Source organism: Lycium ferocissimum, chromosome 9 (genome assembly GCF_029784015.1).
Source record: "Lycium ferocissimum isolate CSIRO_LF1 chromosome 9, AGI_CSIRO_Lferr_CH_V1, whole genome shotgun sequence".
In the NCBI taxonomy this organism is placed as follows: domain Eukaryota; kingdom Viridiplantae; phylum Streptophyta; class Magnoliopsida; order Solanales; family Solanaceae; genus Lycium; species Lycium ferocissimum.
This window is the reverse complement of record NC_081350.1, coordinates 29,761,419-29,903,019: the sequence shown is the minus strand read 5'-3', so window position 1 is coordinate 29,903,019 and position 141,601 is coordinate 29,761,419. Positions and strand designations below refer to the sequence as shown.

Below are 141,601 nucleotides of genomic sequence, written 5' to 3'. Positions count from 1 at the left end.
GTGAACTTCTCTAAATAAATGTTGGGTCATTCGCACAAATGGCCTTGTTCGGGGGTTGTCTTAAATTTTTGTCCCTCAAATTGTTGGTCTTTAATTTTCGGTCTTTGGCACTTTAAGTAGCTGAAAATACCCTTGAGATTCTGGGTTTGAACCCTAGTAGAGTATAAAAAAAAAAAAAAAATCGCAAGGCAGAATTTTGTAGCAAATTAGGCCTATTCGGGCAAAAGTTAGGCCTCCCCAGCAGAGTTAAAAAAAAAAATACTTGTAAGACAATTTATGCCTTAAGCCATAGTTTATCTATAAAAGTAATGCCTCAAGGCATAAGGGTCAAAAACACACTTTAAGTATCACATTTTTTTGTGTTTCCTAGCTGAACTATTAGGTGTGAGAGTTTCCTATCTAAACTATCACCAACTAGTTTATGAAACAAACCTCAACTATTAGTTGGTCACTTTTCCTACCTGATAGTAGAGGTAGAAAAAGTGAACATTTGATAGTTGAAATGTGTTTGCAAACTAGTTGGTGATAGTTTAGGTAGGAAACTATCACACCTGATAGTTCAGGTAGGAAACACAAAAATAAGTGATACTTGAGGGTTGTTTTTTTATCCTTATCTCTAGTTTCTATATGAAAGTTCTCCTTGTCCGGCATAACTTAGAACTATAGAGCCTATGCCTTATAAGGCCTAACTTGAAGCTGCAGCATAACTAAGTTAGGCCTTATAAGTCCTAACTTTCGCAAAACCTTGCTTTGCGATTTTTTTTTTTTTTACTGAGTCGGGGTTTGAACCCAGAACCTCGGGGTATTTTCGGCCACTTTTTTAGGCGAAGGACAAAAATTAAAGACCAGCGCATTTGAAGGGAAATCCGCGCAAAAAAAAAAAACGTAAATGTTTGTTAATGTAGAAAGCCCAAAAATGTTTATGCAGTACAAATATCTATTTATCTTATACATCATTGAGGGGTCATCTGGTATGATGGATAAGGAAAAATAGTCCTGGGATAAGAATTTAGTATCACCATATCCCTTGTTTGGTTGCTAATCCTGGGTTAAATTATTCCAGGATTAAAAACAGTACTGGGATAAGTTATCCCTAGGAGAGGGTGGAATAACAATCCTAGGACTAATTATCCCAGAATAAAATAATGAAAATGAAAAAATAGCTCTGAGGCCCCTCAAATCCTTTTTCTACTAAATAAGGTGAAGGATATTTTTGTAAAAAAAAAAAAAAAAAAAAACTTTTTCTTAAAAATTATGCAATGCATATTACTTTTAATACAAAAAACCAAACAAGCAATAAGAAATTATATTAGGATAATAAATCCCAACATAAATAATCCAAATATAACTAATCTCAGCATAACTAATCCCGTCATAACTTGTCTTCAAACCAAACGACCCTTGACAGTGTTGGAAGGTTGCAAATACTAACAAGTTTTCAGGGATGCAGAAACAAGAATCGATGTAAAATCACTCGCTTTCAATGAAGTAATACATGGATATAAGTTTAAAAAGTAGTCATTTTCTAATGTATGATTCATGAAATTAACCCAATTGACTCGCCTATTGTCCACAGCAAGTGGCACACTGCAAATAGAGCTTAGTTATGATTTTGGATTGATCTCTTAATCCATAATCTTTTATTGTTAATTAATAAAAGATATTTCATCCAGTTCTAAAATATTAGTCATTTTGGCAAACTAGTTTATTTAAAATATTTGACATGTTAAGGAAGGAAAAAAAAAAAAAGTCAGTTATTACTTTTTGTTGTGCAAATCTATTTTTACTGCTCTACTTTGTGGAGTCTACCTCAGTTCACTTTTACTTTTGTATTCATCCATTCTTAACTAAATGTCCGGAGTTCAAGCTTTTAGAATGAAGTCACTTTTGATAAAAAAAAATGTTTTACCTCTCTCAACGTGGGGGAGTTACCGATGGAAATTCAAATTAGTCAGCCTCAAAACAAGTACCCGACAACAGAGTGGGAATAAAAAGAATTCATGGACGTCTAGCCTACTGAAATAATTAGAGACATGATAACTTTGCATGTGGCATATGCAGCCACAACCTACCCTACCAATAATGTTTCATCATATAGTAATCTAAGTCCTCAGATACATTATACTTTTTCACGCAATGAATAGTGTGGTTGAGCCACAAGATAAATAAATGCAAGAGGGTAGCTCACACATTGTAATGTCAGTACTGAGTATCCGATATAAAAGTACAGTACGATAAGGGTACATGGCTACCTAGTTCTTATTATCTACCTGCTTATTGTAACATCGTTATAAGTCTTATGCCTATTCAATGAATTATAATTAAGACTTATCTATATCCTAAGTAGTGGTTGCTGTTTGTGAACAATCAGATACCCCCTAAGAACCCACCCCCCTCGCCCTCCCCCCCACAAATTTTTGTTGAAGATGTATCGAGGAACGATATAAAGAGTGATTAATTTGGAGTACAAGGGTCAATATCTAAATCCTTATATGTATTCAAGATTGACTCTCAGTCTTTTAGAGTTAATTCCTGGGATGGTCATCTAAGTTTAGAGAATTTCCTACAAAACCCATTTTTGTATCATTTAGGACAATAAAGTTACTCAAGTATTACTATTTTTCCTAAAAAGTACTTAACACCTCAAAAGCCCTCTTCTCTCCTAGTTGGAACGACACGTCACTAAAGCCCCATCTTTTTTAATAATAGACCTATTTAACTCATCAAACTCATTTAACCAAATTCATATTTTATACCTAAACAAATATGACCTAGTTAAAAAGCGGGAAAGGAATCAAATCATACATTCTATTAAGCCACTGTTCAATTCTAAGATTTTTTTTAAAATCTCGATTCAAATATATTATCTTTTAATTTAAATTAAAATTCAAGTAATTTAGTCTTTCTATTAAAATATATGTTTTTTTTTTAGCATTTTTTTCCATGTTAAGCTATATATTCGTTCCACATTAAAATAGAATTGTGCAGATAACACAAAGATTACATCCGTATAAGTTTAACTTTTAAAAGATCTAATTGAATCATATATTTTATAAAATAAAGTTAATGTAAATTTTTCCTCCGTACTTTTAGTTATTTATCTTTATATATGTAGTGTGTAATTTTTGGCATTTTCATTTCCATACCATCGAGGTCTTTTTATTTCTCATACAAAAGGTATATAATTTTCATTACTATAATACTTATTTTAAAATATTATATTGTATTCTTATTCTTTATTTGAAATATTATATATATTATTAGTCTTATATGAAATATAATATATTCTTAATTTATTCCAGGTTATGATATAGTTATTCCAACTAATCATGTTAATATCTAGCAATATATTAAACTAAAGCCCTAAAGTAACTCACATTCAATTTTTTTTATATTCTAATTTTAATTTTTAAAACTTATCCACAGATTTAAAAATTTCATCTTTTAATTCTAATTCATTTAGATTGCGTGCTTGGTTTGTTCCTTTGCCGAATTTTAACCGGGCCATGTTTGATTGGGATATAAAATATGAATTTGATTAAATGAGTTTGATGAGTTAAATATGTCGATTATTAAAAAACATGGGGCTCTAATGACATGGCATGCCAACTAGGAAAGAAGAAGATTTTTGAGGTGTTTAGGTACTTTTTGAGGAAAATAGTGATACTTGAGTGACTTTATTGTCCTAAATGAAACAAAAGTGATTTTTATAGAAAATTCTCTAAACTTGGGTGACCACCCAAGGAATTAACTCCAATCTTTTACAGTAAATTTTACGTATTTAGAGACAATAACACGTATTAAATCATAAAAACTTATATTTAATTAACGGGGCAATTTGTGATTTTTAGTCTCTTAAATATCGGCAAATCTTGAATTTAGTCCTTAAAATATCTCACTAAGCATGTTTAATTATTTGAAATGTGCATTTTTTATCCTTTTTCCTATGAATTTTTACAAATTTTATGAACTTTTGACCATCTCATCATTTAGTTACCCAGATTTTATATTAAGTTTGTAATGACATTCATGTTTGAGGGAGATACAATTTAACAAAAAGTCTAATTAAGTATTACATATTTTTCTATATAAAGGGATAAAAAACATATGTTAGAATTAATTGAGGATTAAATGTGCCTAATCATATAACATAACTAGAATCAGAATTTATCTATAATTGAGGTATGGAAATCGTTATTATTCCTTAAGAATATCTTTAACGTGTTTTGTCACAACTAGAGATATTTGACTTCCAAAATAGTAGTAGTAATAATAATGTTGTATAAAATGAGACTATGGAAATTGGGAAGTATTTATTTGTGATTAAGATTTTTAGACTTACAAATTAAGAGTCCAATTTTCCCGCAGAAAGATAAGAAATCTCATCTTATTGATAATGATAATGATATTTAATTTAATGCTACCTTGTTGATATACGGCCCTACACTTGGACACAATTATATATCTTTTCCAATTAATTGTTGTGAAGGTAATGACAATTGACATGCCTGAATATTAATCAAATCTTGTTTTGGGGATTTGCTAAAAGCTCTTTGCTTGTCTTCAAATGGGTTGATTTTTTGTCAGTGTTTGGTTCAAAGAGCTCACGCAAGAGCCTAATTGTAGATAAAAAAAGTTTGTAGTTTTTCGATTTTTGATTTCCTTCTATTTTTCCATTTAATTAATTTCTATCACTAAAATAATGTGTCTCTTTCTATGACAATAAACTGAAGGTGACAAGTCGTAAGTAGAGTAACCCCTGATAAGTATGTCTGCTTTGTAGAGATTGCAGAAATATATTATGAGTGCCTCAACCATAGACATGCCTTTCAGAATTTTGGCCAATACTATACAAGTGAAGTGTTGTCTAGAAAAGATTGTGAACGTGTATAGAGATGTTGTGTTGTTTTTTCAATATAAATAAATATATAAAATAACGTTTTTATAAGTTTTCAATAAACACCAACAGTTTTCCTCAAAAAGTTTCCCGAACATACTAGAGTTGGAACATCTACATATTACAGAGGAAGTAACTTCTAGAATCTAGATGATTGTTAAATATTTAGAGATATTCTATAATTATAATAATTATAAAATATGTACTTTTCTTTTAATTTCGGATCTACATTAGTTGAAAATGATATTTTTTTATATTACGATCTAAATTAATAATAAAATATTACTTTTCTTTTAATTTAGGATCAATAAGGAAAATGTCGTATCGTCCTTATTTTATTCCCATTAATTATCTATAAATAGTGATACTCTTCTATTTATTTTTTTTTCAATGCAATGAGTATTATCATTCGTTCTCTATTTGATTTTCTCTCTGGTTTCTCTATTTCTAACAATGATCATTGAAGAAGCATGTACTGGAGTTGATACGTTTTTCTATTAGTATGGCAACATGAAAGATTTTCTTTAGTACCACAAGCATTCGAGTTCAATATCTAGAAGTTTTACCAAAAAGTGGATTCATTATTTTAACTCAGTAACTATGTACAGAGTTATTTTTAATTTTATTTTTTTAAATACGTAGGGGTAGGAGAAGGGGAAATGGGAAAAGGGGATTACAACGTGGGAATTCGAATCCTCACTAATAAGGTAAAAGTTCAGGCAGCCAACCAATTGAGCTACTAGATCCGTACGTAACTATATATAGAGTACTACTGCACTCGTACTCTTTTGTAATGGTGATATGCACTTATTACTCCTTTATTAGTAATAAATATATAATGATTGGAGATTTGTACATGTAAATATCTTGGTTAAAGATTGCTACGTACGTAGACATATTTTAACCCTAGGGCTAGGGGTATATAAAGAAAACCGACAAACCGCACCAAACCGATAATCCGCACCAAACCGATAATCCGAATCAAATTGAGAAAAAAAATCGACTAGTGGTTTGGTTTTAAATAAAAAAAAAATCAAACCGAATCAAACCAACCCGACAATACATGTATAAAATTTCAAAAATATTTTATACATAAAAATATTTATTTATAATGTAATTTATAAATATTTCTTAAGCCTTTTCATATTTTTTTGTCTTTTAACATATTATTTCAGGCTTGGAATTAGAATTTGAATGGTCTGATAGGTTTTATAGCCCATAGATATTAGTAACTCAAATAAAACCCAACAAAAATCAAATCAATAGTAATGCTAACAAAAGAAATTCAATTCTAACACTAGAAATGACGATAATGTTGGATATCTATTATATTCTTTAGTTTTATATTGTTTATACGATGAAAATAGATAACTTAAATTTATTTTTTTTCTTTAATATTTAGCCATGTAATTGATATTTATTACCCGTACTTGTTTTAGCATGACTTAGTACTTTTAGATTATGAACATTTTATTTTATTTTATGCGATTTCATTACATTTTTTGTTCAATATTTTAGTACAACGTCATCTCTCATCTCACATTTTATGTTATTTTCTTAAAAATATCTTAATTAGATAGTCGTATTTTAATAGGACTAAAGAAATATTGAAGTACAAGTAATATATTCTGTATGAAGACTTTACAAAAAAAAAACCCGAAAAACCCGAGCAACCTGAAAAAATCGAGGAAACCCGAGGTTGAAAAACCTGACTTTTGTTGGCTCGGTTTGGTTTATAGATTTAAAAACCCGATACAATTAGTTTGGTTTGGTATTTGAAAAATCCGAATCAACCCGATCCATGTACACCCCTACCTAGAGGGGTTAGTTTTAAGAGGGTTTTGGTTGTTACTACATATAAGAACCTGAAAACAGCAAAACTTCCAACATTGTCTAATCTCGCCTTTATAGAAATTTACCCATTTCACTCGTTCAAATAACCCAAAGAAAAATCTCTTGGACTAGCCTTGACTCGGTTAAAGCCGAACAAAGAGAAAACGCTGATTGACTTTTCTAGAAGTGGGATAAGAATATCCAAATGGAAATTAGGATCTAAAAATAAATATTCCCTCTGTTTACCCTTTCTTCTGCCCTCGCCACTTCTTTCGCTGACCCTATCCACCTCCTTTGCGGAATACCAGAAAAAGAGATGAATTTCAATTTGTTTGAATCTATTTTCTTTTTAATTCGTGTCAAAATAAATGACCTCTTTTCTAATTTGGAAATAAATTCACTTTATGAATGATTTACAGCCACACAAATTTTCAAGGCTTATTTTGAACTACAAGTTTTAAAAATCTTCTCTTTTTTTAAATGTTGTGCTCAATCAAATGGATTCATATAAATTGAAATGGGGGATACAAACAAAGAAGGTCCAAAAAAGTACACAGAAAAAGTAAGGGGTGGTCCCTTTGATTTTCAATATGTGCTTATCTATCAATCCAAAGTAATGGGTTTCTCTTGGCGTCTGAGAAAAGTTAGATTGCCCATGCCTATAGGCTATAATCCTTTTTTTAGTTACTATTTGGCATTGAAAACTCACTGGTCGATTAGTTTGGACCGATGTTAAATAATTAAAGGAGATAAATCACTTCTTATCAAAAAGTTCTTTATTTTCAAAACTCGAAACTGAAATATTGAGGAATTTCAATCATATATGTAAATAAGTTTTATATTGCCTATACCCCATAGTCTTTAGTCTTTACACTTCATGGACTTCTCATTGCTACAGAGTAAGTGTTGTCATTTTCCTTGTCTTCCTTCTTTCCATTTTCCCTACCTTTACTTCTCCTATTTCTCCACAAACTTCAATATGTCGGTATGTTTCTATATGCATGTCGATAACAAAGCAAGTCTAGTGTTAGAATCTTCTATTTTGCTCCACAACAGTACTTCTAATGTCCATTTTTGTCTCTTTATTTTTTGTCATTCCATGTCCGATATTTTTTGGGTCAGACTAATTTGAATTTGCCTTTAAAGGTCTTATTTGGTTTTGGGGGTAAAGCGCTTCCTGAAAAGACGATTTTTATTCTCAAAACTCGAACCCGAAACCTCTAATTAATGATGAAGTTTACGTGCCACCCCCACCACATCCTTAATGGTCCATTTTTATCTTCAACAACACATCCCCAATCTCCCCACTTTCCCCACAAAACACCACCACCCCCCCCCCCCCACCCAACCCGGGATTTGAGTAAGACACCATTATGGTGAGAGCCTGAGGGGTTTGACTTGTACCTCAACCTGTGTATTAATAACCAAAAAATAAATACATGTTGAATTGAAACAACAAATCTATCCAATTTCTGATATCTAGTCTGAATGGCACAAAACAGGATGAGTTCGATCGCCAATTGGGTTGAGTACGACGCTAACCAATGCCTAAATTACTTAATAAGTTTGATCATGAATTCTATGACGTTTTTAAGATTTCATTACTCAACCTTACACTTTTTAATTCATTTACGTCTAATTTGGCATATTGCATGTACTTTATCTAGGCTTTGCCGAATTTGTAGGAACTTAGACATCATTTACGTAAGCAGACAAACTTTAATCTAAACACTGCACCTTAAAATGCTAACTTATCTCTTAATGAAAAATTACAATGGTCATATTTAGAAGTTGGCCCACAAAAAATTCACCATTTTTTCATAGATGGAGGATGTTGAAGAATATTTTAATGGAACTTCTGGACTGCTGATGTTCGTAAATGGATGCACTATAATGTTTCTATTACGAAGCTTTTCATATTTCTTTATTATATTGTATAACATATGCTTCCCCAATTTTTTACTATATTTAATTCTATCCACGAAATACTTGTTCTCCTAGACAATTATTTTAAAGAAAAAATTTCTGAAAAAGCAACCTTCTGATTTTTTAGATCGGCTAGATTCGGTAATGTGGACCACATTCTCTTGTTGTTATCAGTGAAGAAAATGACTAATAAACTCCCATTCCTTTCTTTTGCGTGTGGGGGGGGGGGGGGGGGGGGGGGGAGCATACACGTCTTTTTTTATTTTTTATTTTTATAGAAATAACCAAACTCAACTTTTGTGATGTAATTATACGTCGGTATTTTGAGAAGAATTTTTTTTTTTTTTCTATAGACAGCATTCTATAATTAGAAGAAAAGAATATGAAGATACATGATGTTTTAACTGAAATTTCGAATTTTCTGAGTCCTATTCCCTTTCATGCGTATCCAAACATCAAATACGTCAAAATTCATTAAATGCTACTAACACATTATGGCTGCAAATTTCTTTAGTTATATTCGAGTGTATCCAATTTAACTCCAATTTAACTGTTTGTGTGGCCTAGACTTAAAGGGCTCTTCTTTTTAGTTGTAATTCTAATAAAGAATATGGGGAAGTAAAAGGAAATAAAGAGAGAGAAAGAAAAGACTTGGGATTAGCTATGTCAACTACCTAGAGTTTTGTCTTCTTTATGGCTAGGCATTAGCAAAAATCCTCTTACACTTCTATATCACTCATGAAATTGTGACTTTCACATGTAGATGAAATGTTTCTATATCATGCAGTTACCCTACACTTCTCTCAAAATATCTTTCTCTATGCTAATCTTATACTTTATCCATTAGCATTAAATTTAGTATAACCACTGTTTGATAGGCAGATCGAGTGAGTGGAAGGGTAAGCCTGGTTTTTATGTTTCTAGTTGTCCATTCAACAGATATGATTCGATAAGCTGAATCTTGGCTAAGATGTTTGATATACGGTCTTCTCCTGTACATACAAGTAGTGACTAACCTACAAATCGTTACTATTTCTATAATAGCATAGTTATATTACTACTAATTTTTACACACAGGTAGTGTCTCATCAAAGTTCGCGAACCTCAAATATTCCACCAGGTATCTGCTATCGCCTTTTGCTCTCTGCTGAATTTGAACATTGATCCTGGTTTTCATCACACTTCATTAACCGTTAGACTAAAAGTGCACCATAGAGGGAAACAACTCCTTTATATACTACTCCCTTCGGATAAAAAAAAAAAGTCCACTTAGCCATTTGCACACCCCTTAAGAAACTACTCACTCCAAGAAAAAAAATATGTAAATTGACTAAACTACTCCTAATTAAATAGGCATTGAGATTTGATCACATAACACTTAATAGGGGCAAATTTGGAAAGATGAGGTTAACTGTTTCTTAATTTAAAAAGTGGACACTTTTTTTTTACCCAAAAAAAAAAGATTAAGTGAACATTTTTTTTTTATCCGGAGGGAGTAAAAAACACCAAGCTCTGCCAACTTGTACACAATAAAGAGATTCATGTACAATGTCGTCGTATTTAAGACACTAAAAAACAATATGGGACCTCAGTACTTCTATGGGTACAGTGTCTTTAAAATGAGGTATCATACTGTATTTTGAACTTGTGATTGATGTGAAGCTGTTATACATGATCATGACATTCTAAAAAAAGGCCACCAACCTCCAAATTAGTGAGCCCACAAATTGAAATCCACCATGTAAAGTGAATCACTACACATAGTGCATTCCCAGCTCAGAAACGAATCAAATCTGGTAAAACTGTTTCATTATGGTACATCTATCTACCCATCAAAACAAGAAGATAAATTTTTGATAAAAGTCATTCAATTGTTACCTACTGGTACACCCTGAATCTCAACCCCCATGAAAACTGGATTGTTTGCAAATCCTGTGTGCTGCCAATACTACTCTGGAGGGGGCCCATAGATAATGTGCAGTCACTTATCAATTGTTGTACAACAAACGGCCCTACTCGAAGACCATAAAATTCAATGAGAATTTGATAACGAAACTTGAAAACGTTATTACTTGGGTCCTGTCACAGTTGATATAGGCAAGTGTCCATCACAGAAGAATAGGCTGCGTGACTTGTAAGCACCTCAAAGCAGTAATCATTCATTTTAGTTTACTATAACTACCAAAGTGAAAAGGGGGGATTGAGAAGAAACGGGAAAATGGAAAGTTGAGAAAGACAAGCACAAATTGGACCACCACCGACGAAAAGTTTCACAATTTCGTCAATCCTTTCTTTTTTACAATGGAGTGTACGGACCAACTTATACGCACCTAGTCTATTTCATCGGGTACGTGCTACCTTTCACCAACACAGACGCTAGGTAACACTATCCATCAAGACTTACGCAAATAAGAGGAATTTACCTAGTGGTCTTTGTTTCTGCTGGGACACCAAAACAAAACCCTGCTTGTTCAGCTTGATTAACGTGGCCCAATCTTAGTTGTCCAATGCCCCAGAAGAAAGGAGTGCCTGGCTAAAACTCATCACTCACGTGCATGCAGTGAGTTGCACTAAATGTATGAGAGAGAAAAAGAAACTAGGATAGAGAAGAGGGAGGAGGGGCCCCATAGTTTCCTGACAAAGCTGATCTTGATATACCAGCAAGAGAAATAGAAATCACCATAATGGCATAATCTAGCCAACCAAAGTAGAAATGAAAGCTACACAGCACCTTACTAGAAAAAGAAGTATGCAAGGGAACGTGGTAAAAAGTATCACTTTTAACACAAGGGAACGTGGTAAAAAGTATCACTTTTAACACCACCATTTTCTTCTTACTCTCTGAATCATCTATCCCCCGCAATCCTCTTTTCAGTCCCCCACACACACTCTCTCTCCCTCTCTTTACATCTGCATATGTAAAGGTCTGTGTCTGCCTCACTCCTCTTATGTTTCAAATGCTCAGTGGATGAACAAGTAACAAACCATGTATGAAATTTAAGTTGCATATTGACTGCTAATAGATGAATATGCAAAGTTATTCAAATAGCTTCACCATCCATTCCCCTTTTCCCTAATCATATTTCATAACTTGTATTCAAATCCATTTTTCATCAGAAAAAAATTTCAGGTCCTTTAGTTGCTAGCTCAATCATGTATAGTTTTCCGTATTTTTTCAGGAGACGGTAAAGATGAAAGCAGCTGCTCTGTTCCAAGTTTTTGAAGGAGTAAGCTTTTGAGATCTTGGTAAAGGAATACCTCCATTAGCTTCAAAATGCCAGTTCCACTTGCTCCATATCCTACACCACCAACGCCATTTACACCACCTGCTAACGGTATAACATTTTTCCTTCACCATTCTTTTAATACCCGTGGTGTCCGTGTCAGCTTGCACGCACCTCGACTAATTCCACGGGATACCTGCCACCTCCCACCAACAGCAGGCACCAGGTAAATCTGTCCACCAAGGCTAGGACAGATAGAAAGAAATCACCTTGTGTTTTTTGTCTATGTTGGGATTTGAACCTGAGACCTCATGGTTATCAACCCACTTTATTGACCACTATGCCATACCCTTGAGTGCTTCCTTCCCCATTTTCTGCCTGCTAATAATACGTAGAAACAGAAAGGATGGCCAAGCATAACAATGAGCTAAATATTGACGGTTACAGTAGGGAGATCAAGAGTTCATATCTTTAGTTTCCAACCTTAAAGATGTTCAATTTAGCATTTGTAGATGAAGTGTGAAAAATAATCAAACAGTATTTCTTAATAGACCTAATCAATTAAGACAAGGTCAGGGGCACAAATACTTTATTTATAACCATGACAAGTAAGTAACTTGTTAATTGCTTAATAATTCTGAATTCCACTTCAGCCTTCTGGTGGAACAGTCTCACAATCCAGGAGCATCAAGCCACTTTACAAAATAGTGTAAATTAATGCCAAACCAAAATTACCTTGTTTGAACATATATCTTAAGAAGAAATATGGTGACTAACAGGAACACAGAGCCAGCTTGTGTGTTCTGGATGCAGAAATCTATTACTCTATCCAGTTGGAGCAACATCTGTTTGCTGTGCAGTTTGCAATGCGGTCACAGCAGTACCACCTCCGGGTAAGCACGCTATTTGACAGCCTCAACATTTTGGAACATTTTAACTCTTTATTTAAGCTCCTAAAGTTGTATTAGGCTTAAGCAACAATCCTTTACATGTTGCGGACCTTAAACAGGCACTGAGATGGCTCAGTTGGTTTGCGGAGGCTGCCACACATTACTAATGTACATCCGTGGAGCAACAAGCGTGCAATGTTCTTGCTGTCACACAGTCAATTTAGCTATGGAAGGTAAAGTGACTCTACAGCTTTTTGAAATGTATGGATATATTTCACATAATCCGTTAGTTACGTATCCTTGCTAACAAAAGTAAGAATAAACTGGTATTGTCACAGCAAATCAGGTAGCACATGTAAATTGTGGCAACTGCCGCATGCTGCTGATGTACCAATATGGGGCACGATCAGTGAAATGTGCAGTGTGCAATTTTGTGACATCAGTAGGGGTAAGTATAAAATCCTCTTTAGTATTAAGCCATCAAGCTTTCATGTTTCAGTCAATGATGAACTAGTATTCCGACACTATCAAAATTCTGCAGTTTAAATCCTAAATTAGCAGGATCTAATCCCTACTTCAACAGGAACAACTCATTTTTCATCTTGGAAACATAGCACAGAAGATATTGAATTGTAACATTGAAGGAGGAAAATAGTAGTGTGAATTTCTAATCAAGTCTTATATAACTTCCCTTTTCAAAATAGAACACCAACTAGGACAAGCATATGGCATGTAAGCCTACAAAAACAATCAAAGGAATGAAAATGTAACCTGTTAAGCTTATTTCACAAGAGTAGGACTTGACAACCAAACAAATTATTCTAAAACAGCATGCCCTGTATTTTATTTATGGAAGAAGCATGTAGCAAAGGTTAGCACAAAGACTAGTATTCTTACTAAGCCTGAGCACCTTTAGGCCTTCCAAGCAAATTACTTAGAAGAGGCACCACATGTTCGTTCTCTTTGCTCCCTTCTCTTGAATATTCAGAATAAGGTATAACTACTCTTCAAAGGAGCAACTACACACATGTTAACCACATTTCCAATTGGCAAATCTGAAGCAGCTTTCGCTACAAGTATCTCTAATTTCGCACTTGTTATGAAGGTCTAGAAAATGTAAAGAAATCGAAAAGTTCCTGCAAGTTAAATCAAGGCAATACTTATTTGCTCAAGAAGTCTTTGTTTTCTGTTGATTTCCATTAAATACCACGTATGCGTCCAGTATTTCATTTTCTCTTCTTCTCCCTTAAAACAGTTACAGAAATAGTACTAGTAATAGTCTCGGCAGTGATAGTGATGATAGTAGCAATATGCATATGTAATGTTCCTTCCCCTTACACAACTCATGTCTGTTCCGCTACAAAAGATTAAAGGCTGCATAGTATTAGGTCCTACACTCAACTATGTCTCAATCCCAAATTAGTTAGGACCGGCTATATGGATCCTCTTGTTCATGAGGCTCTATGTAAACACTCTATTCAACATGTCACTGCGATGGAATTTAATAAAACCTATCAGTACAACAAGTATGCAATGAAAACAGTAAGGATTTAATTCCACAAATTTCTTCTATCGAAAAATAGTGTTCTTATAGATCCAAAGTTAGTAATTATTATTGTTACAACCACTGTATGGAACATACAAAAAGTTCTGAGGCCTTTAAAGCATTCCTACTTCATTTTGTATTCATACTTGACAAAATGTTCTCTGGACAATACAGGTTGCAACGAGCACAACTGAGCAAAAGTTTAACAGCTAATTTTAAAGCAGCTGAGCCAGTACTACAAACTTTTATGACTGAAGTTGTTGGGTTATGTGTCAGCGGCATTGCAGCTACCATCAACCAGAGGAAATTTCTACTTGCTACAAGTATAGAGCTTTTTTTCCCTCGCGTATCTGTAATAGAATAAGCAGTTTTGCAGGTTGGGCCTACAAAAGGTATTGTATATAATGGTATTGCGTCTGTAAGTCTGGTTGAAAAGTCCTGGATAGTAAAGACTCCTTTTCACCTACCATCATATTGTTTTTATCTTGGCAGGCCATAAACAAAATTTAACACCTTAAAATGTCTTAACTGAAGCAATTTCAAGTTGAAAGGATAAGAGCCGGAAAAACACATCCAGAGGAAAGTGAACTAATGACTGTCAAATGAACTTTCTGGACTAGATTCATATCTACCATAAAACAAAACAAAGGGGAGAATTCAACATCTCATGCAGTCAGTCTTGGTCAAGATTTAAAAATTGACTCTTTCAGATAAGACTGCAGAATTATGAGACCTGAATGTCAATGTCAGTTATTTTTGTTTAACAGAAGAAGATCAATGCCTCCACTGAACCACAAAAGAATTGCTGAGGGCTAAAGAAGATTCAGTTCTTTCTATTAGATGGGTAATCCAGTCTGGTTTCTCTATGCCACTAGTTCCTTTGCTACCCCAGAGAGAGAGGAGGGCATATCTTTCTTTTTTTTTTTTTTGATAACTGAGAAATCCCCAAAGGTCAACTAGCACATGGTTTGAAACTCGATAGATAATGGGCTCGTCCCCTCCACCCTTCTCCAGTTAAATACCCGACTTTTCTCTGTGGCAAGCTCAAATTAATGATCTGCTCCTAATCCATGCATCGTGTGTTGCGCTCTTACCACTAGACCAAAGCCCGGGGGCTATAGAGAGGAGGGTATATGCCACGTTTCATCGTCCCGTGAACTGAAGTAAGCATGTCAGTTCAATATGCACGTGTTAAATAATTAGACACTTCAACCACGTCGTTTAGTTTCTTGTATGAGTTCTTTTCCTGTCATTAACAACAAGCTTTGGAAACTATATTCTTTTCTTAATAACTATAACCACAGACAATATACAGGACATGAGCAGAACTGCTGAACAATTCATCCCGGTAACGAAGATTTAAACTAGACACCAAAGTATGTATCCTATGGATGTACATTAACATTCTGTCCCTGTCCAAATGAAGATGTACCAAAGTATGTATCTTACGATAAGATTCTGTTCCTGTCCAAATAAACTAGCTACCAAAGTATGTATCCTATGGATGTACATTACATTAAATCTACTAATACGTGGTTTCCACATCAATGGGAACTTCCATTAAAATTCAGGACCAGTTAGATGAAAAAGATGCGCTTGATTTCCAACACACGATAAGATAACAGGAAAAACCTTAATTTGTCCATATTATACCACCTTTCACATAGGTGATCTGGATATTTTGAGCTCTGAGAGCTACACCGTTGATTTAAAAGAGAATCAAACTAAGCAGAACATACCTTTTCATCAAAAATGAAAATGATATGTTGACATATGATGGAATTGAAATGGTCTTTAAAAGGTTCTTCAGTTTTCCCTTAAGTAGGCTATGTACTCAGACCTTTTCTGAATGAGCAAAGATTGTGGTCAGCATTTCATCATAAAAGAAGTCATGGTTGTTTAGCTTTTGTTGATTCTTATCACTTCATGAAGTTGTCACCATCTTCCTATCTAATGACGAGTTATGGCTACAAATTGTAGATGCAATATAGGGCATATGCAAGTTGGGTCACATAACAATATCCTCTCTTTCTTGTTTACCTTTTTATCCCTTTTGGACGGAAGAATAAGTAACAATAACATACCCAGTGTAATCCCACAAGTGGGGTTTGGGGACGGCAGGATGTACGCAAACCTTACCCCTATCTTTTGAGGTAGAGAGGCTGTTTCCAATAGTCCCTCGGCACAACAACTCATTGGACGGAAGAATAAGTATTTAGTAGATAAGAACTTCCTAAATTTACAACCACTCCCCCCCCCCCCCCCCACACACACACACAATTTTTTTTTAAAAAAAAAAGTATGTTAAGATAGCTTGCTATTCAATCCTCGAAATCTGAGAGAAGGAAAAAGAGATTCTACACAGTGGAACGAGATTCTATAATATTTTCCTCATCATCATATATCAGGATGGTGTAAGCTTGGGTTACAATTTTACATCTTCCACCAGTAAGGATGCTAGCTGAACAACCTAAAGTTAGCTATGAATTTATGTAGCAGCATGATGACCATTTTCATTAATTCCTGAGGAGAATGACTGAGTCACTAGATGTTCACTAAAATTCATAAAAGAGCTGTTCTGGACTCACCAAACGTGTTATCCAAGACGCTAATTATGTTTAACTTTCTGCGGAAAGTATAGTTTAGTTTCATTTAATGTTTGAGATCAAATGTTATTAGGCAACATGGTCTTCAAAAGAAAAGGTCAGTCTTTTGGCATGCATCAGAGATTACTTTGTTTTAGCATAATCTATGTTGTGTTCACACAAGCGGTAAGAAGCTCTATTCAAAAAGTTGGTTCATCAGTCAAAGGGAAGAACAAAATAGAACTTATGTTGTGAGACAATCTCCATGTCTAAGAGCTTTCCTCCATTAATTGATCTTTAGAAGTTTTGCGAGCGTTCAATAATGGTTCAATAACTAGAACGTACTCTCATTAATTGAGAAGAAAGTGCACCTCACATTAACGTGATCTTCAAAACTTTAAAATACATTAAGAGCATAACAAGATGTCAATAAGCAGGCACCTATCTGACATGGAGAACATAAATTTTTATTCAATAAATTAGTAGTACACGAGTAAAGCCAATCCATTAAGGAGAAGGCATGGAGAGCATATTACACCTAGATATAGCAAGAGAGGCAAGAAAATTATACATAGTGATTTTGACTCCATATTGACTCCTCTAATCAACTCCTGACAGGTTACTCATCTCCCAAAGCCAATTCCAATGCATAGTCATCTCTCTCCTGCAACAGGGAAAAAAAAAAAAAAGTTAACCTTTAGGAACTTGAATTGCATCAGTATCCCCTCTCAACTGCTTTTCTAGATTAATAGGAAATTACAGGAACATAGGACTTACAATAGGTCCTCGAGCAAAATATCTCCCAAATTGAAGCCAATATACCTGAATATATCGTGATGTCAGGTTTCCGTGGCGGCATAATAGATCAAAATTACAAGATTGTTCATTTGGATAAAAGTTCAGAGGAAAGTTCTGAAAATTGCTTTCAGTAACTTCTGTAAACCGCATCTTTTCAACTACGAAACTATAAGCATATCATGTTCTACTGGTATATTTCTCTGTTGAGGTGAAGTTTCCATGAAAAAACTACAGGTAATTCAAGCTAAAATCTCTTTAAAGTTCAAAGAGGAAATATATTTTCCATATGGGTACTTGTAATGCAATACTAATAACTTCAGTGTTTCACAGAAAAAGAAGTTGCAAAGATTATTATATTCATCGAAATATGAAAATTTTGCTGCAAGTTGATCTGAACATCACATCTCTCAAAGAAATAATGTCGGAGCAATACACTATAAAAGAAATTGAAAGGCCAAAACATGTCTCTGCTGCTTTGCTTAGCCCTATTGGAACTCAATATTTTACTGCTTTCATGTCCTGTTGGACCAGGGTCACAAACATGTTTCTGCTTCTTGTCTAGTCCTCTAAGAGTTCAATTTTGTCTTTCTAGCCATTCATTCAGAAGAAAAAAATTGTCCTGTGCCATGCCATAGCTATCTTTCTGCCATTTGCTCATCATGGCATCAGCTTATTTTAAGCAATTAAATGATTTATTAGTATAAACATATAAATGTATTATAAAAAATATAAAAATTGAACATCACTTCCTCCACAACTCCAATGTATTGCCATTTCCCTGGTCGAATTTCGCGTTTCGCAACGAGTTTTGAATCTACAGTAATTTTTGTGCATAAATTAAAGCTATAGATTTTAGGCCAGGCACGAGTCACAAATACACAGGCTGAGCAGGAATGGCATGAGATAAAACCAACAAACTCATAAGGGAAAAGAACCCGCTGTTTATAGGCTAAAAGTAGGTTGGGCTAAAAGGGTCCAGGTATTTCATTAACTCCATTTTAACCAGTCTCTTTCCAATACAGTAGCAATTTCTCTATATATGTCTGCATGACTTGACTTGAAAAATCTTTCACTTCGTTTTCTTTTTCGAGAAATCTTCTTAATCAAAGGAACCAGGTATGGTTCCACGAAAGCAAGGGTAATTGTTTCTTATAGAAAATGAGAAAGGAAGAAATTTAGAAAAGCAAAGAATGTGCATTATACATAACGTCTTTGTGGTAGTGTGTGAGCTGCATGGATATGGAAATATTATAGCTGATAATACAAAAGAAAACCTTTTGCACTCGGCATGTGCCGGAGCTGAAAAACCTTGGTGATGCCCTTTGGTTTGCATAACTGAAGGGCATGAAGTTGAAAAGACAAAAATATATTAAGAAAATGGGACATCATCAGTAAGTATCCAAAGAGTGTCAATTATTGATGCCTAAACACAAGTATGATACTGTGTGGCCAGAAATTTCGTACCCATGCTCCATATTCCAAACTGAATCCATGAAAAGTGGGTGTCGAGTAGACCAAATAGTTTGCAAACCGCTAGCATTTTGATTCACTACCAAGTTAAGGGTGGTTAAGAAGCTGTGGTCTTTATTGCCACCTAGAGTCACACTTTTGCAATTCAAAGTTGTTGCTTACCTCATCTTCATCCTGTGTTTCAACTTCAAGGTCAGATGTCGGAAATCCCACGCAAAGAAGTGCATAACCCTATAAATTAAAGCATATTCGGTTAATCAAGGTGAAAACTAATATAAGAAAAGAATGGCTGACTAAGACAGGAAAATAGAGACCATCAGTTTACTTATATCTAGTTCAAGGTACAAGAACAAAAACCAGTTCTTTTGGTATCAGTAAGGAGGACCTCTGTGAACTGATGTGAACTGGAAATTTAAGACAGTTTTGGAAAGAAATGAATGATCCTAAAGATGGGAATTGATCCCTTCTTGAACATATGCATTCGAATTCAATTGAGCAATGGAATTAGAAAAGAGATAGAGAAAGGAATTCTTATTTCATAGATGTGAAAACATGAATCGTACAATGAATGGGAACTGACCAATATAGATGGAGCAAGGCGGGAAAATCAGTTACAGTTGAGTAACTGAAATTGGGACTGTGCGTGTGACTCATGCGCCTGCTAACTAACTCCAACTAATTTCCTGACAGGTAAGTGATGTGCCGCGGATTTGTGGCACATTCGACGCCTTTTTACTATGGATTTTGGGTGTTCTCAAGTAAGTCTGGTTCATTTTAATGTGTTTTTGTTGTGTTTTAGGAAGGCGATGGCCCAAAAGCAAAAACAAAGAAAAAAGGAAAAATTGCCCAGAAATGAAGATTCGACGGTCCGTCGATCATTTGGAGCGTCGATAAGTTAAATTTTCCAGTGATGGCCTAAGTTGAAGAGGACAAAGGACGGAGCCATCGACGAAGCGTCGACTGGATCGACGTTTCGTCGTTTGTCTCGTCAAACAGACTTGTCCACCAGAAGAGAGAAAGACGGAAGAATCGACGGAGCGTCGAACTGGTCGACGGCACCGTCGAATGGACCATCAAACTGAAGAACTAAAAGACGAAGGAATCGACGGCCCGTCGAACTGATCGACGGTCCGTCGATTCTGCCACCAGGGGCAGTTTTGCCAATTGCTGATGTGCGTTTTTGGAGCCTATTTAAAGAACATTTTAGGTTTTTGTACACATCAGATTTTTCTCCAACATTTAACACTTTTTCCATTGGTGGATGAGCATTGAATACACCACTTTTGGAGCTTAGTGAAGACAAAAAGATTCCATTCCCACCATCTTTATTACACTTTGTAAGCTTTATGTCTCCATTATTGCTTACTTCTTTTGTGACCAACATGTGTGAGTAGTTTCTTTAATCAAAGTTGTGGACCCAAATGATGGGTGTTATGCAGTGGGTGTTAACATTGTATATATATATAATGGGTTGTGATGTGTTTTATTATTTCTCATATTCATTGTTAGTGGTTGCAAACACTTACTTATGCACAAACCCTAGTTTTGTTTGGAAAGATGAACTAGGGTTTGAGTTGAAATAATATAACAAGGACTCGGGGCGCTAGCCCTCGTTTAATGAACTCACTTAAGGATAAGATGAGTTCTACTTGGCATATTTAATCGGTTGTACTTGCAACTTTTCTATAGTTGGGAAAATCATGAAAAGAAATACTTTCTAACTATTGAAAAATATTAGGAAGTGCATTAGAGATTAAGTGCATACAAAACCACCACCCATTAGAAATATATCATATTGATACCCATAGCATAACATCTAATCACAGCGGGGACACAACTTTGGTTCTTTTAATCCAAACAATTTCCAAATACTTCAAAATAGCGAATACAAACCAAAACCCTTTTTCTACACTAGTCGGAATAGACCTAAAGTCTTTAGAGATTAGTAACATATATAATTAGTATTTATTTCACATCTTATTCCCTGTGGGATTCGACCCCAACCTAGTTCGGTTACTATATTTGACACCAACCGCCTTACGCCGTAATTTAGGTGTAATTTGAGCGTATCAGTAAGCAATTAACTAATTTGACCAGCTAATTACTCAACTAATTATTCTGCTAATTCAACAACAAAAATAGGAAAGAATTACATTGAGATCATATCAACACCCTCCCTCCTCCCTTCAAGCATCCTTGTCCTCAAGGATTAAAATGAGGAAATTTCCTGGAAAAATCCTGCAGTTCTTCCCATGTGCTATCTTCAGGAGCAGAATTCAACCATTTAACCAAGACTTGTGTGATTGCTTTGCCTCTTCTCTGAGCTTGTCTCCTGTCAAGAATAGCTTCAGAAGCTACTAAGATATGACCGGAATCTGAATGAACTTCCGGTAGAGTGGTGGAAGCAATATGAGATCCCAATCTCTGTTTCAACTGTGAGACATGGAAAGTTGGGTGAATTTTTGAACCACTAGACAATGCTAAGGTGTAAGCTACAGAACCCACCTTAGCAGTAACTTGGAAAGGACCATAGAATTTAGAAGACAGCTTCTGAAATGAGTGATCTTTGAAAGAGAGTTGTCTATAAGGATGCAACTTAACAAAGACCCAATCACCAACAGCAAAAGACCTCTCAGTTCTGTGTTTGGCAGCTTGCACCATCATCCTGTTTTGAGCCTGAGCTAAGTGAAACTTCAGCTTCCTGAAAGTAGTTTCTCTTGCTTGTAAACTACTATCAACCACTTCCAACTGAGATCAAAAGGTAGATATGGCAGCAAGGGAGGTGGTTTTTGACCATAAACAGCCTCATAGGGAGTCATGTTAATAGAGGAATGATGAGAAGTGTTGTACCACCATTCAGCAAGGCCCAACCAATTAGGCCATTCCTTTGGTTTCTCAAAAGTCATGCACCTTAAATAGCACTCTAAGCATCTATTCACAACCTCAATTTGCCCATCAGTTTGGGGATGATAAGCACTAGATGTAAGTAAGGAAACTTTCTGTAATCCTAATAACTCCTTCCAGACAAAAATAGGATCCCTGTCTGAAACAATGGTCTTAGGCATACCATGTAATTTGAACACACCATCCATGAATAGTTGTGCGACATCAGTGCAGTATATGGCTGTTTAAGGGCCAAGAAATGAGCTGCCTTACTTAGCCTGTCCACTACCACATAAACGGCTTCCTTACCAGCAACTTTTGGAAGTCCTTCTATGAAATCCATTGAGATATCTTGCCAAACTCTCTCAGGGTTGGGTAGAGGTCGTAGCAAACCAGGATATGGGACATTCTCCCCTTTGCATCTTTGACAAGTGTCACATTCTCTCATAAATGTGTACATATCCTGCTTCATCTTCTTCCAATAAAACTCATGTTTGAGTCTACGCAACGTTGCAGAAATACCAGAATGACCCCAGTAGAGCTAGCATGGAAATGCATTAACAGCTTCTTCCTCAAGTTGACATCAGACCCAACCATCATCTTTCCTTTCCTACTTAGCACACCAGCAGTGAACTGGTAGTAAGGTTTGTGAGGTGCATTTGACTGAATATCTTGGACTAACTTCTGGAGTTTAGGATCATGAGACCAGGATTGTTTGACTTCATCAATTAGAGGAAATTGCACACCTGAGCTACTGTACAGTTGAACCACTTCAGCCTGTCTTGACAGGGCGTCTGCAGCAACATTCTCATTGCCCTTCTTATACATGATAGAATAGTCGTAACTAAGAACCTTAATCAACCATTTCTGTTGACTTGGTGTGGATATTCTCTGCTCAAGTAAGTATTTGAGGCTATGGTGGTCAGTCTTGATAACCAAATGCTTACCAAGCAAGTATGGTCTCTATCTTTGAACAGCAGTGACCAATGCCAACAACTCCCTTTCATAAACAGAAATTGCCATATTCTTGACAGACAGACCCTTGCTAAAGAAGGCAATAGCAAGTAAGTATTTGAGGCTATGGTGGTCAGTCTTGATAACCAAATGCTTACCAAGCAAGTATGGTCTCTATCTTTGAACAGCAGTGACCAATGCCAACAACTCCCTTTCATAAACAGAAATTGCCATATTCTTGACAGACAGACCCTTGCTAAAGAAGGCAATAGCAAGTAAGTATTTGAGGCTATGGTGGTCAGTCTTGATAACCAAATGCTTACCAAGCAAGTATGGTCTCTATCTTTGAACAGCAGTGACCAATGCCAACAACTCCCTTTCATAAACAGAAATTGCCATATTCTTGACAGACAGACCCTTGCTAAAGAAGGCAATAGGTTTATGATTTTGGGCTAGTACAGCGCCAATACCATGACCTCATGCATCAGTCTCAACTGTAAAATCCTTAGAGAAGTCAGGAAGTGCAAGTACAGGTGCAGATGTGAGTGCCAGTTTAAGCTTCAAAGCTATTGTGAGTACCTCCTATTTGCACGATTCCCAACTTCATTATGCACTCCATTCTCCTCTAGGTCAACTTGAATTGGGGCATTTACAGGGTTCAAATTCCCTATTAACAGCCTCTTGATTTCCTCGATTGCTTGTGCTACTTTAGCATCAACAGCTTGCTGCATTTCTGCAACAGAAGTGACAACTCCTTCCATCGGTCCCTTGAGAGTGCCAAATTCTCTTTGTAATTTCTTGCATACGAGTGTTGTGGTCTCCCATTTCACAGGTCAGACGATCACTGCTCCGATACCAATGATGTGAACTGGAAATTTAAGACAGTTTTGGAAAGAAATGAATGATCCTAAAGATGGGAATTGATCCCTTCTTGAACAGATGCACTCGAATTCAATTGAGTAATGGAATTAGAAAAGAGATAGAGAAAGGAATTCTTATTTCATAGATGTGAAAACATGAATCATACAATGAATGGGAACTGATCTATATAGATGGAGCAAGGGGGGGAAATCAGTTACAGTTGAGTAACTGAAATTGGGACTGTGTGTGTGACTCACGGGCCTGCTAACTAACCCCACGCGCCTGCTAACTAATTCCAACGAATTTCCTGACAGCTAAGCAATTAACTAATTTGACCAGCTAATTACTCAACTAATTATTTTGCTAATTCAACAACAAAATAGGAAAGAATTACATTGAGATCATATCATGAACCCCTTGTGTCATCCTCTAACCTAAACTAATTGGTATCAACCATCGTGATCTGAGCCTGTATTCTCCTCATAAATTTGACAGAGTGATGCCTACCATCAGATCTCTTACATGTCTGAAGAAAGAAGGATTAAAGATAAGATCAGTTGTTTAGTCGAGGAGATAGGGAGATGAGCATGGAAGCTACAGTAACGCTCCAAGTTGTGGCCAAATACTTGCAAAGAGAGATAACTAACAAAGTGGTCAAACAGTTTTTGAGCCGTCTTGTCGTTATCACTTATACAAAGTGGAATACAAAGCCCGCCCGGGTTGGATGATTAAAATTATCAAGTTGAAAAGCACTTTTAAGGTTTTTTTTTGTTTCTTTTATTTTTTATTTATTTTGAGAAGCTAACAACCAAAAAAGCACTTTTTAAGTGTGTTTGGATAAAAGTATCGAGTATGTTAATAAACAGTTGGTGTTAGGTAAAAAAGTGCTGATTACCAATTTTTCCATTAAAATGCCCTCAATATTTAAAAATATTTATACATAAAAAGAAAGGATGAATGGAAAAACTATAATTGAGATGGATGTGAGGATTTTGTTTCGAGAAGTGTATTTTAGGAATCACGAAAAATTATTTAAGGATAAAATAGTAAAGACTTGGGCAAATCAAAAGTGCGTATAAGCTGAAAAACCTAACTGATGGCTTTTGGATGATTTTGGAGTAAAAGAAGTTCTGGTGTTTGACGTGTCGATAAGCCAAAAAGTGCTTATAAGCTTTATCCAAACACCCTCATAATCGCTAGCTTGAGCTGAGAGTTTATAAATTCCATCTTCCAAAACCTTTTGGAACCAACATATAATGATTGTTTTGTGGACAAATAACATACAGACGATGTTTGCATGCTTCATCAGTATCAAGACCAAAATTCCTACTCACGTCACATATATGACGTGACTAGGAATTTTAAACATTCCGAAACCTTTTGGAACAACATCTCGACATTGTTTTGTGGACCAATATATTACGAAGTTTGCATGCTTCATCAGTTTGAGACCAAGAAATCCCTGGTCATATCATACATATGATTATCTTTTTTTGATAAGTTATCCTGCAACCCGCCTTCCCGCCTTCCCCCCCCCCCCCCCCCCAATTTTAAGTGTCTTACTTTCCTTTTTGGTCTGTTCCAAAAAGAATGCATCTTTCTATATTTAGTAAGTTTTCCAGTACATGGCAAATTTAAGACCACAAGATTTAAAAGGACTACAAACATCTTTAATTTAAGATCACAAGATTCAAAAGTCTCTCTTTGTTTCTTAAACTCCGTGCCCAGTCAAACTAAGACACTTAAATCGGGACGGAGGGAGTATCATATATATGAGCATAAAAAAGAGGAAAATGCATTTAGAGGTCTAACAAAGAAGAAACAATTAAAGCTACCAAGAGTCAATAGTCAAACAATAAAAGCCAAAAAATGCATCTACAGAAGCATAACATGATTTAAAATACCTTGGACTTCAACTCTGCAGATATCCCTAATGCCTCGGGTTGTCTAAGTTGCCCAGATTTTACACGAACAGCACAGCTTGTGCAACATCCTTCAACATATTGGATTATTAAATTAGAGAAGTGTGATATATAACAGAACCTTCAGATGGAGAAAATCTGATGAAGAGGCTACTGGTTAAAAGTTAAAGAAAAACAGCCAAAGGACAAAGCCAGACATGTTTGAAGTAGATCAAAGAGAAGGTGCATTTTGTGAAAAACAAAGAAACAGAACCTTAAGGTTAAAACAAACAACAAAGAAAGAGCATTGTGCTCCTTAGTGAAAATTAAGGCCTCTCTTTAACTCAAAGTTCTGAGAGAGATAACAGCTTCATTAATGTGTTAAAGTGTGCAAAAACCCTGATATATACAAGTGAAGAGGTGGTGGAAATCTATAATCCAATAATATCTTTCCTACCAAAAATTAGGCTGCTGATAAGCCAGAACGTTGTGTCATCTACCTGACAAATGCCTATCGAGGGGGGCTGCGCAGCTTAACTTCTCTAGTCTAGCAGCCTCTATGACAGCAGGCATGATCACAAACTTTACAAATATATGACTTGACATATTTTATTTTAATTTCCTTCTGGGTCAGTATGGCTTCACACACTTAACATTATGCTAAACTGTTTACGAAGCCCAAGAGCCAAACATACTTTCAGTGCAAGTATATCGATCCTCTTTAGCAAAACAAGAAGAATATATTATCATTCACATCTTTAGGTTAGGAAATGATATGATCTCAATGTAATTCTTCCTATTCTGTAAAATGAATTAGCAGGATAATTAGTTGAGTAATTAGCTGGTCGAAATTAGTTAATTGCTTAGCTTGTAGTTAGCTGTCAGGAAGTTAGTTGATACTTAGACGGCGCGTGAATCACACACGCAGTCCCAAAATCAGTTACACAGCTGTAACTGTCCGTCCCGCCTGCTCCACCTATATAGATCAGTCCCAATTCATTGTTAGTTATCTCTTTTTGCAAGTATTTGGCCACAACTTGGAGCGTTACTGTAGCTTCCATGCTCATCTCCCTATCTCCTCGACTAAACAACTGATCTTATCTTTAATCCTTCTTTCTTCAGACATGTAAGAGATCTGATGGTAGGCATCACTCCGTCAAATTTATGAGGAGAATACAGGCTCAGATCACGATGGTTGATACCAATTAGTTTAGGTTAGAGGATGACACAAGGGGTTCATGATATGATCTCAATGTAATTCTTTCCTAGATATGGCCAACTAGATCACAAAAGAGCAGCTTAAAATGTAAAAGAACAAATAGACTAACATATAAATAAGAGAAAAAAAATGTTTTGCAACTTATTGTATGTGAATCAATTACCATGCCTGCAAGCGAATGGTAGCGTAATGTTCTGATCCTCTGCTGTATGCAGTATATATTGGTCCTGCATTCCAAATAAATTCTTCATAAACTTTTCCATATACACAAAATAATTAACCGATATGGCTGCTTCCACCAAAGCAATAAGTGCATGACACGTGTCCTTAACATCAGGTTTATCAGTTACCCATGGTCAATTTAAATGTTTTTTTTTTTTTTTTTGTGACAAGGGAACCACAGCTGCTACTGTTCGGGTGCGTACAGGATAAACCCCGCTCCTGTGCAATAGCCCGCAAACCACACAAGAGAGATAACCCACACTAGGCAAGCCCCGTGCGACGAGCTCGACCCAAAAGGCAAATCCCCTACTGTCATAGGCAGGGGGTTTCGAACCTGAGACCTCCATTATGGAAGCCCCATGCTCAACCAACTGAGCCACCTTGTGGGTAACCTCAATTTTACTTCATCATAGTAAATTTAACATGGTTATGCGTATACAACACAAATTTTAAACAGAAAATGGGAAAACAATAATGGAATTACTAATACCTCGGGAACGAGGAATTCATGAACGACGTCACGTTGACGGTCGATAACAGTGACTTTGTGTGTGGGAACTGAGGGAGAATAACTGCTGCTACCGTTTTGTCCCGTGACGGCAACGGCAGTTTTACGGCGGCATTTGAGGGAATTCAAAGGGAAGTTAACGGAATTGAGTTGAGGGAAAAGAGAAGGTTTACGGTGAAGGGAAATGCAGCAAGGAGATTGAAGATCCATTCAGAGCTTGTGTTGTTTGTGTTTCAGGGTATAACCGGATAACGGTATCAGTCGTTAATTTACTTCTGAGTATTTATTTAAGGGCGCGTTCGGATGGACACCTTTTATTTGGATTTGATGTAGTAATTATTATGGTTAATTATACACTATTTAATAATTAGCATAATAATGTAATTATAATATAATTTCATGTGTCATGCTTTGATTACACAGTGTACACTGTGAACAATACGCTCTTGTGGTGTATCTTTCCCCGAACCCCGACATACGAATGCCGCTTGGTGCACAAACCAGTCTTTCCTTTACGCTTTTGATTGCACAAATATAATTATATTATATAGTAGAAATTTTAATTTTAAAATAAATAATTTTTAATAATTAATACAGTGTATCTTAATATGTGATAAATATAGGTCCATATAAGAAATATTAAATTTTAATTTATTACTATTAGGCTATTTAAGAATATATTTAATGATTATAAATTGACAATTAATATTATAAAAAGTAATCAATATCTTCCCTCTCATGCGAATATAAATTCATGGTTTGTTCTTTTTTTTAAAGGGATAATTTCAAAAGGCTCATTTAAATGTCGCTTCATAATACTAACTTTTTTGTGGTTTACAATATTACGCTTACCCCCTTATTTTTAATAATTCTTCTAACGTATTTATTATAATGAATAAAATATGGTTTGTAAAATCTGCACTGTTCTAATATTAAATTAAACTTTTCAATTATATAAGACTTCCAAATTATCTTACTATTTAACGAATTCTAATAATAAATTCTTTAAAATCTGTCTTTACCTCTAGTCTATCTATTTATGTGCCTCTGCACTTTCCCTTCCCTTCCTCGAAAGACAGAAAAAGAGATAATAGAAACCAACTGAGAAATAATCCATTCAGCGGCAAAATGCAGTAATGCATTTATTGCTATTAAGTTTTAAGTCAAATTCATCGATAGACATCTGTGGTCGTTCGGTTCTTTCACTTGAACACCTTAACTAAATCTTATTTCATTTAAACACCTGAGGTAGTGTCCAACTGTGCCATTCAGACATTTTTCGCTGACTTGGCAATTGCGTGATTTCCACACCAAACTGGCGCGTGTAGAGCCCAAAAAACAGATTATTATTTTTTAAAATTCTTTTTATTTCCTTTTCTTCTTCTATTTTTTTTTTCTCTTTCTTCTCCATTTAACAAACCTTTCACCATTGCTATCTTGTTCACCGGAAAAAAAATAAGACCGCCACCACCCTCTCTCTCCCTAAGCGTTTACAGGACAAGAAAGATGATTTTTCTTTGGATAAATCAATTTAATAAACAAAAGAAAAATAAAATTCGTAAAAAGATTAAAAAAAAAAAATTGTCATTAATGGAGTCTTTAGAAAGCTTGAAGGTTTAAAATGAGTTAATTGATTTGATGAAAATTTTGAGATATTAATGGTGGATTGTCTTTGGATCTTCATGGAGAATCTTTAATTGAAGTTATAACAAATTTGGAGGAGTTTCTCTTGAAAATTTGGATTAAAATTGTGGTTGTAACAAGAACAACATGAAGATGGTGAAGAACACCATGAAGAATTATTCATTTCAGAATTTTTAATGTGTCCTTTTTTTCTTTTTCTTTTTGTTAATAATGTGTCTCTTTCTGATTGGGTGTACATCAAGTTTTTTTCTTTTCTTTTTTAGAGTATTACTTTTAATTTGTTATTAAATATTTTAAAATAGTTTTTTTTAATTAAAAAAAAGACACATGTCCTCATTTTATTCGTCACTTGCCACGTCAGTGTATTGCACACACTTTGTAAATTTGGCTGATTCAGCGAAAAGTGTCTAAATGGCACAGTCGGACCCTACCTCAGGTATATTTAGTTGAGGTGTTCAAGTGAAAGAACCGGACGACCCAGGTGTCTATCGATGGGTTTGGCCTAAATTTTACCCATTTTCCCACTCTGGCGAAATTCAGAGGAATTTAGTGTTTCTGTTTCTTTTGAATTCTCATAGCTTTACGTTCGACTTCCATATGGTTTATCAACAACTAGTTATTATCTGTTACTTTTTTACTTTATTTGTTGAAGGAAATAGGAATCAAGTAGAAATATGATTTTGAGATAATAACTATAATGAGTGACTATCTGAGAAATCAACTCATCCATAATTTAGACGCAGAGTTTCAATTTTACTAAGATCCTTTCCTTATTCTTCTTTTTCTTTCCTCATTATTCACGAGTCAGCCTCATCCCAAAACAATAAGAAGAGAAGAAAACATTACAAAGAAACACTAGTAAAGTTAAACTAACAAACCATCAATGGATCAAACATGTCGATCCTTACAATCTCAATTTCTCTCTAAACAAGTTTGCTTCATCAAAGCGAAATGGTAAAATATGTCACGGATTCGAATCTAGCAAAATACTGGTATTTAAGTAAAGAAGGGTGGCTGGACTTGCTCAATATCTACCGAGTTACGAATATGTACAACTAGCACTCAGGAATTTCTCAGTTATAAAACAGAAAAAGATGAATTCTGAGCTAGAATAGTCTTTAAAACACTAGAGTTTGAGATATTCATATGCGTCAAGCAAAGCCACCAGTGAACAGACGCAACCCTCTGCTTCTATTAGTGTAAAATCTGTAAAGCATGTTGCAAAGGACGCATCTTATGATTCTCTATTAAGAGCTTATGTTTAGGGGTGGAAAATTGGATTAGATATTCTAGCATCTTAATGGTCCATAAAGTTAGGAGTGCTAACTCAAATTAAGGCCCCTAAAAAGATCAGCACTAGATAAGAACATCAATTCTAGCACGATAGAAATACAATTCAAAAAGTGATCCTGACCAATTACCAACACTATAATAGTATCTGATCATGGCAACACATCAAAAACCAAAACTTAAGTTCAAGGTCGACATAAGTAAATAGAAAAAGGAATATCAATTTATGTTGTTTTATAAGTATGTGCTGTACTGTTATTTACTTAGTGTAGAATTAAGTCTTAATAGGTGCAAGTATTGGCTTCTTGAAGAGGTAGAATTAAGTCTTAATAGGTGCAAGTATTGGCTTCTTGAAGAGGCTATTATCTTCCCTATCAGAGTTAGAACTACCGCATCATCCATTCTTTTATGGCTCAATTCATATGCATAGAGGATGAATATGTTGACCTCCATAGGTTTCAGGCCTGATGGACCGTCGGTAGAGCACAATGCTACATGACATCAATAGCCTGAGTTTCCCAAATGTCCCCACAGGGTAGGAAACAATTACCAAGAACTAACTAGCGATGCCGACGACAATAACTCATGTGCCGTTGTAGTTTGGTTGAATGAGCAGAGGCATAAATCGGTACTCTATGTCCCTTTCGGGAGCACAGTTAGATAGGGCCAACTCACTGAAATCACGAAAGCTCTAGCGGGTTTGAGTGTTCCTTTCATTTGGGTAGTGAGGAAGGACCAATCAGCACAAACCACGTGGTTGCAGGATGGTTTTGATGGAAGGAAAAAGGGTTTGATTATTAGAGGGTGGGCGCCACAGCTGATCATCTTGGAACGTTTAACCATTAAGGGATTCATGACTCACTGTGGTTGGAATTCAGTACTCGAAGCCATTGTGGCAGGCGTGTCATTGCGGACGTGGCCAGTGTTCGCAGAGCAATTCTACAACGAGAAGCTTGTGGAGGTTGTGGGATTGGGAGTCAAAGTGGGGCAGGAAGTATGTAACTCGGGAGGTGTTGAGGTCTTGAGCCCTGTATTAGGGAGTGAAAAGATCAAAGAAGCAATAGAGCGATTAATGAATGATGCGGAAGGAAGTCGGAAAATTAGGGAGAAAGCAATGGATATGAGTAAGATGGCTTAAAATGCAATCAATGAAGGTGGATCTTCATGGAACAATCTTACAGCGCTCATTGACGTTATCAAGAATTTTACTTACTCCATCATCAACGTCGAGTATGGCTTTAACAACTTAAATATTGTAGTAGAAGAAGGTGCTAGTTGATTCCTCTTAATTTTAATCTCTTTCATAATTTTCCAAGGTTGTTGATCACTCTTATTGCTAGACTAAAATTTGAAGAAGTTTTTTGAAGCACAACGTCACAACAAAGAATTTTAAGTTACCATTGTGTTTGTCAATGCATTTTGCCAAGTGAGGCCTAGTTCAATTTGTAGTGGCTTATCAACGTTAAGAGGTATTTCTATGGTACTAAGCGAGTAACATAGCACTATTCATGCATAAATAAGCCATGGAAATTGCGCAAGTAGAGCCCATATTAGAGCTAGAGGGGTACTCTTCGTTGGGCTTGAAGTCTGACGTTCATCTAACCAGGTGGGGGTAGATGCCTTCTTGGCTTTAAAATTTGGGGCATGGCGGTTAAATAGTTAAGGATATGGTGTATGGATCACTCATATGAAGGAGAGATATCCACACCATGAATATTTTTTTTATTTTTCAACATTAATTTTTATATTTTCACCAACATATGGGTCACTCATGAAGGTCAGGTAATAATCTGTATTAAGAAGAAAATGAATTTGGATCGTACTCTTCTAGTATAATTATTCACTAGTGAAAGCAAATATATGTACTCGAGCCGTGTCGAGCGTATGTTTTGGGTAGCTTATTCGCTAGAAATGATTTTCAGACGTGAGATGTAGCATTAATGGTCTCTGTAGCACGGCATTAATGAGGTCCCAAGCAATTAACTACTTATTAGATTGAATTTGTTTAATGTTTATTTAACCTTCATCTTCCAACAAATGCCATATAAAACTAAATGAAATATGTCACATTAATTAACGTCAGAGCAAATCTTTTGGAATATATTTGGGATCGTGTGAAGTTAACTATCATGCTTGTATGGAGGAGTAGTTTATGGATTTAATTTGTTGGTCAAAATCATATCAGCCTTCTTGTCACGGGAGATTTAAAATGGTTTTCCTCTGTAGCAATAAGCAAACACATGATAAGTCATAACTTGCACTAATTGTAACTCATCAGTCTTTATATTAAATGATCATTTGCACGTTAAAATGGAATCCCCTCTTTGTGAGGGTATTGTGTAACTCTATTTGTGGTTCTCCTTTCTATATTGAAGAAAAATGCATTGACAAGCACAATAATAACTTTCATTCATTCTGAGGTAATGCTTAAACAACTTCTTCAGGTTTTAATGTAACAACAAAGTGATCGACAATCTTAGCCTGAAAAATCCATGAAAAAGACTAAAATTAAGAGGAACCAGCAATTACCTTCTTCTACTGCAATACTATTAAATCTGTTAAGTCGATGAGGAAGAAGCAAAATTCTTGATATCGTCAATGAGCACCGTGAGATTGTTCCATGAAGAACCACCTTCTTCAGTTGCATTTTTAGCCATCTTACTCATATCCATTGCTTTCTCCCTGATTTTCTGACTTTCCTCTGAATCGCTCATTAATTGCTCTATTGCTTTTTTAATCTTCTCACTCCCGATTACAGGACTCAAGATTGCAGTACCTTGCAGGTTACATACTTCCGCCCCAACTTTGACTCCCAACCCCACAACCTCCACGAGCTTCTCGTTGTAGAATTGGTCTGCAAACACTGGCCATGTCAGCAATGGCACGCCTGCCACAATGGCTTCGAGTACTGAATTCCAACCACAGTGAGTCATGAATCCCCTAATGGCTGAATGTTCCAAGATGGTCAGCTGCGGCACCCACCCTCTAATAATCAAACCCTTTTTCCTTCCATCAAAACCATCCGGCAACCACGTGGTTTGTGCTGATTGGTCCTTCCTCACTACCCAAATGAAAGGAACACTCGAACCCTCTAGAGCTTTCGCGATTTCAGTGAGTTGAACGTCTGGAAATCTAACCGTGCTCCCGAAAGAGACATAGAGTACCGATTTATGCCTCTGCTCATTCAACCAATCTACAACAGCACATGAGTTATTTTCATCAGCGTCATTAATTAGTTCTTTTCTTCGGATTAATTTGGAAGCAAAATGAGAGATGGGACCAATATGCCAACATTTGGCCATTTTCTTTGTCTTTTGATAGTAGTCAGCGTAGGCAGGTTCTAGCTCGTAAAAAGTGTCGTGAACCATGCCATAGCTTCGTTCTTCAGAATCTCGGACTTGATCGACCAATTCATCATAAAGATTCCTCTCATCCTCAGGCTTTCTTAGATCCTCTGTAAGTTGAGATAGCTTGAACTCCATCTTATCTGGTAAACCAGGAACTAAGAAATTAGTACTACTACTACTAATTTGCTTGTGAGGTTTGTAAAGCTTAAGATTGTGTAGAATGGAGTTGTACATATAGCTGGACTGGTTGAACAAGAGCCTTGGGATCTTGAGTTCTTGAGCAATATCGACAGTCCAAGGGAAGTACATATCAGAAAAGATACAATCAGGACGGATTTCACGAATTTTGTCTTCCATTGGTTTTTGAAGAAGAAAAATGGCATAAAATACTTTGGCAGACATTTCAGGTGAAGAGACAGTACTGTAGTTCTCGATTCCTTCAGGCAAGCCAACTTCAGTGGAAGGGAACCTAAGAGTCTCGATACAGATATTGTCAATGGAAGATTGGAATAGGATGGCGTTGTGGTGGGTAGTGAGGATGGTGACATGGACACCGTGATAGGCGAATAGCCTGGCAGTGTTAACTAATGGGATGATATGACCAGTGGCAAAGTAAGGAAGGAAGAGGACGTGTAGTTGATTGTTATCCATAGCTGCAAACGGCTACTAGAATGATGTTGTTTTTGTGTCTGAACGGTGGAACGGAACTGCAGCTTTGGGAAGAGCAGGCGTCGTGGTTGACTTATACAATATGGTTGCTTAACGTTACCCACCGTGTGGGGGATATTTTGGGTAACTCAGCCTATTTATCCACAAGAATTTATTACTGTAGCTTCGTATTTACCGAAATATTTGTATCGAAAGCTGGATTGTGTGGAATTTGACGATAGATACCATTTTTTTGTGCGGAATGTTCTTTTAACGCACTAATCTTTAATTTTTGCCCTTCGCCTAAAATTTATAGAATTTGGATTCGAACTACCTTTCAGTCAAATAGTATTAAAAAAAAATTCACAAGGCAAAAGTTTGTAACAAAGTTAGGCAAGTGTGAGGTTTATTCGGAAAAAAGTTGATTTATAGAAGTTGGCCTTAAGCTTATTGAAGAAGTTCCTCTATTCCATGCAGGTAACTTCTACCCGAATGTTTCTAACTTCGTCTTCGAATAAAGCCTAACTTTGGCCGAAAAGTTAAGCTTTGAGGCAGAGGTTTTCCTTACGGCCTAATTTTGCCCGAATAGGCTTAATTTTGCTACAAACCGCTGCCTTATAATTTTTTTTTTTTTTCGAGCCGAGATTCAACCCGTAACCTCCAAGATAAGTACAAGAAAAATTAAAGACCAACAATTTGAGGGGCAAAAATTAAAGACCAGTGCCTTTGAAGGGCAATCGTGCAAATGACCCATAGATACTCCCTCCGAATCAAAACGACTGTCCATTTAGCCTTTTTTTTTTTTTTTTTTTTTGGTCAAAAAGAGAGTTTACTTATCAAATTAAGAAATAATTAATCTTATTTTTTCGGATTTACCCCTAGTAAGTATTATGTGATCAAATCTCAATACCTATTTAATTAGGGCAGTTTAGTCACATTACCTATTTTTTTGTAAGAGTTAATATTTTCTTAAAGGGTGTACAAAAGGCTAAGTGGACATTTTTTTTTTATCCAGATGGAGTATGATGGAGAAGTAAACAATTAATTGTTATTTTCTTCTATTATAGTGCTCCATTCGTCTCAAAATAAATGTCATTTTGGGGGGAAAAATTGTCCCAAAATAGATAGCACTCCCTCCATCACAATTTAAGTGTTTTAGTTTAACTAGGCATACAGTTTAAGAAATAACAAGAAACTTTTAAATTTTTAGTCTTAAACTAAAGATGTGTATAATATATTAAACTGTCTTTTGAATCTTGTGGTTATAAACTTGTTATGCAGGATGCTCGAATTATTTATTAAATATAAAAAAAGACATTCTTTTTGGGACAGACTAAAAAGGAAAGTAAAACACTTAAATTGAAACAGAGGTAGTGCCACTTTAGAAATTTAAGCCAAAAGATAATACTCTATTTATATCCAACTATATTCTTATATTAAAAAACTATTTCTTATTAATAGTGCTTAATTCATAAGAAACAATAAAAGTAACCTAATAAACTATACTATCTTACTTTTTATTTTTTTATAACCGTGAAATAAGCTAAAACAATAGTAATTCCGGGACCAAGAAAGTATTTCTATTTCAGTTAGTCGTTTAGTGCCAATTATGAGATATTAAGATTTAATTCTCCTATCCATAAAGTATAGGAATTTATATGCAGAAAAGAGAGAGGGAAATAGTGATCAGACCGCTAAGGAACCGTGATCTGTTAGGTAGGCGTGGCATCAAACTGGAAGTTGGTGGTTGCATGGTGGCCACGTGGCAGTTCTCATGGATATACATAGCTGCCTTTAATTTATCTTCTGTTTATAGACCCCTACACCTTAATTAAACTTATTGCAAAAGATAAGAGCTTCAAGCTCAAAAACACACTTTAGTAGTCTTTATCTCAGACATAAGAAGAGATGCATTCGGTAAAGGAGAAAGTAAGCAATGCAGCTTCAGCAGCAAAGGAACATGTTGACATCTTCAAAGCAAAAACTGAAGAAAAGGTCTCAATTCTAGTACTATATATATTTTCAATGTTTGTATACTAGTACTATTACTCTTTTCGTTTATTTGTAGCTTCATACCATTAAAAAGAATAAGAATTAGGAATAAGAATTAGCTATAAAATTCATCGCTTAATAGAATTAACGAATAAAATTAGCAAAAGACCTTGTCTTTAAATAACAACAACGTACAGAAGTTGCCTGTTGCTAATTTCTATCTTTTTTGTAGTGGTATTTAGTTTGCTGTTCTCTCCGTTTCAATTAATTGTTTGTCTTAGTTTGTGGTATGGAGTTTAGAAAAATAAAGAAGATTTTCAAATCTTGGTTTAAATTACAGATGTGGGTAATGGACGTCATTTGAATATTGTCATCTTATGCCAGGTAAGATGATGGGGGTATAGAATTACTAAATATACAAAGTGACATACAAACAAATTGTAAGATGATGGGGGTCAAGAGTTACTAAGTATTGAAAGTGACGTTCTTTTTTAAAGAGATAAACAAGTTTGAGGGATTAATATATGGTGTATAAGTGTTGCAGGCCGAGAAGGCGGGAGCAAGGACAAAGGAAGAGAAGGACATGGCAGAAGAAAGAAGGAAAGCAAAAGAAGCAGAGGCTAAAATGGAGCTTCATGAATCGAAGGCTGGAAATGCTGGGGAGAAGTTGGAAGGGAAGCATGCTCATCATCATATGGGGCGTGCAATTGGAGGCCACCATGGATCTGCTCCTTACACTGCCATTCCAGATGCTGCTACCAACCCTCTTGGAGGTCACCATCATGGCCACCCCAAGACTTTTTAATTAATATATAGTGGTAATTAATTGGTGTGATTTACTAGTTATGTTTTGAATAAGATTTCTTAGTTTGTGTTTTTAGCAACATGTAAGGGAACTTTGTCCATAGTCGTGTGGGGAAAGAAATGTAGATGTTTGGTCACTCAAAAGTTGTGAAATAAAAGGATATATTAATTGAGAGAGCGATAGTTAGCAGTTATATGCATGATCGATGATGAGCGATCATGAACACTACAGAAGACGTCAAATTTTATCTTAGAATGATTTCTTTTCAAGATTGGATAAAGTAACCATTTGATGCATAACTAAAGCTCTTTATACCAACTTCCACGGAGACCTGTGGTGCTTTCTTCTTGTACTTTGTCTCGTCATTCCAGCCTGGTGCGCTTGGACCGGATCAGCTAAACCCAGTAATTTGACCTAGTACTAATTTTAACTCTTAGTACTAATTTTAACTCAAACAGTATCAGAATCAGCCGAATCCGAATCCGTATTAATAAGTTAACTAGATATGTACAAATACTAAGTTTAAAATTCAGTTATTAACACTTGGAAGTTGCTCTAAAAGAGAATTCATATACTTGAAATCTGGACAACAATGATCAGGGAGCACAGACCTTTTAGCCCTTTGCCTATGCACATATTTCCTTCTTCTAGTATCCTTTTGCTATTTCTGAACGCAATGAAAGGTTCAGGAATTGAAGCAAGTTGTGGTTAATAGATGCCGTGCTTAACTCTTCTTTCAGCATAACTGCCTAACAACACTCTTTCCAGTTAAGCACAATAAAGAGGACATTTCCTGGTAAAAGTTCTCCATCTTCAAACTCACAACCTCTTAATCAATCATCTCAAAGAGAACAGGACCCCAAAAGTCCTTTTTTCGGGTGATTAACTTTTTTTTAGATCTTCTAGTCCTACATCAAAAAACTTTAAAACATCCATAAAGGAATCTAGATCTTCCATGTATTCCTGTTTACACCAAAAATAGAACACCAACAAACAATTCATTTTCAGCTTCTGAATAGAGATGTAGTTGTCTTCAAAACATCTCTGGTTCCTTTCTTTCCACACTGCCCACCAGATACAAGCAGGGATAGTTTTCCATCTCTCCCTCTGACTAGAGAGGCTGCTGTAGCTATCCCATATCTCCAAAGCATGAACAATTCTCCCTGGCATCACCCAACACATTCCTTTCAAGTTTATAAATAGTCTCCATAACTGAACAGTAATCTTGCAATGCAGGAAAAGATGATTGTCTCCCCCTCTTCCCCGCACAAGTAACATCTTGAACAAAGATGAAAACCGCTTTTGCAAAGGTTTTCATGTGTTGACACTGCTTGTTGTGCCAAAAGCCAGACAATACATACTACCTTCAAAGGGATGCTTTCCAGATTAACTTCCAAGGCCATCTATCAGAATGGTTGATAGGACTACTGAATTCCTTCTAGGCCCCCTTTTACTGTGAACTTTCCATGTGCCTTGCCAAACTAAAAAATGTGAACTTTCCATGTGCCTTGCCAAACTAAACAATCTACAGCTTCTGAGGGACCTTTAAATTGTTCTAGGATGTCGTAAAATTCTATGACCCTCACAATTTCCCAGTCATTGAATAATCAGTCATTGAATAATCTTCTGAAACTTAGATCCCACCCTTGATTTGTCCAGACCTCACCCAGTGTAGCCTCCTTTTGTTGGTTTAACAGATAAAGATCAGGGAATAACTGTTTTAGAGAACCTTGCTCCACCCAAATGTCCTCCCGGAAAGAAGTTTTCAGCCCATTTGGATGAACAGATGAAATGAGTTTCATTCTTTCCCTCCAAAACAGTCTGCTTTACAACTCCAAGCTAAATGTAACTGTGGCTGCTCTCTCTTCTGCATGACACAGTCCTCTAAAAACGAGTCTGCTCTATCCTCACGAGCCTATATTTACTTCTCTGCTCATTATATGCTTATAGATTTTACAAGAAAATGAAGTCGTGTGACAAAATGTTAAGATTATTTTTAAAACCAGTCAAAATGTTACTTGAAAACATTATTTCGCTACAGTCTATGGTTACAGTTTGCTTTCTTTATGCAAAACTAAAACAGGCAGATAAAAGTTTGCAGGAGTGCTCATCCAAATGCGGTGAAGTCATCGTCCTGACTATATTTTTCAATAGATTCGACAACTAATAACTATGGAAACCTAACATTTTGACAGTTCAATATCATGTATACAATGGTAGTTTTTCTTACAATTATGCTGCTTTATGAATGAAACCTCGCATCCTGGCATCAGGTCATTTCTAACAGAACAGACACAAGATAACATCGAATGCCCAAATAATATCACTGCGTTCACACAATAAACCTTAGTCCTTGGGAATGGAGCAAAATAATGTACCTGCCCAGTAGTAATTTAGTCAAATCTCAACCCCAAATATGATCAACAAGCCACTGTAGGTCTTCAAATCCACTCCAATCTGCCTTGACGTTCCACTCGATGTTGAATTTTACCAGCAGCTGAGAGTGCCTGGCTGGTTACCTTTGCAGGTTTTGTACTATACTTCAGTTCGAACTTGGGATATTGCCTGTGGTGATCTTCTGTGCTTGAAGGTGTATCACGAAGGATCTCATCGAGAAACTCATCAGCAACATCTCCATCTTCATCTATCCTAAGACGCTTGGCGTACCATCTCAATCCCTGTGGCCCAGAGATAAACATGATGATTAGAGATGTGCCTTGAAAATAACAAATATCCTCATTTCAGAACAACAAGGGCACAAAGAGGGAAGATTCCACCCAATAACAGGAAATCAATGTTAATATTATATAAACAAACAAATTTTTCTAGGTCAAGGAAACTGTAAATCGAAAAAAGCCACCACTGAAGAGCCATACATCCTTACTGCAGATGATTGCAAATTAACAGAGAAGTTTGATGAGTTTTTCACGACAAATAAACAAGTTATTACCACACCACCAAGGGGTGCAATCTGTATGCAGTACCAAAAAACCAATAAGAAGCAGAGCTTAACCGCCTAAAAGTCCACGACCAACAGAAATGAGCATAGGATGAGGTCTTCTACCAGCAACGAGGAACTAACAATAAAGAAGAAATCTCTTCTAGACAGGGGCGTATCCAACAGTTTAGCTTTTATCCTAAATCTGGATTTTCAGTATAAAATTCACTAAAATTATTGAAAAAATTAAGCTATGAACCCATAATTCAGACAGGGGCACAGGGCGGTTGAAACAGAAATCTTGAACCCATAAAATTAAAATTTTGGATCCGCTGCTTCTAGATAACCTCAACATCATGCCTGACCTAAAAAATCGATTGCTGGACCACTGCTTTTCTCTTTCTTATATTTTAGACACCGACAAGTTGTATACATAGGAATTGAGATTCAATAAGAAGTCCTCAGAGATGCATGAATACAATGAATCAATAAAGAAGGCATTCTGGTTTAAAGCCAAACCTTCAACTACATTGTCAGTTGGTCTCATCGCAAAGATGTGATCTTGGAAAAAGTAAATCGAAACGGTGATCCTACATAACCATCAAACATCTGTTCAGTTAAAGCCAGCGCCTGGCTCTAAACTCTAAGAGTAGAAATACTCCCCTAATTGATGCCTTTGTAGTGTTCTTCACACTTTAAATTGCCTAAAAGCTACATATTGCAAAGGTTTAAGCAAACAGAGGACCTTTTACGTGGTCTGTGGTCATGTGCGTGAGCGAATTAAGTGTGTTAATAACAAAGAAATATGTATTTCACAAATCCAAAGAAGGAAAGGGGGGAGCTGCTCTCCTCCAAATTTCAGGAGCTTCTGCATGAGTGCCCCTTCTAAAGATTTTATTCTGTCGCTTACCATAGATTTAAGCAAAACGAGTTTCATTGACAGGAAGTTGAGAAGTCAAAAAAATAGTGGTAAGAGTAACAAAGAAGTCTTACGAACAAGTTAAGGTGGCATTGACAGAATCTTGCCTTCTCACTAGTCAGATGCTCCTCTTTTTCGTTATTCTCAAGAATCCTCAACAAAAACAAGTAGACTCATTACAGGCTGTAGAGACAAAACTCTTCAATTCCTAGCCCTATATCAAGACCAGTTGCTTTCTTGCAGACAGAAGAACTGATCTCTATACAGAAGAACTGATCTCTATATGCCAGACAGAAGTGAAGCTCCAGCAAACTTTCTCCAATGAAACTTTCAGCAACTAAATTACCCCAGCTCAAAAGCCCTCAAGTCTAGGCTAGCAAACCATATCCTAATTCGCTAGTAATCCCTTGTATCTAGGTCTCACATGGGAATACATGGCATGTCCTCAAATACTAAACCAACCACCAAGTAAAACTTGCATTAGCAAATAGCCAAATAGTTAACGCAAATTCTTCATAAACCCAGAGATAATTCAAACACCAAGTTGAAGCAGCCTCTTTCCAGATAATCAACAAGCAAACGTCAAAAACTAAATTGAAAAAGCTTAGGCGTTTAGGTAATAGGCTAAATACTTGTTTACTCATAGTCAACTTAATGTATAGTTGAACGTCTCCATGAAATAATTCCATTAACTGGCCTAAGAAGGACCTCAAAGGAATTTCATTAACTGGCCTGAAGAGGGAATTGCGAATAACAAGTTTATTTAGTTAATCGTCTGTGCATTGTGCGCAACTGAGGATACATTAAGTATGTTCAAGTACCCACTCTCAATTAATTTTCTTCAACTCATGCTTTGAGCCCTTTCATTAGTATGAGCCAAGCTTTCTTTATACAAACATGAGACTTTCAAGATTTTTCCCTTTTTCCGGGAAAAATTAGAACACTTGGGATAGGAAATGTAAGGTGTGTTCTCATGCTGCATTGGTCTATACAATGATGCAAGGTAACAACATTGACTGCCTTCCTTTCCCCTTTCATGGAGCTACTTTTAGATGCAACTTTTTATAAGTATTGTGTAGAGGCAAAAGAAGGTTGTTTCCCTGGCAAAATACTCTAAATGTTGAACTAGCCTACCTCAAAGCACTGCATTACACACACAACTTTCTGCCAAGTGAAGCCACTTCCATCTTATTTCAACAATTTGGATGGGAAGCAAATAGGGGAGCTTTCAGTGACATTGAGAGAGCTAGGCTGGAGAAACTTTTGCGAGGGATGGATACCGAACTGGAGCAAACATCAATGATAGCTAGTTAATATAGTATTTGAGATCCTGCCAATCGTCAAATTTACAGAAGCCACTTCCCCTCTGACATGCTACTCTATCTCTTTCCTAGCAGTCTGGCACCAATATTTGCACCTCCCTTTTACACAAATTTCGACCACCTTGCACCTTCCACCAAATGGAATTTATTACATTAGTGAGTTTGGTCTGATTGGAGTTTAACAAGAATCCGGACAACCCTGTACCTGTGCAGATACATTGCTTCTTCAAGTTCAAGTTCTACTAGTTACTTTCCATTTTTCTAGGAGTAGGTGCCTGCAGCTCACTCGCTGTCTAGTAAATAAGTCTTCCCTGCCCAGCCCCTATCTTTAATCTTAAGTAAAGTGAAATCTACATATATATACAAATAAACTTTAGAAGAACTAAGTTATAAGTGCCATTATTAGGAGAAATTATCCGGAACCGGGATTGCTTAGAACAGACAAGTATTCTAATGCATGCAAATTTTCAAGTATAGCTTCAATCAACAACCAAACCACTAACTGCTCAAAATACAGTCCAGACCTAACCTCTAGAAGAAATTTAAACCAAAAAAGCCCCCTTCTCTAATTGTGTACTTCAATCAGTAACAAACATAACAAACTATTCAGGTGCATTGCATAATCACAAAACTAATGATGGTTATCGAGCATATCTTTTCGAGATATTATAGTTACAGATAACAGTAATTCATTTTCCGCAATTCAAAGGTATTCTAAAATTTGGATAGAGTGGTCTGTTACATAAGAACTACACCCTCCATTTCAAATTAAGTGCCCACTTAGCCTTTAACAAAACTGATGCAAGTATATGGCTCGATATACTGGATATACGCGTGATATACAGCTGATGTGGCAAGTTGAGGTGGCAAGTGTTAGTTAAGCGTTCATTAATTCATTTCCAGAAGTTAGTTGGTTCGATATACTTGATATACGCGTGATATACAGCTGATATGGCAAGAGTTAGTTAACCGCTCATTTCCAGAAGTTAGTTGAGTTGTCCCAAAGTTCCACGAGTTAGTTACAAGTATAATTGATTGTAATTCAGTTAGTTAGTTGCTAAGTCATGATTAGTTCCATAAATACACTGTAAAGTGTAGAATTGAATCATCTATGATAATACAAATTACCCTTTTCTCTCTCTAATCAATTTCTTCTCATTTTGGCTAATTCTCGGGTTCTTAATCCCTCAACTGCTAAACAGATTCTTCGATTGAGTCCTAGATCTGTTAATTACTTGATTGAACTCAATTTGTGCATCAAAAACCCCTTAAGTACTACCTAGTTAATATAGTTTCTTGATTACATAAAACTTCACTTATCTAAATAGGGGTAAATTTGAAAGAAGATAATTAATTCCTTCTTAATAACGTAAGTCGATACTCATTTTGAACCAAAATAGAAATGCTAAGTGCAGACTATAAACAAAATCAAAGTAAAATTACCATGTAGGTATATTATCTAACGTTTATTTACCTGAACGCCACCATCGAGTAAACTACAAGGAACAATAATAGGGCCGAATTGTGGTCTCTCAACGGGGACTTGAATAGGGACACTGAAACCTCTGCGGGGAACATTTTGAGGTTGAGCTGCATCGACTGAAGATGGTGCTATATTACCTTCATCTCTAGAAAACCCTAGAAATCCAGATAGTCTCCTAAATAAACCCATAATCCCTCACTATGTACAGTGATATGCATTAGCGACAAAGATGCCCACCACTACAAAAATGCTCCGCCGTTAAAATGGGGATGTTTTGGCGACGGAGATATTGACGGAACGGCGATCTCGCCGGAAATACCAGTCTAAAGTGCGGTGATGACTTTACAAAAAATTGCGTGGACTGTCCTTCGTAGGAACTGCTCTTTAATTTTTGTCCCTCATTTCGCTGGTCTTTAATTTTTAATTTATGGGCTAAAGTACCCTTCCCCCAGGGATTCTGGGTTCGATTTCCAGCGGAATCAAAAATAATAATAATCTTGTAAGGCATATGTTTATAAAAATTTATGTTTATTCAAGCGAAGTTACATAAAACCTATGTTGTGTCCGTAGAAAGACTTGTGAAAATGAAATTATGTCTTAATTTTACTAGGTTCTACTTAATTTCATAGAAATCTTTACTGTGTCCGGCATAATTTTTATGCGACTACATAGCGAATTGGCATAATTTTATATGAATTTGTGCCTTGCGAAAAAATATTTTAACTGGGCGGAGATTCAAACTCAAAATCTTGGGATATTTTCGATCATCTTTTTAAGCAAAAGGTAAAAATTAAAGACTAGCAATTTGAGGGCCAAAAATTAAAGACCAGCGGCTTTGAAGGACAATCGCGTAAATTGGCCCTGACTTTACAAGTGCTGACCCGTGGAAAAAAACTGAAATGCTTTTCACCAAACAAATTCTTTTTCTTTTCGGCAAGTACCTAACACATGAGAAAGTTTGACTGCACAATGTGATTAAAGTTTAAACGAGAGTGAAAGTATAATATTTAAAATTATTTAAATGTTTTAAAATTTAAAAAAAAATCTTATTTTAATTAAATATATAAATGCCATAAAAAACATGTATGAAGGTGCTATCAGTAGTGTGAGAATAATAGAAAATACAAAGAAGCTTTCCATAACAAAGGATCAACATTGACCCCTACTTGTTATCTGAATGATAAATGAGTCGCGATCCAAAGTCACTTGATTGGCATCCGACGAACCAAACTCAATTCCCGCAATTATGCTCCCATTATGTATTCAAAAGTAAAGCACAGCCATTTCCATAATGAAAATCATGCCTGAACTCCACCTTTGATTCAAATTTTTTATTATTATTAAAACGAAAGTTAATAAAAGTGAATATAACTTCATTCATGCATGTAATATGACTAACTATAGATTAAAAATTAAAGAACAAATAATATCTATGGAACCTCTATGAGGGGGTATAAAATAGTTAATTGGCACAAATCTCGAAAACTCAAAAGAATAAGGGTAAATAGTTCTCCACGAACATATAGTAGAGTTTCACCACGAACATAAACATGAAAATTTATACTTTAACAAAGAGTCGTATATAATCTTACTTGTTACTTGTTCAGATAGTTTTCCGTAATATTATACAACACGAATTAACTTTTCTGTGATTAGTAGTAATCCGTTGCCATCTCAATGATGGACTTTAACCCAAATATCGACTTTGCCTTAGTATGTTCCCCTACATCGACATGGGCAATTGCATGATAACATATATAACAATTGAATATCAATTTTCATCATCCTAAATAATTCTCAAAACATTTAATATTTAAAATAGATTACATGTCTTTTAGACTTAAAATATCTATTATTATCAAATCATGGTGTCATAGCCATCGAGATCATTTGAACAAGCTCAAATGTAAAACGTTTTCTCAATTTATGTCATAGCATTTAGTCAATGAGGAACAAATCGTTAAAGATCTAACGAGTGCAAATACAATTAAGTTTTCAAAGCATAACACTTTACATTTTCATTAAAACAATTATTAGTGGCATTTAACAATTTGAAATGCATAAATGGTGTAATGCCCCGCTCATCCTCACTATATTGGTATTGGCATTTGAAATTAAGTTCTTAAACCATTCCGCAATATGAAATTAGGAGATAGTAAATTTTATAATACCTCGATTCACTTTTCAAATCTTACCATTGATGGAATACAGACATAAACAACGGAAGCAAATAGTCAGGATCGAGCTTGCATGTAATATAAACAACACATAATCAAGATCCTAATCAAACAGAAAATTGATAATTATCTCTTGAAGAGTGAATGCGACTCCATATCTAGCCTTCAAGCACGAGCAAAAGCTCACAGTCTTCTGCTGTGTAACCTGAATAATACCAGAATTTGTAAAATTCGTGTGGGCGAATTTCTGTTGAAAGGTGTAGAAACTTGTAATGGCCGTCACCTCCTTATGGAATAAGACCCGTCTTATAACTCCAGGTTTTAGGTTTACACCCTTTTTCCAAACCTGCTAAGTCTTTCTTTTCCACCAAGAAATAGGATTCCATTTAATTCGTTATTATTCGGGCACAGCAGGGACCACAAAATTTAATTACGAGGCTTCCTATTATGAAAGTATTTCGAAATATCTGAATTAATTTTACCTTAATAAATTACGAATTATTCCACTAAAAATTCGTAATTGCACTCTCAGTTCAATTTCGAAATCTTTTATTAAATCTTAATTAACTCCCCATGTTAAGATTACGGATACCAATCAATTAAATTAAATTAAATTACTGAAAATTTAATTTATTGACTAATTAAATCCTTTATACTTCCGCTTAACTTATTTCATGTGACGGATACAAAATCCACCTGCAGGGTTTTCACATGAAAACTTATAAGCATCCATAAAGGGATATCATCAATCTCAAAGTCAAGGCTATCAACTAATTATTATTTCGCAAATGTATTTTGCCAGTATCTAATTTACCAGGAATACATAGACCCGCAATTGAGTCGTACCTTTTAATAAATCAAAATAATGAACAATATCACATTGATCATAATAATCATATCAAGATTAAAAGTATAAGTACATTTACTGAGCTAGAGAGGTTGTTTTATATATTCAGGACAAAAACACTTATCTCTACTTGATCCGTTCAATACATACAAAATGTACTAGCACAAGAAGTCGGAACATAATGAAGATAATTATATTTAATCTTGTGCTACAATCATACCAATAGCTTTATCCAATTTCCATCTTAGATTGTGAACATAAAACTTTATACTTATAAGAACCGACGATTTAATCTTCCGTGTATAAGCTAAACTCTATACACTAAATCATCTACTATATATGTAGCATCCCCTTTGGGAGGATACCACTTACGAAACAAAAGCTAATTCTACACTTACAACGTTTAAAAGAACTTATGCCAAAAGATATTCACAAAAATATTTAATAGCGGAAATAGGCCCTTGCGAAAACAAAGGGGTGAAAGTCGACATTTTTCTTTTCCATCGTACCTCCGAAAATTTCCTTAGATGAAATACAATATCGTAATATCAATTTAAAATGGTAATTCTCTCCTCAAATAGTCAACACATTAAGAAACTTCGTTTTGAAATTTATATTTTCAAACCAACACTACTGCGGGTCCATAAGACACACGAAACTCAAACTTGCGATTATCGCAGAAACTAGTAGCTTCCTTTGTACATAATTACAAGGCAAACTATAAACCCGGTACATAGCATGACTTGGGTTGAAAGCACACCCTAAAATAGCAAAACAAGTCATCAAGTTCAAGCTACAAGCATATGGTCTTGTGTCCAACAAGCCTCCAAAATTTCATACATAAGAGCCACATATGAATCATGTACAAGTCCCCAAAATTTTACAAGACCTAGATACTTATGCAAATGTGATCTTCATTAAGGCTCCCAAAAGTCTACTCCAAATGGCCATCTTCAAGACTCTTCTCGTACATTACCTACGATAGAAAACAACTATCGCTAAGCATAAAGCTTAGTGGTGTATAAACTTTGGGCTTGGAGCCATTAGATTCTCCAATTCCCTTATCCGTCATAGGTAGCTCAATAAGATAACAATAAATCAAATAAACAAATATATTAAAGTATCAAATATCAAAGCCTTGAAGAGTTTCCAAATGTCGAAATCAATATTCGAAGGTTCAAGTATCAAGAAAGCTTACAATTCAATTCAAGAGAGTTTGTCAAATAACCAATTTAAACCCGATATGTACGTCATGCCATCACACTAAGCACAATCAATAACAAGATGGACCGAAGCCCCGAATCAAGAAGTGGTCGTCACCCAACCAAGAGAATCAAGAGCCATAATTGAAAGTGGCTTTCCATTCGTACTCGAGAATGGACGAAAATCCATCATCAAGACGAAATGTAAATCCAAAGTCAATATAGGGCAAGATCCGAATCGAGAAAAGATGCCGATATCGATGACAAGGTCACCGCAACAAGAAGGACGAAGTCCCAACAAGGATGCAAATGATCAAGCAATTCGCAAAAGGCGATTTAGCGAAAGTTTTGCAATACTTGAAATAATAACTATACGATGATATAAGATGAAGAGTAAGGAAACAACCCATCAAGATACTTCAAAAATTCCAAAAATAAAGATATTCCAAGTTCAAGTTTATACACAAACCTTGGCGTTTTACCACACAACAAGTTCTACCACACTCGCGAAGTTTAGATCGTCTACGCCGTAGACCAACCAAAGTCCACTTCACACAATTCCTCTTAGCTTGTGCAAGAGCATATATACCTTAAATACACAATCAAATATCTACTTAAGTTTAATAGTTTCAGCACATCGAAACTAAACAAGAATTCATGAAAATCAAATTTAAACTATCAAAACAGAATTGGACAAGACTACTGTCTTGTACGTCGCTCACAAAGGGGTAAACGGCAAAATAGACTTTGTGGCCTTAATGAAAGTTGTAGATATATGTATTAGCATCTCATGGAATTTGAATCACTCCTATAGCAATTTTGTACAAAAAGATATGCTCGGAATACTAACAAGACAGCATATGTAGGGTTTGCAAACAAAATGCAAAAGACTCGCCCGTACTTCCTCGCGCCTTTTCGAGTAAATACAAGCAAAACCGGGTTTTTAGTCCTCGAACGAAAGTTGTAGGGCTATGAAATAGATTTCTATAACATCTTGAATCACTTAAAACGGAGCTTTATACAAGGAGTTATGCTAAAAAGAATGTGCTGAAAAGAAATCCGTGCCTAAAACGGGTTTGCAACTTACCTTAATCGTGTGGAGTTGTTTGGGGCTCAACCAAGGCAAGTCTTGATGGTTGATTTAGTGGATGAATCTTATGAGAGAAGAGAGGTTTTGAGAGAAGAGAGGTTTTGGTGTCTTTCTTCCTTGTAGAAAACGAAATTGGAGGGGGTGTGGTGGAGAGGATAAGAACCAAGGGTATATATCTTACTTAGTAAGCTAAGGATGAAAAAAAAATTAAAAAAATAAATAAAAAGGGCTGCCCACTTTTATGAATATTTAATCCATTTACTAATTTAATAAGATAATCATAGTAGGAGTAGTTTATATAACTACACCATAACACTTCACACAAGTTTTAAATATCGTCAAGTTCACATTCAAGAAGTGCGAAGTAAAATATACCCTTACTATCAAGATATGGTCGATCAAAAATTCAAGAGTTAGTTTAAGGTAAAAAAAAAAAAATTGGGGTGTTACAACTCTCCCCCCCTTAAGAAATTTCGTCCCGAAATTTACCTTATGCTAGCCTCAAAACAACTGTGGATATTGAATTCGCATATCCTCTTCTCACTCCCAGGTAGCTTATTTGCCAGAATGATTTCTCCAAAGGACTTTTACTAATGGGATTTTCTTGTTTCTAAGCTCCTTTGTCTCATGCACCAAGATTTGGATAGGTTCCTCTTCATATGTCAAGTCAGGGCTGACCTCAATGGATTCAACAGAAGAACAGAGACGGGTCTGAGCGATATCTTCTACGCATGTAAACACGGAAGATATCAGGGATCTTATCTAACTCTGGTGGAAGAGCTAGTTTATATGCAACTGGACCAACTCTCTCGAGTACTTCATATGGTCCAATAAATCGAGGACTAAGTTTTCCTTTTTGGCCAAACCTCATAATCTTCTTCCATGGGGAAACCTTTAAAAATACCTTATCTCCCACTTGATGCTCGATTTCACGCCTCTTAAGATCAGCATAGGACTTTTGTCTATCCGAAGCAATTTTTAGACGATCCTTGATGACTTTTACTTTATCCTCAGTTTTTTGCACAATTTCAGGACCAACCAATTTTCTGTCACCAACTTCACTCCAACAAAGAGGAGTTCTACATTTTCTCCCATATAAGGCTTCAGTGAGGCATGCCAATACTTGATCGTAGCTATTATTGTAAGCGAACTCTATCAAGGCTAGTGTCCGTCCCAACTACCCTCAAATTCCATAATGCACGCTCGAAGCATATCTTCCAAGATTTGAATCACCCTCTCTGATCGCCGTCGTTCGAGGATGGAAAGAAGTACTAAAGTTCAACCTAGTGCCCAAAGCTTCTTGTAAGCTAGTCCAAAATCTGGATGTAAACCTTGGGTCTCGATCAGATACAATAGAAATAGGGACTCCATGCAGCCTCACAATCTCATTAACGTACAATTCCGCTAAACGTTCAAGTGGGTAGTCCATTTTGATGGCCAAGAAATGAGCACTCTTGGTTAGCCTATCAACTATAACCCAAATTGCATCATGATTTTTTGAGCGCGTGGAAGCCCGTAAACAAAATCCATAGTTATTCTTTCCCATTTCCACTGTGTATCGATAAGGTTGTAACAAACCACTTGGGACTTGATGCTCTCGCTTTTATTTGTTGACAAACCAAGCATCTAGAAATAAATTCCGCAATGTCCTTCTTCATACCATTCCACCAAAGATAGTTTCTTCATGGTTTGGTACATTTTAGTACCTCCAGGATGCATTGCATATGGTGAAGTATGTGCTTCATTCAAAATTTCTTTCCTCAAGTCATCATCTTTAGGAACACATAACCTATTCGATAAAGTAGAACACCATCCTCCTTAATTTAAAATCAAGCTTTCCTCCAGCTAACTTTTGATCAATTTCACAAGCTTCACCTAACTTCGTGCTTCTTTCACTTGTTCAAGTAGAATCGGCTTGATTTGCAAACAAGCAACAATAGAGCCATCGAATTAAATGCAAGACAAGTATTCATGGCTCTTAATTTAAGAAACAAAGGCAAATGACTTAGAGATAAACTAGCAAAAGGCTTTGCGAATATCCGCCACCACATTGGCTTTACCCGGATGACAATCAATCGTGCGCTCATAATCTTTAATTAGTTCAAGCCATCTACGTTGTCTCAAATTCAATTCTTTCCGGTACCCAAGTACTTCAAACTCTTGTGATCAAAAGAATATGTGACACTTTTCGCCATATAAGTAACCTCCAAATTTTCAAAGCAAACACTATGGCAAATGTAGCCTCAAGGTCATGAGTGAGATAGTTCAATTCATGTGGTTTCAATTTTCGAGAGGCATACGCAACCACTTTCCCTTCCCCGCATCAGACACAACCCAAGCCATGACGAGAAGCATCACTATATATCACATACTCTTTCCCTTCATCCGCAGGTAAGCATAAGAGCTCGTGTCAATAAGGATTCGAGCTTTTCAAAGCTCTCTGGCATTTGTCATCCCATACAAACTTGACATCCTTCCTCAAGAGTTTAGTCAAAGGAGTAGGCTATAATGGAGAAGCCTTTGACAAACCTTCTATAAGTATCCCGCTTGCCCAAGAAATTTCTTACTTCACTTGGACTTTTAGGGTGGTTTCCATTCAACAATAGCTTGAATCTTACTAGATCCACCTTCACACCTTCACCGACACAATATGTCCCGTAAAAGCCACTTCACCAAGCCAAATTCACATTTGGAAAGCTTAGCATAAAGCTTTTTCTCCCCGCAAAATTTGAAAACAAAGACGCTTTTCGATCTTCACTATTCTTGGAATATATTAAAATGTCATCTATAAAGACCACCACAAATTGATCAAGATAAGGCTTAAACACGCGATTCATCGTATCCATGAACGCCGCAGAGCATTTGTCAACCCGAATGGCATCACCAAAAATTCATAATGGCCATATCGAGTCCTAAAGGCGCTTTGTGGACATCTGTTCACTTACCCGCAATGTAGTACCCGCACCTCAAGTCAATTTTTGAGAACAACCTAGAACCCTTTAGCCGTCAAATAAATCATCAATCCTAGGCAAATTGATACCTATTCTTAATTGTTACCTTGTTCACTTTTAATCAATACAAAGCCTAAGAGTTTCATCTTTCTTTTTCACAAATAAAACAGAGCTCCCTGGGAGAAACACTTGGGCGAATAAAACCTTTCTCAAGAAGTTCTTTAATTGAATTTTCAACTCCTTCAATTCTCATGAGCCATTCGATAAGAGTTATAGAAATGGTGAGTAGTTCCAGAATAACCTCTAGAAATTCAACTTCCCTTTCCTGGCAATCCAGAACATTTTCGGAAAACCTTTGTGAAATTCACATACCACCGGTATATCCTTAAGGCTTGGACTTTCTAGGCGTGTATCAAATATATGAGCAAGATAAGCTTCATAACCCCCCGACTAACCATCTTTCTTGCCACAACCGCGGAGATAATATTAGATGTCAATGATCTTTCACTCAACAATGACGTGAAAAAATGAAGCAGCCTCTAAAGGTCACATGCTTCGACCTACAATCAACAACCGTACGGTATCTATGAAGCCAATCCATTCCGATGATAACATCGTAGTCTGAAAGGCATTTCAATCAAATCAAATAGGGAAGACTAGATTTTGAATCACTAAGAAAACCTCGATAAACATTTGATTACAAACAACCCGTCACACCCAAAGGACTTTGGACAAGCACACCACAATCAAGTCTCACGGATTTCACATTTTTAGGAAAAGCCAATGATGAGCAAACATAGGAATGTGTAGAACCAGGATCAAATAATGTAACAACGTACAAGAGAAATAAGTGAAATTTACCAACAACCACGTCTGCTCCATCTTGGTCATCCCTCTGTCTCATAGCATAAACTCGTGCTGTAGCTCTTGACTCACTAGCTTGATTGGCTCCACCTGCACCGTCGTCGCTTGTGTGTTTCTAGATCTTGCACCTCTATTCCCTCGAGAAGCGGCGGTAATAGGTTTTGAATCGAGCCTTCCATACGCGAAGATAAAGCAGGTTAGGATTAGGACAATCCTTCACTTTATGATCGAAGCTCCCACAATTAAAACAAGCACCGTGTTTCTCTCCTACAAATACCAAAATGATTCTTTCCACATCAGTGCAATTTGTTGTGGTGTACGAGTCTTGCCTCGCCATAGCTCGGAGTGCTAGCAAGAGAGAAATTTGACCTATTTTGCTTATGTCATCGACTGTGAACAAGTACTAGCTTTGGAATTGTCAAACCTTCCCTTTTAGACGGACCTCCCCCGAATCCGCATCACTTTTTCGAACTTGTTTTCATTTCTACTAGCTTGTTCCTTGTCGATCCTTTCCCAAGAGCAACAAACTAATTTACAAAAGTTTTCATGTTGCAGTAGACCGCCACAACATTTTCGATGGAATTATTCGACCATCTTCGAATCGCCCGCACTTATCTTTTTCGTTATTAATAATACCACCAAGATAATGAGAAAGCTCGAGAAACTTCGCCGATATTCAACAATAGACATACTCCTCGCTCTAAATTCAAGAACTCCTTTTTCTTTTCGTATCATGATAAGCAGCTGACATACTTCATATGAAATTCTTTTACAAAGTCATTCCAAGTAAGAATGAGGTTTTGCTCTACATTCGTACACTTACCCACCAAATTCATAGGCATCCTTTTGTAACAAAGTGAGACAACATACTTAAATTTGGCGTTAAAATGCATTTCGAACACTCTAATTGCTCAAATACTCTTTCCATCCGCTCTAACCACCGGCCGACATCCGTAGATCAACAAGGCTTCAAACTCAACTCCACCCATTTTTCTCATTTTCTCAAAGTTCATTTCATTAGGGCTCGGCATTCTTCTAGCCACGTAACCAAGAAATCACCATTTGTCGGGGTGCGAGGGTCAACAAAGGAGCACTATAACTCATTCGAGGGGTGGCCCAACTTTGTACCCCGATTATTTCCACTTCAGATCTACTAGCACGAGGAAGATTAGAATCGTAGGATGTTCTCCAACCCCTTTTTGTGTTTTCTAGTTGGGCATTAGAGTTATTTAAATCCTCACGAAACGGCCTCCAGTCCATTAGAAGGAGAAGAGGCCATGACTTAATTCCTACATAAGGAAGATCACATCGCATTAGGGGATACGTACATGATGCATATGCGCAATACACGCAACAAAACATGTTAAAAAGAAACAAGCATACAAACAAGTCACAACAAAAGTCCTAGAATCACAAACCTAGGCTCTGATACCAAACTTGTAGCATCCCCTTTGGGAGGATACCACTTACGAAACAAAAGATAATTCTATACTTACAACGTTTAAAAGAACCTATGCCAAAAGATATTCACAAAAATATTTAATAGCGGAAATAGGCCCTTGCGAAAACAAAGGAAAGTGCGACATTTTTCTTTTCCATCGTACCCTCCGAAAATTTCAGATGAAATACAATATCAGAATATCAATTTAAAATGTTAATTCCCTCCTCAAATAGTCAACACATTAAGAAACTTCGTTTTGAAATTTATATTTTCAAACCAACACTACTGCGGGTCCATAAGACACACGAAACTCAAACTTGCGATTATCGCAAAACTAGTAGCCTTCCTTTTGTACATAATTACAAGGCAAAATATAAACCCTAAGACATGGAATGACTTGGGTTGAAAGCACACCCTAAAATAGCAAAACAAGTCATCAAGTTCAAGCTACAAGCATATGGTCTCGTGTCCAACAAGCCTCCAAAATTTCATACATAAGCAGCCACATATGAATCATGTACAAGTCCCCCAAAATTTTACAAGACCTAGATACTTACGCAAATGTGATCTTCATTAAGGCTCCCAAAAGTCTACTCCAAATGGCCATCTTCAAGACTCTTCCCGTACATTACCTACGATGTAGAAACAACTATCGCTAAGCATAAAGCTTATGGTGTATAAACTTTTGGGCTTGGAGCCATTAGATTCTCCAATTCCCTTATACGTCATAGGTAGCTCAATAAGATAACAATAAATCAAGTAAACAAATATATTAAAGTATCAAATATCAAAGCCTTGAAGAGTTTCCAAATGTCGAAATCAATATTCGAAGGTTCAAGTATCAAGAAAGCTTACAATTCAATTCAAGAGAGTTTGTCAAATAACCAATTTCGCCCGATATGTACGTCATGCCATCACACTAAGCACAATCAATAACAAGACGGGACCGAAGCCCCGAATCAAGAAGTGGTCGTCACCAACAACAAAGAGAATCAAGAGCCATGTTGAAAGTGGCTTTCCATTCGTACTCGAGAATGGACGAAAATCCATCATCAAGATGAAATGTAAATCCAAAGTCAATATGGGCAAGATCCGAATCGAGAGGCATGCCGATATCGATGACAAGGTCACCGCAACAAGAAGGACGAAGTCCCAACAAGGATGCAAAATGATCAAGCAATTCGTACAAGTGGGCGATTTAGCGAAAGTTTTGCAATACTTGAGATAATAACTATACGATGATATAAGATGAAGAGTAAGGAAACAACCCATCAAGATACTTCAAAAATTCCAAAAATAAAGATATTCCAAGTTCAAGTTTATACACAAACCTTGGCGTTTTACCACACAACAAGTTCTACCACAGCCCGCAAAGTTTAGATCGTCTACGCCGTAGACCAACCAAAGTTCACTTCGTCACACAATTCCTCTTAGCTTGTGCAAGAGCATATATACCTTAAATACACAATCAAATATCTACTTAAGTTTAATAGTTTCAGCACATCGAAACTAAACAAGAATTCAAGAAAATCAAACTTAAACTATCAAAACAGAATTCTCGGGACAAAGCACTACCGTCTTGTACCGTCGCTCGCCTCAAAGGGGTAAACGGCAAAAATAGACTTTCAGGCCTTAATGAAAGTTGTAGATATATGTCTTAGGGTCTTAGTGGAATTCGAATCACTCCTATAGCAATTTTGTACAAAAAGATATGCTCGAATACTAACAAGCAAGACATGTAGGGTTTGCAAACAAAATCAAGAAGATCGCCCGTATTTCATCGCCCTTTTCGAGTAAATACAAGCAAAACTCGGGTTTTTAGTCCCGAATGAAAGTTGTAGGCTATGAAATAGATTTCTATAACATCTTGAATCACTTAAAACAGAGCTTTATACAAGGAGTATGTAAAAATAAAGAATAAAGAAATTCAACAAAAACTAAGTTCGCAACTTACCTTAATCGTGTGGAGTTGTTTGGGGCTCAACCAAGGCAAGTCTTGATGGTTGATTTAGTGGATGAATCTTATGAGAGAAGAGAGGTTTTGGTGTCTTTCTTCCTTGTAGAAAACGAAATTGGAGGGGGTGTGGTGGAGAGGATAAGAACCAAGGGTATATATCTTACTTAGTAAGCTAAGGATGAAAAAAATAAAATAAAAAATAAAAAATAAAAAAAGGCTGCCCACTTTTATGAATATTTAATCCATTTAATAATTTAATAAGATAATCATAGTAGGAGTAGTTTATATAACTACACCATAACACTTCACACAAGTTTCAAATATCGTCAAGTTCACATTCAAGAAGTGCGAAGTAAAATATACCCTTACTATCAAGATATGGTCGATCAAAAATTCAAGAGTTAGTTTAAGGTAAAAAAAAATTGGGGTGTTACAATATAAGTAAATGACACACATACTAGTACGTGATCTATTCAACTCTTTACTAAAATTGAATAAATAATTGTTCTATAATAAATACTATATCCAAACACATGATTAATAGTATATATCCAACAACCATAATGATTCAACGTTATCAAGAAAGCACAATCTACACGGCGATCTACACGACGGTATTCAACTCTAACAAATATTTGTCCAAATTAACATTCAACGAGATCCATTTCAGTCTACCCTTAACCACCACTTTTTAAGTCCAACCCACATTTCAAAATATTATCTCACTCTCAACTATCTCATTCATGAGGTTTAATAGCTTAATGACATCATATAATAATTCAAAACATACATTTGATACCTAGGATCACAATTCATCTTCTTCTTTCCCTTGGTTGTTCTTTGAGAAAATATTGATTGCAATAGAAAAGTGAGTTAATGCTAACATTAATGGGTTGGAACCCACCATAAATTACCAAAGAAACTCACATTAACAAGTACTAATGGAGGGAGGGTCTTTTCCTTATTTCTCTAGACTTTAATGTCCCAAAATTTCTACGAGAAACTTTTTTATGTCTCCTTCATATCAGGGGTATATATATAACTTGGATCAATCTTTGACACAATTGATCATTGATTGATGGTTTTAGATTTTGATCGTGGCCATGATTGAGAAACCTTTTTGTCACGTTTAGGGATGACATGATTAGCCCTTTACCTTCAAGCCTCCTCATCCTCCTTCTTCTTCTTCTCACATATGTAAGATGATGCAGTTTAACTATGTCAGGACGTTTCAACCCGCATTTTATTCTTCTCTTATGTTACGTGCAAGTTTGGTCACGATTGGGAAATCGTGACCATAATTGCTTTGTGCCTCTGAAGCTTCCTAAAGCTTTTGTTGTTCCCTTTGGTAATTGTCACGTTTCAACTGTGCTAACTGTTGAAGTTACAATTTCGTCCCTGTATTGCATCTTCAAACTCAACTCAGTTTTATACTTTTGACCATATAGTATAGAGATTTCCAACTCATGTGAAATTCATGCCCAAGTATTGCAATGACCTCATTGTTCTTGTGTGGACCCCTATGTACTTCAAAGTTATTAGTTAACCTCGTAAGCTTGTATTAAGAAAGTTATCGCGACTTTACAGAATGAGCTTAACCAGCACAATACAAAAAGAGGCATAATCATAATGGTATTTACTAATGATATTATGTTAATTGAAGGAACAACGGATTTGTCAACAAAAAATATAACTAAAAAAATCAATTTAGAAAGCAGGGATTCATCTTAAGTAAAAGTAAGACTAAGGCCTCATTTGTTTGCACTTAATGGAGGTCTGAATCTGAATTGTTCAGACCTTAAGCCATTAAATGCATTTGTTTACATTAAGATTTAAGCACTTATTTGGTCTGAATAGGTCTTAATCATTAAGATCTTGAACAAAGTTTTAATATCATTAAGAGGTATTTTTATATAGATAATATTTACCACCACTCAGTCCATAACCATCAGCTCCACACCCACCCCAACCCCACCCCACCCCCTCTATCCCTTCACCCCACCCACCTACTCCTACCACCAACGCCCAACCCTACCCACCCCCACTGCACCCACCACCACCACCTCATTTTCACCCCACTACCACTGACGATCTCTGTCATCACAATCACCACCATTATCAACCATTAACAACCATTAATCACCTCTACCATCACAACCACCACCAGCCACTGCCACTACTACCAATGTGACCAATCCTTACTAACAACCAACTCTACTATCATAACTAGCACTGCCGCCAACTACCACCAACAACATCGTCAACCACCACACATTCTTCAACTACTACCACCAACACCGTCAATTACTAACATCAACCAACTCCACCATCGCACCAGTCACTACAATACCAACCAGCTCCACCATCACAACTATCACCACCACCATTACACCTAGGGGGGTTTATCGAGTGGTTTGGTTGGATATTTACGCTTAACGGTTTGGCTTATCGATTTTTAAATATACTAATCCGCTAACCTAACCAATAAGATGCGGTTGGTTTGGTTTGGATTTAACAGTTATCTGCCGGTTATCGGTTAATCAACAAAAACAATTCAAAAAAGAAAAAATCCAAAAAACTCATCGTTGAATCAGCTTATTTGAAGCAAATAGGGTCAGAACATAGGACACAAGTTGAGAATTCACCACCGGACCTCTAACACCAGGAAATCTCAGAACAATTTCCTGCTACAGAGGTACGAATGTTAATTCAAATCCACATACATTTATAAATCCCAAATCAAGAAATCTCAGGACAATTTCCTCCTTCTCTTCCCAATTGTATCACTTTTTGGTGTTAGCTTTGGCGCCTGACTGAATTTGTACAAGATGTTTGATGGAGGAAAATTTTCTCCAAGTTCTAAACTACTTATATGTAAAATAAGGCTATAAATGTAAATTTGACTATTCTTAAGGGGTTGACTGTTTATCCGATAAGAAAATTGAGTAATCCGTACCCCGCATTGTTAAGCCGTTAATTATAAATTTGAATCCGTTAATCCGATACCAATAAGCCAAGCCTATTTTTCATTGCTTATTCATTGCCTCTGCTTTTGCACAACCCTGAATACACTCACTAGCATTAACCATCACCACCACCACCACCATCACTAGTGAACAGTAAATGTTTCATTTTAACAAATCATAATTTTAGTTTATTAAATTTATATTCCCTCCGTCCCATTTTATATGAAGGTGTTTGACTTGGCACAAAGTTTAAAAAATAAATGAAGACTTTTGAAACTTGTGGTCTAAAACAAATCGTAAATTTGTGTGGCTAGAAATAATTTCATTAAAGGCACAACAACAACAACATAATACCTAGTGAAATCCCATAATGTAGGGTTTGGGAGGGTAAAGTTTACGCGGACCTTACCCAATTGGGACGGAGGGAGTATTTAGTTTCTATTATTTGGTTACTTTTTTATTTGAATTCTATATTTATAATGTTTAAATAAATACATTATGCACATTCAGATGTTGAAAATCAAACCGTCTTAATCATTCAGTGTTAGATCTAAAGACAACATCATTCGAATGTGCATTCAGATTCAGACGTCTTAATCTAAATAAAAACAAATGAGGCCTAAATACATTCGCTTTGAATTTAGTCATCATGAAGAGCTATATTAAAGTAACGCTAGACGAGATTACGATGCTAAAGTCGTTTGGTAAGAGAGATAGGATGGGATTGGATTATTAGTCCCATGGGATTGAAATTATCCTATGTTTGGTTGGTGGGATAACTTCTTTGTTATCCCACCCAATCCCATCTATATGAGATAAAAGGTGGGATTAATGATTAATAATCCCTTTGTAGGTGGATTAGTTATCCCATCTAATCCCACCCAATCCCATCTATATGGGATAACTTATCCCTCTTACCAAACGACCACTAAATAATTAAAATATCTATGGATTATGATTATTGTTTTTTTTTAAGGGAATAAAATAATAAATGAAGATGTTGCTAAACATAATAAAAACAAGTAGCGTTGAATACAGAAGTGTGATTACGGGGCGCTATGTGGCAAAAGGATGCCTAGTGAAGTGAGGCAAGCAGATCTGCAGCTGCACCAAAAGTCCAAAATAAATTTTTTTCTTAAAACCCTAAAATTCTAAACTCTTGTTGTGCGTCTTCCCCCTTAGTCCAACCCAACTTCTTTCTCCGCTTTTCACCATCTTTCCAGCCAGTTATTATAACTCTCTCTCACTTCAGTGAACATAATTTTTGTAGGGTTTTAAGAACAAAATCACAACGGCATTCTTGAAAAACCCCTTTTAGAATAATTCTTGAAAATCTCTTTTCCATGGATTCTCAAGAATCCCAAGCGGGTCACCACCAAAATCAACACCATCATCAACCCCAACACCCCCAACTTCATTCTTTACCTCACCACCCCCACCCCCACCAACATACACCGCCACATGTCCACCCCATGATGATGCCACGTCCCCAACACCACCACCAACACCACCAACACCCACAACATCAACACCAACAACATCAACAGCAGCAGCAACAACAACACCAGCAACAACAACCCAACTCCTATGTTGTCCCCAACAATGTTGTTCCAACACATAACAACAACAATTCCACCATGATGCAACAAATACAGCATCAGCAGCAACAACAAAATTCTGGGTTTCCTTTTAATTCAATGGTGAATACTGCACCACCACCAGCCCAACCTCAACCCCAAAATCAACCGAATCTTGATTACTCAGATGCATCATCACCTAGGGCAACTGGATTTAACATTGAGCCAGCTAGGAAGAAAAGGGGTCGACCAAGAAAGTATTCTCCTGATGGTAACATTGCTTTAGGTCTCTCCCCTACACCCGTTACTCCGATTTCGTCGTCTATCGTGCCTCATACAGATTCCGGTAGTGGTGGTGGTGATGTGGAGGGTGCTTCTTCGGAGAATCCGTCGAAGAAGGCCCGTGGAAGGCCTCCTGGTTCTGGAAAGAGACAGCTAGATGCTTTAGGTATAGATGTTGTTAGTTGTCGTAATAAAAAGAACTGTTCGGGTTTCTTGAACTTTTTTCTTACTAGTCAGTGATTGCAGTAAGTGATTCTTGGGATTCTTGATGGTTGACAGGTGCAGCTGGAGTTGGCTTTACACCCCATGTGATCACAGTCAATGTTGGGGAGGTATAATTTGTATTTGGTCTAAATTTTTTCTTTTTCGTAAAATTTACTATCTTTCTCTATTAATGTTATGTTGGTTTTAAAAAAAAAACATGCTCATTAACCGACTGTACGTGCTAGAAAGTGTCTATCGACCGGTTGTTTTAGATTGTGCTTCTGCATTATAGACTTTGACTTCAAATTTCTTTGGAGAGCAATTGAACTCTTGATACAGAAGTATCTGTTTTAGGGTGAAATAGCTAACTCCCTGAATTTACTGAAAGGGAAGTCACATTTCTGTCTTCTTTATTCTCCTTTTGTCTATTGGGCGGATACGTGAATGGTTGATTGATTGACAAGTGATGATTGTTTTGAGATGCAAATGATCTACCATCTTGTCGAAGCTTGTTACAGCATAGGGATTGTATGTATTCATGTAACTGTTGCTATGAATTGAATATTTTGTAAAAGAAAATCAAGGATTTTGCTGCACACAGGTTCAAGAAGGGAAGGTAATCATATATTCATCTCCTCCTGAGTGATATCCTTGATCCAAAGGCTTTGAGGGATATGTCTTGGGCCTTTTAGATTAGGATTGGCCATGGAGCCCACAATGTCATTAGAGGCCCATTGTAATGTGCTTAAACCCTGAAGCTAGGTGTAGAGAAAGTTGAGCGCTTGCCTTGTTTGTTTGGCCGTTGGTACTTAGTGTTGGCACAATGACTCTAAGACATGTGCCTCAAGTACACACAGAAGCTCTCTTTAAGATGGCTGTTTTAAGCAAAAATATAAGAACCGCGAAGGAGATGTTATCAGTGGATATGGTAGTGTTTACTAATAATAACTGCGAAGGAGATGTTATCAGTGGATATGGTAGTGTTTACTAATAAAACGGTAGAAAGTTAATATAAGAAAACTTGCCGGTATTATGAATTAACTTAAATAGTTGTATTGTTATATCTAATGTAAGGAGAAATAGATCTATATAGCCGAGACCAATTAGTTTGGATTAAGCTTTATTCATGATCGTATATTTTACGTTAGGTCCAGTGTGCTTTAGGAGTCTTGTAGTGCTGTCAGAAATTTATATATGTCGTAGAAATATAAAGAGCTTCTGGTGTTTTTTTTTTTTTTTTTTTTTTTTTTGGGAAAAGGTCAGGTAAAGTGCTTTTTCTATTTTTATTTTTAGTCCCCTGTTTCACTTTATGTTACACTATTTTCTTATTAGTTAGTTCTAAAAGTAATGGCACAATTCAATGTTTGGAAACAATTTAACTTTAAATTTCCATTTTACCGTTAATTTATCAGTTTAAAACAAAAAATCCATTTTACCATTGAGTAGTTTTTGTAGCTACAAAAATGTTACGGAATATTTAAGATCACAATTTCCGAAGGTTCTTTCTTAAACTTTGTGTATAGTTAAATTACGTCGTATATCGAAATTAGGGATATTTTATATAATATTGGACTGTTAGTTTAAATGGAGCGACATGGACGGTGATGATTCATATAGCCGATCACAAGATGTGTGAGAGTCAGGCATTGGTAGGTACCTTTTGGCTTGAAAGTTACTTACTTTTAAGGCATAGTAATTGCTGTTCTATCACAGCTGGTAGAAATCTAACAATATTGTACAACTTTTATGTGAAAGTTATGCTTTCTGCTAATGCCTGTTTTCATTCTCACCGATGGCAACTAGTTTAGTATTGGTTTATGAGAGGATAATCTGTTTTTTTCCTAGCAACCGCACATACCAGATGAAAAAGAAGTTACTTGAAATATTGCCTTTTACATTTAAGGTCATGATGAATCACAAACATGCAAATTCTATGTCTATGAAGAGTTCATTTTTTTCTTTTGGGGATATGGTAAATTCCATGGCGAAACCCCCTACCTGAAGAGCAAGGGGGGACGTTCACATTTTTGCTCCTTGGTAACTAGAACCCCCAACCATATGGTTGGAGGTGGAGGATCTTTGCCACCAGACTATCCCTCGTCAATTTGCTGACCATGGGGTTGTGCATAGTAGTTAGATTGGGAACAACGTTATCAAAAGCGAAAAGCGCAAAAAAGCTCTAAGGTCAGCTGGGGCTTTAAGCGCAAAGCGCAAATAAAGCGTGGGCTTTAATGAAAGAAGGCGCAATGGTGCAAAAATAAAATACATATATGTTTAGCCCAAGACTAATAATAATAAGCATGAATAACAAATATATGGACTAACAAATTGTAAAAACATAACGATAAAGTGAAATATCAATTATCTAGTGTCATCTCTTCAAGAGAGGCTCATCGGCGAAGAGAAGTATGTCTTGGAGCCTTGATAATGACACTGAAGCGCACATAAAGCGAGGCGAAGCGCTTAACATGTTTTGAGCCTCGCTTCAGGGCTTAAGCGCGCCTTTGACAACACTGATTGGGAATTGAGTAGGTCAGCAATATAGGAGCAATATCCTGGACATAGGAAGATTAGCTTTTAACACTGGTGTTTTAGGAAAGCGATAGGTGTAAAATTGCACTAGTGGCTGGGACGACGAAATTGATTGTTTTAATAGCTTTTTGTCGAAAGCATGAATTTGGAAATAAAGAACTATTTTATGCTTAACCGTACCACTTGTTTTTTTTTTGGAATTAATCAATTTACATATGCATTTTATCTCATTTTGTAAATAATATTTTGTAAAGGACATTTTGTTTTTGTTGTGGATGTAATTAGGGTCTCCAGCGTGTAGTTTCAATATCATAGATTGACATTATCTGTGACCAGTTTAAAACGACAACTGATTGGTTATCAAACTTTTTAATGAGTGGCTTTCATAAGACATATTGTGTGTTCTTTATCAAAAAGGGGTTGGCCTGGTGGCAATTGACTTGAGCCTTGGGGTGCTCCCTTTCAAGGTCTCAAGTTCGAAACCCGCTGGGTGCAAACAATTTCTGAGGGCCATCGGACTGGGAAACCACCGAATTACCCGTGGTGCACTTGCGGGAAACTCCTTGCCGAGGGCCTGTGCACCCCCGGGATTAGTCGGGGCTCAAAGAGACTCGGACACCCGGTGCTTAATCAAAAAAAGACATATTGTGTGTGCCTATCAAGATTTATAAAAAATTAATTGCACCTTGGTTTGTATGCTGCAAACTAAGAAAAAAAATTGAGTAGGTTATACACATCTTTTGACAAGGTATACCATGGTAGATACACATCTTTACTTTTTGTTGCCCATGGTGCTTGGATTTGTATCTACTAAAAGGCCTTGCTGGTGGAGCACACTTTTTGCATCAATTTTTGTTACAGCTTGGCAGAACATTGATGCAGTTCGAATACGTTGTTTTTCTAGCTTCATCTGTCTTTGTTAAAAGTTGACTTCTATTAAATTCCCAGTCCTGTGAATTTTCAGTTGACTATGCAATATAATGTGAATCTGTTTCCCATCTTCAGGACATAGCTTCAAAGATAATGGCTTTCGCCCAGCAAGGTCCACGTACAGTTTGTATTCTATCTGCAAATGGAGCCATCTGTAACGTTACCCTCCGCCAACCAGCAATGGGGGGTGGCACTGTGAGTTACGAGGTTTGCATGCACTTTCCTAAGATTATTTCTGTACTGTTATCTCAATGCATATAGTTATCCCTAAATGAGATAGTAGTATAAATAATATGCTTCTTACGTCTTATATACATACTTTCATCTTACATTTGACTTTAGTAACTTTGAGAAAAAAAGAATCTTGACGTAGCATAGTTTGGACTATTTCCTATAATCCTGCTAAGTTGGTTGTTTAATTGAATCCCCTTTTAACCAATCTCAGTGGAGACCCAAAAAAAAAAAAAAAAAAAAAAAAAAAAACCAAAACACTAGGTACTAGTGATTTCTTCACATCTGCCTAAGCCTTGTGAGCAGAGTTATGTGGTACCTATTTTGGTGGAAGGTAGCAGGTGCCCCTTGGAATAATTGAGGTGCGAGCGAGCTTAGCCTGGAGACCACCGTCGTAAACAAAAAATTGATTCCTCTTTTAAATGATTTTTAAAAAATTGAATGCAGATTTCAACTTATAGAATTGTTTGGTAATAGAAGCCACATCTCTTTTTTCTGCTTTTTAATTCAATCCCTCCTTTTTGTGCCATTTCATGTTAGAAGTCTAGTCCTTGCTTTTCATGTGCAGTGTTGTGCAATGAGTGTGGTTAAAACAGGTTGAAATACTGGAAAATCTTCAATGGATAGTATTACATTCATAATGCTTGAACTTGTCCTGCTTAGATTTTTTTTATTTGGATGAGCTTTAATGCAGCTGATCTCAAGTGAGCTTCTGTTGATTGGTTCTTCTGTACATGCGAACTTTTAACTTGTGGTTCTACTTGGCTTGCTTCAATTTGCGATTTGACAAAGCTTTATAACCTGCTAGGCCAAACTTTTAAGATCTGCATATTTAAAAAGTATTTTTTTGTCAAATGGAGTTTTAAGGAAAGTTCTCCCAGGTAGTAGCAGTTTCCCCCGCGTTTGACTGGCACGAAATTTAAGAAAGATTTTTGGAATTTGTGGTCTAAAACAAGCCATAAACATTTGTATGGCTATAAATTATCTTTTAGGGGTAAAATAGAAAGTTAGTTAAATTGTCTCTAAATAAGGAAGTACGCCATCATTTTGGCACATACTAGAAAGGAAAGTATAACACATAAATTGGGACACAAGGAGTATTTAAGTTTTTAGGGTTAATTTTGAGATGCCTCCCTCCAAATTTGGCTTCGTAACTCTAACATTCCTTATGGTTGCGCTTACCTCCATTAGTTTGATTTATTTGAGCAATTGTTATAACTCATTTATCATGAATGTAAAATAATTACAATCTGACCAATTTGCTCTCTCCTTGCCCCATCACGTCAACCCCACGAGCATCTTAAACTCCCTTGGCCCCAATTTTATGTGACACGCTATCCTTCTTTTTAGACAGTCCCAAAAAGAACGACACTTTTCTATATTTAATAACAATTTAACTTTAAAATACCTATTTTACCCTTAGTGAGATGATATATTGCCACACAAATATATATGACTTATTTTAGACCACAAGTTTTAAAGTCTTCCTTTATTCTTAAACTCCATGCTTAGTCACACACCTTCACATAAATTGGGACAGAGGGAGTATGCCACTATTTTGAATTATTAATAAAATAATCAATAACTAAGTGAGAACAGATAAAACCAACCACATCTTGTTCCAGCCTAGGGAAAGAACAAAACAAAATCAACAAAATGTAGAAAACTAAGTAAACAATAAACACAAGTGTTATATGAACTCTGGTCTGGAATGTTATGCTTTACTGCTTTACCTCGAAGAAAGCAGGAGTTTGTATGAACATGGTGGAATGCTGAAATAATAAACTCTAGCATACATCATCAGCAGGTACAATTTTTTTGTTTCAACTAAATATTAGGGAAATGGATTAATATTTTACCATAAGCTGATAAATGTCCTTTTATTTTCTATGGAATTAATTTTAGAGATTCTGAGACCATGTAAATGGTATGCAATAACTGATGAAAGATGTAAAAGTTTGCAGCTCAAACTCAAATGCCCCGTTTCTATGATTTAGGGGTAATATTACTCACAAAAGTGTAACATTAGGAAGGGAAAATTGGTCAGATATAAAGCATTAGTGATAAATAGTTTAAAATAGTAGTTACTAAAAAAGCTAAATATGGGAGACTAGCACAATATGGAGAAATACAAGGGAGGTTAGTGTTGATATCAAACCTGGAGGGAATTCCCTGGAACTCTTAAGTCTTTGATTAAGTTTTTCAGTTTCATTTAATTAACAACAACAACAACAACAACAACATACCCAGTGTAATCCCACAAGTGGGGTCTGGGGAGGGTAGAGTGTACGCATAGACCTTACTCCTACCTTGGGAGGTAGATAGGCTATTTCTGATAGACCCTCGGAATTTCATTTAATTTACATGTAAAAATAAAATCACAAAATAGAGGGAAAGCATGTTTATGAGATTTTGGTCATAGATGTGCAGTCGACCATGCATGAGGTTAGTTTTTGTTCGTTCAGTTGAAATTGGTAAATGCAAAATTTGAGTAATGGTACCTGTCTTGAAAAATATACAAAGCTTCTACTTCTGCTTCCAAGGAGAAGCCACTTTTTTTAACACTTGTTCTCCACGAAAAAAAAAAAGACTTATGCGTCTACTCAAAAGCATTTTTTCTTCTCATAAGTTTGGCCAAGCGCCTTAATTTCTCAAAACAAGCACATTTTTTCTTTTAAAAATTCTTCACTTTTGTCTCATAGAAACTTGAAGGGAGCCTTACAGTTGCCCCCATGTGACCTATAGGTCACGGGTTCGAGTCAACATCTCGATGCTTCGTGCAACCTCTCTTTTTTTTTTTTTTTGACTTCTAGAAACGTGACCAAACATGTTATTAGTCAGCTGATCACATGTGAGCTTCATTACATTGGTTCATTTGTGCATATGATCCCGTGGAGCTTAAATGGAAGCTTAATTTATCAGTGAACTTTTCTAGAACATGGTGTTGCTAATCTGATTATGAGTTGCCAATGGATGAGCTAGGTGGTTGATGCACTTGTAATGCACATAATTATATATTTTATCTATAATAGTAATCTCATATGATACATGTATTTTTTTCTTTGATAAGTAATCTCATGATATTTAAGCTGTTACTTTTATATGCAGGGCCGATTTGAAATCATCTCATTAACAGGTTCCTTCTTGCGGTCGGAAAGTAATGGAAGCAGCGGACCAAATGGTCTAAGTGTGTCACTGGCTGGATCAGATGGTAGAGTATTGGGTGGTGGAGTTGCAGGAATGCTTATGGCTGCCACACCCGTGCAGGTCCGCTACTCTTTCTGGCTTTATACGCCTCCTCCTCTCTTGTTTGAATGCAGAACGTGTCATTAAACTGTTTTAAGTTCACGACCAGGTAATCGTGGGTAGCTTCATTGCTGAAGGGAAAAAGCCCAAGTCTAAGGCGCCACCTTCGACACCACCACCATCCAATATGTTAAATTTTGGTGCTCCCGCCACAGACGAGAGCCCGCCTTCTCAAGGTGATGATGCCTCAAATGACTCGTCTGATGAAAATGGCGATGGTCCTTTCCACCATGAACAAGGACCTTATGGTAATGCTGGCCAACCAATGCATGGTATGTCAATGTATGCAAATATGGGCTGGCCAAAATCACTGTGAAAACACTTTTTTAGTTGAAATGATATTGCCAAGGGTAATTTGACTTCCTCATTCCCCTGCAACAGAGTTGGCAGTTTGATTCGCGATGCTAACAGGCAGAGTATAGGCGTTTCTTGATTTCTCGACTTGAGAGCTTATTTCCATTTTTTTCCCCCTTATCTCTTTTCCCCGCTTGATTTTTTTTTTTTTTTTTCGTAACTTGGTATGTAGTTGATTTGTACTAGCTGAGGTGAGAGGCGTGGCTGATTTACAAAAAACCATTTTCATGGTTTCTTTGCCACCACGGTCTTAGACTCTTAGTAGTATATGTTAGGTGACATTTGGTTGAGTATTTACTGCCATATCGTTAGAGTTTAACTTTTAGGAATTATTAGATGGTTAGAAATTTTTCTAATGAATGGAGTATTTTCTATTTTTCTTCACTTGACTTCTCGTTAGCCGCTAATGTTAGAAATAATTATTGCTTGAACAATCATGATGAGTAATCAAACATGGCTACCAATATTATTTAGTCCTTGGTCTCACGTTTATTGTGAGAGATGCTGAACAATTTATGATTTCACCCGGGACATGAGTATCTCATAAAATCTACAAATGGATCTCAATTCCTTCTTTACGACGTGCTTCCTTATCTTATTGACGAATAAGAAGAATTGAAATACAGCTACAACCCCCACCCCCCTTCGCCCCCCCCCCCCCCCCAACCCAATTTTAGAAAAGTTCACTTTTAAGGTCACCTAGAAAAACAATTATAGGTAAACTGTCCATAATAAGTTAAGTGAGTAGAAAATAATGTAGGTAACTTGTCCATTATAAGTGAATTGAGTAGAAAATAAAGTAGGTAACTTGTTGGTAAAGGTTAAATTACAATGATATCATAGGTTTTCTTTTTCCTTTAAATGATAGTGTATATAAGTTAAATGCAGAGTGACTGGATTAGAAGATTGTTTAGGGAGATCGAATTATACAAGAGACATAAATTAAGCAAGAAAATTACTGCTTCTGTTACAGCATGTCCTTAAGTTTCACCGAGTTGGATAAGGTAATTTTTGACTAAAAGTTTCATGTAAATCCATTGCTAATGTAAAAAAAATTAAAATTGCTACTTGTAGTTCTTTTGTTTAGTTTTTAAATATCTAAATTTTAGGTCAAGGGACATAATTTAACACTCATACAAATAACCTTCATCACTCTTTAACACTAACTAAATTTATGACTTCATTATGCAACAAGAAAAAATAAAATAAAAATAAAAATACATTTCTTCCCATTCAGCTAAAGAGATTACTTATTTTTACTCTTATGTTATATGAAATTCTTTAGGGAAATTCGAAAGGGGACTATTGAGCTGTAGACGCGTAATGGTGATGGTTTTGCAGTCCACCCAATTGTAACCTTGGCCTACACCCTCATGTCTTTTGGTTCTATCACGATCCAACACGGCTATATGTTTACCAGTTATCACTCCTTCCTAGAATAATCTCTATTTGAATTTCATAGTTATCTACTTTTTAAGACGTACAACAGCACACTTAATGAAATTCAAATTCCACGAAGTGGGATCTGAGGAGGGTAGAGTGTACTTACCCTACTTAGGAGGTAGAGAGACTGTTTTCGTTAAAATCTCTAGATTTGTTTGCTTGATAAAAATTTCATGATACTATTTGGTTCATATTAAATTAGCTGTCCAACTTATATGTTTGTTTATTTACTTATATCTTATTTTGATTCACTAATTGATTTAACTAATTTTCATACTCTATTTAGTACTCCGGTCAAATCCCTATCAATAATAGGCCGGAATGGTGGGGAAGGAGGCCCTCCCTACTTCAATGGAAAGGGGGGACTTTCATAGATCCTTCGAGCGAGAAAGGTGCTGCGCCGGGGCCTCCTTCAGTGAAGACCTAACGAGAGGCTGAATTCAAACACACCCAAAATCCACAAGAATCGCTACTACTAATACTAATAAGGGCGGAGAGATGTTAACCTTTCGCTATTAGTAAGCACGGAGAAAAAGAATGTGGAGGAGAAGCAGCCGAGCTCATTCCCTTCGCTTCCTGGGCCCAAAGCAGTGCAGTCTTTCCTGGCCAAATCAAGGATTTGGGGCTTCTTGACTTTGGAAGCGGAACACGAACCTATTTCCGCTATTCCGGGTTCTTATTGAGCGTAGCGAAATCAAGGTTGATGATAAAGTCAGCGAAGTTTGGTGATTTGGTTCGTAGCAGCCCAAGTATATCCAGGAGTTCCTTTGACACTCCCTTCGTCTCAAAAAGATTGTCTTACTTTTCTTATTAGTTTGCTAAACAATTTAACTCTATGAGATGATTTATAATCAAGCAAATATCTAATACTTATTTTGAACCACACATTTCAAAAAAATTTCATTATTTCTTAAATTTTGTGCTTAGTTAAACTAAGGTGCCGTTTGGCCATAAAAATTATTCACTTTTTTCCGGAATTTTTTTTTCACTTTTTTCACTTTTGGGCGTTTGGCCATAAATATTCCGAATACAACTTGAAGTTATATTCCGGAATACCAAAAACTTAAAAAACTTGTTTTTCAAATTTTTTTCACTTTTTTCACTTTTTTACAACCACATTTCACCAAAAGCTACAATTTCAAAAACTATGGCCAAACACAACTCCAACTTTAAAAATTCCGAAAAAAGTGAATTTATTTTTGATATCTATGGCCAAACGCCTACTAAGATAATCTTTTTGGGACGGAGGTAGTATGTAATATTGTTGGTATATGGCCCTGAGGTGTCCAGTTCAAGTCAAATTCAGTTCTAGGACCATGATCAGTGTCAAGGAAGGTAAAGTCTAATACCTAAGTGATGCTTTAACCAGCTATTCCACCAATCTCTGCCAAAATCTGGTAATGTTTAGTTATATTTGGACCGACCTCTTTGGCATGCAAGCTAATTGGCTGAAAATTAGTTGGAGTAGAAGGAAAATATATAGAGTTCAAACGAACTTGACCCATGAAAGCGCATCTACAATTTTGTTTTGTTTTTTTATACGGAATTCTACTTGAGTTTCTTCAAAGCAAATGGTTCGGCTACTTATAATTTAAGTCAAAATATCGTAAAGGAGTTGAAATCTCTGTAACGGCACCCGCATATAACAACAACTATCTTTAACAACTAAGTTTTTTCGGAGCCAATTTTTTATGTTATATTTTACTTCTCTATAACAGCATTTCATCTATAACAACAACAACTAACTTTATAACAGTACTTTCTTTGTAAAATTAACCCCCATATAACAATTATCTTCTTTTTTTGGTAATATAATAATTAACCATCTTTATAAAAATAGAATATCTATGATTACCAGTAATAAGTGTATAGATTTTGACCAAATATTTGATCATTTAATACACTATTTATGACAAAAAATATCATATGAATACATATATTTTCATTATTAAACAATTTTCCTTCGTTGTACAGAGTGTTATTAAGCTTAGAATTTGACAATTAAAAATGAAAATTGAATTATATGCATCCTTTTTGCCTATAACAACGAAGTATTATTTAAATGTCAATCTTGTTATAGGTGTATAATAATGATTCTCTATAATAGGCGAAAAATTTGAAACTAACGATCTTTATTATAGAGAGGTTTGGCTGTACCTTTTACCATTTCTATTGAAAAAAACATAGTAGTATTTTCTATATAATGTTATAAGATCAAATGTTTCCATGTAATTGCGCGCGCGTGACAAATAACTAGTTGCTCCATAATTTTAATTCATGGCATGAAAAAGAAGGGAAAAGGTGGAAATTCCCTCATCATCTATTATCACAAGTTGAGAAGTTCGTCGTATGTGCACATTATCTGCTACTACTATGTAAAGCTAAAGATATAACATAAGACTTTCCAAAGTTTCCTCATTTTCTAATGTTTTCATTTGGACTTTATAAATGTGAATTGTGATGAATAATCTTATTTAATCCTGATAAAATTATATATATATATATATATATATTGTCTAAGCCTTGTTAACATCAAATGCAATTTATAGGTGCCCCATCCATTTAACATGGGAAGTCGGCTTTGTTTGTTAAACGCGCTTTGAAATAATTGGTGTATAATCTCTATCTCCAACTGGCTCTTATGACCATACGTGTTTAAATGTAAGATGAAGCGTTGTTTCAAGTTAAGTTTGGGACCACCAAGGGAGTTGTGAATGGATGAAACTTTTTCACATGTAATACTGGTTTGGTTTCGAATTTAGAAATGAACAATTCCTAATAGAAAGCACTTCCTTTTTTATGAATCGTACATGGCAAAAACTCAAATTAATTGTGTTAGTGGGTACCATAGAGCGATAGTTTAACTACAAGTGAAAAAAAAAAGGGTAAGATAGTAGGGACCATCATCATGGAATGTGGTATTAAAAATTGGGATTCCTCCTCTTTATTCAAGTCTTAAAAATGAATAATTTTTTATAGGAAACATATTAACCTGCATTGATCTAATAAAAAATGAATCAAAATTAGTTAGATTAGTGAATTTCGGACATCAAATTCTTAAAATTAAAATTAAAAAAAAAAAAAAAAAGGAATAAGAGATGGGACCAAGTCACACAAATGGCAACCTTGTCACCAATGCTATTTGACAAGCTTCATTGGACCTACCATTTGTATGCTTATCTGTCACCTTCCATATTCCTACCACCCAAAAAAAAAGTAAAATTTAGGAAAATTTTCTTCTCACTCAAACGGTTCTCTTTCCACGAAAACTACCATTGAAAACTACACCAATTATATAAATTAGAATGTCTATATATTCTTTGTTTACATATGCATACTTACACTAGCCGTTGGCTGGCCAATTCAACTTTACTCTCATCAAGAAATCTTCTTCCCTTAATTTCTTCCATTTCATTCCCAAAACAACCTCCGAGAAAAGGTTAAAGGATCTCATACAAGTAGGATATACATAAAAGTGACCATTACTAGCTAGAGAAGTACTTTTCTACCTTTGCTTGTTTTTTTTTTTTTTTTAATATTTCACTTCATGGATTGCGTAGTTTTGCCGGTTGCAATCTTGACAAGGCGGTGCTCCGGCCGATTACTTGGCTATAGGCCACTAGCCGAAGATTATGGTGATTCAGATGATCTGATAACTGTGCTGGTGGGAAAAGAGAAGAGAGAATTCTTGGTGGAGCCATTTGTGTTGGAAGAAAGTCCATTTAGAATTTTGATTGACATGGTGAGGAAAGAAGATAGAGGAAGAGTAAAGGAAAATATTAGAACAAAGAAAGTAATTTATGTGGATGTGGATGCTATATTGTTTGAGCACATGTTATGGTTGATGCAAAATGATTGCTCTTCTTTGTTTAAGCTCAATCTTAAGGAGATCATTGAATTCTATGCCCAAGATATATAGTTGAAATGAAGAGACAATTGATTACTTATTAATCATTATGAAGATAACAAATTAAAGAGGTACTATATATGAGTACTGTTTTTCCTTCTTCCTTTTTACTCTTTTTTTGGTAGGACTTTTTTGGTCTTAATTTAACTCAAGTTTACATTATGGGGTTGACCAAAATGTTTCGAACAGAAAAGATACTATGGACATGTAGAAACAATTGATACTTCGCAAAAAAGAATGTATATCAAATTAGCTATTAATTAATAGCTAGTATACTTTGGTTTCTCTTGTATGTAATTTCCATCTAATATAATGGTGCTTCTAAATTTATGATTATCTTCTTCTTGGGTATCACTTTCTACGCTCTGGCTGTATACATGATTATGTTTGATCTTTTAAAAGAAGTAATTTATGTTAACGAAGTGAAGAAACTTCTTCCTGTATATCTTACAAATGACTTCATAAGTAAACAAGATTTCAGCAATTTGAGAAGCTACTTATTACCAGACAACATTAAGAGCCTAAATAAGCTGGATGAATATTTCTCTCTTGGACTGTTGTGATTTTTTTTTTAATAACCATAGTGTTCAAGCTATCTTGCGTGAGCCTCGGTTAATTTATAAAGTACTTATTATCTCTCACCAACCTTTTTGCCTCCGTTGGAATTGAAACCTGATACCTGAAAGAATAATTTCATTATTGATTTCAATTTTATACACTACGGTGTAAAAGACCTTTAACCTATCAGATAATTTTATTTGTTGTAACAAGTCAATGACCATGTAATGTAGGTTACTAATCTATACTTACCATGAAAAGTTGCATTAATTAACCTTTTAGGTTATTTGATGGTGTAAATTTTATATACAGTATATATCATTGTTATATATTAGTTAATTAAACTCTTCCATTACAACTGGATAAGTGATGCCTCGTCTTCTTCAATTCCTTAGATACAAGTTGAAAAGTTCAATTTTGTATCTAATTATGTTGAATAAGTACTCTCTATTTGAGGATGTAGACAAGAAAGCCGTGTCACCACCTTATGTAGTCAAAAGGCTGTAAGCACGTTAAGCTTTAATAATAGAGGCAGTCAACAAAGTGCTCCTCGACAACTGTCAAACTCTCAAGCACATTTGGCAAGCGAGGTTTTTCTTGCTCTCTTTTATTTTTATTATTATTACTTATTTTTATTATTATTATTATTTATAATCATTCTGTTAGTAACTCAATATAATTCGAGTAATTCTGTGCCAATATAGGAGTTATTCAGAGATAATTCGAGTTGATCAGTTATAGAAATGGAAGAGAGAAAATGGAATAGAAGTAGAATAGAATTTGTGTATTGTTTTTTCATAGATGATTCCCATGTAGTGTATTACAATGCTTTATAGAGAATAAATTACTAATCTCAACTGAATCTACGTAATAACTGACTAACTAGCTTCTAACAACTTGCTCTCTAACTAACTAGTGTAACAGTAACTAACTTTCCCGCCAATAGCTAATTCAACTAACTACCAACAAACTTTTGGAATTCCACTGTAACTAACTCATTTCCAACTGCTGATACTTATTCATGTATCAGTACTCCCCTCATCAAGAGATCCTTGACCTCAAGGATCAAATTGAGGGAACCTTGTCTTGAGACTGTTGAAAAATTCCCAAGTAGCATAGTCTGCAGATAATCCATACCATTTAACAAGCACCTGAGCCACAGCTTTGTTCCCACACTTGACCATCCTTCTTTATAAGATAGCTTCGGGTTGAGGGCAATTAGGATCGACAATATCAACGAAGGTGGAATAGAAATTTGAGCAGTGCATGCGCATAACACTTCTTAAGCGGGGACACACATGAACTGTAGGGTGAATCTTGATTGTTCTTTGGTAACAAGAGAGTATAAGCCACACGACCAACTCTTTTAGTAACCCGAAATGGACCATAGAACTTAGCGACAAGTTTATGATAAGGGTGTGTAGCAACGACACCTGCTATATGGTTGAAACTTGAAATAAACCCAATCACCAACTTCAAAGTTTACTTCGTCACTTCTATGAGAATCGAACTTTTTGCTTCATTCTAAGTGAGCCCTTATTAAATGATGCTTCATTAACTGCAACTTGAATTCTCTATTCAACAAGGTATTAGCCACTTAAATTGAATCGGACTCACCGGGAAGGTATGGCAAGTGTAGAGGGGGAGGTCTACCATACAAAGCTTCGTATGGCGTGCTCCGTATAGCACTATGAAATGATGTATTGTACCGGTATTCGGCCATAGAAAGACAATCAAACCAATCGGTAGCACTCTCGTTACATGAGCATTCGAGATAGGTCTCTAAGCACCTATTCAAGACCTCGGTTGTCCATCGGTCGAGGATGGTAAGTCAGAGAAGTAGTTAATTGGACTCCTTGTAAGGCAAACAACTCTTGCCAAAAAGAACTTAGGAAAACAAAGCATCTCTCACACTAGTAATAGCATCGGGTAAACCATGTAGTTTGACAATATTATCTAGAAATGCCTTGGCCACTTGTTTGAAGCGAGAATATGGGTGTTTGAAAGGTATGAAATGACCATACTTACTCAACTTTGTCCACAACTACTAAAATAACCTCGCGACTTTTGGACTTAGGCAATCCATCAATGAAATCCATGCTAATCTGAGAGCAAACCACATCGGGGAATGGGCAATGGTTGTAATAAACCGGATAAGTGCAAGATCGGCTTTGTTTCTTTGGCATATGTCACACTCCTGCACTAACACTTTGACATCTTTCCTTATGCCCTTCCAGTAAAAATAAAGTAAGAACCCTTTTCAATGTTGCCTCTATACCCGAGTGACCACCTTGAGGAGTGCAATGCCATAGTGAAATGATGGAAAACCTCAGTTGTGGTACTCTACCAACCACAATTTTACCTTTCCTTCTCGGTGATTACTGCAAGCACCCGAGAAGTGAGTAGGACACGACCACTGTAATTGTGCAACAATGGTCTTCAAATCAGCATCTGTTTCCCCACTGTGAGCAATATCACCCATTAGCTGAAAACTAGTTGTTGAAACTACAAGGGTGAGTAACTTAACCCTAGTTACCCTTGACAAAGCATCAACAACCTTATTCTCAACCCCTTTTTTATACTCAATAACATAATCAAAAGGCATGAGCTTAGTTAACCACAAAAGTTGGGAGTTTGTGTGTAACTTTTGCTCCATTAAGAACTTCGAGCCTTCGATCGGTTCTTATGATGAATCTACTCCAAGCAAATATTGAGACCATTTGGAAACTACATGAACAATGGCTAGTAATTCTCTATCATAAGCAGACATTGCGGCATGTCTATTAGATAAAGTTTTACTAATGAATGCAATAGGGTGACCTTCTGCGCATCAATACGACCTATACCAAATCTACTAGCATCGGTCTCCAATACAAAAGTTTTATTAGCATCGGGTAGGGCCAGAACATGAGCCTTAGTAAGTGCTTCTTTCAACTTCTCAAATGCGAAGTAGCAAATGTGACCATTTAAAACTATCCTTCTTTAAAACATCGGTTAATGATTTGCTAATAATCCCAAATCCTTGAATAAATCTCTGTAGTACCCAAATTTAGACCAATAAAGCCTCTCAGTTGCTTGATAATAGAAGGTAAGGGCCACTTCTGAACAACACTGATCTTCTGAGGATCAGTAGAAACCTCATCCTTTGTGATAAAATGGCCTAAGTATTCAATCCTTGCTACTCCAAAGAAACATTTACTCTTTTTGGCTAGAAGCTGATGTTTCTTCATCTCAACAAAAACACTTCTAAGATGTAACAAATGGTCCTCTCTTTTTTCTTCGTAAATGAGTATATCATCAAAAATACAAGCACCGATTTCCTTAAAAACTTCAAAAACAGTATTCATCAAGCCTTGAAAAGTAGCTGGGTGCATTAGACAAACCAAAAGGCATTACTAAGTACTCAAAATGGCTTTGAATGAGTTACGAATGCGCTTTTGGGAATGTCCTCTTGACCATCCTTAGTTGGTGATAACCAGCTCTTAAGTCAATTTTTGAAAAGATTGTAGAACCTCCAAGTTCATCTAGTAGATCTTCTACAATAGGGATAGGGAATTTATTCTTAACAGTGTGCTTATTAAGATCCCTATAGTCTACACACAATCTCCAAGTCTCATCCTTCTTACTAACTAAGACCACTGGCGATGCAAAGGGGCTGCAGCTTGGTTGAACAATACCTTGTTCCAACATTTGTTGCACCAAATTCTCAATAATTTCCTTCTTAACAGAAGGATATCTGTAAGGTCTCTTGTTTATAGGATTAGTACCATTATGCAACACAATTCTATAGTCAAATACTCCTCTAGATGGTGGCAGTTGAGTTGGTTCTGCAAATAATTCCCTAAATTATTATATGACTACCAAGATTCTACGGTATGTATTTGCCTCTTCTTTAGTCTCCAAAGCATACAATTCAGTGCACATGGTAGGAACTACTTGAATCATGCATAGCTGAGACTAATTACCTGAATGTTTCTCCAATTTTCCAGCATTAGCAGAAGTGATTTGCTTCCCTGCACCTCTGAGTAAATGCTTCTTCCCTTTGTACCAAAACTCCATAGTTAACTTGTTGAAATTCATCTTGATATCACCCAAAGTTAACAACCATTGTACCCCTAACACAACTCCACAAGACCCCAATGGTAATAGTAAGAAATCGACAAATTCGACTCCTTTGCAAAGAACTATGTGACATGGCACACCTTATCCACTTTGATCATATTACCATTTGCTTTGCGGTAACCATTTGAGGTGTAGTTTACTTGGTAGCACATCCTAGAGTCTTTGCTAGTTCGGATCCATGAAATTATGTGAATCGCGCCGGTGTCAACTAAAATATTCGAGGTTTCTTGGAGTGATAACTTGCGTCACTCTAAGAGTCCGAACCCTAGTGACCCATTCAATGCGAGGCAATCTCCATCTGTTCTAAAGGTTGATTCACTTCTACCATCTCCATTCCTACATCACCTATCAATTCCCCTTCTTGTTGAGTGTGTTTTTCCTCCAATTCCTCTACTTCTAGCAAGTAAAGCTGTTTTTAAGTTTTTACACTTATGGCCTGGAGCATATTTTTAGGACAAAAATAACACGACCCTTGTGCTCTCTTATCATTCATTTCTTCTATGCTAAGCCTCATCCGGTGAACCCTTTATTGCTTATAGAAGTTTCATTGCAGTGTTGACAACAAAGGTTTACTTTGGAATTTACGATCACTAGTTCTCTTATAACTAGGTCCAAATTTCTTGTTGGATATGGAAATTGTTTATAGAACTTAGCTTGAGCGTTAAGAATGCTTTTTGCATCTGGGAGTTACTGTACAACCGAGATAAGGTGGTTGGATTTGTCAATTTCACACAAGGTTTAGTTCATCTTTAAGGCCTCCAATAAAGCAACTAATTGCATTTTCTTGAGAGAGATTTACCCTAGTCAATTTACTTTCAAAAATTGCTTAGTAATCTTTCACGGAGAACCGGTTGCTTAATTTTCTTAATTTCTTCCATTGGGTCATCATAATCGGCCCCAAACTTTTCTACTAGTGCCATAACATACTCATTCCGAATTGGGAGGAGAAGTGTATTGCTCGTACCTCATAAATAGACCGATGCCACCGTATTGCTTCACCTCCATGTGAATTGCGCCAATCCCACTCTTTTGTCCATAGCAATGTTGTCAAAATCAAAGAATTGATCAACTTTGAACAACCAAGACTTCGATCTTCCCCATTGAATTTAGAAAAATCCAACTTTGAATACTGGATATTCTGGGTAATTACGGTGATTCATAGTTGATTTCTCCCTAACTTCTTCTTCATTTACTGGTCCCTCTCTTGAGTTCCTTTCTCTTGAAGTTCCCACTCCATTAATCACAGGTGAATCATCACTCCTAGTTCCTTTGATGTGTTCCTTCAATTGAGCAACAGTTTGATCCAATCTTTTCAAGGATGCCATTTCTCCTTTAAGAGTACCAATTTCTGCCATCATTTTCTGCAACATTTCCCTCACATGTCCTCCTTCTAGGGCAGAATCAGTGGGGATTTAATCTCCATTTGATCTAGTTCCCTTAGCCATTTATGCCGAGAATCTAACTGCTCTGATACCAATGTTAGTAGAATTGCAGGAACTCAAGTTATTCAGAGATAACTCAAGTTGATCAACTATAGAAATGGAAGAGAGAAAATGGAATAGAAGTGGAATAGAATTTGTGTATTGTATTTTCATAGATGATTCCTATGTAGTGTATTACAATGCTTTATAGAGAATGAATTACTAATATCAACTGAATCTAAGTCATAACTGACTAACTAGCTTCTAACAACTTGCTCTAACTAACTAGTGTAACAGTAACTAACTTTCTCGCCAATAGCTAATTCAACTAACTACCAACTAACTTTTGGAATTCCACTGTAACTAACTCATTTCCAACTGCTGATACTTATTCATGTATTACATTCACTATTGATCGACTGACTAATCTGAATCCCAGCCACGTAATGCTTATTAAAGGGGAAATATTTGTCTATTTAACTATTTATATGGTGTTTCCCCCGAGATGGAAATAAAATCAGGCATGATTCGCTCAATAAAAAACAGTTCAATTTGTTCTTGGTCGATTCAAATTTTAAAGTTTATCATCTCTTCAGCCCATTCTGGTGCGTGTATTGCAGAGCTCACTCCATCTGAGGACTCAAAGTTAACACAAAATTCTAATTAATTAAGAGTGAAATGATCTTATTTATGGGCTACTACTAACAAAAGAAATTCAATAACGTTGGATATCCATTAATCTTAGTTTTGCATTGATTTAGACAGTGAAAATACGTAATTTGATTTATTTCTTTAATATTTAGTCTGTAATTAATACTTATTAGCCCTACTTATTTTAGTATGACTTAGTACCTTTAGATTTTGATCATTTTCATTATGGCTTAGCGATTTCATTATCTTTTTTTGTTGAATATTTTAGTACACTCATCTTACCTTTTGTGCTATTTTCTTAAGAAACACCTTAATTAGATAGTTGTATCTTATTAGGACTAAAGTAATATTTAAAGCGCAAGTTATATGTTTTTTATGAAGACTTTACCCAAAAAAATCCAAAAAAATCGAAAATCCGAAGTTGAAAAACCCGACTTTTATTAGTTTGGTTTGTAGATTTAAAAACCCGACACAATTGGATTGATTTGCTATTTGAAAAATCTGAACCAAAAATCTGAACCAACCCGGTCTATGTACACCCCTACCTACAAGGAACCGTTTCTCAAACCCACAAGGACAATGATTTTTCCTAACATACAAGAAAAATAGGTTTGGCAAACCTATTGAGTAGAGTGGTTTTATATCAAAAAATTACTTCTTAAATGGGATTTCATGAAAACTTTGTACTTGGATTATGCAATGTATTACTACCCCGACATATAGGTTTAATGTTACGGAGATATAGCAGAGGAAGTGAAACCTACTAGAGGACTAAGGCAAGGGGGTCTTCTATCCCCTTATTTGTTCTTGCTATGTGCGGAAGGTCTTTCTAGAATTCTAAATCAAGCGGAGGTACTTGGGGATATACAAGGTTTAAGTTTAGTCAGAGGTGGAACTACTATTAATCATCTGTTTTTCGCTGATGACTCGTTTATTTTTTGTAAGGCTAATGTTCAAAATGTTGCTAAAATTGCTGGAATTTTTAAGAACTTATGAAGAATGTTCGGGTCAAAAGGTGAATTTTGAGAAATCTGCTATCTTCTTTAGTAAAAATACTTCTAATATTGAGAAAGATGGAATTATTGTGGAGCTAGGACAATTACAAAGAAGTAACTTGGGGTTATATTTGGGTTTACCTGCGTGGAAAATCGAGGTAAAAAATATTGGAGTTTAAAGATAGAGTGAAGGCTGAAATAAAAGGTTGGAAAAATATTTTCTTAAGCCCTGCAGAAAAAGAAGTGATGCTTAAATCTGTATTATCTGCTATTCCTTCTTATGCTTTATCATGTTTTCAATATCCGGATACTTTGTGTAAGGAGATTACTACTATTTTCTCTAATTTCTAGTGGAGTCATGATGAGGATAGGAGAAAAATGCATTTCGAAAAATGGGAGAACATTTGTTTACCAAAATCTAAAGGGGAGGTGTGTGTTGGGGGGGGGGGGGGGGAGATAGGATTTAGAGAGTTAAAATCTTTTAATCAAGCTTTGTTGGAAAAACTTGCTTGGCGAGTTTTGACTCAAGAAGATTCTCTACTTTTTTAAATTCTAAAAATAAGTCTTTTCAACATGCGTCTTTCCTTAAAGCTACATGTGCTAGCTCATGGATATGGAAGAGTATCATTTGGGGTAGAGATCTTTTACAAAAAGGTATTAGATGGAGGGTAGGACCTGGTGATAGTATTAAAGTTTGGACGGATCATTGGATTCCCAATTCATGTGGGTTTAGGGCTAGCCATAGTCATGCTCAAATGGATATAGAATTAAAAGTGAATGATCTTATAGACCACAATACCCACACTTGGAAGATGCAAGATTTATAGATTTGGTTTTGTGCGGACGATATTCATGCAATAGTGTCTATTCCTATTTCTTCCACTAGGTCGTCGGATAGGATTATTTGACCTCATACAATATCTGGCAATTATGAGGTAAAATTGGGATACCATTTAGCTGGAGAAATTGTTAGATGTTGAGAAGTTAGCACCGATAGACCTCAATCGAGTAATCAATTTTTTTCAAAAAAGTTCTGGAATTTCTTATGTTCTATGAATATCAAAAACAAATATGAGCATTTTATTCAAAAATATATTATGAATGTTCTACCTGTTAATCATGTTGTTTCTAAAAAATTAAGACATGCTTGTGATGTGTGTAAGATTTGTGGTATGGAAAGTGAAACTATACATCATATGCTTTTTAGATGCCCTAAAGCACAATTGGTTTGGAGAATCTATCCTATTAATTGGCCTAATATTGAGAGTACTATGGATTTTGGTAGATGGTGGAATGATATATTTGTTAATGCTAATCAATATCCTGATTTTGTTAATTTTGTTAAACTAAGTGTTTCTAGCATGTGGCAAATCTGGAAGGCTAGAAACCCACTGAGCTTTAATGGGGGATATTTGTGAACCCAATGATATTGTAAACAAGGCACTTTTTAATTTCCATGAATATGAAAATAATATGCTTACTACTCTTCCTCTTACGCTTGTATCTGATTACACTAATGATAAAAATATTATTGTGGCACAAGATGGTATTGTTATGTTTGCAGATGCTAGCTTACAAAAGGAGAAAAAGATGGCAAGCATTGGAATAGTGCTTATGGATAGCTATGGTCTTTTGCTTCAAGCCTTTGGTACCCCAATTCAATTTTTTGGGAAAACCATCATCGCTGAAGCACTAGCAATTCGTTAAACATTGGAAAACGCTAAGGAAAATGGATGGTCAAAGGTGCATATCTTGTCGGAAGCAAAAAATATGGTGGATATGATACGGAAAAGAAGTGTGGCTTCATGGGAGATAGAGACTACTTGTGAAGATATCTGGAAGTTTATGAGTTGCTTTGATATTGTACATGTTGTATACATTCCTAGATCTTAGAATATGCTAGCGCACAATTTAGCCAAATTTTCTATTTCATTGTTACTTTAAAGTTATTTGGGTTTCAGTTTTCCCTAGTTGAATTGTAACTGATGCTGTTGCATCTTTTAACTCTTTGAGACCGCTTATGCATTAATACAGTAAAGTCATTTATTGTTAAAGAAAAACTAATGCATGATCACACAGTTAACAAGAGATAGACCATATAGTGGGATATACCCGGATAAACATGAGGATATGCACAGGATACAATGGCGGATACAAGATGTAGCCGTCTTAAGCTTTGAGTTGTCAATTTGAAATTCATCTCAAATTCTCCTCAAGTCGTCTCGAGACACCTTCAATATTGATATTCAAGCTCCTTAAGATGTTTCTAATAAAACCCCATATCACCCAAGAAAAATACATGAATAGATGAAGATTTGACAACTTTATTTGAAATATGTTTCTTTCGCATTGATTTTACAGAATTTTAAGGTAAAATCACTGGGAAATGTGGAAAACACCCAAAAAATTTAATGACTTGAACGTACAAGATTCTTATATAATGATAGAGAGATTTGGAGACAAAATTTGAGAGATCTTAAAAGAACAATTAAATAAAATTTATGGAAGAGAGAGAGTGAGTGAGTTTGAAAATTGAAGCTATTTTAGTGGGAGACATTACCAATTATGCTATATAAAGATTGTGGCAAAAAACGTGAGTATGGACTATAGGGTGCCAAATTTTAAACATGAGCTGTTAGGATTCTAACTTGTCTCCCGATGCCAAAATTCCATTATGAATGGGTTTATGGATCAGCCGGGTGTAGGGAGCTATATCTGGTTGGCTACTTATGTAAAGATCCCTATTTGAAGAACAAATTGCACTTTTTACCTTCAAACGGGCTGGTCTTTAATTTTTACCCTTCAAATGGGCTGGTCTTTAATTTTTTCCCTTAATAATCGAGCTTATGTCTAGCTAGGCATAAGTTCTTTAAGGGCACGGGACATAACTTGTGAAATATAAATTGGAAAATTTACTTTCCATAGCTACCCCTAAGACTTATTTATTGATAATAACTACCTTATTTTTTATTTATTTTTCGCATCTTTAATGTTGCAAAATTACATTCAATAGCTAGTCCACTAACTTTCAGTTACTGGGTTTGTGTAACCCCTAAATACACGGTCCAGTAACTATTAAGTTACTGGGTCTATTCCTAAATACACGGTGATGGTATCCCATTTTTCCCCAATTTCTTCCATTTCAAATCACTTTCTCTCCCATCTTCAATATTCCTCTCCGATTTTCACTCCATCATCTCTCATCATTATTTGCACGATTTCTACTATTCCTTAATTGTGTACTACAAAAAATAGGTAAGTGATTTTGGTGGTTTTTAAAAATTTTGCTGTATTTTTCTGTATTTTTGGTTGTTTTTTAGTTGATTGTTCAATTTCTTTGTTTATTGATAGTTCAATTTCATCCTTTATTGATTATAAGTTCTCCATTGTTAGGGTTTATAGAAGAAGATTCAGTTATCCATTATAATGGCTGAAAGGGACACTCCAAGCAGGAATACTCGAGGTATACAAAATATGTTCGATGGTCCTGTTTCTCATTAGGACTTACTCAACACCAACACGCCATTGCAGGCTCCTCTGAAAGAATTACTGCTAAGAGGCGTAGCAAGAAGATTCATGACCCAGCAAGGATGCAACAATTTTAGCAAACCAAAGTTGAAAAAACGACAAAGCAAAAAAAGTCTGTACCAGTTTAAAAAGTTTCTAAAGATCTGCAACAAAAGAAGAGAAATGTAAACAAGCCTGCTATAGTAAGTAAGGGTAAAAAGGTTGTCGAAGATAATCCTTCAGTTGTTGTGGAAGAAGATGGAGAGGTAGATGTCTTGTATAATGTATTTCAATTTAATTGTTTCTGTGTTTTCAGTGTATTTCAGTTTATATTTAATTAGTTTTGCCATTGATTATGTGTGTTTCACTATGTTCTATCTATTTTATATCTGTGTTAGATGTGTTTTTGTTTTTCTATATTCTGACTGTATATTTTTTATGGGTTTTCTATGTGTTTTGACAATATAATTTTGTGTGTTAAAGATTCAGTGTATTTCTGTGTATTTATGAAGCTTAATGTTGTGTGTTTTTGTCTTTATTTTTCATTTTTTTTCTGTATTCCAATGTATTTTATATGTGTGGCAAAACTGTTGTTGAATGTATATATATGTGTATTTCTGTACATTTATGAAGCTTACTGTTTTTGTTAAATTTATTTATTTTGTTTGTATTTTTTATTGATTGGATGTGTCTATTTTTTGAATGTTTGTTCTTGCATAAATGTTACTGTTGACATGTTTTTTCAGGAAACTAAATTCTATGCTAAGGAGCACCCTCAAGAGGCTCCATCGATGAAACGTTACACGAATGTCAAAGTGTTCAATGAACTTAGGGACAAACTAACTGATATACAGTTAGATTTGTTTTCCAAGACCATTTTTGGCAAATTTCTCAGAATGCAAAACATGGAGGTACAAGCACAATTGTTTAGATGGTTCATGGTAAGAGAGCTTAAGGAAAGTACTTATGATTGCTTTACAATGGACATAAATGGTATAGTTTTGCGATTTAGCATTGGAGAATTTGCACTTATGAGCGGGTGAAATTGTGTATCTGATGAAGATGATTTTACATATGATGAGATGCAATCGAATAGGCTTATGGATAAATATTTTGGTGGAACTAAGAATCAAGTGAAAAGATTTCAGTTGATAGATTGCTTCTAACAAAAGAAATGGGATGATAACAATGAGGACGCCGTCAAGATTGCATTACTGTATTTTATAAATACATACATCTTTTGCGGTGAACCAAACAAAATAAATATACCAAGGATTCATTTTGAAGTGGTTGAATATGGAAGATATGTAGATTATCCATATGGTAAAGAATCGTTTCGCGAGTTGACCAAAAGCATCAGTAAGAAATATGCTGGGCACAAACAGTATTACAGGATTCATGGGATGCCACTTGCCACACAAGTTTGGCTATATGAGTGTTGTTCACAAGTTCCATCCCATATTGCTGTTAAGTCAGGGAATTTCATTCCAAGAATGTGGAATTGACGGTCCATTGAAAGCCAACGAAAATACAATATTTTGATGGAAGGCATTTTTAGAGATGACAAACACCCGATAACACAAACTTGTACTAATTTTTCATAGCATGTATTCATAATTATGTGTATTATCATTGTATCTATATTTCACCGATTCACAAAACAATGGTTGATCATTGATTTTTTTTCAAGAGGATCAGCCAGATGGATTACTGTATTTTTTTTTTTGTACAAGTATATGTATTTACTTGTATTTATTTCATATTTTATGTGTATTTTTTAATCTTTTTGTATTTTCACTGTATTTGTATGTGTTCTTTGCACAAATTTGTACTTTTGAGAACACAATTCCCACCATCAGTGAGTTGGAGTCCCTTCATTTGCCTCCTAGTGTTTTCCAAGAAAAAGCCAATCCCACATATGTTGATGTTGATGCACATGAAGATGCACATGGCACCGAGATGGTAGCTGATGAGTATGATGATTTCAGTACTACACCACCCCACATTGCCTAGGGTAAACAACAACAATGAAAAGGTGTATCGGTTTCTCCACCTCCTAAGAAACGCAGACAAGTTACAATTTCAGCTTCTCCGGCAAAGAAACAACCACTCTGGACCGAATCAATCACAACCCCGAAGAATATTCCGAACGGTCAAAACGTTGTACAGAAGTCTTCTTTATCAAAGGTGAGGGAACAAATGGATCAACATCCACCCACCCCAAGGCATCGTGATGTACCTACTACCACCCAGACGGATGATCTGAAACTGCTTAGGCAAGATCTTCAAGATTTTAAGAAATCTGTAAGTGGTTTTGTTATGTCTAATTTTTTTGTTTACTATAGTGTTTTGGTAAGTGTGTTAACAAATTGTTGTTTTTGTGTTAAAACATGTAGGTCTTTGTTGAGTTCACTGATCTTCGCAAGTACATGGACGACAACTACAAAAAGGTGTTTGAAGCAATAAAGGGGAATAATTCTTCCGAAAAGGTAATACCAAAATGCTGAATAGGTTGGGTTAGCATTTTTAGAACATCATCATGAAATACTATTATGAATAACACAGTTTCTTTTATAAAATATATGTAAAGGCTGCTGATAGTGAAGCTCCGTTTCATCAATATGAAGTTGGCATACAATCCTCGCCTGAATACAACCAACGTCAACATTCTGCCATACCAACATCAACGGATAAACATGATCTTGATGGAAATAAGGTAAAATCAACTTTTAGTTTAAAATCTTACTATTTATTTCATGTCAATTCCTTATGTATTTCTATATACATTTTTACTGCAATCGTATTGTATTTTTATCAATATATTAGTGTTATGTATTGTAATATATTTTTCCATTATAGTATTCATAAAATCTATCTTTTGTAAAAAAAACGAAGGGTGTTGGAACCATGTTACCTGGCGAGGTGCCGGATATTGGAATGACCGGCGGCAATCAAAGTGGAGATACACTAAAGGCTTCAATTGAAGAGATTCATGGCGGAGGTGAAATATCCGCGGAACGAAGAGAATCAGAGGTATTTTATGTGTGTTCTGTGACCTTTGTATTCAATGTATTTACCTATCTGTTTATCTATCTGTTTTTTTTTTTTATCACAGATTTGTATTTCTGTCACATATTCATATATGCAGACCACTATATTTATATGTATATTTTTTATACACAAACTATGTATTTCATTATTATGTTATATTATGTCTTTACATGAAATATCTAACATTAACAGTTTTACATGAAAATCTCACATTAACAATTGTATTTCACTATTTTTTTTTATTCAAATGTTGTATTTCATTTGTATGTTATACCTTGTTTTTACATGAGTAATTTAACAATAACAGTGTATTCATTTCTAATAACATATGTTTTTGAAATTCAAGGGTGTGGCAGTCATGTTACCTAGAGAGGTGTGGGATTCTGGCGTGAATTATGGCAATCACAGTGGAGATACATTGAAGGCTTCAACAAAAGATATTCAGGGTGGAGGTGACATTTCAATAGCACATTTTCAATCAGAGATACTTTCAAATATAATCAAGTTTGAATTAAATATTTTTTTTTTGCAACGTATAATTAAATTGTGTATTTAATTGATATTGGTAGGAGGCCGGACTGAATCACCCTAGTGGAATACCTGCCGATCAAGATTTTAATTCATCAGAGGAAATGGTAGCAGAGTTGCTAGCTCATATACCTCTCGCAACAGTTATTCCACTAAGTGCTGCTGGAATACAAGATGGGGATCGCGCCGATCATTCAAGTATAAAGACGCCACCCAAACCCGTTGAGGATGCGGTACCACTGTCTCAATTTTTAATTCCTGACCATCTGTTACCAAGCCAACTTAGAGTAAAAGGAACCACTGGGCAAAGTGCAACTGCTGAAACAGGACAACAGGGTTCAAGCCAGAATATTGATCAATGAATAATTGTCCATCCAGGCATTGTTTGAGAGAGGAAACCCAGTAAATACAAGATATCGCCTTTCATGTCCAATTACGGCTCAGCAGGATCTTCTGTTATTGAACCTGTTCCTTGTGTTTTTGAAAAGAAGCATCCCTTTGTAGAAGATCCCATCAATGGCCCGATTGACACGTCGTTTTTTCAAGAATATCAAAATTGGCCCGAGAAGGATTTTCTACAAAGGCACGATAAAAAGTAAGTATTTTACAATTTTTTTAAATTTTTACATATCAACATATAAATGAAAGACATATCGTACCTATCTTTTATTGTTGATATTCAAAAAGGACAAGGAAAGCCGTTATAGAAAAAAGAAGGAAGCATTGGACCCTGACGACGAAGATTTGGCCTTCAATTTTAGCGTTGCGTATGTCCAAGACAAAAACTGGTTCTATCTGTTATCAATGGATGGGCAACTCTGGAATGACGAGGTGGTGTATTTATCATATTTTGAATTACATTTTGCTTACATAACTAACCATTTTAACATCACATTGTTGTTAGTTATTAACAGTTTTTACATGACTTATCTACACTTGACAGTTTGCTATATACCTGTATTTCTCTGTATCTCACTATATTTCACTATATTTTTTGTCACATATTTGCATATATAGACCACTATACTTATATGTTTTATAGACAAATTGTATTTCATTTGTATGTTAAACCTTGTATTTACTTCATGCTGTTGTCACTTACTAATTATATTCAACATATTTTTCAAAGACATTGACGTTATTTTTTACTACTTCCGAAAGAAAGGCAAGTACGACAAGAAAAGCAGTTACAAATTCACCACTGTTAACTGTATATTCAAGACCAAAATTGACGAGATTTACTGCGCTTTTGAAAACCCGAAAGCGGCCGCAAGTGTTGCCAATTTTGAAACTGAAATATGTGAGTACATTAACGGGCAAAGATTGATGACTAATGTACCATGGCATACAGTTGACAATGTATTCATCCCTGTCACCGTCAAAGAGGAAAATCACTGGATCTTGATTGTAATATCATTCATGGACAGGTATTCATTTCTTCTTTTATTTACACTTGGTATGGAAATGATATACATTTTTAAATGTATGTGTTTATATTGTCTTGTATGATTCTATTACGTGCAGGCGTCTATACGTCTACAACTCACACCGAGCTGCGAGGCATGATGCAGTTGTTAGGAGAGAAATAAACAAGCTGGCTACCCTTGTGCCACATCTTCTACATATATCTAGGTTCTATGTGAAAAAGAAGGGTATCGATTTTCAAAAACACCCATCATACTTGGACAAAACACAGACTGATAACTTCGATGTAGCGTATGTTGATAATCTACTACAACAATCCCCTGGTAGCATGTATGTTTTTTTTTGGCATACAGATTCAATATTTATTTTTCTTATTAACATTTTTCAATCATTATTGAAGTTTTTTTGAAAAAATTTCAGGGATTGTGGTGTGTATGTGGCAGCTTTTGCTGAATACTTGAGTTCGGGTGAAGGAATTCCAACTAAAATTGATGCAAAGTTACTCCGTAAGAGATACGGTGCACTTCTATGTGACTATGCATGGCGGAAGGCAAACCAGAATGCGTTCAGCGATAACGAGCTGCCACCAAGACCAGTTAGGCCTGCCATAGACTATGATGCAGTTGAAACAGTAGATGTTAATTAGTTCTGTTTGGTTTTTAAGTGTATTTATGAGGCACATTAGTGTTTTGATTAGTAATTGATACATTTTGACACTTTTTATTTTGTTAAGAATACACCAAGTGTGGTGTATTCTTTGAATGAACTATTATGATATATATTACAATAGCACTTTGAGCAGTTTTTTTTATGAATTTACATTCTTTGCAAGCTGGATAGTTCTGTATTTTCAACTTCTATACTGTGTATTCGTATGTGTAATCTTTGAAAGTATGCATTCCTATGTATTTTCTATATATGTGTAGTCACATGTATAAAATTGTTGCATGACAATTTCCATGTATATGTAATTATATTTTTTCTAGTTTGTAAATGTATTTACATCACATGTATTCAAACTTATGTATTTATTTTAGTCAAAGTTTTTTACAATTGAATTTTATGGTGTGTGGAAAAAATAAGTAGTCACATTTTGAATATGTTTATGTATATGTATTTTGATGTTACGGATGTAAAAAAAAAACACACACACACACAAGTTGTGTTTTGATTACCATTTTGATGTATGTGTCTAAGTTCCAACCACATAGAATCAAAATCCACTCTTATTTTCATTCCACACATTACGTCATGGACAAGGTAAAATGACAACATTTCATTGAAATACATTTCAACATATCAGTACATAACTCTAAAAAAAATACATCAAAGTAAAGAAACAACGAATTCAAGTTGAATTCATTTATCGAACATCCTGGGATAAGTGTTTTAACAAATGAATGCACATAGAAACAAGATGTTTACTTCTTCTTACGGGGCTCATTAGTACAGGAACGCCTATTATGACCAAGACGTTCACATGTACTACAAACATTTCTATGTTTACCAATCATCAACTCTATTAACGGCTTATCTCGCTTCTTCTTTGGCCTCCCTGGAGGTCTCTTGTATCTTGGTGGCAAAACAACTTCATCAGAAATGTGTGTGGGAATATTCCACTGAATCTCGTCAGGGAGAGGATCCACCGGCATATCATACGTCTTCACCACTGTCTTCGGTTTGAATAGGTCTGAGCAATATTCATCAGCCATAAGATTTTTACTGTTCAATACAGCCCACGCATGTGGACAAGGTATGTTGTCCATTTGGAACATCCAACAACTGCAGGTTTTTTTCTTCAAATCAATTATGAAACACCTTGCTCCATCATTTACCGTAACACATATTAGGATCAACAAAAAATACATTAAATGAATGAAAAGAATCAACGCATAAAGAACCATTACAATAAATTACTGCAGATACAAATCAGTGATGTTAAATACATAGAAATACAGATAAATACAGTGATGATAAAACAAGCATTTTTTTGTATTAAATATGAAATATACCCTCATACGTAACGATTTACCCTCGTTCATTGACAATAGTTGTTGGAATGCTTTCGCAAGTGTTGTGAACGTATATGTACTGTTTCTTCTATTAGTACAATTCCATCTCCCAAACATCTTCCTCACTTCTTCAAGAAAATCGAAAACAGGCAACTCTCTTACTGCTACTAGTTTTCCATTAATACATTGGCTATGTTGGAAGTCATCGTCCATCCTCTGTTAACAGGTGAATACAGCCGAGCCCATTTCTCCCTTCCAACTAATTCCAAGTATTCCTTTACCCGAATATCAACATTCTCAATCTTATCCACCAGTTTATGAAACTCATCCTGTGTGTATGCCTTTGCCAGTGAATAAAACACAGGACTCAATACTTCATCATTCGACTTGTATCTCTTTGTCACATTTTCCCATAAACGCCATATGCACGCCAAATGAGGAACAATAGGATACACCCTAGACACCGCTTTGATTATGCTTTCATGTCTATAGGATACAACACATATGTTATCCCTAATCCCATAAGCTTGCTTGAACTGCTCAAAGAACCACGTCCAAAATTTATCATTCTCTGAATCTATCACACCGTATGTCAGTGGTAGAATATTACCTGTATATATAGTTGCATTAAAAAAAAGGTTAATCACAATCATTTTTACATTTTTAATGTAATGCAGTGTATATTTACAGTGTATTCCATATATATATATATATATATATATATATAATTTCATATACCTGCACCATCTGAAGTACTGGTTGATACGAATGTCCCATTATATGTGGTTTTAAAGTGGGAACCATCCACTACCACTATTGGTCTACAACACTTGAACCCTTTGATGAATGCTTTGAGTGCTACAAAGAAATACAAGAACTCATTTTCACGTGATTTATACATTCTCACGAGTGATCGAGGATATGTTTTATCCAAGATGTACACATATGCCGGTAATTTCTTGTATGAATCGGCTAGTTTCCCCCTCAAATCATTCATTTCCTTTTCTCTAGCCCTCCAGGCCATCATATAAGAAACATCTATGCCAAATTCATTTTTGACGTCGTCTACTATATCCCGAGGGCTGTATTTCCTCTTATGGTTTGCTATTTTTGGCTTAACAGCTGATGCCCCAATAAACCAACTTGTTGCTTGCCTATGCGAATACACTTTGTCCTTCAATGGGCATCTATGCTCGTCATGGAAACATCTAACCCTGAACATTTCAGATTTTTCAATACTCGACGCTCGAAATTTCCATTCACATTCAGGCGACATACATACAAGTGTATAGCTACAAATACGGGGAAAAAATCATGCACAATCAGTTTGAAGTTATTTATCAAGTCTAAGATAATAAGAAATGCATATACTGCATGTTAAAACTCCCAGATATTGGTGTATTTAAATACAATTAATAGAAACATACATTAATTCAATCAACTCATTTTTTTTCTTCAAAAATACAGTGTATTTCAATATATATCTCAATGTATTTTTCACTTTATGAAAAGTGTATGTTTTCAAACATTACCATTGACATAAATACATTGTATTTTAATCAATTTACAATACACAAACAACAATAAGATCATACCTTATGGAATTTGACCTCTCAGTCCTGAAATTGAATTGTTTGCAAATAGCATAATTCGCCATAACAATTTTTAGTGTATCCTTATCCTTGTAAATTTGATCCACAACAACTTCCTTTTGATCCATGTTGGAAATAATCGAGTTATTGTCGTTTTCAAATAATACAACAGCCTTGCCACAATTTGACGCATCCAAATCACTTGAATCATCTACATCCATAGCCTGCATATTATCATTGTATTCAAGTTGAAGCATATCTTCTCTAACGACAGATTCTCAAGATACACAACCCTCAATTTCATTATCCGTTATACTAACGGATATCGGATACATCCCAAAAAGACGTTGTTTTCTCTCTTAAGCTCAACATGCACTCTAACTCCCATATCGTTGTGTATTTCCATAGGATGAGTATCTCCTTCAACTGCATATTTGATTGATATCGTTTTTCTACAAGTATCCACTCCCAACTGATTGGCAATCGTTGCAACCAAATCAGCGTATGAGGAATAATCTTCGAATACAACTGCGTCTATTGTGTAATTCACAAAGCAATTTTGGTCATTCCATTCCAGAGGTTTGGATAAAAGCTGTTATGCTGGCCATTATTACGATTAGAAATATAACAGTGTGATCTTGAAAACAGCTTTAGTCAAAAGTTTTGATCGTATCAAACAGAGTATTTATATTCGAGAACTAAACCAAATAAATCATTCCAAAATTCAAAAATACCTTTTTGAAAATAGAAATTCAAAATTGATCTTCTCTATAACACTCTATATACACTCGTTCATGTATTATGGCGTGATTCTTTGATTCTGATAGTTCAAAAAAATCAAAGCTGGAATGAAAGTTTTCTGTATTTTAGGAGATTTATCGAATTGAGTTTTTTGAATTCAAAAAGTTTGGAATGGAGTAATAGGGGAGAGAGAGACGTGAGCTGTTATGGAACATCAGCCGTTATGTGTGAAATATGGTTGATTTAATTTGACTTACCATTTAAAAAAAAAAAAACAAAGAAGATTCTGCTCCAAAATACAGCCTATTCTTACTCGACGCAATCGTGTATTTATGTGTATTTAAAAAAAGTGAAATATAGTCGAATCCAAAGAAAAAGCAGCTACGGTTTGTAATTGTTGAACTTGTCCCTATAAATTATTAGGAGCTATTAAAAGGTAGTCATTTATGTAAGTTTCACATATAAATTTATGGTTGTGAAAAAGTTGTTTGTTATGAGGAGCAAAAGTTAAAGATTGACACAAAATAGGGAAAAAGTGCCAATGATCCCTATTTGAATCCTCATCGACCTAGCCCATTTCTTATGAAGGTCCAACACCAGTTGTTGGACAACCGCTGTTGACCTTGATGGCCCAAACTCTAATTTGATTGGGCTGGCCCAAACTTGGGGCTTAAAGTTTGGTGTTTACACTTCAGTTCTCCTAGATAGGACAATTTGCACGATAGTCCTTTGTTGGGGGTGGTCTTTAATTTTGCCCCTCAAATTGCTGGTATTTAATTTTTTTCCCTTCGCCTAAAATATCTCGAGGTTTTGGGTTCAAACTTCAGCTTAGTCATAAAAATAAAATAAAAAATCGCAAGGCAGGGCTTTGTAAAAAATTTGCCTTATGTGGCAGACTTTGCTTAAGGCATAACTAAAAGTCTGCGGGAGACGGCAGACTTTTTACAAAACCTTGCCTTGCGATTTTTTTTTTGGACTGAGCGGGCGTTCGAACCCAGAACCTCGGGGTATTTTCAGCCATCTTTTTAACCGAAGGACAAAAATTAAAAACCAGCAATTTGAGGGGGGAAAATTAAAGACCACTCCAAAAGAAGGACAATCCGCGCCAAAAAATGAAACATTTAGCCACTTAAGACGAGGTATTACTGCACTAGCATGGTTCCATATTTCCATCCCATCCAATTAAGGCTAAAATTTATTCAGTTTTTGTGCGGATTGTCCTTCAAAAGCACTGGTCTTTAATTTTTGTCCCTCAAATTTGAAATCTTTAGTTTTTGTCCTTTGCCTAAAAACTCATGGGTTCCGGGTTCGAACCCCCGCTCAGACAAAAAAAATAAATAAAAAAATCGCATGGCTTGCAAAACTATGCCTGAGGCCTAACTTTGGCTTGCAAAACTATGCCTGAAGCCAAACTTTGGCTTGCAAAACTCTGCCTGCAGGTAGAGTTTTGCATTCAAAACTCTGCTTGCAGGTAGAGTTTGCATGCAAACTATCCCTGATGGCATGCAAAACTATGCGTGAGGCCTAATTTTGGCTTGCAAAACTATGCTAACTTTGGCTTGCAAAACTCTGCCTGAGGCCTAACTTTTGCCCGAATAGGCCTAACCTTGCTACAAAACTTTGCCTTGCGATTTTTTTTTTTTTAACTAAGTCGGGATTCGAACCCAAACCTCATGATATTAGGCGAAGGGCAATAATTAAAGATCACCCCAAAATAAGGGCATTCCTGCGAATTGCTCAAACTTATGGGAAAATGACTTAATAATACTATTTAAGACACTATATTACAAAACATAAGAATATTTTTCCTTATTTACAAAAATACCAACTTAATTACAAAATATACCAGATCTGAAAAAATTAAAAGCTCATCCTTATTCCTATATTATGTGCGGAAAATTCTAATCCCTTTAAACCCAAAAATTTCTTCCGCCTCTCATTCTCCTAAAAAACCCTTAGATTAACTAAATCCAGGATTCTTAATGGTCTTCGATGACAATGAAGATTTCTCCGATAGCAACTCTGATGAAGTCTCTAAGAAGACATGAAGCTGTCAAGAAAGCTTGCCTTCTCTCCGGCAAGGATGCTGATGACTTCCAACTTTCATCTTCCACCGACAGTATCGGTTGTTGCCTAGATCTGTGATGAAAAAATATGTGAATCTTACTCAAGATAGTGAAGTGGAGTTTTTGGTTCAGAATAGTTTAGTATAGTAGACACATCTTGGAATTGGACCAGGGCCACAACTTGAATATGAACTGGCATTCGACGAATTGTTTTAACTGGAAAACACGCACTACACTTTCTTCCAGACTAGTGTTTTTAGTCTTTGATGAGAGTTGGAGGCTTTGGATTCTAGGAGAATTTGACGACTCTGTTGAATAATTAGTTTGTGTTGCTGTTTTTAGGTTTTACATGATTAGGAATTTTAGTTAGTTTCTGGAAAATTATCTGATTATTATGATTTTTAATAGTTTAGTTCTTAGGAGATTGCGTAATAAATTGTATGAATAATGGTAGAATCGTGACTTATGTTAAGCATAAAATTGTATGAATGATGGTAGAATTGTGACTTATGAAAATTGTATGAATATTAGATGAATGTTGTACAATGTTGTTGTAGAACTTTATACAAATTTTATACAATTGTATATATATATATATATATATATACATATTTCATACCACTTTTATACATTTTCATACACAAAAACGTGAGAATTCTAAGCCTTAAGCGAGATATACATATTTTATACAGTTTTCATACACAAAATTTTGAGCGAAAATTTTAAGCCTTCAAAGGAAAATTTTCGTATATGTTTTGTAAGAAATTTATCGTTATGTTTTGTAAACTGAAATGTATTGTCATATTTTGTAAATATACCTTATTCTTATGTATATATACGTCATTCTCCCCAAATTTATTTAGTTAATCTTTAGAATTAGTTGAAAACAGCCCATGGGCTAAACTATCATGATTGACTAGTTTCTTTCTTTATGGGATTTAGGGGTTCTGCTTGACTTCTTTTGGGCTTCTTGTGTTAAGAACTGCTTTTTCAAATCTCACTTGTGTTTTCTTCTTCTCCTTTTTTACATTTCTCGTCATTCTCTAACTTACAAATGGATTGGTACTTTGATGGTTGGTTCTTCTTTTCTTTCACCTTTTTTTTTTTTATGGATTGAGGGGACTATAACCCCAAAGACTAATCTATTAGGTAGGAAAGCCCGTTCAACCTATAAATTCATTAGTATTTTTTTTTTATTCAATGAGAGATAATTGACACACAACTCGCTTGAGGACTAGTGACCTCGTTGGTCATGACTGATACCTACTTTTTTTTTTTTTTAATCAATGCCACGACTCCTGGCCTAGTACTTGATCACATATGATATCACATATTTTTTGCCCTAGTTGGTTACGAAGCGACACCTCTCCTGGATCCAAGGTCACTAATTCGAGTCGTGGCCTCAACCATTGATTGACCTTCTTAGATATTAAATTTTTATATACTAAGTTTGAGAACACAACTGAAAAGACTAATCTATTAGGTAAGAGAGCCATTCAGCATATAAATTCATTATCTCTTTTTAGTCATTGAGGGATAATTAACACACATAAGGTTTTTTTTTACTTTTTTCTTTTGGGGTTTGAACTTTTAACTCTACAGCGTACTATGGCATTACAACAAAGAAAAACACTTCGTTCGGAAGTACCTTCAATTAAACCAATTATTTCTCGTGATCTTATGCAAGAACGCAGATAACGTATTACTTATCTTGGTGCTGTATGATGTAATTTGTATTTTACAATATTTGTACTTACCAACACTAAAACTAATTAATTAATTTAGGAAATGAATTAATCCTGCATGATTAAGTTGACCATAACATGAAGAGAGGCACACCATTAGTGGTTATGTTGTCATATCAGCTACTTTCTTCCAAAGTAATTAATCACTGTCAGACATTTGTGCAGAAATTTCACGTTGAATATGTGTGATCCTTCATTGCAATTAGAGTTTAGGATAATCAAATCTTAATTTGTTGTTAGTGAAAACAACCTGATAACCATTTCATTTAATTAATTATTCCTTCCAACCAAAAATTTGTGAATATGTAGTTTTCTGAGGGTGACAGGGTAAGCAAAGACGTGTAATATTAGATCACTATTTAACGTGTTTTGGTTGCCTCTAATTGTTTATCTAGTCGCTTTAGCTTTGAATAGGTCATTTGAGAGTGTAGCAATAATCTAAACAACTACATGTTCCACGAGTTCTAGTCCTTAATAATTCAACCATACTTAATTCAATTTTAGTTGGTACGCTCAAACCAAAAGTTGGTAATCTGGGATATCTGTGTCTATAACAACTTGTCAACTCATGTGAATTTTGACAATCCCCAGTATATATCTCCCCCAAATATTCAAGATGATAATAGATTTACAACATCTATTATAGCTAGCAATCTAAGAATACTAAGATAAATTAGGAATTGTTTTTGTCAGAACTGCTACGGATAGTACTCACTAATGTTTTATAATGACGCGTAATAAATATTACAGTAATATTTCTGCTTTTAACCGAAAAAGAAAAGAAAGAAAGTGAAACAAGTATGGAGCAAGAGGATTCAGATTTCAGTTCACTATCTTTATATGATTTTACCACTCGAATACATACGATACCTCAATCACTCAATTATCAAAAGGCTGAAAATTATATTCCCCTTCTAATTTACATCGTGTAGAATTGAACATTTTACTACTTTATATTAGTAGATATTACTATTCTCACTCTCCTATCTAATCAAGTGTAATTAATGGCTAGTGATTTTGCAAAGAACAACGTGTGTTTTCCACAATCCACATGGGGTTCTTTAACCCTCCAAAATTCTCAATTTACGTTAAAGAATCGGAGGGAGGATTTGATTCTTTACGCTAAGTTAGGCTGGTAAAGACGGAACATAAAACAAAATAATTCAAATAAACTCTAATCTATACATGTTCCAAGTACTTTCGCATTAAAAATTGTGAAGAGATAATCAACCTTGAAAGCTCCAAAATGAAAAGAGATGGCTAGCTGCAGTATTGATCCAGGATTTAAACTTCATGAGTTGGAGTTTCAACTACTGTTTAAATCCATTTGAATTACAACAACAACAACAACATATCCGGTGAAATCTCACAAAGTAAGGTCTGGGGAGGATAGAATGTACGCAGACCTTAGCGCTACTTTGGGAGGTAGAGAGGTTGTTTCCAGTAGAAAAATCCATTTGAATTACTAGATTCAAAATCTAGTACTGGATTCAAAAGCTAGTACTATTATTTCAACTTATTTAGTAATTTTTTTTAACACATGTACATGATCTGAGCAAAATTAATGATTCGGATGAATCCATAAGTTGTACACTAATTAAGTACACCCCTAATTCTACATATGGACGAATTTCATGCGTTCTCGGCATGCAAATATAATACAGCTTAGCATGTATATCTCCTTAAAGAGAAATAAATTAGAGAATCTAGCTTAATTAAAATAAAATAAAGCAGCTAGATCTTTCTATGTAATATGCTTCATAAAATAACTTGACTTTTTCAATTTCAAAACACATCCCACCACAGATCTGAACATAAGCACGACTAAAGAAGTTATTTAAAACTCTAAAGTAAATATATTAAAGCATATTCGTGGAGCAATATTGTGCTTTTAGGAATCTCATCTCTGGTATTGAGAACATTTATATTTCATTAAATTAGTTAATTAGTGCAATAAGGATCTGGCCATTTTCCTTTAAATTAACGTCTTCACTTGTATTAGTACTTATTTTAAGTGGAAAGAATAAAGCAAAGTATAATTCGTGAGGTCTACTGTTTAGGGAAGATCTTCTTTATCAGGAAATGGATTAAGTTACTAATAGAATCATTCACTTTAATTAATAGTGATTATATTATACTGTATATAATGGAATACCATGAGCAGATAATGAAATGGTTATGGTTAAGTGAACCATACGGTTGGCATAACATGAAAATAAAAATAACAATATATATTGTACCATGATGTTCACAATGAATACTAACTAAACATCTACATGCACTCCACATAAAATAAGAAGCAAGATTGTTTAATTTGTAAAGTACAACATAACAATCCATTTTGAGTGCTATATTATGATGGCAAGGTTCTTAGTTAAGGTAGGGGCATCATAAACTTACTCAATTCTAGCAAAACATGAAAAAGCTTTATATTAATGACTGAGCTTTTGAACAAAAATTCAGATGCTACAGAATTACTGGGAAAATATAGAATTAACATTAGAATGGGAAATTGTATAGGCGGAATATCATCATTAACATGTCTAGTTCTTAATGACTTAGAAAGAACTTGAGATGTTTCTGACATGGGTACCATGATAAGATAGACAAGAAGAAACTGAAGTGCATCAATTATCAGAGATTCAAGTCAAACTGGCTTGCAGTTCCTTTTTTGCTTGATATATTATCTCATATCACTATGTCAGAAACCAAAGATTTGAAGCAGAAGGAAGGACCATTTGGAAGGACAAATTAAATGAGAATTTCAGTGTCATGACTCATGACAACTTGTTTAATTACTTGCTCTTTGAATGTTCATAGAAAACAAATGATCCTAACATAAATTTTGTTGGAGAGTAATTCTATCTCTACTTCTCAGTCTGATTGGTCAAAGTCTCATAATCGATCGTTCATTTCGACTAGCAAAATCAGGATCAATAATAAAATAAAACACTAGACAGGAGTTTTCGTTAGCAAGAACAAGAATTATTACAAAAGGATAATGGCTAGAAGGATTTGAACAACATTATGGCATTACAATTTTCAAGGTTTATCTAAGGCTTAACTCAAGACTACACTACTAATCGTAGTTTTTTTTAGTATTGCTACTGCACATGACTTCGAGAGTCATGAAGATGATTATGACGCAATTATTAGAATATTTGAGTAGAACTATATAGGAAGATTAAGATATACTCCATTTATCACCGAGAACCTAATATAACAAGTTTAATAATGTGGTCTTCTAGTATAGTAGAATACTAGTATATAAAAACTTGATTAGTAAATGCTAATGGTTATTGTACAGCCAAGGTTGCAACTTAATATATTGGAACAAACCAAACTTCATTGAGAACACATTCCAGAAATGGGATTAATTAAGAAATGGTATGAACAAAAAATCCTACTTCACAAGGTAATTTGGAAAAGACTGCTTTAATTTAAGTTGTGTTTTCGACCATATATAGGGAACTTGAAAAACCCAACATTTAACAAAGTGGTCTAAATTTTTCTTAAAATATTCTTTTTGGAGGTGAAAGAGGTGAGGAAGAGAGATCAATTGAGTGGTACATTTGATAGACAGGTACTGAAAACATGTCACGCTCTTAGTTGAATTCAAATGCTAATTTTCAAAAAGATTTAAGTACTGAGGAGAGAAGCATTGTTTTCAGTAATGACCAGTTGGATCAAATTCCCAAAAATTAATTAGTAGATCAAGAAATTCAGCTCAAACATTAATGCAAGACATGTTACTACTAATAAAAACCCCACAATACCTTTCATCCAACAACAAGAATCACAGTATATATATACTGTAGTAAAACTCTCGGCATATGAATTTCTTTTTATAAAAATGTTCTATCATCTAGGGTAGACAAATAGAAAAGCAACATAATAGAATAAAAATATACTACTAAATACTTAGATAATTAAGAAAATAAAGGCATATAATTTAATCACTGAGCTAGATAGCAGTATTATTATAACAACTACGCCGTTTTTTCCCTTGAGAAACAAAGGTGTTCAAAAGATTGAATTCTCAAACCATATATCTTTATAGAAAGTTTTCCATAAAGAACATTAACTAAGATGACCGATTTCAGAAATCATAGAAGTTACAAGACCCGAAAGTAACAAACAATACAACAAAAGACAAAAAGAAGTTCAATAATCTCTAGGACAAAGATGGTACACTAATTTAGCTGACCTTTATGATTCAAGAATTCCCCGTATTTCTTCATTGATCCAAATTAGCTTCCATATCATATGAACAAGCTCAAATTCTAATTCCCCTTCATCATCTTCAAGATTAGTCATTAAATTCCAAAAGGAGGGCGAGGAGTTGGATTCCCCGCCCACCCATCAACAGAAGTAGATCCAGGATTTAAACAGTTAGACATATTTAACGGCAGATTGAAGAACGGAAGCCCAGAAGACGGGTCCGGAAAAGGGTTATTGTTAACCCCACCGCCACCACCACCGTCACCACCTCCACCGGAACCTTGTTGCTGAATCTGATTAACCCCATCATTAATATTAATATTATCATCCTCTAAAGGCAGCCTCTCATAAGCAACATTAGTAAAAGATGAAGCTATAACAATAACTGGACCAGCAGCCATCAGCTCACCTACCACACTTCCTCCAACAACTTGTCCTTGTCCACCAGCCAAAAATATTGTCAAACTTGTTGCTCCTGGTGGTGCTGGTGGTGGCAAAAATGAACCACTAAGTGACAATATCTCAAATCTCCCATTTAATGTAACGACCGATGAATTATTACCGGGTGTTGCCGGTTGCCGTATAGTCACATTAGTCACAATACCACTACCACTTAATATACAGATCCCACGTTGCCTTCTTCTAGCATAAGATGAAACACACTCAAAAACGTCACATCCATTTCCAATTTCAAGAATATGTGCTCTTAAAGTATTCGCACTTTCCCTAGTGATAATAACCGGTGGTTTCGGTTTATTCTTGGACCCTGGTGGACGACCCCTTGGTCTGCGACCAACAAGGTCGCCAGGTCCAGAATTTCCACCTAGATCAAGTTGGTGGTGTTCATTGGAAAATGGGTTTTTTGTATTTTCATCATCATTTTCAGGTTGTAGTTGGAGGTTAAATTCAGGGTGGTGAAGTTGGTGAACGTAACGAGATGCACTACTTAAATCTAAACCAGCCATAATGACCATAACAATTTTTTTTTTTTTTTTTTTTTTTTAAAAGGAGTACACAACAACAGGAGATTTGTGAGAAAAATATTGTAAAAAATTTATATGATTAAAAACTACAGTTTTTTTTTTTTTTTTTTTTTTTTTTTTTTTTGGTTTTGTTTATTTAAGATGGAAGAAGTAGTGGGAGATGGGATAGATTTATAAAATATAAGGCTAAAAAAATACTATAGAAAAAATAATATAGAAAGAGAAGAGTGAAAGTGGAACCCTAGATTTGAGAAAAGAAAGAGGTGCAGTGTTGGGGTTCGTGGTGGTGGATTTGGTTGAGTGCAGAGAAGGGAAGGGAGAAAGAAGGAAAGGGAGACAAAGGCTTGTTGAACAAACGCAGTCTTTCTTTCTCTCACCCTAAAAGTTTAAATATACGCATAAAAAATTATAGGGTTTAAAACTATATTATATTCTACTATAGTTGAAAAAAGAGTACTATGGTGGCTAAGCTTTACCTACGCTCGTTGTTTACACTAGACTTTACTAATTTATCATGATTAGATGATAAATTAACCTGAGAATGTATATTAATTAACTGTAGTTTAGTAATAAGAGTGATATGATAATTATCTATTTGTCTAATGGGTGTAAACATCGAGTGCGTAAAAGCTTTTACCATAATACTACTTCTTCGGCAATTTACGTGGCAAAGTTTTAATAGATAAAAACATTTTTGAAAAAAGAAGACTTTGGAACTTTTGATCATAAAATGGCATAATATAATACTTGTGCTGCTATACCTTTAAAACTTGTGAAACTTAAATATGTCATCCAATCTTTATATATAGCTATAAATACTTCCTATTAAGAATAAAATGAACAATATAAGTTATTAATATTTTAAAATTAGAAAACTTCTTTTATTTTTTTAAGGAAGAAAGATTACTTGGTAAATTAAACTTGCACCTAAGCGCATTCGAAGAGAGGGGGTTTGGCAATCAATTGCGTTCGAGGACAAGTGGATCCTTGACTCCTTTTTTTTTTTTTTAAAGTAATTTGTTTAAGATTATTACAAAACCTAAATCTAGTTTTTTCATACATACCCACAATTTTAAGTTTAATTTAAGCCGAACTATTAGTAGACTTATAATCTCTTCCCCAAAACAAAATGATGGGTGTTAATATTGAGGACATAGAACTCTGGTAAAGGTGGAAAGATTATAGAAATTACTTGTAATGTAATCTAATATGTATACCAAAGAAGAAAAGAGCATAGTCGTGTAATGTAAGAAAAACAAATAAGTTATCCTAATTTCTTGAGCCTTGTTATGTCAAGTAACTTAAGAAATTGTGTGGTTTCTTCCTTTCTTGATGACTTAGTTCATGTTCTTTTTTCTTTTGGAGAATCTATCGAAGCATTTTCTAGAGATATATATATATAGAAGATGTGGAAGTCTTAAATATACCCAATCATTTTTTTAATTGTAAGAGTAATGATTGAGCCAGCTCGCATGTATGTTAATTATTTAATCGAATATCTATTATTAGTCACTGATACAAATAACTCTAAGAAATCTTCGATCTTTTATCTGAAATAATATCTTCATCAATTTGTCAAGTGCTCAAGAAAGAAATAAATGAAGAAAAATAAACCAAATCTTCACCAGAGCAACTCCACTCCGGCGGCTACCACACCCCAAAGAGAGAAAAAAAGAAAAAAAGAAATTGGTCGGTGGTGATAGTAAACAGTTGAATTTTGTAAAATTCATAAAAATAGATGAGGATATACTCCCTCCGGATAAAAAGAGTGTCCACTTAGCCATTTATACACCCCTTAAGAAAATACTAACTTCTTGACAAAAATAGGTAATTTGACTAAACTACCTCTAATTAAATAGCTATTGGGATTTGATCACATAGCACTTAATAGGGGCAAATATGGAAAAGATAAAGTTAATTCTTTCTTGATTTGATAAGTGTACACTCTTTTTACCAAAAAAAAAGTTAAGTGGACACTTTTTTTTTTTTCATCCGATGGAGTATTTTTTTAAGAAGTCTAAGATTCGGAAATTTAAAGCAAGTGGGATTAAAGGCGCGTGAATGGGTCTTTGTTTTCCTGTCAATGGAGTACAAGTGGTTAAATTAATTGAGTAACAAAACAAAATAATGAGACATTTATTTTCGTAGTACATGAAACCTCCTAGATTAGTTATTAGTATATTTGTGGTTAGGGTTTAACAAGAGCTTAATCATGGTTAAGGGGAACAAAGTTGACCAGATATAAATGCAAAGCTGACAGGAACGTGAGATGGGGGAAAATGGGTGGGACCTTATTTTGATTAAACAATTAATTAAAATAATATTTTTGTTATAAATCCTTTATTATTATATTGTTGATGTGTCCTTGCAATCCAATAGGCAAGTAGCTCAGGTCGCTTATAAGCAATTTTCGATTAGTTTCGCACAAGCATTCTGAAAAGCCTAGCAATAATTTTTCTTTTTTATAAATATAAAGTTAATTTAATTAATTTGCAGTCTCTTTTGCTATGTCTTTTGTTGCCGTATACTTTTATTATTATTGTTGTTGTTATTATTGTTATTTTAAAACAAATTTGTTTAAATTAATTTAAATAAATTTTTATATTAGAAAAAAGATTAATGGATGGGGAAGAAAAGGGCAAGTGGGAGATGGTGCAGCGGCTGGTGGGTCCTACTTTTGTCCTTATCCCACCACCCTGGCCGGCCATCTTTCTTAATTTTGGCACTTAATTAATTTTAATCACCAATCATTTAACCCTAATCTTATGCCTTGTTTGATTGTCCCAAATTAAAAATTTCAACCCCATACTCTTGTGTTCAACGAACACGCACCACTTGTTTTTTGAGCTTTTAGTGTAATTCGTGCAAAAAGTGGATAATATACTTTTTTACAGATATATAATAAAGTTGTAAGTTATCCAACAAATTTGAAAAATTAAAAGGCATTCATCTTAATTTATTTTCAATTGGTCTTCTGTTAAATAGAAATATATACATGTTTCTCTGGATAGGCGTAAAAGAAGTATATTTAATTACTTCAGACTGAAAGCTAGCTATTGTTTTTTTCAAATGTCAGTTTATTATTCCTAAATTCATGAATATATTATTTGATTCTTGTACTCATGAGTTCTTTTCTTTAATTTTCTTCTATAATTAATTATAATGGTATGCCAATATTTTAATTGATCAAATAATTCGATAACGATAACTTCAAATATTTGCATAACGACAACTTCTCAGAATTTGGAGTGATAAGGTGAATAACATCTTATCTTACGTAAAGATATGCCATCATTGTCCCATTCGCTGGGTTTAAGTTGGCCTAAAATAGCTACCACTAAATTAGATTTTTAAATCAGTGTTAGATTTATTTACCCAATATTTGTTTTCTATGGTTCAACTTCTATGATCTTGATCTTGACACTTGAAGTAGAATAATGCAGTAATTATTAAATTTCTCACACACTTTAGTTTCTTATTTAATCAATTAAATCCCCATGATCGGTCTTCTACTTATATATAAAATACCTTACAGGGAAATGAAAGAAAACTAAAAGGCTTATGGGACCATGGCACGTTATTGTAAACTATATTTTGCATCAATTAGATGTAAGATTTGACTTTTGAGTTATGCCAAAAGTCTTCTTATGTACATTACTATTACTTACCGTGTAAAGAAAAAATTGAGTAAATAGAAGTAGACTTTCACTCAGCTTAAATTCTTAAATGAGATCATATTTTCTTGTGCATGGTACCAGAATAAGTAGAGGTCCTAGATTGAATCTCATTGCCAACTCATTATAAAAAAATTTAAAAAAAATCCTTTGTACTTTATCTATAAGAAACTTAAATTTTTAGAGGAAATTAATAATCACATATTTCTAACACACCGGATCTTGCCAAAACAACTTTAGAAAAGGGAAAAGGAAAACTTGTAATCACATTGCAGTGTTGGAGCGTAAGTGGACTGAATGTTTTCTTGTTTGAGGCTTAGGTCTAAAGTTGAATATGAACAGCTAGCCATATGAACCCATGATGGAAGAAAAAAGGTTGTCGGACATAATAGGAGGCAAACTTAGGTTTCATGTATGGGTAGCAATCAACAGTGTCCCAAACGTTTCTTCATTTGCAAGGTTTTCTTCCAGCTCTTTCCCCATTTACTCTGCTTTGCTGATTAAAATAGTAAGGCCTGATGGGGTGGCTAGTTTAAATTTACAACTTTATACTTCATGTTAGCAAAGACTATTTCTCAAATTAAATTGTTGAGAATCTTTCTAAGCATATGATCAACGGTTTAATAGTACGCAAGAGATCCTTCCATTTTAACTATATTTCGAATTCAAAACCCAAGAATAAAAAATCTTCTGATAGGGTGCGCTTCCTTTTTTAATTAGCCATATGCATGTGAATTTTGAATTAATCGGACCAATGAATATCGGATACCAGATTAGTATACATAAAAAAAATCCGTCAAGGTATCTGCTTTGGTAATTGGTTCCAAAACTATGGCAAAGGTAGTAAATCGGCTCACCCGTAGACGGGCAAGGGTACTAAGCCGGGCTCCATGCCATCACTTCGCTATCTTTATACTCGTCTCGCTGAATCATTGATTCTGATACCAATTGTTAGGCTAAATCATGCCAAAAATACTTTCAACATTATGTTATAAAAGTATCACTAAACCTCTTTAATTTTATTCTTTTTTCATCACCAATGTATAACATTCTTCGTACACACTATAAATTGGTACCACGAAACAGTCTTAATTAGCTAGGTAGGGGGGCTCTAGTAACGTAAAAGTTTTGATCATGAAAATTTGCAAATAAGACGTTAGTATTGTTGAAGTGTGTGATCATCTCATCTAAAAACTTAAGCTGTTAGAGAAAACACATTTTTATTTACTTAATATATTCTTAAAAACTTAAGCTGTTAGAGAAAACACATTTCTATTTACTTAATTATATTCTTAACGCTCCCCTCCCCCTCTTCCCCCCCACACTTCGGGCCTTATTTTCTTTTTCATGGACCAAATACGTAGAATTTTTTTTTTAATAATAGATGATAAAATTTTATCCCAATACCTTACCTCTCTGCTTTTTTGGCTATCGTATTTAAAAAGCTTCCAGCAAGAGTGTTGACCATTCTTACGTAAAGAAATTAATTGAGGTTTCCGATTCATTGATATTGCCGTATTGATCCTTTGACAATTACAAAAACAATACACGAAAGATAGTTTGTTTCTAGGTCCACCTGTCCATGAATTATGACTGCCCATGGTCTTCCATTCCGACGCAAATACTACTGTTTCTCTCTCTCTTGCATACTCATTTTGTTTTTATAATTGAAGTCAAACATGCCCAAATATTCCATGGTTTGACACATTCCAAGACCTTAATATAGAATAGAAGGAATGGTTAGAATTATTGACAAACAAGAGCTGCTCATCTAGTCATCTGGCCGGCTCCTTTTTGTATACTACTATGATAATATAAAGATATACAATGCATGGTGTTGTCATATATAATGCTGCGAACGGCTATTTGTGCAATTTGATAAGCAGCCAATTAGTTGTCGGTCTATGAATGTATGAAGATTAATCAGATAAGCTTGTTCTTAAACCACGTCTTAAACCACGTCATATATATCAGAATGTAAAAGTTTATTTTATTTCACACACACACGCACATATATATGTGTGTGTGAGGTTTAACATTATAGGCGTCTCAATAATTAAGCCATTGGACAAAGTGAAATCCATTTATAGGTGAGAATTCAAAAACGTGTTGAAGAAAAATTCTAAAGTAGGAAAATTTCTATATATTTGGTGATGATTGGATTAGAAAATGAATTAATGATCTTCCTAGCAGCCAATAGACAAGCTTCATCTTACACTATTAATTCACTGACCTTCTGAATAATCTAACTCTGTTTTGGTCCTTCATTATGAAATGGATGATCCAAGATTCCACATTCTATAATTTGTTCAATCTATGAATTCCATTCAAAGTGGAGACTTCTGAATTAAGAGTTATATCCAATTAAAATGCAATATCAAGGTCGTAGATTAAGCATTGAATGGCAAAAAGCTAAGGGAAGTCTTAAAGAACCTAAAAAAATATGGTGGGATATATAAACTTTTCCACTCTTAGTCGAGACCGATTCTATTTTTAACGAGTCTTGTGTGTGAATTTAAATTACTTGAAATTCCAGAACGAATACCGAAAAAAAAAAAAAAAGAGTTTAATGGACTGATAGAGTCAGGTGCACATTTTCTTTTTTATTGTTGTTTGAAATAGGCAATTTTTGTTTCAGAGGAAGAAGATTTGAGAGATTTGAGACACAGAATCAAAAATGTCAAATCGAATACTGAACCCCACCTCACTTAACCTCAACTATGTAGCAGGTTTTGAAAAACTTTCTGCTGCTTTGTCTTATCTTTTCTCCTACTATCACTTTGTCTTATCCACCATCAATTTCTCTACTCTCTTTTTGACTTTTCTCTTCGGTTTTCCAAAGGGCAAATCAACATTTCTTATCATAATAGAAGAAGAAAAATTAGTGATACTTTATTAAAAATATTACAACATTTGGTGCCTACATCAACCAAATAAATACATGAAATTTCATATTTTTAATTAGTTTCGCACGGTGTTCAATACTCGCTTTGGGCCAATTCAATTGTATTGATAGTATAATGCGCTCTCTATTAAAGGCGACTTCAGCAGCACTAACAACAACAGACTGCCGTGTATTCCCATAAGTGGGGTCAAGAGAGAGTAGGATGTACGCAGACTTACTCCTACTTTTGTAGGGTAGGAAGGTTGTTTCCGATAGACCCTCGGCTCGAGAGAAAAAAGGATTTGAAACATGATATCCAGAAAAAAAATAACAACAAAGTAGGAAGATAAAAAAGCAAAAGAAGAATAGATAGTAGTACACCTCGAAGAAAATAATCTATGTGATTACTGACTAATACTATTAATAAGAAAAATACTTGGCTACCACTAACTTCCTATCCTAATTCTCGACTTTCACATCTAGGATTCCAATTGGAGCATTCTGATCAAAGATGAAAAGTTGCTTGCCACTATATTACAAACTTTGGTTGTATGTTTTTATATAATAATAACACAGTATGTTCTGCTTCGTGAATTAATGTAATTTGATGTAAAGAAATTATTACACCTGCAGCTCAAAACAAATTAATGTAATAAGTTATTACACCCTGCTCATAACAAATTAATGTAATCTGATGTAATAAGTTATTACACCCTGCTCCAGACTTCCTATTAACAATATTTTATTCTTTGTGATTAGAATTTTACATGTTCGATGTAATTGAGTTTTGTTTTAGGAACATTTCTTATTTGGCTTAAAGTAATTAAGAATGATAGCTAGGAACTTAGTGCGGCCAATTGATCCAGTCTAACAAGGTTTCATATACTCTTAATTAAATATAATTACAGACCAATTACATCATAATTTTATTTAATCTCTCATACATTACTTACCTCTATCGTTATGTCTTTGAGATATTGATAGGTATTCTAGGAGAAATTTATTATCATTAACTCTAGCTTAGTAGTTCCAACATTATAGGTGGTACCTTAATTTTCTCCGGTACTTCATAAATTGAATTCTGCTATTTATATGTAAATTTAAAGATTGTAGTAATAGATTAACTAAAAATAAGAGCTAGTAATCTGTTATCTTCTTCCCCTGATCTTAAAAAAAACATACAAAACTAAAATATGCTTTAGACATAAAGTAGATGAATGAAGAAATGGCTAATAAAATATAAGTTTGAACAAGAAATGTTAGTTTTTAAGAGAAGGGATATGCCATGGCCTTTAGTTAACAAGTTTCTCTCCACCAGCATGGGTTTTGGTCAGACGATTGGTCTCGAGTTTGAGCCCCAGGAATAAACACTATTTTGTTGGAGCGCCAACACCAAAAATGGGCCCTGCAGTGCGCGATTCAGATTTAGTCGTGCTTCAATGCAGATATCGAACACCGGGTGGAAGCTAAAAAGACTAAGTTTCTCCCCAAAACTTAGGGCCCGTTTGTCCATGCGAATTATTCATTTTTTTTAGGAATATTTTTTCACTTTTTTCACTTTATAGTGTTTGCCCATAAAAATTTCAAATACAATTTGAAGTTGTATTTGGAATTTGAAAAATAACAAAAACTTGTTTTTCACTTTTTTCACTTTTTTTTTCTCACTTTTTTCACTTTCAATACATTCAAACAACCAAATATTCTTTGCAAAAACTATAACCAAACACAACTCTATCTTCAACTCCAACTCCAACTCTAAAATACCAAATAAAATAAAAAGTATTTGATTTTCACGGCCAAACGCCTACTTAATTAATTCGTCTCATTTCATCCTTCAATAGATCGTTTTTCAACAAACGCCAATAAAATTTATTTTGCAATTTTTCACCTTTAAAATAGTTATTCGATTTTCGTAAAAACTAAAAAAAAATCTCAATTTTTGGTTGAAAAAAAATTAAATTGCCTTTTTAAAAAAGTTGAATTATTTTTATCTAATAATTGAGACAAATACAAAGGGTGCACGTGGGATCGCCTGCGTGTCTGCCACGAGGCTTTTTCATTTTGGGTCAAAACCTTTTCTTGAGCCCTTAAAACTCGGGGGGTACAATTTCCACCCACCCACGCTACATCGTTCACTCTCTCTCGGCGCGCGTAACGCTTACTCTCTCTCATTTTGCTATATGCTATTCATTTCTTTCTTTCTTTTTTATGCTATTCATTCTTTCTTTTTCTTTTTTTAAGCTATTTATTATTCCGCTTTGAAATTCTTCCTTTCTTTTTATTTTTATTTATTTTTCATGCCTCATCGAAATATTTACAAAATAACTCATTCTGCAGAATTTGAAGCTAGCTAGACAACAAGTTATGTATGAAGAGATTAATTTTGTATGCTTCTACTCATGGATTTCCTTTTTTAGTTCTTATCATATACAACTACTCCTACTACAAAATTGAAATGATCCCTTGGTAGAGGCAAGGATAGAGGTAGAGGGGTGCAAGGAGGTTCAGTTAAGCCCCTTTGTGAGAATTTATGTTATATAAATAGAGTAAACATAATTTTTTTGTTACATATATATAAGTTGTTAGAATGTTCATTACGTAATTTTTTTTTTTATTTTTTTTTTGATCTCTTTGTTTGAGACGTTCCTAGCTTGGCCATGCAGTGAGTGGAGGAAAATAAAAGAAAAATATAACAAAGCACGACAGTATGCGATGAGTTTCACGAACAATAAAATGTATTACGAAGACCTGCATGCAGTGACATGCATGTGCAATAGAAACACGAGTTTCAATATTTTATACTTTGGATTTCAGGTGTAACTACTATGCTGCATACTATTTTTATGGTTAAATTTTGATATAAAACAATACTACAACTGATAACTAGCAGTAATATTTTTCGTTAGTAGCTTTCATGAAGCTATATTTGTTTGTTTATATTACATCAAACTCCTATTCTTTCTATTTTCGATTTCCCATGTACATAAGTTATGTGACATCGTTAATTGCTCACGAGTCACAATAGTATCGGCATATCCTTTATATATACTCCCTCCATCTCAAAAAGATTGTCTTAGTTTGATTTGGTACAAAGTTTAAGAAATAAAGAAAGACTTTTGAAATGTGTGATCCAAAACAAGTCTTAGATATTTGTGTGGCTATAAATTCATCTCATAAAGTTAAATTATTTCTAAATATAGAAATGTGCCAATTTTTTTGGGACAAACTAATAAGGAAAGCAAGACAATCTTTTTGAGACGGAGGGAGTATAATTTATACTTTAGAGGACTATCTTGTAAATTTGCTTTTAAAACCTTCTTGGACATTCTCAAAGAAATGGAATTTATATAATATATACTATATGTACTTTAACCTACTAAAAGTTGTTTAAAATCTTACGGAAAATACTTGATCACGAACTTTGTCAGAAAATACCTGATCACGAACACTGAACTGAATTCTTAAAAGCTTGAGGCATGTCAATTAAGACACTGACTTAAGAATATTTCACCTGGTATGAGTGTATCTCTCAGGATTCAACAAACTCTTCTAGTATAAAACTAGGAGCCAGAATCTAACAAAAATTTAATATAACGAAAACCATCATAAACAAAATGTAGAAGATAGATGGAAGAAATTCTATTCATCCTCAAAGCAAAATAATTGAGATTATATATAGGTAGGATAACCAACCAAAATAGAAAAAACAGCCTCCTCAACGTCCATTTCTTTAAGGTATAGTAAAGTCCATTCAATGCATAGTAAAATGATCAGTAAACATTAATCCACAAGACCAAGTCAAATGGTCCGCTAAGAAACGTTAGAATATTAGTACAAAATTATTAACATATTAAAGAGTCATTAAATTAATATCAAAATAGTGAATTTAGATATTAATAAAAGTATTTCTTTTTGAGATATTCAAATCATTTTTTCAACAAAAGTACAGGGTCATTATTAACTGGAACTTTTTGAATTGTTTTATATAACAAACAAAATAAGATACCGAAGCTTCAGGGAATGCTTATTAGTTAAAGTCAGTTGTGGTGTTTGATTTTCAAGAAAAAGTTGAAGAAGAAAATGGTATTCACCCAATTAATATATATAGAAATTTGTATTATATATTAATTGATTTACTATAAATTAAATACTGCGAGTAATTTTCTCTTAGAAAAACGCCAAGGTTATGTAAAAAGGGAGCAAAAGAAAAAAGTCAAGCGAGAAAGAATTTTAGACATATCCTTCTTGATAATGGCTAATAAATACTTCAATTTGCAAATCAAACAAACTTGAAAAGAAACAGAAGAAGAAATAATCAAATAAAGTAGGGCCACCAAATGTTTGAGGGCCCTTGACTTGCTTTAATATTAGACTCTTTCTTGATTGATTTTGTCATTTTTAAATTCCCCCACCAACTCCGTCCATTCTTTCACGTCTCCATCGCATCAACTCATCAAGGTATATAAAGAGAGAAAAAACGCCAAATATTCATAGAAAAGTTTCCCTTTAAATATATGGTAATTGGATAGCAATTCATACTGCTTAAATTATAACCATTTCCACAAGAAAACATACCATGATTGAAGGATGGTTTTTGATGGTCAAGACTCAACAGTGAGTAACTTTTCCTTTTGGTTTGAATATCTCCAGCTTATTTTATAGCATAACATAAATGAAAACAATAAAAAATTCTTGTTAAAACAAGCCATAGAATAGTTAAAAAATATTTCAAGAGTATCAAGCAAAGTTGCGTTGCATTTTATATATAAAGATATAATATAAATTAGGGCGAATCTATCATGTAGCATTATAGTTTCACGTGAATTCAATAGTTAGATTTTATTCAAACCCCGTAAATATTGTATTAAGAAATTCATCAAAATATTACTATAAATATTTAACTATAAACCAAATTATTATTATATGTTAATTAACATGAGATTGCTAACCAATAAACTTCAAACTATGGAATCACTTTTTATTTTATGGGTTCAACCTTTAAGCTTCTTAGCATTAAAATTATTATATTCTCAAAGTTATGGGTTCATGTTTATCATTTGTTGCAATTTTAGTGAATGTTTACATATAAATTTATGCTCAGCATCGATGAAGCTGAGTGTGTGTGTGTGTAATGAACACCAAGGATATGCAAATTGTGTGAGTGTCTTAAGTACTGCTACTTGCAGAAATAACGTTCACTGACCACTTTTCAGTCTTATTTTTCAGCCATTATTTTGGAACTTTAAATTATCTAATCTTCATTATATTATCCTAGCATTTCCTTATTGCATTTTGAAACTCCAAGAAAATTATCACTACTTTAACGTGGTTATTTGTGGAATTTTTTCAGTGTTGCCTAGTGCTGCTATTTAACAGGGACAAGTTGCCCTTACTTCACGGGCTCAAGGTCGCATTCAGACACTATTCCCGGCCCCAGATTCTGATAAGTACTTCCTTTCATCTCTTGTTGATTCTTCTGAACATAAATTCTTTTTACATGCATGTTTTTGAACGTACGTTCTTTTAAAAGGAGCAAGGGAACACCTATTTTGATAATATCATATTTTTGGTAATCTCTCTTGTGTTTGCCGTTGATGCACTATGGAGCGTGGACGGACAGATAATTTAGAAATTATGTTTGTTAGGAAAGTATATATCGGCTAGTAACAGCAACTTTCTTGCTCAAACATGATGTGACCCGAAATTATACTTGGGTGTAAAAATATAGATATGTCGCGACTCAAGTTCGCACAACCTTAGGGAGGTTTTGTAACCCCTTAACCGCTGCGCTAAGTCTTCAGTTTGTGTCAAGGGGTTTTAACACTGGTATACATATCTATAAAATCAAATTTTCACCCATTTATATTATGTAATTTTCCGGCGACGGGGTGTCTCTAGACATCCCTCGGGCAAGGGTAGCTCCGCCTCTAGCTCCAAACATTAACACTACATCGGTCCGAACCCTGTAGTTTGTTATGATGCATAATTATTTATAGTATTCTGTCTTTTTAATCGAAAAAATAATTTTCTTTCATGAACCATGTGGTATTATCCAACACGTCTTTTGATCCCTACTTCCTTCGTCTCAAATTATCTGACGCTTTTTTTTTACACGCCTCTTAAAAAATATTAATTAGGTGGGTATTTGACTAACTTCCCTTATTTATTCTTAAGTAATAAGCTCTCTTCATTAAATGTTTACTCTATTTATGTGTCATTTCCATTAATGACAAAATTCTACTAAGGGTAAAATGAGAGAAAAATATTTAATTGTGTCTTGAACTTCTAAAAAGACAAATAATTTGAGACAACTATTTTTACTAAACAGGACAAATAATTTGAGACGGAGGGAGTAATTAAGTACTTCCTCCAGTCCATTTTAGTTGTTGTGCTTACTAAAAAATAACTGGTCCAAAATAGGTATCATTTTAGAAATATCAAATAAAATTAATTACTGTATTAGTTTCCACCTTTAGCCTTACTCAATAAATCTGGAGAGAGATTAGAGGGTGGTGAAAAAAAGAATAGTATTAAATTGAGATTAAAGATAATAAGAATAATTTAGTCAAACTATTCTTTTAAGTTAATATTTTGTAATAAACTGACTCTTTTGGCGGACAGAAGAAATTAGGAAAAAAGAAAAAGAGATGCCAAGGATAAGTAATGAATTTCCACGATGTGTGTGCCAAAAATATAAACAATTGTGCTGAATTTGGTCTCCTTCAATTAGATACCAACCTCAGCTTCCTCAACTACATAGGGCAGATAAAGTTAGGTGAAATACTTCTCTCCTGCCAATAAACTAATAGCCTTCGTTTAACATATTAGAAATCCAATTTGACTTTTCACGAGAAAAAAATAAAAAGATTCCATAAAATAAAGGCATTATTTAAGAAGAAAAGCTCATGAAAAGCACTATGTGGATGGACTTAAATTTTATACACAATTATGCAATTTAAAGACTAAAAATTGTCTAGTTTTCCAAGCCCTTTTGAAGTGCTTTTACTATCACTACTAAAAAAACTCCCGATACACCAGTGTGGATGGCCTCTACCAGTGGGAAATTTACAACCTCTTCAGCTCGGGAGATTAATAGACAAAGACAAGATCTTGATCCTTTCTTCAACAGGATATGACACAAACATATCCCTTTCAAAATGTCCTTCCTATTATGGAAAATGCTGAAAAATAAGCTACCTTTTGAGAATATGATTAGCAAGTTTGGAATTGATGCGAACACTAAATGTTGTTGTTGTCTAGTAGCCAAGGATGAAACAATTCACCACACATTTTTGGATGGAGAGCTTGCAAAGAAAGTATGGAATTTCTTTGGAATTCCTCTAGGAATTCCCTGGGAATGTGGCACTATTTAGAACCATGATGACAAAGTGGTGGTCTATTAAGGCATCTAACAGGTTGCACAAGGATATTCTTCAAGTTATCCCCATCTGTATTTTCTGGGAGGTATGGAAGGCCAGTTGCTCCAACAGATATGGCAAAGCAAAATTTCAGAGGCAAGAATTATACATTAAGTTAGCTACCACATTAGATGGATAGTTTCTAAGACTAATTCCCATATTATTTGGCATTGGCCTTGGCAGAAGCAGATTATGAATTCCTCTCATAAAATTGAATGCTTGATAGTGGGACCCGCACTTTTGTAACCCAAAATTTTTTTTTTGGAACCAAACTAACCCGTTAAAAAAAAAAAAAAAAGAACCAAACTAGGCTTCACGCACAGATTCTGTGCGTGAAACCCCTTTCCCCCCCGACCCCAACCTTTATTCTTTGGAAATCAAACTCAAAATTAAGGTTTTTGTCGTACTTTGACCGAAGATTAGTCACGTTTCAAAACACCAGAATATAAATATTTTATATAGAACTTAATATTTTTTTTGGTGTACAATAATATTGGCTCATTACATCAAGTATACATATACATTTGGATCGTCGTTTTAGGGGTTGTAAAGTGCTCCGAAGTACGTTTGAAAACTTGTTATATTTAGGTTTAAGTGCCATATTTTATAGGGTTTTGATTAATCTCTTTTGTTTTACTCCCAAAGCTATGAAAGTACTTTTTTGGTTCAAGAAAGATAGAAAAGAAAAAATTACTCTGCTTTGTATTAGGTTTTTTTTTTTCTTTTATGTCTTTTTTATTTTGTTATTCTATTGTGTAATCCGCACCTTTTGATTGTGCAAAAATAAATATAATATTTAAAAATAATTCATCCAATACGAGAGGTTCATAATAATTGAAAAATATTTCATTCCATTAGCAACGAAATACATCATTAAATTACAATAGACTTAAAAAAAAATCAAGTTCTAGACACTCTTCTACTTCCAGATGTGCTGCCACCACGGGAGTTTTGCCCACGTGAAGGCTTATCATGCCCAAATTGCTTACATGTCGAGCACTTGCGAGAGTAAGTCTTTTCGCTAACATCCATTTGATTGTGATAACGGGTTAGCTTGTTTTTTCCCAATTTACGGATATGGTTCTTGTTCGCAATCATAGAAAATGACGCGGCTGGCCAATAAGCTTGATCACCAAGGGGACGGAAGTGGCCGGAATATGCTTTAAGGTATTTTACGACCTTATATTCCTCCGCCACATAATCAGTTACATTTTTGGCCATTCTCTCAAAGCACTTGACTGCATGAGAACATGGCATGTGGTACGTTTGCCACTTACCACAAGTGCATGATTTTGTACGCTCAGTAACGATATGTCTGTTTCCTCCTTTGCTGTCGCAATAACCCGTTCTAACTTCATACACTCGTTGAGCGACGTCATACTCGGTCATTTGGTGACCCTCTGCCTTTCTTCTATAGTGCTCCATCTTTTTGTAGGGCTTTGGCATCCATGTTCCGTGCTCGGCTAATATATCTCTGGCCTGCCTTGTCCTATCCGCAAATCGCTCCACGACCTGCTTGAAAGTTAGTCTTACCATTGCGGTGACAGGTAGTCCTCGAGTAGATTTGAGGAGTCCATTGAAAGACTCCGAGCTGTTCGTTGTGAGCATGCCCCATCTCCTTCCTCCATCAGCACAAAGCGTCCATTTTTCAACTTCTAATTTCATCAACCAAACATATACCTCTTCACTCACTTCCCTTAGCAGCTCCATTTTTGCAGCCCATTTTCTTCGTTGATGCTACATCGCAGCCCCCCACATCAATTTGTTTACAGTGCCATTTCCAAACTTTGTTTGCAAATTAGCCTTTAAATGCCTTAAACAATATCGATGGTAAGCATGTAGAGGCTGCCACCCTTCTAGAGTACGCATATTGTGCAATATGCCTTTACGACGATCCGATAGGAAACATATGCCCTGACGACCCTTAATAACATGAGTTTGTAGATGAGTCAAGAACATACCCAATGTCTCGTTGCTCTCGTTGGCGGCAATTGCGAAAGCAAGAGGGAATATTGACCTATTGGCATCTATACCTACTGCAATTAGGAGCTTAATGTCACATCGGCCATATACATGCGTCCCAGCTATCGATATCACATTCCGGCAGTGAGCAAAACCATCAATACTTGGTTTGAATGCCCAAAAGACGAAGTCGAAAATTCTGCCCTCTAAAAGCCGCCACTGTACAACAGTGCCAGGATTAGCATGTTTTAGAGCCGCCATATACCCCGGCAACGCCTGAAAAGAGGATTCCCAAGTTCCAAAGATCATCTCAAAAGCATGTCTACGCCCGAGAAATCCCTTTCTCTTGCTTATGATTTTACCATATGTTGAGTGGACCATGATAATACAAGTTTTGATAGGAATCCTGCATAAGTTTAAACAAACAACATTTAGCAATGATATTTTAATTTCCATAGGATATATAATATAAACGGTCAGATAAGTTACCTTGGAGTTTCCTTAATGTGTTTAAGTAACACATGAGCAATCATGTTTATATCTAAATTAAAATGATCTGCTCGACTTTGTCCCATATCACAAGTGTGCTTTGGGTGGAATTTTGTGATTTCCCGGACCATCGTGCTTAGCAATTCCACACAGAAGCAACCACCGACAGCCTTGAGTATGTCGCTTACAAATCAGCCTCCATACCGATTTGTTTGAGTCATCAACCTTAAAATCCCTCATATCCTTTATACAATACATTCTGACAGCCCGTTGCAACATCTTTTTTTATGTGAACTGCATTCCCTTTGCAAGGACGCATTCATCAGTCATGGGATTTTTTGGTTCAATCCACGTTTTTTGGCGACTTTGATCATCATCTCTTGTGAAGAAAAATGCATCCTCACGACCTTGGAGACTATCAAGATATGGAATATAGTCAGAATGCCACTGCTTTGTGCTGTCAGGAATTGGGTTTTTCGCCATCGGAGGTGGTACGTGGTGGTGAGTTGATTCTGGTTGCTACTGGGGACTAAAATACATATCTTCTTCATCCCCTTCACTATCTTCATCATCGGTTACCTCTGCATTATTAGTCGGTTCATCGCCATCACTCTCCGATGTATCCACATAACTTGAACAATCAGCGCCATCTAAGAAAGGCCTCCTCCTACACGATAAAAAGCATATGTTAAATTCCAAATTCATATATATATATATATATATATATATATATATATATATATATATATATATATATATATATATATATATATTAATTATTTAACATCAAGGTGATGAACCTACACATATTGATAATGAGCATGGTGTGGAGAATGATCAACTCCACCAAACCGAGAGGATCGCCTTTCATCCACAAGTTGGTACCAGGGCGAGTTTTGATAATAATCGGCAAAGACCGAACCGAGAAGTATTATAATAATCGGCTCCACCGAACCGAGAATTATTATAATAATCAGCTCCACTGAACTGAGAGGTTTGATAATAATGAGTTGCTCCACTAAATTGAGATGATTGCCCAATATTACTCGTATCAGGTCTATAACCCCTACAAAGATTTAAAAATGGTTATTTACCAATACATACAATAAACACGTGTTACTGCACACAAAAATAATATAAGAATGCATATTTACCAAGTTTGATTTAATTGTTGGGTAAGATTTTTCAGCGGCACCTGGCCACTCAAAATACCCCCGTAAGAACTAAAATCTCCAAACGTGTTAGCTTGAAGGTCGTTCTTGCGGACCTCTCGGGGTATCTTTTCAACATACATCTCAAGAACATTAAGGGCGACTAAATGTTTTAATTCTTCTGGCGCATTCAAATAATCCCTCAAAGAATCATCATCATTGATATAATGCCTACCATAAAACACTATACCATTGGAAACTGATTGTGGATATCTTCCTGTTATAGAGATTTCATACTCATCTGTACTAACCTTCGTTTTTTCATATATGTAAGTGACTAGTGATTCATAAGACATTTCAAGTGGACATTTAACATGAACGTTGGTCTTTTATTGTAACGAACTGTACTATTGTCATCAAGGATAATACCATCCCAATGTATTGAAACCTTAACTGGTGGAATATCTTGAGCCATTTTTTGTAGGAACTTTGATTTTTTTTTTTTTGAATGACTTAAGAGAGGTTTTTTTGAATGACTTAAGAGACTTAAACTTATGAAATGGATGAGTTTTTACCTCGTCCAACATTCTTCTTAAATAGATTCATATTGACCCCTATTGCGCATTGAAACATTGCGTAATATGAATTAAATTCAAATAAACGGTCAAAAAATGCAGCATTGTATTGTCAAATCGGTCCTTTACGTGTCATAAAAAAGTCAAATTGGCATGCATGATGTGTTGTCAAATCATGTTCTATTGCGCATTGAAACATTGCGTAATATGAATTAAATTCAAATAAACGGTCAAAAAATGCAGCATTGTATTGTCAAATCGGTCCTTTACGTGTCATAAAAAAGCTGAAATTGGCATGAATGATGTGTTGTTAAATCATGTTCTATTGCGCATTGAAACATTGCGTAATATCAATTAAATTCAAATAAACGGTCAAAAAATGCAGTACTATATATAACATGATTGACAAACAACTAGTATTCACTTTAAAACGAGTTATCATGACATTCTACACCCAATTTGATAATCTTGATTCTATTACATGTTTTACCCCAGCAAACATATTTGAAGCAATGGGTATTCAGTCAAGAATACAATAAAACAATGAGACAGGAGTGGAATTGGCGTGTTAGGGAGGCTGAAGCACTGGAGCAAAAGTTAGCTTCAAAGACGGCTTAAACGCCCAAAAAAACGTGCTATGTTAATGCCTCGCGAAACTCCACAAGATTTTAATTTTGCTCTTAATCATTTTCGCGAAGAGAACAATCGGATGCAAATACATTACCATAGGGTAGAATATGGTATACATGGTAGCACAAGATTTAGATCCAAGTGGGATTCAGACTGTGAAATGTCCGATGAAGATTAATATTTTTCTTATAATAAAGTAAGTGGGTAGGGTCATAAAGACCCCCCCCCCCTCTCCCCCCGAGGGTACTTAGGGGCTTACAACTATATAAGTAGCCCTTTTTTTTGTTATTAGACTACAACGTATTCAATGTCGAGTAGTAGAAACTCAGCTTGGTCTTTACTCCTTCCAAAAGAACCAAATAGTAGTGATGATGAGAGTTTAAATCATAGCAATTTTTCGAGCGATACCGGCGATTTCAAACTAGGCATTTTAGCTAAATCCCCACCTTCTTATAGAGCGTAATGATGATTTCTGCAGTGTGAAATATTCAGATCCGCGAGAATATTATTGCGGTTTATGCCGAGAATGGTCACATCGGATTGCCGAATCAGAATGTCTTGTTCGTGACTTGGAAAATCTCAACGCTCCAATCCCAACAAGGTACTCAATAACCATGCCTCGAGTAGGTCTAGCAACTTGCGATCTTGCCGTACAAAGGATTAGAAAAGAAAACAACAAAATGCTGGCAAGACGTTGTAGATTTTACATGCTAAAGTTGCCTAAAGAACAAGCATCATCAACTGGTAGAGAACTAACATCTCCTGAAAAAAGATGTGTGTTAAGAGACCGCCAATATCGTTCGAGGACGATATTGAGGACTTCTATTCGATGACGATTAGGGTCTATTTAGGCTCACTGTCTTAGATTATGGGTCATTTAAGTTTCGGACTAAGGTCGTTAATTTGTATTTTGATTTTATGATGAAGTCATAAATTTGAATTAGTTTGGCATGTTTTTAATTCTTCAAAGTTTATTGTTAAAGTCTATTATTAATTGACAATTTAACAAAGAAACACAAATAAATTAGTACATAAAGGGTGTGGATTACATTATTGGGGAAAAGGTACAACTAGTAAAAAACATAATCCATAGAAATATTAAACTTAATAAACAAAATACATATAAATAATGAACAACAACAAGATAGCACAAATAATCTTCCACAATTTAAGTTTTTCTTTCAAAGCTTATTTCTCGTGTTGAGCCTCTCTAAGTGTAGCCTTCAAAGAAAATTCGTTTTTTTTCAAAACCGGTGAGCAAGACCTCCAAAAGTTTAATTTTTTCTTCAGCTTCCACAAGCTTAAATTGCGAGTCCAACTTAGCGGTATCTCTAGAGATAAGTCAAGTCGCGGTATCTCTATCAAAAAGTGAACTTTTAAACTTCGCAGCCATCGTTTTATCCACGTGAATGCTATCTTCCCACCGAAAGTGTTTGCAACTGCCCATATCCTATAAACATTACAAGAAAATCAGTTTTTTAAAGTAAAATATATGGATAACGTGAAAAAAAACACTAAAAAAATGTAAAAACACTTACTTTGGGCACTTTACAACGCCAAAAACGGTAACCCAGATTATCTTGGGTCTTTGATGTTTTTAGTTTACAGTAATAACTGCATTCACAAACATCGGGTTGTATAGCAAACTTTGAAGTTTCAAAACTTTGAGACATGTTTTTGGGAGTGCAAAAGTGTGTTGAAAGGGTGAAAATAGAGGAAATGAAATAGAAGAGTATCTTTGGAAATGGGAGGGGTTTTTGGTAGGGGTTTCACGCACGAGAATACAGTGCGTGAAAGGACCAAAGTGTAAATGTACACTTTGGCCCTTTCACGCACAGATTCTATGCGTGGAGCCTAGTTTGGTTTTTTTTTTTTTTTTAATGGGTTAGTTTGGTTCCAAAATTTTTTTTGGGTTACAAAAGTGTCGGGCCCACCACTGCCCCTGATAGTGAGGTGGATTAGACCACATTTGGACTGGATAAAGTTGAATACTGATGGTAGTCATAATAGAGATGATTTGATTGGTGTTGGAGGCTTTGTGAGGGATAACAATGGGCAAATTAAATGGTCATGGCATTTTCAAATTTCTAGGGAAGGGAAGTAGTAATTTAGCAGAAGCAAAAGCTGTTATAGGTGGAATGCAATGATATTTATCAAAAGAATTTTAGAATGTTATTTTGGAAAGTGAATCACTCATCGTCATCAAAGATGGTAAAGGGTAAATACAATATTGCTTGGCAGCTTCAAGACTCTATTGACAAGATTAAAAAGTTACTCACTCAAACAAACTTCATTGTTCAACATTGTTATTGAGAGGCAAATTCAGTTGCAGATGCTTTGGCCAAATGGAACGTGGATGGACAAGATGAACTTTTTTATGACATCAAAGATTTCCCAAAAGATGCTGCTGGTGCATATACAATGGACAAAAACAACATTGCTTCTATAAGAATCAAGCAGAAGAAGAACATATATATATATATAAATGTGTAAAGTTTTTGGAAGCTGATTTTCTCTGTGTAAATGATGGCCAATAGTACTTGTTAGCTCATTGCTATTACCTCTGAATCCTGTATATTTCTCTGATTATGAAATAAAAGGAATATGCCCCCTTAAAGGCGTAAATTGTATTAAAAAAAGTGACAAATCATAAATAAAAGACATATTATGTATTCATTAGTTGGGTATAAATACTGAACGTAATCATAAGTTTTTCTCTTTTGTGCATCTCTTCACTTTATGTAGGGAGTTTTTCCTTTTTAAATTTTTTTAACATAACCAATGTATTTTTCTCCTATAATTCAGAAGGGATAATATTGAGCTAAGTCAGGCCAAAGATGTTAAAAGCTCAAACCGCTAATTAAGACTTGTTCAACCTTATATAGCTCCATTTTCTTTTCAGCTATTGATGTGTGACTCTACTTGGCACATCCAACAATCTCCCTATTTGACTAAATTTTACATTACATTCCAACAAGCTCCTCTAACTAAGTTCTGCATGACCCATCATCATGGTTAACGGGTCAATTTTTTAGATTTATTTTGTGCTACCTACATGACTGATCAATAGGACCGGCAAATTGGCTATCAGCAAGCCCTTCAAACTAATTAAGTTTCACATGATCTATGACCACGATTCACAGATCAATTTTTGAGATTCAGTGTGTCACCACATGACTGTGCATTTATAGCCACTGAGATGAGAGCTTGCTTTTTCTTGTGCGTGTGCGTCTTCAAGCTACCTTTGGCATGATAATATAGTATATCAAGTCTCACATCATTACTTTGTTATCTCTATATTCATCTCGAATCATTGGCTCTGTTAGAGGTTGTTTGGCTAAACTGCGAAAAAATACTCTTGGCATGTTATGATATTGTTCAATTTTGGCCAAAGTGTCAAACCCCCACAATTTCCCTCAAAAGCCCTTGCACCATTAAGAGTACATTTACATCTCAAACGTAGCTCCATTTTCTCCTTTTCTTTTCAGTTATCAATATGAGATTTTGTTCACACACTTATTAGGTAACTAAGGTGCCGTTTGGCCATAAAAATTATTCACTTTTTTTCGGAATTTTTTTTTCACTTTTTTCACTTTTGGTCGTTTGGCCATAAATATTCTGAATACAACTTGAAGTTGTATTCCGGAATACGAAAAACTTAAAAAACTTGTTTTTCAAAAAAATTTCACTTTTTTATTACATTTCACCAAAAACTATAATTTCAAAAACTATGGCCAAGCACAACTCCAACTCCAACTCCAGCTTCAAAATTTCAAAAAAAGTGAATTTGTTTATGGTATCTATGGCGAAATGCCTACTAATATAGTTTAATGAGTACTAATAATATTCTTTTCTTTACTACTACCGTTTAAAACACCGGTCATATCACCCGTTTATGTCTAAATCCTCGAGCATTATTTTGTAATTTGTGTAGGTGCGTACAATAACTTTTAAGTTAACCGTGATTAGGATGTTAACCTTAACCTTAAGGTGTGAAATGAGATTAGATAGAATCCAAGAGAATGATGTTATCAATCCATCTTAATTTGACTGAATAAAAGAAATGGAGAGAGATAGAGCGATGATTCTTGTTACTCGTCCAAGTGGTCACATGCAAAATAAGAAAATGCGCTGATTTGTCGTTACTTTGATTAAATACTTAAGTATAATATACCAACGACCAACGATAATTTTTTTGGTAATCTCAATTGACAACTTTTTGAACATCTTTTTGATATCAACTTGAAGTATATTGGACTTTAAAAAAGTCATTAACCATCTGTAGATATGCTTAAAATCCGAAGGACCCACAAACTTTTTATTGGTTTATCGAATATTAAGTTAATCGAGTTAAGTAGAAAATATTACTACTCTCATCCAGTGTCTGGTATTCGCATTAGGGCTCGACTAATCCGGATTCGTGCGGGGTAGTCCCACATTAGGGGGCAAAGCACTCCTTAACAAGGGTGACTTTGTACCTAATGGGGATCGAACTTGAGACCTCTTGGTTAAAGATGGAGTAATACCAGCCACTACACCACAATCCTTGTTGGTGATGGTTTTTAGAGCTACAACAACGTCAACATACCCTGTGTGATCCATAAATGAGATTTGGGAAGGGTGGAATTATAAAGAATAGATCTTGGGCCTAATTCAACTTTAAAAGCTAGCTCATGAGAGTACTCTTAACACCCACCTCACATCCAGGACTGGACATCTGGTGCGTGGCAATTTTAATATGGGGGCCCAACATCGGAAACAATAAATTGGGCGGGCCTAGCTCTGATACCATATAAAGAATGGATGCGAGCCTAACTCAACCCCAAGAACTAGCTCATGAGAGGAGAATTGTCCAAGTCTATATAAGGAGACCATGCACCCTTTAACTCACCAATGTGGAACTGTTAACAGGAATACTGGGATGTACCCTTGGCCTAGGGGGTAGAGAATCTGTATAAGTAAAAGAGAACGGACATGATACATGTCTTCACATACATTAATATTAAAGTAAATTTAATTAACACATATTCTTACCCTTAGAGAACGGATATGATACATGTCTTCACATACATTATTATTATTAAAGTAAAGTTTATTAACACATATTTTTACCCTTAATATTCAAAATCCTGAAAATTTAATATAATTCAATGTAAATATTTAGTGCAGATAAATATTTACCTTATACTCAAACACTTGGGGTCGCCTGGTAGCTGGACAAGAGGCAAGTTATTCATGTATTAATTTTTGTATTATCCTTATACAACATTTAGTAGCTAGTAAAGAGACACCTTATTCATGTATTAATTTCTGCATACTTATGCCGGATTTGGTAGCTAGTTAGGAGGTACGTTATTCATGTATAAAATTAATACGACTTTTGGTTTGCAATTTAGAAACCCGCATAACTAATACATATAGTTATGCGGGAATCTATGTATTATTTTATGCGGGATAGAAAATGGAATAACTAATACATGAATAAAAAAATTGAAATGACAATATTACCCTTATCATTCCCCACTTAAATACTTTCATTTTCTAAACATATATTTTTATGTAACATTTTAATATAATATTTTAACATTTAAAAAAAAAAATTAATTTTAATTATAAATAAATATTTTAATTTTAAGAAGTATATAATATTTATTAACTTTTAATATAACGAACCAACATCCAAAGAAATAATTTATGCATAACTCACCCTGCATAAGTAAACCTTACATAACTAATACCTACATTATTAATCCCCGTATAACCAATACATGCATTACTATACCTACATAACTAATACCTGCATAATCCTAACTAGCTACCAAATGACCCCTTAAAGATGATACTTGTGTCGGTGATTCTCGAGAATAAGTTGAGTTGGTTTAACAAAGAATGAACAATGTTAGCGATGAACCAACTTAATTTTGATTCTCCGATAAACAGTTTAGATATTGTAGATGATCTTAACCAACAAGCTCGAGCATGGATGGATGAAAATTATAACCAATTTAATTTACCATCAACACTCGTGGTAAGAAGGATATGACCTCTTCATCTTTTATTAGAAGTCCGAATTCGAGTTTTCAAAATGAAAAGAAATTTTGTTAGAAAGTACTTTCTTTTTTACTGGATCTTATGCAATGCAAATCCAAATTTATGGTCCCAAATAAATATCAAAATAGCAAATGAAAAATAAAAAAACATGGCCAGACTTAATTTAAATTATTTCGTGAAGGTTATGGTATCTTTTAAGACCGGCGTAGAAGAAAGATAAATAAAAACAGTAGGTTATCGACCGCTTGCATATTTTTTATGCTTGGTGAAGTTTGATTTGGAACCATATTTCACATTATTTCTTTAATTATCAAATTATCCAGGAATTAAAGAAAATATAGGTCTGTAACCCAAAAAGGTATTGAACACACACACTTCTCGGCACTAAGATTTTGCAACCACATATCTTCTTTAAACAAACAAGTGAACAACAATTAAAGACTTGAATATTTAATAGGTTCTTCAATAACTCTAAGTACTTTTCTATTTTAAAATGTCTTTTCTAACATTGAACCTCGGATGATCTTTTATCTTATCATTTAATCATGAGCACTTTTAGACATGAAACACCACCAATTACTTAATTAATTCGTATATTCTATTTCCGTTTGGAAAAATTGGAAGACTTACTTAGATCCGCCGTTATCATTTAAAATTCTGACCATATTCTTTGTGGAATTTATTTATCCATAGGCGAGTTTTAATATTTCTTAAATATCGATCCCCTTTTCTAGGAGTTGTTAAATGTGACTGGTAGACAAAAGATGGTATTGTTAATTTCGTAGAAAATGTGCAGTAACTTATTAAACTCTTATAAAAGCCTTAGGGTCAAAGTCAAATACTATAAAATGAAATTGATTTTATAAATGTTGAAAATCTAGCTGGGTTATTAGTTTAAAAGAAAGTTTCAGTAAAATATTGGACAAAAGCGCATCAAAAGAAAAGCAGAATTTAATTAATTAAATGAACATCAATTTCATCATTTTTATTTGTCCTCCTATATCTTGACTCTGGACATTTTAACTTGTGGAGTAATTCTTTTTTGTTCAGTTTTTTTTTTTTGTTGTTGTTTTTTTGTTGTTTTTTTGTTTTTGTTTTTGGGTTTAAAAGGATGATATATTAAAAACTTAGGGGAAATAAGTACAAGCGTTCATAACTTGTGGAGTACACTTTTATACAGCCAATGCGCACGCATACATAGACAATTAATGCGAGTAAAAATTAACTTTTACATATCATATAATAAACCGTTAATTTTAATAATTTAGAACATTTTAATTTCTATACATCCTTTAAACATTTCTAGCATAAATCATTTAAACACTAAATCTTGATAATGTTGAATAAACAAATCATGTTTCAATGAGATAATTTTGTGATTATAACTGCAAAAGTCCTAAGCATTAGCAAGATTCAAGGTTTAACTCGTGGAAATTGAACGAATCATGTTTGCATGAGCTAATTTACCATCCCTAATTCAAAACATTTACATTTAAATTGTGAACTGAAATCTTTGAAGCAAAATAATGAAATTTTAATGGATAATGATGCATCACATGTGCATGCCAAGGTTCAGAAAGCCTAAATATGCCTACATGGAGTCCCTAAAGCAATAACTTTCGGCATTCTTTTTCCCTAAAGTGACCATAAATTCATGAACATCGAATTGACAAATACCATAAAATTTACTTTAGAAATGCTTACACCACAACCAAGTTGTGAACTCCATTATTTAATCCTAAAGTTATAATATTCACTAATAGAGGGTCCTAGCTATAAATAAAACAGCTATTAGTTAAAATACAATTTTAATTGTATATTCTATGGGAGTCTTACTGTTTAAAGGAAAGTAAATTATGGCGGGCAATGGTAATGGACGGCACATGGTAATGGACGGCACACGTTGATTAGGACCACATTGTCGTTATATTATGATAATCAATGGGCTGAATTATATCTTTCCAACTTTCTCCAATTATTTTTTGTTATTTCTTTTTGGAAGAAGGAACATCTCTTTAGTACCACACTAATTTCTATGGTGCTTAATTTAAGTTAAAGATATCATTAGAGATGTTTCGTTCAAAGATAGGAATTTCCATTAATCATCGTCTCCTAATCCACTAGTACAGAAGAGCTATAAATGAAAAAACAACACAAGATATGCTAAATACGGATGATGAGGTCTCAATGTCATCTTTTTTCACCCTACAAACTGGAATATCTTTTTACGGAAATTGCTTAAGATTATTTGCGGTATTTGTGGGGTGAAAGAAGAATAGATGTGTCAAAACACAACCAAGGCCCGTGGTTTATATTGGGCCTGGGTTGAACAAAAATACTGACCAAGAAACTGCTGAGTAGATTGGGGCAAGTGGAAAGATACAATTTTTTTCGCGGATTGACCTTTAGAGGCACTGGTATTTAATTTTTGTCCTTCGCTTAAAAAGGTGGGCAAAAATACCCCAAGGTTCTAAGTTTGAATCCCCGCTCAGTCAAAAAAAAAAAAAAAAAACCTCAAGGCAAGGCTTTGCAAAATGTCTGTCTTATCATGCGTGAGTTGCCTTAAGGCTAACTAAAGTCGTCTTTGTCATGCGGACGAACGTTGCGCCAAGCGCATAACTAAAATTCTTCCTTACAAAGCAAAATCTACCGTATCCGGCAGACTTTTAGATATGCCTTGACGCAAAGTCTGCCGCATAAGGCAGACTTTTCACGAAGTCTTGTCTTGCGAATTTATTTTTATTTTTATGACTAAGCCGGGTTCGAAAACCTTAGGGTATTTTAGGCGAAAGAACCAGCAATTTGAGGGACAAATATTAAAGACCACCCCCAAAGAAGGTCAATCGTGCAAATTGCCCGCAAAGATAGCCGATATTGGGATATGGGGTTACTATTTAAGCCATAGCTGCATTGTATATAAATTTGCATGTTTAGTCATTTTAGAATCAGCTTCATGTGTACATGGCTGAAACTTGCATATAAAGTTTGACAATGACTTCTCATATTTTTGCCCACTTTTTGGCTTGTAAAGGCTAAAGTTTCGAAATTTTTGTCATAAGTTTGGCCTAATGCATTGTATGTAAATTTGCATGTTTAGTTATTTTAGAATCAACTTCAAGTATACGCGACTGAAGTTAAAAAAAATCGCCTATAAAGTTTGACAATAACTTACCGATATTTTTGCCTAAAATTTGCCTTGTAAAGGCTTAAGTTTCGATATTTTCTCCTAAAGTTTGGCTTGCTAAGGCCAACCTTCCAACAAACATGCTTAAAGTTTGGCTTGCCAAGGCCAAACTTCCGACAAACATGCCTGAAGTTTGCGCGCAAGGCAAAAGTTCAAAGTTCGAAACTAAAATATCTCAAAAATTTGAATTACCAATCTTCCTCGCTACCAATATTTTAAAAATTCTTCCAACAGTATTCACTTAAGCCATCATAATATGAAAATAACCATCATAAAGATAGTGTCAGATTTTGTAACAAATTCATAAAAGATTATTTATAATGTTAATTCTTGAAATTCTCAGAACTGGAGAAGCTAAGTGAACTTGGTAGAGAATTTAAAGGATGTTATTAACATAGTAAAGATGGTAACACAAAGAACATTTAATCAACAAACAAGACATAAGAGATAACTATAAAAGAAGAGATATAGTTTGGAGGTGAAAAATCCGTTCAAGGCTCACTATGGAAGGAGTTGTCTTCAAAATAGATTTCGTTGGTTAGCCTAATGCAAATAGCAAAGTAACGTCCTACTTTAAATATGCAACAAACTCAGTAAAGAAAAGGAACTCTTGAAGATAGTGACAAAGAGAAGAGCAAAGTATGAGACTTCCAAGTGATTATCTTCAGCAGATGGGTTACGTACATAACAGAAGAAGAAACATAACTAATGCTACTCATAACCATCAGGGAAGAGATACGTCCTTTTTGAAACACTTGATACATCTATTCAGTGTGTCCCAGAAAGATTTGGATGCATCTTTTCACAAAGAGTTTTGTCTAAAAGAGACATTAAATTTTGAATCACTCAAAATAAAACCAACGACGGTGGGAGATAGATTTGCTGAAACAATGGTTAGAAGCTCCTTGACATTGTTAAAAATAAATTGGACGTTAAGGACAAACTAGAACAATCACTATTTCACAAATCCCTAGACCAATTTTGCAACTTCCGCTGCTATAGGTACACTGATGAGATTGCCATGAAAGTCAAACAAATACTGTAACACCAGGGATTTACTTTTAAGAAGCTAAAATTGACCTCAAATTAGTAGAAGTTAAATTATCATCTCAAGTACTTGGAAGGATTAATCACAGATTCAACATAGAACCAGCACTAGTATAGCTTTTCATCTATTATATCAAATCTTATTCTTGTCAGCATCAATCTTCCAGCTGTGAGATGACGCTTGCAAAGACCCGGTAGCCTTGGCACATGTCAGAAAATAGACAATATTCATTCTTTGCATGGTATGTAGCCATTAAGCCTGCATTTCATTCATGTCAAGAAGTTCAGATTAAAAGTTTATTCGACTCGATTAACAAGAAAGCACAATCAGACATTATAACAAGGAATGAAATTACACAGTAACTTTAAGCAAATGCAATTGTGTCAAGGTAAGAAAGTATGTTACAGATATCAAAAAATAGAGTGATGTACCGTAGCCAGAAGTTTGAACATCAAAACCCTCGTCCTGCCAAACAAATAATGAATTAAGATATTGCAAATTCAAGTTTCTAGAAGGCCAAACAAGTAAATTTGAAAGAAGTTATGCACCTGCAGATCTCTTATCAATGGCAAAGTACCAGTAATAGAATATGGTTTTACATGCCCAACTTCCTCTTCAGTAGCTTTGCATAGTACATGAAACCCCCGAGAATTGAGATCACAAGCAACTCCAGACGAAGCTTCGTCGAAACTTATAGTGATTCTGGTGGATAAGAGTCGGAACATTAATTGCTAACGAAAAGGTCAGAGAAAAAAGAATGATAAGATAAACTAAGGAAGAAAATTTGAGCTCTAGCTTTTATGGACAATCCAAAGTTATCATATGATTTCTCATCTTTTCAAAGAAGAGTACAGCATACCTGCCCCTTAAGTTCTCATCTGGCAGGACATATTTTGAAACAGGGCCTCGACAATCAAGTTTTTCAATGTTGGCATTTAAGTCATCAACATATTCTTGTAATTTCTTCATAGCATCTAATACACTGAACAAGAACGCATTGTTAGAATTCCGAGCATTTTCAAAAGATTCGTCTGTTCATTTCCTGTTTTGAAACAGAAGCTCAAAAGTTTTGATTTTGCAGTTGAAAAACACCACATAAAAAAAAATAAAAAAAAAAATAAAAAAGGGATATAACTAAAATTCCAGATAAAAAAGGATAAAGTAATGTGTAATAAGGTATGAGACCACTATGATATTTCTTATTAAATTGATCTACTTTATGAAGAACTGAAAAGGAATAACGTAGAACAAAACACATACCTGTAAAATGGAGTCAACCTGCAAAGAAACAGATGTGATTAGATATCATCATTAATGAAAGATCTCAAGGAGGGTTTGAATCAAGAAACTTACCTAACATCTCCAGAAACAGTGCACTCAGCAGGAATTTGGTTGATTCCACCCCCAGGATCTGTGGAGCAAATAATTTAGCACATAAAAGCAACTGGAGAAGATAAGCTCAATATTTTCACCTAGAATTGAAGAACTTACAAAACCACTGAGTTGGTTTCATGGTTGATGGTGTAGCAAATTCATAGACTTTTTCTTTAGGGTGGGCAGGGAAATCTCTATAGAAGCGGGACTGGATTTCTTTGAGTGCTTCCATAGCAAGCTCCAGAGGATTGATAGCCTAACCATTTGCCATAAAATGTCATACAAACACATTGGAGTATTAGAATGTTTTTATACAGAAAAAAGGTTTGAATTTTACTGTATTCCAGATGATAAAGTTGTATTGATCCAAGGAGGTTTCGCAAGTACTCAACTGAAGAGTGTCTGTTTTTGGTCAACCATTCAACTCAAGTGATTGGGTAAAGACTTAGCGCATTAATGAATAGCTGAATTTATTTCATTGCACGTAACAAATCTAATGACATCACAGAGAGCTAGTCCAAGTCAGAATTCAGAAAGTTGGTACGAGTGGAGCACAGGGTAAATCCAATCAGAAGAAAGTTGTTCCTCTTATTGTGTCATTACTCCACTTGGCTTCCGTAGGCCATAGCAACATACTCAGGAAATGGAAGTTCAAGGAACAAACATATGTATATTTCTGCTCCAAGAAGTTTAACAAATATAGGAAGTTCCTTAGTATTGTGGCATTACAAGGGTCGGGAAGATCATTCCTCATACTTCAAGAGAAATATAAAAGATTGAAAGAAAATGTGCCTAATTTTATGAAAACACACACATTCATACAACTGATCAGATTTCACTCTCTTCTAACTTTTCTTATCATTCAAAGACACCCACCAGGTGATTATATTCTAGAACTAGTGTTGGAGTTTTATGTATCTCAACCCAACAACAAATAATTTTGTGATGAGAGGTCGTCCCATTGGTTTCTCTACTCAAACTATCAATAGTCTTCACTCACTTGCAGAGGTTGATGATAGAGAGATAAGGTGTTTTCCAAACAATCCAAATTAGCAGGTGGTAGAGGGAGACTTATGCGCAAGAGGAGAAAATTGGACATACAATGCTAAAAGACAAAGAAGTAATCTTATTAACAAGAACATAGGTTGTTGCGTTAGACCACTCTACACCTGCACAACTCTACTTTGCAAAAAGCAAGATATTCGTCCTAGCTCAAAAATGGTAATCTACAGATATACCTAATTCATTAACAAATCATTTTTCAAAAAATATGGAGAGGACAGAAGGACCAAGATGAAAAGAGCAATTGCAAAAGGATATAACAAGCCAATAGGGAGACCATATTGAACAATTAGTTGAACAATTTGGAACGATGCATGGGAGGTTTGATGACATGGAGCAAAGATTTGGGTGTTTGGACAAAAGAATTGGCCAAGGAGAGCTTCTATGAATTATTTTCCAAGTTGTTCCATAGCTAAGAGAAAAGCAAAAACAACTCTTCATCCGGTGATTTAGGCAACAAGATAAATTCTTATTAAGGCCTAAAGGATTCACGCGTATTAGCATTGGTTGAATAGCTGCTCCAGAGATCCTGAAATTTTGGTGATCTCCATTTCACTAACTAACATCCAATAATGTCAAAGACCAGTCTAACTAAAGCGGCTCTAACAGATATCCAACGTTCTCCTTGCGGAGTTAATGTCACTGAGAAAGCCATGAATACTTATACCGACTGGGGAATGATAATAAAAGTCAGTGAGCTACGAGATCCAGTACATTGACATATCCTACCAAATAACATAAATACCACAAAAGTTGAAAACCTCAGATGCAAGTGAGTGTTTACTAATAAACAATGAGCTACACTCATCATAAGTCATGGAATACTTCAAGAGGCATCAAGAGGATAAACATCACAATACTTACACCCATGATGTCTCTTAAACCTCCTTTCCCACTCAACCTAGGATAACACATTTTAAAAGTTATGAATGTTCAAAATATACATAAGCAGCAAGGGAAAAAAAAATATCTGAATCTACATGAGGAACTCACAAATCATCCAACAGATCTCAAGCTTTACAATTTTGGGTCAAAAACACTCTTGCTTTATCTGTTGGCGTCAGAAAACTCTGAATCTTCTGTCAACATTATTTATAGAAAAGCGTTCCTTTAATTATTGTTAGGATTAACTAAAGGACGTTTAACAAGCACTTCAAGGTGGCGGATTACCATTCATAACAGTTGAGATAAAAGGAGCTGATGAAAGTGATACCGGCATATGCAATGATGTTTCCATTGTTTTTTCAAAGGCAATTTGGCATAAAAGTTTAAATTAAGTTCGAAAAGCTTAGATGTCAAACAGTAGAAAAAGAAAGAATACCTTGTGGGCCAGACCACTGTGGAAAAGCTTTCCGGTAACATGGAGCTTCCACGGTATACTGCCACCAGTACCAATGCATGGCTGTTTATCTGCTGTGTCAATCCAGAATCTATGTAGAGGAATAAACAATATAAATAAATTCACTATGTCTCTGCAATGAAACTTGATACCATTGCATACAGTTACTTACAGAGGGCCTTCTTTTAACTTATTGAGCAATCCATCCTTCACTAATGCATCTACACCAACTCCAGGGATAGACGAGTTCTCTTCACTGGCTATGAAAACAGCAACCACAGTGGATTTTAACTGTGGCTTTGTCTCTCCCAGCCGCCTCATAAGCTCAGAGACAAGAGCCACGTGACCTAAACAATCAGTAGTTCCACGTCCCCGAAGTTTATCACCATCGATGCTCAATGAAAAGGGATCAAATTCCTGCATACAAAATTGTTTTGCCATTATATGAGACATCATTATCATAATATCATTGCTGACTTATGAATCAGCATCAATAAGGGTAGAAATCTTTTTCCTGCTCTCGACCACAAGCATACTTTCCCCTCCCCGCACACTTAACCTGCCAAAGCAAATCTGAAGCAACATATAGAAAATTAATTAAGCGGCACATGTGCATTCAACATGGACACCTGGTGGTGAATTCTTGTTTAAATCAGGCCATGGAGAAATTATTACTGGAGTCTAATCGTACATCTTCCTGGATGACTTTACATTCCTCATACAATCTAAATCCAAAAATCTCCAACCTCTAAAGGAAATAAAAATATAATAAAATGATAACAAGAAGTAACCATTCAGATAAGTGCAATATCACTTTTGTATTTCTATTCTCTTGCATCTGGTAAAGAAGTTTTAAATCCATAAGGATGTAACTTCAGTGTCTGATTAAAGAAACTGAGAATGCTGCTGAAAGAGTATTTGGATTATCCGCGTAACAATGCAGAAACTGCCATGTCATTTTTCTTATCTTCCATGTTGTTCCCTAAGTTTGATAGTTTCCTTTTTCTTCAAACCTTTCACATGTCCCTGTCTGCTTCAGACATTTTATTGAAGTTACATTCATAAAATTTTCTAAAGTATGATCCATATAGTTGGATAAAGGGTTGCTTGCTGGCTGTTTTACTTTATGGCCCTGTGTTCACTTTAATGTCTTTGTGCCAAGAAAGGGAAGACAGTCTAATACCTTTCTCAGCATTTCAGCTAATTCATAGAGGGAGAGTAAAGCAGGTCTCAACATTTTAGCTCAAATTAATAGAGAAAATTCTCGAACATAATAGCAGTTCAAGGTGCAAATCTGTGAACTACTTATCCTAACTTGTCGCTTATTTCCAAATAGTACAATGAAAATATTGAGCTCACTTAAATCTTTGCCACATTGCTAACTTGTAAAGGCAACACTCTAGCGTTCAAATGGCAATTGTATGGAATGCATTTGCTGGAGCAGCATAATAAGCAACATATGATGAGAACAACGCTCATGAAGATTACCCTAAAGTTGTATAGTTCCGTATCACAAAATATCATGCTAAGAAGAGCAATGTCCAGTAGAAATTTATTTGTGAGATGAAAACCATGGGACTGGGAGATCTTATTTCAAATTCGAACAAAAACAAAAACAAAAAAACCGCTAGGTGATTTCTCCACATCTACCTAAGCCTCGGTACCTATACCAGTGGGAGGTAGCAAGTACCTGGTAGAATAGCAGAGTGGAGGTTGGTTGGGGCTATGGGGGGTGGGGGTGGGGGTGGGGGTGGGTGGGTGTGTTGGAGGATGGGGAGGAGTGGAACAGCGGCGGATCCACCCTTTAGGGTGGGGGTGGCATGGCACCCCCTAGATTGATAAATTTTTTATATACCTATGTTGCAATTTGCTTAAACTAGGTTAAATATTTGATCCTGCCACCCCCAGTCGCAAATTAGACAAAGGTGTCATGGCTGGTAGACACAAGTTTGAATCTATCTTGAACATTTCCGACTCCCGTTTTTCTTGTGCTTTTTAGTTCCTTTGTACCAGTAATTCCCTTTTCGGCTCTCCCAATTTTCTATTTATCTTTTTATTATTTATATTGTCTTTCTTCTATTCTATTATTTTATCTGTAATCTCTAGCGAGAACACACAAATAGAAACTTCAAAATCCCTTAAATTAAGCATTTTTCTTAATCTCCAATCTGTGAGTATTTAAATCGAAAAACTTAGGTCTCAATGAGAATTTTGGATTGAGATCAAAATTCAATTTATTTTTATTTTTTATAATTTCTTTTGTTTATTACTCCCTCCGTCCATGTTTACTTGTCTATATTTGACTTAGGACACTCTTAATAAGCAATAAATAAAATGAGAAATGAATTGGAGTACTTAATAATAAGGGTAAAATAGGTATAAAATGGTAAATTATGTCTTGATTTTTCAAACTATACAACTTACAAGTAAAAGTAGACATATATTTTTAGTATAGTGGATAAATAAAAATGGACGGAGGGAGTGTATTATAAAAAATTGTGCTATTCTATAATTGTTAAATTCAATTTAAATCACTTTACTACTTAAATTGTGATGGAAATTTCACAAGCATTGCTTAGAAAAAACATGAAATTTATGATTTATTTTTGAGAACTTGTAGTTTATCTAATTCTACATTTACTTATGGGGTGTAATTATCTATTGAAGAGCTTTTCTATTATTTTTCTTATTTTGATTGGTGTAATTCCCTTATTGAAGATGTTATTTTACTTGTGCAAGTTCATTTTTTAATATACATAAAAGATGCAAGTCCCTTGGTGAAAATGTTGATTTTACCTTGTTGTTAATGGGTGTGATTCCTTGTTTAAGATGTTAATTATGTTCGTTTCTTCATTTTTGAGATGTAATTTTCATATTTGCAAATAAAAAATAGGCTATTAAATTGACCCGAATAAACTAAAAAGAGATGGACCAGACCCAACACGTTCTTAACAAGATGTACATTGAAAAAAATTATGGCACCCGACACTTTCAAATCCTAGATCCGCCTCTGGAGTGGAATGCCACTTACAAAACTTGTTTTCCCTACTTCCACCAAAGAAGTCATTTTCTCCATTTTTAAGGACCCCTTTTTTTTTTTTAATGTAATGTTTTCTCTGTCAATCTCAATCACAATTTTAACATTTTCTTCCAATACTACAAATATAATGCTTCACACATAAGCCAACTTAACACCTTTAAACTCCCTATTATGTGTTTAATCAAAACACCATCATATAAAAATGAAGTAAAGGACCACAAACTTAACACCATAAGAAAGCAATCCAGCATCAAAAGCAATCAAACAGAAAAGCATCCCTGGAACCACCATAAGCAAAAAAGCAACCAGCTTTACATATCACATAAAAAATAATGAAAGCAAAGGGTAGCAAAATTATATTTACATACCCAATCACTAGGGTTGGCAGTGAAAACATCCATATGCATTCCAACAAAAGACGATTTTTCCGGGCTGAGTAAACTTTCGAAAATTTAAATTCATTTAACTACTCAAATTTTAAAATTTGATGCAATGTTCTCTGTCAATCTACTCTTCAATCACAATTTTAGTATTTTCTTCCACTACCATAATTAAAATACTTCGCATAAACCAAATTAACACCTTTAAGCTCTCTATTAGGGGTCCAGTAACATAGCATAAGTTAACACCATAAGAACGCTGTCAACTAGAACAAAACTCAAGAACCACCATAAGCAAAAAAGGCAACCAACTTTCGATATGGTTCTCTCAAGCGCTCTAGTATACTCTACTTGTTCAACTGTGTCGGTTTTGGGGGAACCTTTTTTCATAATCAAAAATGCAAGTATGGAAGCTTCTATGGTCAATCTAGTAAGAAAGCTCGAAAGGGAAAATAGCATTTACATAGTAAATCAAAAATAATGAAAAGGGCAAGCCAAATTATATCACACAATAATATTATTAATTTATACAACTCTCAAGAATTTCAATTAATTCAACTAATCAATTCTTAATTTTTGATGTTTCTGATGTAACGTTTTCTCTGTCAATCTACTTCATATAAGTCAAATAAACATCTTTAAACTCCCTATTATGAATCCAGTCAAACACCATCACATAAAGAAAAGACAAGAACCACCATAAGCAAAAAAAAAAAAAAAAAAAAAAAAGCAACCAGCTTTACATAAAAAATCTAAAACAATAAAAAAGGCTAACAAAATTATATCTACATAACCAAACACTAGGGTTGGCAGTGACAACATCCATATGCATTCCAATAAAAATTAAAAAAAACCAACTTTACATAGCACATCAAAAATAACAAAATGGGGTAGCAAAAATCATATCAACATACCCAATCAGTAGGATTAGCAGTGACAACATCCATATGCATTCCAACAAAAGACAAGATTTTTCCAGGTTGAGTACCAGGATACTCCACAATAAGGTTACCCCTTTTAGGCTTATAAGTAACATGATTAATGACAAGTGGTCCACCACCAGTGGTTGTACTATAAGGAAGAAGAGTTTCAAGAACATGATTCACAATCCTGTCTTCTTCAGGGATAAGTTCAGGTGGGTTGTTTTGTACATATTTAGATTCACCAATCAGTTTCCCTAAAAGGGTTGTAAATGAATCTTTGTTTAGATCACCCAAAATCTGCTTTACAGAAGGTGAAGGAGTAGCCATGGTGGAAATATTTGGAGTGGTAAGTTGATGCTCTCTTTTAGGAACAGACCAAACCTAGGAAAGAAGTTTTGAGAACTTTGACACTTTAACTGCGACACCTTTTTTC

General features: G+C 35.0%; 13 protein-coding genes, 1 long non-coding RNA gene and 1 pseudogene across 19 annotated transcripts; 6 read left to right on the top strand and 9 right to left on the bottom strand.

Moving 5' to 3' along the window:
• The first annotated feature begins 11,442 nt into the window (after positions 1-11,442).
• Positions 11,443-14,782, top strand: LOC132030217 (protein LOL1). Of its 4 annotated transcripts, XM_059419747.1 has the most exons (6): positions 11,451-11,644; positions 11,836-11,991; positions 12,660-12,773; positions 12,890-13,003; positions 13,109-13,218; positions 14,491-14,782. In XM_059419747.1, the coding sequence occupies exons 2-6, from the start codon at positions 11,931-11,933 to the stop codon at positions 14,527-14,529; spliced, it is 438 nt and encodes a 145-aa protein (XP_059275730.1). In that variant the 5' UTR covers positions 11,451-11,644; positions 11,836-11,930; the 3' UTR covers positions 14,530-14,782. The 4 variants fall into 4 exon arrangements, with proteins under 4 accessions (XP_059275729.1, XP_059275726.1, XP_059275727.1 ...); XM_059419746.1 differs by having other exon boundaries at positions 11,443-11,580; positions 13,109-14,516; XM_059419743.1 differs by having other exon boundaries at positions 11,449-11,644; positions 13,109-14,516.
• A 2,565-nt stretch (positions 14,783-17,347) lies between these two features.
• On the bottom strand, positions 17,348-27,996 carry LOC132030215 (ferredoxin C 2, chloroplastic). 3 transcript variants are annotated; one of them, XM_059419740.1, is made up of 6 exons: positions 27,700-27,992; positions 27,151-27,214; positions 25,772-25,860; positions 19,332-19,400; positions 17,679-17,723; positions 17,348-17,565 (listed from the first exon to the last, which is right to left on the bottom strand). In XM_059419740.1, the coding sequence occupies exons 1-6, from the start codon at positions 27,925-27,927 to the stop codon at positions 17,521-17,523; spliced, it is 540 nt and encodes a 179-aa protein (XP_059275723.1). In that variant the 5' UTR covers positions 27,928-27,992; the 3' UTR covers positions 17,348-17,520. The 3 variants fall into 3 exon arrangements, with proteins under 3 accessions (XP_059275723.1, XP_059275724.1, XP_059275725.1); XM_059419741.1 differs by lacking the exon at positions 19,332-19,400 and having other exon boundaries at positions 27,700-27,995; XM_059419742.1 differs by lacking the exons at positions 17,348-17,565; positions 17,679-17,723; positions 19,332-19,400 and adding an exon at positions 24,117-24,393 and having other exon boundaries at positions 27,700-27,996.
• LOC132030216 (uncharacterized) lies at positions 18,617-19,314 on the bottom strand. Its single transcript, XR_009408007.1, has 2 exons — positions 19,164-19,314; positions 18,617-19,034 (listed from the first exon to the last, which is right to left on the bottom strand). It is a non-coding gene; the product is annotated as an uncharacterized LOC132030216 (long non-coding RNA).
• On the bottom strand, positions 20,892-23,097 carry LOC132069379 (uncharacterized). The gene is made up of 2 exons (XM_059462739.1): positions 21,675-23,097; positions 20,892-21,602 (listed from the first exon to the last, which is right to left on the bottom strand). The coding sequence occupies exons 1-2, from the start codon at positions 21,831-21,833 to the stop codon at positions 21,372-21,374; spliced, it is 390 nt and encodes a 129-aa protein (XP_059318722.1). The 5' UTR covers positions 21,834-23,097; the 3' UTR covers positions 20,892-21,371.
• A 2,316-nt stretch (positions 27,997-30,312) lies between the features above and the next one.
• Positions 30,313-32,237, top strand: LOC132029466 (nuatigenin 3-beta-glucosyltransferase-like; annotated as a pseudogene).
• A 798-nt stretch (positions 32,238-33,035) lies between these two features.
• Positions 33,036-34,791, bottom strand: LOC132030214 (nuatigenin 3-beta-glucosyltransferase-like). Its single transcript, XM_059419739.1, has one exon. The coding sequence runs from the start codon at positions 34,647-34,649 to the stop codon at positions 33,210-33,212; it is 1,440 nt and encodes a 479-aa protein (XP_059275722.1). The 5' UTR covers positions 34,650-34,791; the 3' UTR covers positions 33,036-33,209.
• Positions 34,792-36,453: 1,662 nt separating this feature from the next.
• On the top strand, positions 36,454-37,612 carry LOC132069378 (late embryogenesis abundant protein 6-like). Its single transcript, XM_059462738.1, has 2 exons — positions 36,454-36,641; positions 37,183-37,612. Exons 1-2 carry the CDS (start codon positions 36,555-36,557, stop codon positions 37,441-37,443), a joined length of 348 nt encoding a protein of 115 aa, XP_059318721.1. The 5' UTR covers positions 36,454-36,554; the 3' UTR covers positions 37,444-37,612.
• A 1,947-nt stretch (positions 37,613-39,559) lies between these two features.
• LOC132030213 (uncharacterized) lies at positions 39,560-44,505 on the bottom strand. The gene is made up of 2 exons (XM_059419738.1): positions 44,097-44,505; positions 39,560-40,121 (listed from the first exon to the last, which is right to left on the bottom strand). Exons 1-2 carry the CDS (start codon positions 44,292-44,294, stop codon positions 39,885-39,887), a joined length of 435 nt encoding a protein of 144 aa, XP_059275721.1. The 5' UTR covers positions 44,295-44,505; the 3' UTR covers positions 39,560-39,884.
• A 16,134-nt stretch (positions 44,506-60,639) lies between these two features.
• Positions 60,640-69,400, top strand: LOC132030212 (AT-hook motif nuclear-localized protein 13-like). Its single transcript, XM_059419737.1, has 5 exons — positions 60,640-61,625; positions 61,739-61,791; positions 65,201-65,332; positions 68,465-68,623; positions 68,712-69,400. Exons 1-5 carry the CDS (start codon positions 60,944-60,946, stop codon positions 68,976-68,978), a joined length of 1,293 nt encoding a protein of 430 aa, XP_059275720.1. The 5' UTR covers positions 60,640-60,943; the 3' UTR covers positions 68,979-69,400.
• Positions 69,401-73,783: 4,383 nt separating this feature from the next.
• On the top strand, positions 73,784-74,702 carry LOC132030211 (auxin-responsive protein SAUR77). The gene has a single exon (XM_059419736.1). It carries the CDS (start codon positions 74,007-74,009, stop codon positions 74,376-74,378), a length of 372 nt encoding a protein of 123 aa, XP_059275719.1. The 5' UTR covers positions 73,784-74,006; the 3' UTR covers positions 74,379-74,702.
• Positions 74,703-85,263: 10,561 nt separating this feature from the next.
• Positions 85,264-88,461, top strand: LOC132031779 (uncharacterized). Its single transcript, XM_059421688.1, has 6 exons — positions 85,264-85,368; positions 85,507-85,886; positions 86,367-87,924; positions 88,017-88,109; positions 88,211-88,336; positions 88,447-88,461. Exons 3-6 carry the CDS (start codon positions 87,820-87,822, stop codon positions 88,459-88,461), a joined length of 339 nt encoding a protein of 112 aa, XP_059277671.1. The 5' UTR covers positions 85,264-85,368; positions 85,507-85,886; positions 86,367-87,819.
• Positions 88,462-92,045: 3,584 nt separating this feature from the next.
• LOC132031778 (uncharacterized) lies at positions 92,046-92,390 on the bottom strand. Its single transcript, XM_059421687.1, has one exon. The coding sequence runs from the start codon at positions 92,388-92,390 to the stop codon at positions 92,046-92,048; it is 345 nt and encodes a 114-aa protein (XP_059277670.1).
• A 413-nt stretch (positions 92,391-92,803) lies between these two features.
• On the bottom strand, positions 92,804-94,458 carry LOC132031776 (uncharacterized). Its single transcript, XM_059421686.1, has 3 exons — positions 94,232-94,458; positions 93,375-93,928; positions 92,804-93,246 (listed from the first exon to the last, which is right to left on the bottom strand). The coding sequence occupies exons 1-3, from the start codon at positions 94,456-94,458 to the stop codon at positions 92,804-92,806; spliced, it is 1,224 nt and encodes a 407-aa protein (XP_059277669.1).
• An 8,344-nt stretch (positions 94,459-102,802) lies between these two features.
• Positions 102,803-104,352, bottom strand: LOC132030210 (AT-hook motif nuclear-localized protein 23-like). Its single transcript, XM_059419735.1, has one exon. The coding sequence runs from the start codon at positions 103,973-103,975 to the stop codon at positions 103,097-103,099; it is 879 nt and encodes a 292-aa protein (XP_059275718.1). The 5' UTR covers positions 103,976-104,352; the 3' UTR covers positions 102,803-103,096.
• Positions 104,353-132,880: 28,528 nt separating this feature from the next.
• On the bottom strand, positions 132,881-141,586 carry LOC132030209 (acetylornithine deacetylase). The gene is made up of 10 exons (XM_059419734.1): positions 141,160-141,586; positions 136,998-137,242; positions 136,808-136,916; positions 134,542-134,680; positions 134,404-134,461; positions 134,311-134,328; positions 133,910-134,032; positions 133,599-133,752; positions 133,482-133,515; positions 132,881-133,308 (listed from the first exon to the last, which is right to left on the bottom strand). The coding sequence occupies exons 1-10, from the start codon at positions 141,493-141,495 to the stop codon at positions 133,205-133,207; spliced, it is 1,320 nt and encodes a 439-aa protein (XP_059275717.1). The 5' UTR covers positions 141,496-141,586; the 3' UTR covers positions 132,881-133,204.
• Positions 141,587-141,601: the final 15 nt, after the last annotated feature.

Coding starts and splice junctions, on each gene's coding strand:
- LOC132030217 (XM_059419746.1), top strand. CDS start 11,931: ATGCCAGTTCCACTTGCTCCATATCCTACACCACCAACGCCATTTACA. Junction 11,992..12,659: donor ATTTACACCACCTGCTAACG/GTATAACATTTT, acceptor GGTGACTAACAG/GAACACAGAGCCAGCTTGTG. Junction 12,774..12,889: donor CACAGCAGTACCACCTCCGG/GTAAGCACGCTA, acceptor GACCTTAAACAG/GCACTGAGATGGCTCAGTTG.
- LOC132069379 (XM_059462739.1), bottom strand. CDS start 21,833: ATGATGGTGCAAGCTGCCAAACACAGAACTGAGAGGTCTTTTGCTGTT. Junction 21,603..21,674: donor CTTTCCAAGTTACTGCTAAG/GTGGGTTCTGTA, acceptor CATGTCTCACAG/TTGAAACAGAGATTGGGATC.
- LOC132030215 (XM_059419740.1), bottom strand. CDS start 27,927: ATGGATCTTCAATCTCCTTGCTGCATTTCCCTTCACCGTAAACCTTCT. Junction 27,215..27,699: donor ATGAATTCCTCGTTCCCGAG/GTATTAGTAATT, acceptor TTTGGAATGCAG/GACCAATATATACTGCATAC. Junction 17,566..17,678: donor ATTTTGCTCGAGGACCTATT/GTAAGTCCTATG, acceptor TCCCTGTTGCAG/GAGAGAGATGACTATGCATT.
- LOC132030214 (XM_059419739.1), bottom strand. CDS start 34,649: ATGGATAACAATCAACTACACGTCCTCTTCCTTCCTTACTTTGCCACT.
- LOC132069378 (XM_059462738.1), top strand. CDS start 36,555: ATGCATTCGGTAAAGGAGAAAGTAAGCAATGCAGCTTCAGCAGCAAAG. Junction 36,642..37,182: donor AAGCAAAAACTGAAGAAAAG/GTCTCAATTCTA, acceptor TAAGTGTTGCAG/GCCGAGAAGGCGGGAGCAAG.
- LOC132030213 (XM_059419738.1), bottom strand. CDS start 44,294: ATGGGTTTATTTAGGAGACTATCTGGATTTCTAGGGTTTTCTAGAGAT. Junction 40,122..44,096: donor TACTCGATGGTGGCGTTCAG/GTAAATAAACGT, acceptor TCTGGGCCACAG/GGATTGAGATGGTACGCCAA.
- LOC132030212 (XM_059419737.1), top strand. CDS start 60,944: ATGGATTCTCAAGAATCCCAAGCGGGTCACCACCAAAATCAACACCAT. Junction 61,626..61,738: donor GAGACAGCTAGATGCTTTAG/GTATAGATGTTG, acceptor GATGGTTGACAG/GTGCAGCTGGAGTTGGCTTT. Junction 68,624..68,711: donor TGGCTGCCACACCCGTGCAG/GTCCGCTACTCT, acceptor GTTCACGACCAG/GTAATCGTGGGTAGCTTCAT.
- LOC132030211 (XM_059419736.1), top strand. CDS start 74,007: ATGGATTGCGTAGTTTTGCCGGTTGCAATCTTGACAAGGCGGTGCTCC.
- LOC132031779 (XM_059421688.1), top strand. CDS start 87,820: ATGGATCAACATCCACCCACCCCAAGGCATCGTGATGTACCTACTACC. Junction 87,925..88,016: donor TTCAAGATTTTAAGAAATCT/GTAAGTGGTTTT, acceptor TAAAACATGTAG/GTCTTTGTTGAGTTCACTGA. Junction 88,110..88,210: donor GGAATAATTCTTCCGAAAAG/GTAATACCAAAA, acceptor ATATATGTAAAG/GCTGCTGATAGTGAAGCTCC.
- LOC132031778 (XM_059421687.1), bottom strand. CDS start 92,390: ATGGACAACATACCTTGTCCACATGCGTGGGCTGTATTGAACAGTAAA.
- LOC132031776 (XM_059421686.1), bottom strand. CDS start 94,458: ATGCAGGCTATGGATGTAGATGATTCAAGTGATTTGGATGCGTCAAAT. Junction 93,929..94,231: donor GAGAGGTCAAATTCCATAAG/GTATGATCTTAT, acceptor CCGTATTTGTAG/CTATACACTTGTATGTATGT. Junction 93,247..93,374: donor CAGTACTTCAGATGGTGCAG/GTATATGAAATT, acceptor CTATATATACAG/GTAATATTCTACCACTGACA.
- LOC132030210 (XM_059419735.1), bottom strand. CDS start 103,975: ATGGTCATTATGGCTGGTTTAGATTTAAGTAGTGCATCTCGTTACGTT.
- LOC132030209 (XM_059419734.1), bottom strand. CDS start 141,495: ATGGCTACTCCTTCACCTTCTGTAAAGCAGATTTTGGGTGATCTAAAC. Junction 137,243..141,159: donor CTGCTAATCCTACTGATTGG/GTATGTTGATAT, acceptor TTTTGTATGCAG/GAATTTGATCCCTTTTCATT. Junction 133,309..133,481: donor TGTTCAAACTTCTGGCTACG/GTACATCACTCT, acceptor AATGAAATGCAG/GCTTAATGGCTACATACCAT.